General features: G+C 48.8%; 6 protein-coding genes, 1 non-coding gene and 1 pseudogene across 18 annotated transcripts; 4 read left to right on the top strand and 4 right to left on the bottom strand.

The window, feature by feature from the left end:
- Nucleotides 1-19,390: 19,390 nt before the first annotated feature.
- CMA1 (chymase 1) lies at nt 19,391-22,345 on the top strand. 2 transcript variants are annotated; one of them, XM_072837714.1, is made up of 5 exons: nt 19,391-19,487; nt 20,150-20,300; nt 21,001-21,136; nt 21,370-21,624; nt 22,021-22,345. In XM_072837714.1, the coding sequence occupies exons 1-5, from the start codon at nt 19,430-19,432 to the stop codon at nt 22,168-22,170; spliced, it is 750 nt and encodes a 249-aa protein (XP_072693815.1). In that variant the 5' UTR covers nt 19,391-19,429; the 3' UTR covers nt 22,171-22,345. The 2 variants fall into 2 exon arrangements, with proteins under 2 accessions (XP_072693815.1, XP_072693816.1); XM_072837715.1 differs by having other exon boundaries at nt 19,413-19,487; nt 20,128-20,300.
- Nucleotides 22,346-29,900: 7,555 nt separating this feature from the next.
- Nucleotides 29,901-31,745, bottom strand: LOC140639728 (alpha-ketoglutarate dehydrogenase component 4 pseudogene; annotated as a pseudogene).
- A 12,242-nt stretch (nt 31,746-43,987) lies between these two features.
- Nucleotides 43,988-44,091, top strand: LOC140640709 (U6 spliceosomal RNA). The gene has a single exon (XR_012037350.1). It is a non-coding gene; the product is annotated as a U6 spliceosomal RNA (small nuclear RNA).
- A 492-nt stretch (nt 44,092-44,583) lies between these two features.
- Nucleotides 44,584-47,646, top strand: SDR39U1 (short chain dehydrogenase/reductase family 39U member 1). 4 transcript variants are annotated; one of them, XM_072838063.1, is made up of 6 exons: nt 44,584-44,716; nt 45,008-45,114; nt 45,199-45,489; nt 45,645-45,766; nt 46,534-46,677; nt 46,888-47,646. In XM_072838063.1, the coding sequence occupies exons 3-6, from the start codon at nt 45,479-45,481 to the stop codon at nt 47,298-47,300; spliced, it is 690 nt and encodes a 229-aa protein (XP_072694164.1). In that variant the 5' UTR covers nt 44,584-44,716; nt 45,008-45,114; nt 45,199-45,478; the 3' UTR covers nt 47,301-47,646. The 4 variants fall into 4 exon arrangements, with proteins under 4 accessions (XP_072694164.1, XP_072694162.1, XP_072694161.1 ...); XM_072838061.1 differs by having other exon boundaries at nt 44,624-44,726; nt 45,199-45,281; nt 46,954-47,646; XM_072838060.1 differs by having other exon boundaries at nt 44,624-44,726; nt 45,199-45,281.
- Nucleotides 47,647-48,908: 1,262 nt separating this feature from the next.
- KHNYN (KH and NYN domain containing) lies at nt 48,909-68,600 on the bottom strand. 5 transcript variants are annotated; one of them, XR_012036342.1, is made up of 10 exons: nt 68,480-68,600; nt 65,246-65,448; nt 56,892-57,112; nt 54,936-56,050; nt 54,676-54,806; nt 54,494-54,590; nt 53,850-53,917; nt 52,817-52,910; nt 51,084-51,191; nt 50,862-50,878 (listed from the first exon to the last, which is right to left on the bottom strand). XR_012036342.1 is itself a non-coding variant. In XM_072838057.1 (9 exons), the coding sequence occupies exons 2-9, from the start codon at nt 65,352-65,354 to the stop codon at nt 49,999-50,001; spliced, it is 2,139 nt and encodes a 712-aa protein (XP_072694158.1). In that variant the 5' UTR covers nt 65,355-65,448; nt 68,480-68,592; the 3' UTR covers nt 48,909-49,998. The 5 variants fall into 5 exon arrangements, 3 of the variants coding, with proteins under 3 accessions (XP_072694158.1, XP_072694160.1, XP_072694159.1); XM_072838057.1 differs by lacking the exons at nt 52,817-52,910; nt 53,850-53,917 and adding an exon at nt 48,909-50,254 and having other exon boundaries at nt 50,777-50,878; nt 68,480-68,592; XR_012036343.1 differs by lacking the exon at nt 53,850-53,917 and having other exon boundaries at nt 68,480-68,599.
- On the top strand, nt 58,666-61,412 carry CBLN3 (cerebellin 3 precursor). Its single transcript, XM_072838064.1, has 3 exons — nt 58,666-59,180; nt 59,485-59,604; nt 59,941-61,412. Exons 1-3 carry the CDS (start codon nt 58,881-58,883, stop codon nt 60,136-60,138), a joined length of 618 nt encoding a protein of 205 aa, XP_072694165.1. The 5' UTR covers nt 58,666-58,880; the 3' UTR covers nt 60,139-61,412.
- A 2,468-nt stretch (nt 68,601-71,068) lies between the features above and the next one.
- Nucleotides 71,069-91,777, bottom strand: NYNRIN (NYN domain and retroviral integrase containing). Of its 3 annotated transcripts, XM_072838055.1 has the most exons (9): nt 91,495-91,636; nt 91,155-91,255; nt 81,838-82,505; nt 80,120-81,718; nt 79,111-79,241; nt 78,869-78,965; nt 77,102-77,203; nt 76,777-76,878; nt 71,069-75,645 (listed from the first exon to the last, which is right to left on the bottom strand). In XM_072838055.1, exons 3-9 carry the CDS (start codon nt 82,347-82,349, stop codon nt 72,792-72,794), a joined length of 5,397 nt encoding a protein of 1,798 aa, XP_072694156.1. In that variant the 5' UTR covers nt 82,350-82,505; nt 91,155-91,255; nt 91,495-91,636; the 3' UTR covers nt 71,069-72,791. The 3 variants fall into 3 exon arrangements, with proteins under 3 accessions (XP_072694156.1, XP_072694155.1, XP_072694157.1); XM_072838054.1 differs by lacking the exon at nt 91,155-91,255 and having other exon boundaries at nt 91,495-91,777; XM_072838056.1 differs by lacking the exons at nt 91,155-91,255; nt 91,495-91,636 and adding an exon at nt 90,974-91,110.
- Nucleotides 91,778-113,972: 22,195 nt separating this feature from the next.
- NFATC4 (nuclear factor of activated T cells 4) lies at nt 113,973-123,183 on the bottom strand. 2 transcript variants are annotated; one of them, XM_072838052.1, is made up of 10 exons: nt 122,942-123,183; nt 120,792-121,887; nt 119,211-119,373; nt 118,417-118,616; nt 117,918-118,090; nt 117,297-117,437; nt 116,280-116,335; nt 115,881-116,007; nt 115,096-115,677; nt 113,973-114,349 (listed from the first exon to the last, which is right to left on the bottom strand). In XM_072838052.1, the coding sequence occupies exons 1-10, from the start codon at nt 123,039-123,041 to the stop codon at nt 114,282-114,284; spliced, it is 2,706 nt and encodes a 901-aa protein (XP_072694153.1). In that variant the 5' UTR covers nt 123,042-123,183; the 3' UTR covers nt 113,973-114,281. The 2 variants fall into 2 exon arrangements, with proteins under 2 accessions (XP_072694153.1, XP_072694154.1); XM_072838053.1 differs by having other exon boundaries at nt 114,146-114,349; nt 115,417-115,677; nt 122,942-123,069.
- Between the last annotated feature and the right edge of the window lie 16,166 nt (nt 123,184-139,349).

The following is a 139,349-nucleotide window of genomic DNA, read 5'->3' as shown; positions in this document are numbered from 1 at the left end:
AATATTCGATAAAGGAGGAAAGACTATCCACTGGAAGAAAGACAGTCTCTTCAATAAATGGTGCTGGGAAAATTGGACATCCACATGCAGAAGAATGAAACTAGACCACTCTCTTGCACCATACACAAAGATAAACTCAAAATGGATGAAAGATCTAAATGTGAGACAAGAGTCCATCAAAATCCTAGAGGAGAACACAGGCAACACCCTTCTTGAACTCGGCCACAGTAACTTCTTGCAAGATACATCCACGAAGGCAAAAGAAACAAAAGCAAAAATGAACTATTGGGACTTCATCAAGAGAAGAAGCTTTTGCACAGCAAAGGATACAGTCAACAAAATAAAAGACAACCTACAGAATGGGAGAACATAGTTGAAAATGATGTATCAGATAAAGGGCTAGTTTCCAAGATCTATAAAGAACTTATTAAACTCAACACCAAAGAAACAAACAATCCAATCATGAAATGGGCAAAAGACATGAAGAGAAATCTCACAGAGGAAGACATAGACATGGCCAACATGCACACGAGAAAATGCTTCGCATCACTTGCCATCAGGGAAATACAAATCAAAACCACAATGAGATCCCACCTCACACCAGGGAGAATGGGGAAAATTAACAAGGCAGGAAACCACAAATGTTGGAGAGGATGAGGAGAAAGGGGAACCCTCTTGCACTGTTGGTGGGAATGTGATCTGGTGCAGCCACTCTGGAAAACTGTGTGGAGGTTCCTCAAAGAGTTAAGAATAGACCTGCCCGACGACCCAGCAATTGCACTGCTGGGGATTTACCCCAAAGATTCAGATGCATTGAAACGCCGGGACACCTGCACCCCGATGTTTCTAGCAGCAATGGCCACGATAGCCAAACTGTGGAAGGAGCCTCGGTGTCCATCGAAAGATGAATGGATCACGAAGATGTGGTCTATGTATACAATGGAATATTCCTCAGCTATTAGAAATGACAAATACCCACCATCTGCTTCAACGTGGATGGAACTGGAAGGTATTATGCTGAGTGAAGTAAGTCAGTCGGAGAAGGACAAACATTGTATGTTCTCATTCATGTGGGGAATATAAATAATAGTGAAAGGGAATAGAAGGGAAGCGAGAAGAAATGTGTGGGAAATATCAGAAAGGGAGACAGAACGTAAAGACTCCTAACTCTGGGAAACGAACTAGGGGTGGTGGAGGTGGAGGAGGGCGGGGGTGGGGGTGAATGGGTGATGGGCACTGGGGGTTATTCTGTATGTTGGTAAATTGAACACCAATAAAAAATAAATTTTAAAAAAAGGAAGTATAAACTTCCTTATTTGGGAATCCCTGTGTGGCTCAGTGGTTTAGCGCCTGCCTTCAGCCCAGGGGCATGATCCTGGAGACCCAGGATCAAGTCCCACATCAGGATCCTTGCATGGAACCTGCTTCTCCCTCTGCCTGTGTCTCTGCCTCTCTCTCTCCTCTGTATATTTCATGAATAAATAAAATAAAATCTTTAAAAAATAAAAAAATAAAAATAAACTTCCTTATTTATAAAATTTATATTTATATTTTATAGTTATATCTTGTTTTTATATCCTTATATTTTATAAATATTTTCTATTTATACATCCCTATATTTCATAAATATATTTTACATATATTTATATATTCTTATTCATATTTTATAAAATAAATAAGTCATGAAATAGAAAGTACAGCATAGGGAAACTAGTCAATAATATTATAAGGGGGGATCCCTGGGTGGCGCAGCGGTTTGGCGCCTGCCTTTGGCCCAGGGCGCGATCGTGGAGACCTGGGATCGAATCCCACGTCGGGCTCCCGGTGCATGGAGCCTGCTTCTCCCTCTGCCTGTGTCTCTGCCTCTCTCTCTCTCTCTCTCTCTCTCTCTGTGACTGTCATAAATAAATAAAAAAAAAGAAAAAAAAAGATTCTCTTTAAAAAAAAAATTAATAATAATAATAATAATATTATAAGGGATCCCTGGGTGACGCAGCAGTTTGGCGCCTGCCTTTGGCCCAGGGCGCAATCCTGGAGACCCGGGATCGAATCCCACGTCGGGCTCCCTGCGTGGAGCCTGCTTCTCCCTCTGCCTGTGTCTGCCTCTCTCTCTCTGTGTGTGACTATCATAAGTTAAAAAAAAAAAAAATGATGAGTTGAGAGGATCCCTGGGTGCCTTCAGCCCAGGGCGTGATCCTGGAGTCCCCGGATCAAGTCCCACATTGGGGTCCTTGCATGTGGAGCCTCCCTCTGCTTCTCTCTGTGTGTGTGTCTCTTGTGAATGAATAAATAAAATCTTTAAAAAATTTTTTAAAAATTAAAAATAAATAAATAAAAACATTGTATGGTGATGGATGGTGAGTAATCATGGGGAGCACTAAGCAATGTATAGAATTGCTGAATCACTGCATTGTACACTTGAAACTAATGTAAGATGGTATGTAAACTATAATTCAATAATAAAAAATAAAGGGCCACCTGGGTGGCTCAGTTGGTTGAATGTCTGATTCCTGATTTTGGCTCAGGTCATGATCTTAGATTCCTGGGATCAAGTCCCACCTCTGGCTCCACACTCAGTGGCGAGTCTGCTTAAGGATTTCTGTCTCTCCTTCTGCCCTTCCCCTGCTCACTCTCTCTCTTACTCCCTCTCTCTCTCTCTCAAAGAATCTTTTAAAAAATCAAAAATTAAATTTAAAAAAAATTAAAATATATGCCCCAACTGTGTTACTATTCTGTCTGCCTCAAGAGGGCTACATCAGATGAGAAAGGTGCATGCCTTGTCCTAGTAAACAGGATTCTTGAGATCTAACCACAGCCTCAACATTAGCAGAGAAGACAGGAGGGGTGCAAGAATTTCTGATGAGGAAGATAGCCAGGCCAAAGTGAAAGACAAAGATGTGACTAGGTTGTTTCTGTGGTTTCCAGCCCTCCCTCTCTTCTACTTTTGGGGTTATAAAAGCAGGGGCAAGGGAGGGCAGAGACAGAAGAAGTTCACCATGGACACCATCACTGGGAAAATGCAAGCCCTACTTCTTTTATTGGCCTGTCTCTTGCCTCCTGAACCTGGAGCTGGTGAGTCTAGGGTGTAACTCCCTGTCAAAGAAGACTTCAAGTGAGGGTACAAGATCCCATTGCAAGCATTCTAGGAGGGTATTTCTAACTGGAAGAGTCAGACTTTATCCCTTTAATTGATGATAGTTTTCCTGGGATGAGAAGTCTTGGGTGGAGAAAGAATCAGAAAACTGGCTTTAGAAGCTCCTCCTAACCTGCTTTCTTCAAAATAGCCACCCTCTGGTTCACAGTTCTTGGTGCTTACTCTCAGGCAGAGGAAATCAGGACAGATACATGAAGAGAAGTTTAGGGGTACGTGGGTGGCTCAGTCTGTTAAGTGTCTATCTGCCTTTGGCTCAGGTCATGATCTGAGGATTCTAGGATAAGCCCTGAGTCTGGCTCTGTGCTCAGCAGGGAGTCTGCTTCTCCCTCTCTCTCTGCCTTTCCCCATGCTCAGGCACACTCTCTCTTATTCTCTCTCAAATAAATAAATAAAATCTTTAAGAAAAATAAAGAAAAGGGACACCTGGGTGGCTCAGTGGTTGAGAGTCTGTCTGCCTTTGGCTCAGGGCATGATCCTGGAGTCCCGAGATCGAGTCCCACATCGGGCTCTCCATATAGAGCCTGCTTCTCCCTCTGCCTGTGTCTCTGCCTCTGTGTGTATGTGTGTGTGTGTGTGTGTGTCTTTCATGAATAAATAAATAAAATCTTTAAAACAAAATAAAGAAGAAAGAAAGAAAGAAAGAAAGAAAGAAAGAAAGAAAGAAAGACCTAAATGACAGCTCAGAATCAAGACTAACTATTGAGTTCTGAAGGGAGGCTGAGAGTTGGTTAACCAGGTGGATTGGGGTTCTGAAGACTCATGGAGAACTGAGCTCCATTAGAAGTAAGAGAGAAGCTCTGTGGGCCCTCCGCTTCCACCTCCTTTTCCTCATCCAGTACTCTGTCTGAAGGCAAGTGAGCCTGTGTTTAGGGACCTGAGATTCTATTTCAGTGGAAATTACCAGTGGCATTGAGTCCAAGCCACACTCCCGCCCCTACGTGGTCTATCTGGAAATCGTCACTAACGAGGGTTATATTGCCAGCTGTGGCGGGTTTCTCATAAGTCAAGAATTTGTGATGACAGCTGCTCATTGTAAAGGAAGGTAAGAAAACTTTGACTTACTCTCTTTTCATGTGAGGAGCTATAGGAACCAGAGTTGTACACAACTTCAAAGTAGCCTGAGGAGAGATTCTTGTGCCCTATTCATCTCAAGATGGTCAACAATGTATATTGGAAGGAACCAGTCCATTTTCATTTGCCATCTCCACCTCTAGAGCCCACAACTTTATCCAGGGCAGCCAGGTCACAGCAGGCCAACCCTTCCCCTCTCGTCCTGGTGCCAGCTGAGCTCTCTCGGCCCCCTGTAGCTGCCAGGGCCTGACCCTTGCTGAATTGGCTATGATCCCTGGGGAAACTTCTGTCCTGAGTAAGACCTGAGTTCTTCAGGTGGCCCTGCATTGGGGAAGAAGAGAGCTTAGTGTCTCCTTGCTCAGAATGGACCCTTTCCAGGAAACTAGCATCCTTTCCTGCTTTTCTCCTCCTTCTCAACAGGAAAATTACTGTCACCCTGGGAGCTCATGACATGAAACAGGAAGAATCCACATGGCAGAAGCTAGAAGTCTCAGAACAAATCATTCACCCAAATTATAACACTTAACACCAAACTCAACGACATCATGTTACTGAAGGTGCCATTAACTTCCCAGGACATCTCCATCCCCCCTTCATGAAGACCTGTGCATTTCTCATTCTCTCTCTTCCAAACCATTTTCTTGGGACCCCCCTCCCACTCTGTGTCATCACCACCCCACTGGGGAGCAACTCTTGGCGCTGCCCAGGGCGCATCTACCACAACACACCCCCACTTTCCCTGGGATGAGAGGTCCATCTACTGTCCCTCCCTCACAGCTACAAACGAAAGCCAAGCTGACCCACGCCGTGGGAACAATCCCCCTGCCACCTGGTCTACCTTTATCCCACCTGGGAGAATCTGCAGGGCTGCTGGCTGGGGAAAAACAGGAGTGATGGAGCTGGTGTCAGATACGCTGAGGGAGGTCAAGTTGAGACTCATGGACGCCGCGGCCTGCAACCACTATTCGTTTTACAACCATAACTTACAAAGCCGTGTGGGCAATCCCAGGAAGACAAGATCAGCATACAAGGTGACTGCACATCTACACTTCCTCCTCACAATTGAGTCCCTGGGAGACAGCATCCTCCTGGGAGGGGGAGGGGTCAGGAAATCCCTGAGGATAGTGACTGGTGTCTGAGTTTGTGGGTTTCTAGCAACATGGAAACTAAATCCTGCCTCTGGGTTCCATCCTCACATACTCAAGCCCTGCCTCTAACCCTCCCTTCTAGTCAGCTGAACAGGGCTCCAGGAGAGAAAGGAAGAAATGGAAGGGACAAGATCTAGAGTTGTGGTTCTACGCCAGAGAGGAATAAGACAATCCCCTAACTTTGGACCCCATGAGGAGCCAGGATTCCTGATTTGACTCTGGGGTATCTTAGAGCTGGCTGGGGTGCTGAGAGATGAGGATGAGGCAACAGCTGGGAGAGGACATTCTATGCTCATGATCTGCTTTCTCTAACCCACAGGGGGATTCTGGGGGCCCCCTGTTGTGTGCAGATGTGGCCCAGGGCATTGTTTCTTATGGACGTGGAGATGCAAAGCCTCTTGCTGTCTTCACTTGAATCTCCCCATATGTGCCCTGGATTAATAAAATCTTAAAGAATATATAGCCACAGAAGGCTGGCCAGCCTGTGTGAGAAGCCCAAAGCCAGAGGCTTCCCTGGGCCGACCCCCGTTCCACAGAGCCTGGCCCCAGCCGGAGCCCCAAGGAGGCTGTTGGAGGCACACAAAACCCCTGCTGACTGTATCCCCAGCAAACTTCAATAAAGACGCTGCCTTCAGCATGTGTGTGTCAGACTCCCTTCTCCCACGGAGCTGGTCTGCTCTAACAGAGGAACTCCCCGTGACTGTTTCTAGAAATGGCCCCAGGCCTGGGCTGTTGTTATCTTGTGTCCTTACACCAACTTCTATCTTATCTTATCATCCCCCTCAATACTGGCTTTGCAGCCAGGGGAGCATGTGCCAAAGGGGAAGGAAGAAACCTTCCCAAGCAGCTCAGGAAGGAGAGGGGAGGAATGCCTCCTCCAAGTCCTCAGGATGAGTCTGTGTGTTGCAGCAGTAGAATCGAGCCACATGTGGGGCAAGGCCATTCTAGCTGAGGGGAGAGCCCCAAGATTATCAGTGTCAGCCTAGCCTGTCAACTACATCAGAGCCATTCAAATTCAACTGTCATTTTCCTCCAGAAATGACACAGGGTCTCAGGCCTTCCAGAAGAAGAATATCTGAGTTAGGCCAAGTTCTCCAAAGTTTCCTTCTCCAAGTTATCTGCAACACTCTGCACCCTATACCTCCCAGCATCTGATCTGGGTGAGCACACCATAACCACACCTGCCTGAACACAAGGAAACAGGGCATGAACTCCACCTAACTCTCAGGAGCCTGCAGTTCAAGGGCCTCCTAACAGGTCCCATCACAGTTCCCTAAATACCTAAGAAGATAGTCCGGGCCCGAGGCAGGAAAGAGCTACCATTGCTGGACACAGGGAACCCAGCACATCCATCTTCCCCACTGCCTGACCCACAAAGCAAGGCTTCCAGCTTTGCCATGATGAGACAGATGTAAAATAAAGCAAACATAATATATAAAACTGATAATAAATTCTATGTGTAAAACAGGCATAAGTGGGTAAATTGATACAGCCACTGCAGAAAAGAGTACAGAGGTTCTTCAGAAAATTAAAAATAGGGATCCCTGGGTGGCGCAGAGTTTTGGCGCCTGCCTTTGGCCCAGGGCGCGATCCTGGAGACCCGGGATTGAATCCCACGTCAGGCTCCCGGTGCATGGAGCCTGCTTCTCCCTCTGCCTGTGTCTGCCTCTCTCTCTCTCTCTCTCTCTCTGTGTGTGTGTGTGTGTGTGTGTGACTATCATAAATAAATAAAAATTTTTTAAAAAAAGAAAATTAAAAATAGAAATACTGGGGGATCCCTGGGTGGCTCAGCGGTTTGGCACCTGCCCTCAGCCCAGGGTGTAATCCTGGAGACTCGGGATTGAGTCCCATGTCAGGCTTCCCGCATGGAACCTGCTTCTCCCTCTGCCTGTGTCTCTGCCTCTCTCTCTGTGTCTGTCATGAATGAATAAATAAAATCTTTTTTAATTAATTAATTATTTAATTAATTAAATTTAAAAATAAAAATAGAAATACCATATGATCCAGTAATTCCACCATTGGGTTTTTACCCAAAAAACCAAAAACACTAATTTGAAAAGACACATGCACCCTTATGTTTATTGCAGCATTATTTACAATAGCCAAGATATGGAAACAACCCAAATGTCCATCGATGGATGAATGGATAAAGAAGATATAGTATATATGCACACACACACACACATACACACACACACACTAGAATATTACTCAGCCATAAAATAGAATGAGATCTTTCCATTTACAGCAACGTGGATGGACCTAGAGTATATTATGCTAAGGGTAATAAGTCAGACAAAGACAAATACCATATGATTTCACTTATATGTGGAATCTAAAAAAACAATAATAAATGAACAAAAGAAAGCAGAAACAGACTCAAACACAGAAACCAAACTGACAGTTGCCAAAGGGGAGGCTGGTAGGGGGATGGGTGAAATAGGGGAAAGGCAGTGCAAGACACAGGCTTCCAGTTACAGAATGAATAAGTCATGAGGATGAAAGGCACAACCCAAGGAAGATAGTCAATGGTACTGTAATTGCCTTGCATGGCAACAGTTGGCAGCTACACTTGTGAGCCTAGCATAATGTATAGACTTGTCAGTTCACTCTATTATCCATCTGAAATGAATGTAGCATTATGTGTTAATTATACTTCAATTTTTTAAAAATCTGTAAATATAAAAAAAAACCTAGATGAAGCTCTTTTTTTTTTTTTTAGATGAAGCTCTTGAAGGCTAAAATGAAAAGACAATAGACAGAAACTTGAAGAAATAAAAAGCACTGGTGAAAAGCACTCTAAATACAAAATTTAAAAGCAATAGCAAATATTATAGTTTTTATGATTTTAAAAAAATTCATAAAAATAATAATAGATCTATGTTAATGGTCACACAACATATAAAATATAATTGTGATATATATTTGTGGTATGAATAAAACATGATTGTGAAAAAAATAATTTAATTACCTCTTAAAAAAAAAAAAAACCAGGGGCACCTGGGTAGCTAGGTTGGTTAAGTGGCCTACTCTTGGTTTCAGCTCAGGTCATGATCTCAGGGTCATGAGACCAAGCCCCAAGTCAGGCTCCACATGGAATCTGCTTAAGATTCTCTCTCTCCCTGTCTCTCTGCACTTCCCCAGGGCACTTGCTCATGCATGTGCTTTCTCTAGATATATAATAAATAAATAAATTTTTTTAAAAAGAAAATAAAGGAAAAAAACATGTAAATATCTCAAAAATAAAAGAACTTATGCTGAGAATGGTAATTAAAAGATGTGGTTTGGGGGGCACCCAGGTGGCTTAGTCGGTTAAGCATCTGACTCTTGATTTTGGCTCAGGTCATAATCTCAGGATTGGGAGACTGAGTACCTCCACTCCTCCTGTGAGCCCCTGTGGGACTCTGCACTCAGCACAGTCTCCTTGAGATTCGCTCTCTCTCTCTCTGCCCCTCCCCACCACTCGTGTGCTCTCTCTTTCTGCCTCTAAATAAACGAAATCTTTTTGAAAAGATGTGTTTTTTCTTTTAGCCCTAAATCTCCCTTTATATTTGTATAATTAGGGATCCCTGGGTGGCGCAGTGGTTTGGCGCCTGCCTTTGGCCCAGGGCGTGATCCTGGAGACCCGGGATCGAATCCCACGTCGGGCTCCCGGTGCATGGAGCCTGCTTCTCCCTCTGCCTATGTCTCTGCCTCTCTCTCTCTCTCTGTGACTATCATAAATAAATAAATAAAAATTTTAAAAAAATTTTATATTTGTATAATTAAATAATAGTTTTAAAATATGAAAGATAAGGAACAGGGACTTTATACATAATGTTTGCTTAGGAGACCAGAGCACAAACTGAATCAGTGCTAAGGCCCCACCCACTCCTGACCCCTTAGGACAGCACGTTTTCAGGGCAGCTTTTCTTCCCGGGAAGCTGGACCACTGGAGAGGTGGAGAGTGTAGACACTCTATCCTCAGCCTGGCCTCCAAGAAGCACTGGGGCCTGTTAAGACCACAGGCAGCTGGACTGAGTCTGCAGGCTGAATCGGACCCCCAGGGGTTGCCAGGCACTGACTCTGAGCACGGCCACCACACAGACCAAACAAGCTGCTACCAGAGCGCTTGGTGGCCCAGCCACACCCGAAGTTAAGCACATGGTCATCCCTGCAGCATCAGTTCCACAGTAGGGATGATAGTGTCCAAGGAAGGAGCCTCCCTGGCTGCCACTGAGAGCCATAAGAGAGTCCCAGCCTCACAGGGTTAACAGGAGAAACCATCCAGATAAAATGGCCTTGCCCAAACACATGGGAAGAGGGCCTCTGGAAAGCTGAGGATGGCACACAGGGAAATGCTGAGGAACCAGATCCTCCAGGGCCACAGTTGTTGGGGCCCAGGTCCAAATGACCAGCAGGAAAATATTTGCCCCTCCGCCCCCACACCAGTGTTACGCCCTCCCCTGAGAACCTGGGAATTGTCTCTCCTACACCCACAGTTCCTCTGGCACCTCTCACCCTCACGCAGTCATGCACAGGGTCATGGGCTGCCATGTGCACACACTGACACAGTTGTTACTGCACACGTAGTTCATGAAGAGGAGGCCATGCAGAACTCAGGTGAGCCCTTCATCCAATATGGCCCAAGTGCTCATGGCAGCAAAGACCCACATACAGGGAGAAGACCATGTGAAAACACAGACTGAACGAGGTATCTGCGGACAAAGCGACGCCAAGGACTGCCAGCTAGCGCCACAGCTAGGGAGAGGCACAGGGCAGATTGTCCCTCACAGCCCTCGCAAGAACTCCACACTGCCCACACCTTCGTCTCAGACTTCTAGCCTCCACAACTGAGTGGATACGTTTCTATTGTTTTTTTAAGCCACCTAGTTCATGGTACTTTGTTATAGTAACTCTAGAAAATTAATGCAAGAGTTAAGGCAGAGTTTTAGGAATTTGAAATTTTGCCAAAAGATCACCATTTACTTTATTTTTTTTCATGTTTTATCTAAATTCAGTTTAATTAATATATACTGTATTCTTAATTTCAGGGGTAGAATTTAGTGATTCATCAGTTGCATATAACACAGAGTGCTCATGACTTCAAGGGCCCTCCTTAATGCCCATCACCCAGTTACCCCGTCCCTACTATTTAATAGACATCTTATATTAGGAGTGGGCATTAAATTCATAAAAAGCTTTGCCATTCAAACATAGCAAGGAAAGACTCTACAGTGAGCAGTATAAAGAGCTTGTTAAAACCACATTTATAGAATGTAGCTCCAGCCTGCTTCAGAAAATTCTTTTTTTCAGTTTTATGTTTGTTGTGGGATTTTTTACAGTAATTAGAATACCAGGCCCAACACTTCACTCCCATCTTGTCCCCACAATCTACTGTTCCCTGCTCCTGAGCCCACCCCATGGGCTGCTCTATCTTTCAGGCCTTTCCCTGCAAGATGCTGCCACCCTGCAGGAGGCCTGCCTCAGAGTGAGGCAAGAAAATCACCTGGCTGAGAAGCTTAAGGAGATAGTTGCATAGGAAGGCACTTGCAGGACTCTGAGAGTGAGCATCGCCTCCATAGTGTACCTTATGTGCCTCTCTTGCTGCACCCTAGTCTGAGTCCTGGCCACCACATTTGAAAGTAGTCATGGCTCCTGGTTGGCCTCCTCTTGGCCTCTACATAGTTCAAATGAATTTTGACTCAAGGTCACTGTCATAAGGGACATTTTTTTTTTTTAAGATTTTATTTTATTTGAGAAAGAAAGCTAGTGAGAAAGAGCATGAGTGGGGGGAGGGACAGAAGGAGAAGCAGGCTCCCTGCTGAGTGGGGAGCCAGACACTAGGCTCCATTCCAGAAACCCAAGATCATGACCTGAGCTGAAATCAAATGCTCAACCAACTGAGCCACCCAGGCACCCCAAGGACATTTCTATTCCTCAATACCAAGGTGAGTGAGAGCCACAGTTACAGATGGAGGAAAATCTAGATCCTAAGGAAATACATTTATAAAAAGCTGGCAATGGGTGAAAGTTGATAACCATTCTGTGGACTTGTAATTCACCCAGAAGATCCAATAGAAATGTAAGGTGAGCTGTACCTCTGTCCTTGTAGGTCCACAGTCTCTAGGAGTCAGCACCATATCCATGAAGAGGTCATTTTTCCCAAGGCCAAACAAAATTCAAAGGCAAAAACTAACTTCTATTGCTATTGTTTTACCTGCTTTTCTTCATTTAATTCTCATGACGCCATATGCAAAAAGAAAATCACAAACAAAAACCCCACCTCAATCTAAGTATCATACCTTATACAAAAATTAACTCAAAAAAAAAAAAAAAAATTAACTCAAAATGGATCATTTTATGATAAATAAATGTAAATGTAAATGTACCATAATGTAAACATAAATGTAAAACTATGAAACTGTTAGGAAAAAAATAGAGAATCTTCATGATCTGGAGTTAAGCAAAAAATTCTAAGGCATGACACCAGAAGCACAATCCATAAAAGAAGGTATCGACTTCTTTTGGACTCATCGATATTTAGAAACTTTTGCACTACGGAAGGTATCTGTTAAGAGAATGAAACGACAAGCTACAGACTGAAAGAAAATATCTGGAAATCACAAGGCTGACAAATGACTGGTATCCAGAATGTAAAAAGTACTGACAAAACTCACCAGGAGGAAAACAAAAACCCAGTTAGAATGTGGGCAAAAGGCATGAGCACACTTCACCCAAGAGGATTTATGGGTGGCAAATAAACACTTGAAAATGCTCAACTTCATTAGCCATCAGAAAAATGCAAATTAGAAACACAATAACACACTGCTACACACCTATTAAAATGGCTAAAATTAAAAATACTGAGGGTGCCTGGGTGGCTCAGTAGGTTAAGTGTCTGCCTTCAGTTCAGGTCATGATCTCAGGTCCTGGGATGGAGCCCCAGTTTGGGCTCCTTGCTCAGCAGGGAGTCTGCTTCTCCCTCTCCCTCTGCCTCTTCCCCCTCCCCACTCATGTGCATGTGCTCTCTCTCTCTCTCTAATAAATAGCCTTTTTAAAAATACTGAATACCCAGGGCTTGCACAGATGTGGCCCAACATGAGCTCTCATCCATTGCTGGGGAGTGCAAAATGGTATGGCCACTTTAGAATATAGTTCAACAGTTTCATAGAAAATTAAATATACACTTATTATATGATCCAGAATCCTATGCCTGGCTATTTACCTTACAGAAATGAAAAGTTAAGTTCACATAAAAACCTGTCCACAAAAGTTTATAGCAACTCTATTCATAATTACAAAAACCTGGAAACAACCCAAACATCTTTCGGCAGAAACACCAGTGAAAACTCTCGGTGACACCTGGAGGGCTGGTCCTCCCCGGAGCCACCGGGGCTGTACACCACCTGTCTTTAGTCTCACAAAACTTCCCTTCACGCCTCCCCCAGTAGCCTCACCAGAATCTGCCTGTAGCTGGGCAGCATTTGCCACTCAAAGAAAAAAGGAGGGGCACCTGGGTGGCTCAGTCGGTTAAGCATCTGCCTTCGGCTCAAGTCATGATCCCCAGGTCTGGGATGGAGCCTCTCATCGGGCTCCCAGCTCAGTGAGAAGTCTGCTCTCCCTCTCCCTCTGTCAGCCCCTCCCCCTGCTTCTGTGCGCTCTCTCTCTCTCTCTCTCTCCCCCTGTCAAATAAATAAATAAAATCTTTTCAAAAAATTAAATTAATGAAAGGAACTAAAGGAATCTCCTTGCAACTAAGAACATAGGATGTAGAGAAAAAACAAGACAAATGAGACATCCTCAACATAGAATGGCAATCCCGGTAGAAGGAGGATAGCAGGCCACTCTAGGACTATCAGAAGACAGTCACTCCGAATCCAGGAATGATACCCCAACAGCATGGCCCACAGGAAGCAGCAGTAGAGACTGTGCAGAGCCTGGCGGAGTGTGGCTGAGCCTCTAGGTTCTGACTCCCCCATCGGCAACAACCACAGAGCAAATGAGCATCATGTGGACCCCTGGAATGGAAATAACTATTGTTGCCAGTCTCTCCCACAGCTCAACCAGAAAAGGTAAGGCCAGCAGAGCCACAGTGTTAATTTGGAGATGCAGAAGACGATGGCCTACATGACCGATGCTGAGAGCGATGGGGGAGTGGTAGCATCACAGGGACCAGGAAAAACTGGCAGGGAAAAGGGGTTGCCCAAACTCATGAGAAGGGGCACTTCTCAAACCCCAGTCTGTCGCTAAAATGGTAAATGGAAAAGAGGCACAGCAGAAGGAAATCCAGAAAAGAAGCAACCTTGAGTGGGGAGTGGTTCTTGCTGAAGAGCCTGTATGAGGCCATGAGACATATTCTGGCAAATCCAAACCTTAGGGTCACCTCCCAGGACCTCTCCATTCATCATTCTCTGTCCACTAAAAAAGGTCATGATCATTCAAAAAGGAAGTAGCATGTTAGAGGAGTCGAGGTCAGGGTATAGTAGACTAAATCAGCTTATATCCTTGCAAATTACTTTGCAGATATTGAATGTAGGCTAGCAGCAGTTAAATTCAGAAAACCTTGGTTATTTGGAAACATCACCTAGAGAAGGAGGTAGGGCTTATTGCCAGAGCAAGTGCAGTGAGCTCCAGCCTGCTTCAAGAAAATGTGGCCATGCTGTAAAGGATATACTACTTTTCCTGTCCCATGGCACTGCTAGTCAGTTGGATGCAAGATGGCACAAGCCCGTACAATCAGTTGTCCCTCTCCATAGTATTTCTTATAAAATACATCAACAGGTGTGAAAATTTACAGCCCTTGTATCCCTTCCTGGCAACTGGAGGGTTAAAACCACTCTTGGTCACATGCTCAATCAAGACAGACACAGCTAACACTCAAAGAACAAGGTTAAGAAACAACCTGGCAGGGGTCCCTGGGTGGCTCAGCGGTTTAGCGCCTGCCTTGGGCCTAGGGTGTGATCCTGGGGTCCCGGGATCGAGTCCCCACATCGGGCTCCCTGCATGGAGCCTGCTTCTCCCTCTGCCTGTGCCTCTGCCTCTTTCTCTCTGTGTCTCTCACGAATAAATAAATAAGTAAAAACTTTAAAAAAAAAGAAAGAAAGAAAGAAAGAAAGAAAGAAAGAAAGAAAGAAAGAAAGAAAGAAAAGAAAGAAAAAGAAACAACCTGGCAGGGGCACCCAGGTGGCTCAGTGGTTGAGCATTTGCCTTTGGCTATGTCGTGATCCTGAGGTCCTGGGATGGGGTCCAGCATCAGGCTCTCCAGAGGGAGCCTGCTTCTACCTCAGCCTGTGTCTCTGCCTCTCTGTGTCTCTCGTGAATAAATAAAATTAAAAAAAAAAAAAAAAAGAACGTGGCAGCTGAAAGTTCAAAGAATAAAACAAGACTATACAAAGCAGGATGTGACTGAAGTCTGGTAAATCTGATTAACCTGTACTATGTTTAGGGGGATTTAGAGGAAAAGATAAATAGCCTCCATGAGGACATTCGCACCACCTACCCATCAAATGGCTACACGGCAGCACAAGATAATATAACACAAAGGGACAAAAATCAATGTTTCTTAAGGACCAACCATGTGGCATTTTTCATTTAACACCATATTTAATTCTCCCAAAACCCTGTTTCACATCATTCTTCATATTTTACAGGAGCATTTGCTAAGTCTGAGAACTCCAGGAACTTTCCTAAGGTCAGACAGACACTTAAGTGGCAGAAGCTGGATTCAAGCTCTCCCATCGAACTGCAAAGCTGGTTGCATGCCTTGAATGTCAAAATGAATAATGGCACAGGTGATCAATGCTTCAGGAACTCAGAGAAGAGATGATCCCTCGGCCTCATAGTGGCTAAGGAACACTGCCATCATTAAATGCCAGTGCTTTTATATCATCCCCAACGCCTTCCCTCCCACTAACCGTGAATCTTAAGCAAGACTGTCCAACTTCTACTTTATTATCCTTAGCAATGGGGAAATCACTTAATTCCAGTGCCCACACATTCATGTTGTAACAACAGATTATTAGCAAATTCTTCCTTATATAAAGTCAACATTTTCCTCAGATGCTGTGGAATCAGATATGGAGTCCACATTGCCAGAAACAATGGCAAACCACACCACAGGATTGTTCAAGAGAGGCCTCCCAGTCCATTGGCTTGACCCAGACCCTGTAGGCAGCACCAGACACATGAACCATAACTAATTTTTCCCCAAAAATCAAACCCTCGGCCACTCACACTCATTAGAAAAATTAATTCCAATGGTGCCTGCTCCCCCAGTTTACACCTTTATAAATCAAATTGTATACCTACTCATCTGATTGACAGAGTCTCAGTCACAAGATTGGGGCCTACATGCAAGAGAAAGGAAGTTTACGGAATCCACCTTAGTTAGGAAAGCAAGAATCATAGTTGGGAGTTCCCTAACATAAGAAGGATGTTCAAGACACTAAGGATCCACTACATACATGGCAAATGTCTGCTACACTCCATCACTTGGCTGCCCAACATGAATGCACACTCCTTCTCCATGCTTCACCTTCCTAAAACAAAAGTGCTCCCATTGAACGTAATCCTATCTCTTGTACAAAGGAAAATGAGGTCAACTTCCCCCAGAACTGAAATAATCCAGTCTCAGCACCTACTGCTTTCAGCTCCAACTATAGGATCTCCAGATGATACCCATTCCCCCTCTATTTAGTCAGCTCCTCCCACCAAATTGATATTCTATAGACCATGGGCTAACCCGAAGGTTCACCACCAACAGCATACTATATGTAAAATAGCAGGAGGAAGGTAGAGGAAGGAGAAAAAGGAAATTGGTTCAAATATTCAAATACACACAGGACAGAGCAAGGAAGAAAATATGGACAGAGAGTGGCCTCATTATTTCTGAAATTGGCCCTTGACCGGAGCTATACCTATTCCAGTCTCTTGCCCTCAGCCAATACAGGTGAAACAGAAGTTGAATGTTAGTGAACCTGAGCCTTGGGAACACCGTGGAACTATCACACTAGCCTCTCAAATTCTAACTCCAAGAGTGAAAACTAGAAATGCTTCATTTATTTACTCCTCTGATTTTGGGTGCAACTGATACAGGACTTCTCCAGGTCCAGATTCTCCTCTGTTCCGCTGATGGTAGAATGCCCAGAGTAAGGTTGCCATCTTTAGCAAATAAAAATGCAGGACTCCCAGATAAATCTGAATTTCAGATAAACAATTTATCTTATTTTGTCTCATTTAATATTGAGATATACTTATACCAAAATAAATAGTTTCTTGTTCATCTGAAATACAAATTTAACTGGGTATTCTGTATTTTTTAAAAGATTTTTATTTATTTGTTTGTTTGTTTGTTTGATAGAGACAGAGAACACAAGCAAAAGGAGTGGCAGTCAGGACAGGGAGAAGCAGCTTGATGTGCGGGGAACCCAACACAGGGCTGAATCCTGGGATCATGACATGAGCCGAAGGCAGATGCTCAACCACTGAGCCACCAGGTGCCCTTTTGTATTTTTTTAAAGATTCATTTATTTATTTGAGAGAGAGAGAACGTGAGTGTGAGCAGGGGAAGGGGCAGAGGGAGAGAGAGAGAAAGTGAGAGAGAGAGAATCCTCAAGCAGACTTCCTGCTGAGCACAGAGCCTGATGCAGGGCTCTATTTCAGGACCTTTAGATCATGACCCAAGCAGAAACCAAGAGTCAGGGATCCCTGGGTGGCTCAATGGTTGAGCATCTGCCTTTGGCTCAGGGTGTGATCCCAGTCCGGGGATCAAGTCCCACATGGGGCTCCCTGTGAGGAGCCTGCTTCTCCCTATATCTGTGTCTCTGCCTCTCTCTGTGTCTTTCATGAATAAATAAATAAAATCTTTAAAAAAAAAAGAAAGAAAGAAAGAAAGAAAGAAAGAAACCAAGAGTCAGCCCCTCAACCAACTGAGCCACCCAGGCACCCCTGGGCATTCTGTATTTTATCTGGCAGATAAAGAGAATGAAAAATTAGTACAGGGATTCATCAGACATTACAGATAGGTGTAAATATAACTATCCTACAGAGAATCAGAGCTTGGGGCAACTGAGTACCTAACCAATACTTACTAAGGAACAGATTCCCCCAGTCACAAGCTCAAGCTAAGACCAAGGGCATGGTAGGATGATTTAGGGAAGGTATGTTTTCCCTGTGATTCCTTATCTCTGAATTAAATGGCTTCTGAATCTCCAAAAGAGTGGCGCCTGGGTGGCTCAGTCAGTTAAGCATCTGCCTTTGACTCAGGTCATGATCCTGGGGTCCTGGGAGAAAGCTCCATGTCAGGCTCCTTGTCAGCATGGAATCTGCTTCTCCCTCTTCCTCTGCAGCTCCTCGTGATTGTTTCTCTCTCTCTCTCTCTCTCTCTCTCTCTGTCAAATAAATAAATAAAATATAATAAATCTTCAAGAGAAACGACACTCTGCCTGTTATCCATCTCTTCCCTGGACTCACTGTTCCTCCAACCTGGGGAAAACAACAGATATGTACTTGAAACCTAGTTACAACAGTTATGAGTTATATGATCTTGTTCATGTTAATGTATCTGAGCCTCAATCCTACATTTGTAAAGTGACAGTAATGGTACTTCTTGGCGGGGGTGGGATCCCTGGGTGGCTCAGCGGTTTAGCCCCTGCCTTTGGCCCAGGGCGTGATCCTGGAGACCTGGGATCGAGTCCCACGTCAGGCTCCCTGCATGGAGCCTGCTTCTCCCTCTGCCTGTGTCTCTGCCTCTTTCTCTCTTTCTGTGTCTCTCATGAATAAATAAATAAAATCTTAAAAAAAAAAAGAAAGGTACTTCTTGGGGTTATTGTGGAATAAAAGAGTAAAACCTCAGATACTGACATCTGTATACATTCTATTTCAGAAAAATAAGTTTGAATTATAATATGGGAGTAGAAAAGCCCAGGATCCCAGAGCAAACCACTCTTCTACATGTACATCCCCACTAGCGGGACTCTGTTTCTCTTAGGTGGTAGAGCAGAGAGGGCTCTGGATTTGGAATCAGGAAAACCTATTTCTGAACATAATACTCCATAAAACCGAGCTAATAATATCCACTTCACAGAGTCATTATGTAAATATATCTAAGAGTTGGGACAATAAATGATGCATAGGCTCTCAAAAAATGCTAATTCCAAGCCATTTACTCTTGTGATGATGTGTGTAAAGTCCTACCATAGGTTACGTTCCCTTCCTTCATCTACTCTCCAAGGATCTTTCTTATGCCAGTGAACATTGGTTCAGAGGAAGCAAGAGATCCAGATCAATGTTTTTCAAATTGCAGGCAATCATCCTTTAAGTGGGGTGCTGTTCATATTTTAACGTGGAGTGGGATGGAATGAAATAGAAACTGAAAGCACCGCACCTGACAAGGATAAATATTGTTTCCTGAAACTTGATTCATTTGTATGTGTGTACGTTTGTGCTCATGTACTCACACAAACATATAAATGGACATTGGGTCCTTCTTCAAAATGCATTTCCTACTCTCGGCCATAAAAGTGCATGTTTCGGGGCACCTGGGTGGCTCAGTGGTTGAACATCTGCCTTTGGCTCAGGTCGTGATCCTGGAATCCTGGGATCGAGTCCCACATCTGGCTTCCTCTGAGAAGCCTACCTTTCCCTCTGTCTATGTCTCTGCCTCTCTCTGTGCGTCTCTCATGAATAAATAAAATCTTTTTTAAAAAGTGCATATATTTCTGGATGCTCCACATAAGGACTCTCCCTACCCATATTTCTAAAGAGTCTTTAACAAAGTGCCCTAACTGGGAAAGACATGATCCTTCCACCCCCTACGTCCCAGATAAGGCACCATGGTTGAAAGCTCATCCTGGAAGCCAGAACTTCGGGGTCAGGACTCCACTTCACCTCCAGCAAAACAGAGCATAACTTGGAAGAAACATCTGATCAGAAAGATAGCCTAATATGGGAGAAGAAAAACATGACCACATAGTTCCTGTGGTTACCAGCCCAGCCCTTGGCTCATTGCTGGAGTTATAAAACCCAAGACCAGAAAATAGAAGCAGCATCTGCCCAGGGCAGCCTCACTGAGAAGATGCATTGTCTTCCTCTCACCCTGCTGCTCCTTCTCCTATGTTCCAGAGCAGAAGCTGGTGAGTCTTGGGATCCTTCCCCCTGGAAACGGCAGGATCAGCACCCCAAAACCAAGTTTAGTCTGAATATAGCTGACTCATAAGCAAGGTGGCAGGATCTCTCTGTAGGAGTCCAGAGTGAAGTTCCAATTGGGATATACCCACCCAATCTCTGTAGCCTGTGGTAATTCCCAGGGACAAGGAACCCCACTGACTAGGGGAAAGCCCAGAACAGGTGAAAGGAAGAGGGATATCTTCTCACTGTGAGATACTGTGTAGAAGGCCCTAAGTTCTCTTTATCTTCTGAGCTTCGGGGCTACACTTTATCTGTGGCCATTCTGTGACGCTGCTCACACAACCTGTGGAGAAGGTCAAGACAAGAACCTGGGGAGCTTGCCCTACACGGTGACAAAGGAGCATTAAGGCCTGGGCAATTTTGGAGTAGGAGAAATCTGAGGTAGAAAATGCCTGAATGGTAACAGAGGCCAGATTGGCTGTTGTACCCAGAAGAAGGAATGAGAATTTATATGGGAGGTTGTGGGTGGGGAGACCAGATACTAGAGCCTCCTGAGGGGGATGATGGGCCGAGCACAGGGTGAGGATGAGATTCAAAAGAAGCCCTTCCCAACTCCAGCCCAGTCTACGCATTCTCTGTATTCAGGCCCAGGGGCTCTCTGTTCCAGAGGAGATCATCGGGGGCACAGAGTCCAAGCCACACTCCCGCCCTTACATGGCCCACCTGGAAATCCTCACTCTCCGGAATCACCTGGCGTCTTGTGGTGGTTTCCTGATAAGGCGGAACTTCGTACTGACAGCTGCTCACTGTGCAGGAAGGTGACACAACAGGGTCCTGTTTATCTCCAAAAGGGGGATAGGGTAGCAGGGTAGCAGTGAGGGATGCACACTTAGGCAGCCTGAGGAGGGGCTCCTGGGACTGGGAGAGGCAAGACTTGAATTTAAGGGAATTGGTCCCATAATTGATGGATGCCCTGATCTTCAATCACTGTGAGCTCGGCAACCCTTCAAAGGAAAAGGAGCCCCTAACCAAGTGTCCCTCCTCTAAAAGTAACTCCCTTCTCCTCGACCCCAACATATGAGACATGTGACTTTCAGGCCACTTCCTCTCTGCCCTTTCCAAGAACGCTGGCCTTTAGTTCTCAGGGACTTGACCCATCCTTTCCATGGGAAGCAGAGAACAGGGTCTACCAGGGAAACCCCACCACCTCCCCCTTTCCTCTGATATCTCTCAGAGGGCTGGCCCTCACATAAGGCCCCCTGAATTAGGAAGCACTAACCCTGCCCCTGGATTCCCCCATGGCCGACTCGGTTCCCAGCAATTCCTGAGGGTCCTGGATATTGTCACTATTTCCCTAGTGAAACCTAACCCCCCAAATGCCACATGTGGCCCAGGGAAAGGAGGGGTGGGTAGAGTCCAGTAACCCCTGTGATAGACTCCAGTCCTCAGTGGGCAGATCCCAGGAGGAACCCTAGACCATCACTGTTTCTCCTTGTCCTTCCTTCTCTCTCTCAACAGGTTCATAATGGTCACCCTGGGAGCCCATAACATACAAAAGAAAGAAGACACGTGGCAGAAGCTTGAGGTCATAAAACAATTCCCTCACCCAAAATATGATGACCTTACTCTTCGCCATGACATCATGCTACTGAAGGTGATGACTTCTTTCTCCCCCTCCTCCACTTCCCATTCTCTTAGTTTTCTCTTTCAGGTCCCCAGTGCCCTGAAATTTCCTCAACCTGCCTATGGACTCCAACCCCACCAAGTCCCACCCCACCCCCGGGGGGCTAGTTTTAATGTGAAACAGTTTGCCCTGTCCTCCCCTGATTTCCTCCACCTACCCCATCAGCCCTTTCTGGCACTGACAGCCCCTCCTGCCCTTCACAGTTGAAGGAGAAGGCCAACCTGACCCTGGCCGTGGGGACCCTCCCCCTCTCACCCCAGTTCAACTTCGTCCCACCTGGGAGAATGTGCCGGGTGGCTGGCTGGGGAAAAAGACAAGTCAATGGATCAGGCTCTGACACTCTGCAAGAGGTGAAGCTGAGGCTCATGGACCCCCAGGCCTGTAGACACTACATGGCTTTTGACCACAACCTCCAGCTGTGTGTTGGCAATCCCAGGAAGACAAAATCTGCATTTAAGGTAATCCTCCAACAAGGGTTCTTTTCCATAAATCACTGTTTGTTTGGGGTCCAGAATGTCTCCTGGAAGAAGAGGGGGTGGGTAGACTGTCAGGTGGCCACAGGGTTTCAGATCATAGGCCTAAGGAACTGGAATCACCCCTCTCCAGATCTATCCCCCCACCCATACAGTCTCTAACCATCCCTCCAGGCTGCGGCACAGGGCACACAGGGTGGCAAGAAGGAAAGGGAGAAGGGGCATCACACTGAGACATATAACCCCATGAGGAGCCAGGGCTGCTGGGTCTGACCTGAGGTCTCACTGTGACTCGGAATTGGAACCCACAGGCAGAAGTGGATGACTTCTCTGCTGACCTTCTGTGCGCTCTCTCTCCCTCTTTCTCTCTCTGCCCCACAGGGAGATTCAGGGGGCCCTCTTCTGTGTGCTGGGGTAGCCCAGGGAATTGTGTCCTATGGGCAGAATGATGCAAAGCCCCCTGCTGTCTTCACCCGAATCTCCCACTACCGGCCCTGGATCAATAAGGTTCTGAAGCAGAATAAAGCCTGAATGGAGCCTGGGCAAGCCTGAGGGGAAATCTGGAACCAGACCTGAGCAGGCTCTCTGCCACTTACTCTGGAGCTGCCTCTAGTCTCTACTGAGGCCCCACTACATCCCTCAGACCCAAGAGGGCTCCTCCAGGTCACAGAGTCCTCAGTAAACCTCAATAAAGATCCAGCTTCCAGACTTGAGTGTGTGTCCTCTCTCTGACATTCCTTTCTCCTGGCACAAAGCAACCGGCCCCCAGCCTAAAGCAGCCTACAAGTTTGGAAGGAGTGGGAGTGGGGGTGGGTGGGGAATGTGAGAGACACAGAAACAGAGAGAAAACAATGAAGAAAAATTAGGGAAAGAGAGAGGGAATCCCTGAGGAGGCAGGATCCATATTTTCAACTTAAACAAGACATTACACCAGATCCTTGCTATAATCATCAACTTTATACTAATTCGGATTTATCTCTAGTAAGAGTCAGAATCACTAAGGTCAATGTGAATCATAAGCAAAGATATTAGATGTTTAGAGCAGCCCTGACCTCTCCACACTAGGTACCAGGAGTAGCACCTCTCTGCACTAAGTTACGCCAACCAGAAGTGTCTCAAGGCATCACCAAGTATTCCCTAAGGGCGCAGGGGAGCAGGAATCATCCTCAGTGAGAACCACTGGTTTATTTTATTTTATTTTATTTTATTTTATTTTATTTTATTTTATTTTATTTTATTTTAGAGGGAGAGCATGAGTAGGGGTTGGGGAGGGACACAGGGAGAGGAAAGAAGCAGGCTCCCCACTGAGCAGGGAGCCCAGTGTGGGGCTGGATCCCTGACTGAGATCGTGACCCAAGCCAAAGGCAGATGCTTAACCAAATAAGCCACCCAGGAGCTCCAATACACGATAATGTTTAAATATGCGATATTGGGAAGGCAGTTGGTGCCGCATAGAGCCCTCCTCACAGTCCATCTCGATACGAGAAGATCTACCATCTGTGGAGCTTTGATCTGAGATGCAAAGATTGTCTCTCACTCCCTGCTGCAAAACAGAGAGCTAGAGCAGATAAGATGAGGGACAGCATCACTAGTTCTGCATAAGCAACACCCAGCCCCAAGGGCTGCACCCAAACCAGTAGGAAGTCAAAAGCCTAGAGTCTACTCAGCACAAAGGCTTCCCTTTTGAGGGACTGGCTGGAGGAAAGAAACCAGGGCAGGAGGACAGGGATGGGTACAACAGAAGCTTGAGGCTGACAGCACTCCTGGCCTCTGAGGGTCTAGTTAGTCCCTGCCCAAAGTGAGTTCTCTCTAGCAATCCGTCTTTAAGACATAATCAGAGATAATGTCTTATACAAAAATTAATGAATAAAGATTTTAATCTCAGCATTGTTAATTATTGAAAAATTAGAATCCTGGCTGTGGGACAAAGTTTAAATGGTAAATTCATATGATTGCATATTTTTAATTCATTAAAAATTTGTCTTCAAAAACAATCATGTGGGAAAATTCCAAACTTCAGTGTAATGTAATGCAGGATTTGTTTTTCCTGGGAAGACCCCAGACTTTTCCTCTTCTCACTGTAAAATATCCCTTGACTGAACATCCCTCTACCAGGCCAAGAGAGATTAAGAGGAAGCTAACAGATCTCTGCCTGAAATATGTGATTTGTGACTGGGGCCATTATTTACTGAGTCTACATTTTGTCTGCTTTTCTGTTTGTTTAAGATTGATTTATTTAGGGACACCTGGGTAGCTCAATGGTTAAGCCTCTAGCTTCAGCTCAAGCCGTGACCCTGGAGTCCCAGGATCGAGTCCCACATCGGGCTCCCTGCGTGGAGCCTGCTTCTCCCTCTGCCTATGTCTCTGCCTCTCTCTCTCTCTGTGTCTCTCATGAATAAATAAATAAAATCTTTTTAAAAAGAAAAAAAGATTTATTTATTTGAGAAAATGAGCAAGGGAGGGGCAGAGGGAGAGGAAGAACCTCATGCACACTCCCCACTGAGCATGGGCACCCCGTCCTGCTCCCCAACTCGGGGCTCAATCCCAAGACCCTGATATCATGACCTGAGCCCAAACCAAGAGTCAGACGTTTATCAACTAAGCCACACAGACGCCCCTACTGAGTCTATGTTTTTGATTAAATGATGAAAGGCTTCTGTCCTTACTCAACCTTTCAATACTTTCAATTTATTTGGATACTTTAAGCCTTTGGAGTTTTGTGTTTTTGTTTCTCCTACATGACTTTAGGGCTATGAAACACCATGGCTCCCCAGAAGAGTTGGCTACATTACCGTTAAGTTCATTTCATCACTTAGGAAATGTTGCAGGAGTAGCAACCAAAAAACTGAGATCTTTGCTAGTGTTCATGATGGTTTTCCTGATGCCAATCGTCTCCGATATTCATCTCACACATGAGCTTATCTAGGTTGGGCTTGCGGGCTCTGAAAAGTGCAACATGACCAACTGCAAGTTTTCCACTGCTGGCCCCACCTCTGGGCTGTGAAACAGCCACATCAACGTGTTCTTTTGGCCTTTATCCTCAAAGGGTCTGTCTGTCTGGTCCCAGCAGTAACAGATGGCACGGTCACCCAGGGTAATTTAGGAAAAGTTCAATGACACCTCTATGTGCGAAGTGAATAGGAAACCAATAGGGATGGTTACACACCCCAGGGTTGGCAACGGTACGAAGCCACCAGTATCCCTGTGGCATGAAGGGGGCTGGGGGAGGAGTGGTTACTGGAACACAGGAGAGCTGAAGCTCCATCTCCACTAGCTGGATCTGGAGCTTCGGGGCAGGAGCTATGGGCTGCAGAAGGGCCCACAACCAACCAATTCGAAGTGGATTCCCATGGAAGGACTGTGTGAAAAACTTCTACCATTTCACTCTACTTCTGCTCCCCAATTCCTGCCAGGGCTCCCATTGGCCAATCCCAACTGAAGGACAGAGGACAAGGGGGCTTTTGAAGTAGCCCACAAAGGTTTGCTCCAGAACAGGATGGAGAGTAAATCTAATAGATCAGAGAGGATCTGCACAATCCCGAAAGGAAGCTTCCATCAAGTCCTTTGACCTCTTCCCTGTCCCATGTCTTTGGTTGAAAGTTCTAAAGCCATCCCCCATTCTATTCACAGCAGCCTCCTTAACTCTTCCTCTCCAGAAACAGAAGGAAAAGCCAAAGGTCACATTACCAAACCAAAAGTAGCTTTCAATGCCAGAGAGCAGCAGGCCCAGGAGGGACACTGCTATGATTCAATTCTATGTGAGACGCAGGAACTGCGAGTTTTTTAAGGCAAACCCTCAAGAGACTTCTGGTCCCTAGGTGACAGAAGGCCACCAATGGGGTCAGAGCTGTTGTAGGAGACAAAAAGACATCTTTTGATTACTGGATGACAATGAATTGCCAACAATGGCTCCTAGAAACAGGGATACAACCTGGATCCCACCATTCCATCCCAGAGAGGGGATACACTGCTGTGCTAGGAAACATAAGCAGTCTTCCCACCACCCTTGATCTGACTTTAAGATGTTCCTCTAATCCTTGGCCAATGGAACCCACAAAATATCCAGCACTTCTTTTTTAAGATTTTATCTATTTATTCATGAGAGACACAGAGAAAGAGAGGCAGAGACACAAGCAGAGGAAGAAGCAGGCTCCATGCAGGGAGCCTGATGTGAGATTCAATCCCAGAACTCCAGGATCACGACCTGAGCCAAAGGCAGACATTCAACCGCTGAGCTACCCAGGCATCCCAATATCCAGCACTTTTGAGGTCTCTTGCATTATAGAATATGGCTGAGAGTAATACTTGGGAACCCAATATGCAATCATGGCCCATCTATTAGAGTTGAGAGCTACATGCCAAGTGACAAATGAGGTACTCATCCATGTCCATCTCACAGTAGGTCATTTGAGTTCTTGACCTCACCCTGTGGTCAACTCTTTGGTCTCTGAACTCTTTGGTCTCTTGGAATGTATATATGGCACTTAGAAGTGGACAGAACTTTCATAATGATACCCTGATTTATGAAATAAGGTTCATTTTGGTAAGAAAGGCTAAAAGGAAGCCTGTATAGCTGCCTCCCCACCTCTAGCCAGAATGATAAATCAGAAACATTACAACATCCCAGATGAAATGGCATAGTGTAATGGCACTCTTTTTGCTTGTTTGTTTTGAGAGAGAGAGAGACCATGTGAGCCAGTGGAAGTGGTACAGGAGAGAGAGGGAGAGAGAGAGAATCTTAAGCAGGCTCCATGCTCACTCTGATCTCACAACCCAAAGATCATGACTTAAGCTGAAATCAAGAGTGCTTAACCGACTGAGCCACCCAGGTGTCCCTGTGGTGACACTCTTAAAGACTTAAAGGATGGAGGAGATAGTATCCTGGAAAGCCAGATATACCATGGCACATGGCAATGGACTCCCATAAACTTCAAGTGGTAGCCCCACTGCTGCTGCTATTTTGCATATGTCATATCTTTGCTAGAATAGTTTAACACAGACTCTAGCATTTTACATGTGACCTTGGATCAGGCAAATGTGTTCTCTCAGTCCACATCAGGAAGAAGGATTGCAACAGTCCACACTCACCTGAGGAGGAAAGTGGTCTGCATTCACTATCTTGCCTCAGGATTATGTTAACTCTTCAGTTCTCTCAGGATACCCCAAAGGGGCCTTTATGTCTGGACATTGCACGGAACATCAAACAAGCCCACTATACTAAAGGCATAGAGCACTAAGAGGAGCAGAGCTTGGTAGGCCTCTTTGGATTTGGGAGATAGCATATAAACACTTGGGAATACTGCTCTGGCTCATTTACTGGGTGTCTCAGAGAGCTGATGACAGTGTTGAGAGAAAGTATCCCAAAGCCAGAGAGGAATCTGCTGCAGGTTCAGGCCCAAAGAATCCCAACTGACCCATGGGTGTTATAAGCTTTCCTGATAGATAAGAGTGAGCATTTATGAAGTGACTGACAAGGCCTGACTGGTGAATTACAGCCCAGCCCTCTAAGCCTCCCTGTCGTGAAGCTGCACCTTCTGAAGCAGAGAGTTATTTACCATATGACAAGTAACCCCTGGAAAGCTATTGGGCCCTAATAGTCACAGAGTATCTTATCTTGGGACGTGAGTGACTGCGATCAGACCAACTGAATTAAAAACCCTGGTTCCCAGGCATTAACTGGAGGATTAGTCCACCAGGACTGAGGACATAGTAAGGGCTTCACTAGTTACGGCTGCCAGCTGTCACGTCAAGCTTGTCTCGATAGTGCGAATCCCTAGGCAACAGTGAACTTACCTCACTGGCAGGGGTAACTCACCCTTTTTATTATACAAAAATGGAGTCGTTGCCACATAGTAAGAGCAGGAAGGAGGAGGAGGCACTCCTTGAGGCTTCTATGCCTGGTGATAACTTAAACACGTAGCTGTAACCACCCTACCCTGAAGAAAAGGACAGTAAGCTCAGAGATAAAGGTCTGGGTTACCCTACTGGTTAAACAATTTAAACCAACAGAAGACTTGCCAACAAGTGGAGCAGAAGGAGGGTGGCAGATAGGTGGCCAAGGAGGAAGACAACTACCAATGATGACCCTAGGACAAGCTGCAACCAGAGGGACTGTGGCCTGTCCTTACAAAGTGATTACCATTCACATCAGTAGACTTTGTGAGGCGTCTGTGTGGCTTAGTAGGTTAAGCGTGCCTGACTCGGTTTCTGCTTAGATTGTGATCTCACAGTCCTGGAATGGAGCCTGGCCTCGGACTTCCTGCTTGGTAGGGAGTCTGCTTCTCCCTCTCCCTCTGCTCGCAGGCTCTCTCTCCCTAAAATAAATATATTTTTTTAAAGAATTTATTTATTTATTCATGAGAGACACGGAGAGACAAAGGCAGAGACATAGGCAGAGGGAGAAACAGGCTCCATGCAAGGAGCCTGATGTGGCACTCAATCCTGGGAATCCAGGATCACAACCTGGGCCGAAGGCAGGCGCTCAACTGCTGAGCCACCCAGGTGTCCCAAAAAGCACTTTCACTGTTTTTGTTTGTTTGTTTGTTTGTTTTTTAAAGATTTTATTTATTTATTCATGAGAGACACACAGAGAGAGACTCCATGCAGGGAGCATGTGGGACTCGATGTCGATGTGGGACTGCATGTGGGACTCAATCCCGGGTCTTCAGGATCACACCCTGGGCCAAAGGCGGCGCTAAACCACTGAACCACCCGGGCTGCCCCTGTTTGTTTGTTTGTTTGTTTGTTTGTTTGTTTGTTTAAGATTTTATTTGTTTATTTGAAAGAGAATGAGCATGAAGTAGACTCGCCACTGAGCGGGGAGCCCCATGCAGGGCTTGATCCCAGGACCCTGGGATCATGACCTGAGTTGAAAGCAGACAACTTAACCAACTGTGCCACCCAGGCACCCCTCCCTAAAATAAATAAATAAAACCTTAAAAAAAAAAAGTCTTTCAAATGGGTAGACTTTAAGTAAACCTCTATAAGGCAAGGGGGCTTCAGACAATCAGGTGACGGCCTTACAAGCAAAGACAGGTTGCCTGACATAGAAGGATTCTTAAGACATAGAAAACCTGCCCATTTCCAGATGGCTGCCCTAAGGAATTCAGATTCAAGACTGCAACATCAACTCTTATCTGAACTTTGAGCCTCCTGATGTGACCTACAGATTTCAAACTTGCCAGTTCCTATGGTGGTGTAAGCCTGTTCCTTATATCTCTTATAGAGGGCACCGGGGTGATACAGTCAGTTAAGCAACTGACTCTTGGTCTCCCCTCAAGTCATGATTTCAGAGTCATGATCTGAGTAGTGGGGTTGAGCCCCGTGTCCAGGTCCCCACTAAGTCCAGAGTCTGCTTGGGATTCTCTGTTTCCCTCTCTCTCTCTCTCTCTGCCCCTCCTGTTCACTCTCCCCTCTCTCTCTCTCTCTCTCTCTCTAAAATAAATAAATAAAAATTTTAAAATAACAATAATAATATCTCTTATAGATAGATTGTTGTGCCCAAGATTGCAAATCCGAGAAACCACCAAGGAGCCGACACCGATGCAAGGACAAGAGGGTTTATTTGCAAGCTCAAGCTTGGGTCCAAGTACACCCAACACAGCGGAGCAGGGACTTGGACCCCGAAGTGGGTTACAGCTCGGTTTTCTATAGGCTGGTCTAGGGGATTTTCAGAAGGGATGGAGGAATTTCTCAAGTTCTGTTTACATTTTGATATGGGGCTTTCAAGGGCATTGAGCTCTGTTCTCATTCTAATATGGGACTTTCTACCACAGGTGTGGGCTCTGTTGTCTTTCTGATACGGGATTACCTGCCAAGGACATTGAGGACATTCTGCAGTTTTTCCCATAAAGTTCAGCTCTTATTCACAGGGGCCTAAGATGGCTGTACTTGTGCTAATGCTAAACTTTAGGTGGGATGGCCTTAATTTTTCTCGGCCTCCACATTTCCCCCTCTCAGAGGAACCTAAAGAAGGACCCAATCATGGGTCCAGGTTGGTCTCAGAGTGAGGCAGTGGGAATGATTAGATCATGATTCAAACCAACCTTGTTGCTGTTCTCGCTCCTGTTTGCGTCTAGCCAAACCTTTTCTGACTTTTGCCATAGATTCCCGGACTATTCCTGAGTGGTCAGTAAAGAAGCAACACTCCTCATTTGGGGCAACACATAACCCCCCCCCCCTTGCTTGCAAAAGCCTCTCTACAGTTAAGATGCTCCCATCTTTTTAACCCTTAAAAGACTTTAAAAGCAAGGCTGAATTGGGTGCACATTTTTATTTTTATTTTTTTTATTTTTTTTAACAGAGTATTTATTCAAGTTGTTTACTGTATAATTTCTCATGTGCCATTTTGGAAGTTCTTTATTGTAAAGACTATTCTTTTGTCTGATGACAAACAGCAGCCACACTGTCAGTGATTATTCCGGACCTCCACGTTGGATAAATTCAATTTCTTCTTGAGACACAGGTTTCCTTCTGTATTTCTGAGGTAATGTTTTTATTATTTCTGCAGTATCTGGTGGACCATGATGCATCAGCAAATCTGGTGATTTACTTCCCTTAGAATGCTGTGAAATTGAAGAAGAATGAGACGGTAGTCCTGCTGATCTCAAAACTTCTGATACATTAGGTTTAGGATTGTCTCTTCTGTCAGGGAACTTTATTAATGGTGTATGTGGCTTGACTACCTGAACGACCCTGCTGGCGGACACCATCTTGCTGCCCATCATGACCCGGGTGCACATTTTTAAATGGCTAACAGGGAAGCAACATTAGTGGGGTAAGTGAGAATGGCACAGTCTTAGCTTTGGGGATTGTCCTTGTCTGGTTGGCCTTTCCATTCTGGAACAAAGTCCTTGAGAACAGCGTGTGAGTCAGCTGGCTGGACGTGGGTGTAGTGGACCCAGGGAGTAATCCCGTCGACCTTGAGAGAGGTGGGAGTGGTCAGGCTCATGATGTAGGGTCCCTTCCAGTGAGATTGAAGTGTCTGGTGTTGGTATCTCCGCATGTACACCCAGTCACCCGGCCAATACAGATGGGGGCCCAGGGGTGGCCCAGTCTTGTAGAGGGCCCTCAACTTAGGCCACACCTGCTCATGGGTTCATTGTAACATTTGGAGGGAGAAAAGGAGTTGGTGATCAAATTCAGCAAGCACCTCGGGTTTTAAATTGGGGATAATAGGTGGAGGAAAACCAAACATGGCCTCGTAGGGAGTCAGTCCCATCTTATATGGGGAGTTCCTCACCCTATATAGGGCGAAGGGGAGGAGAGTCACCCAGTCCCCGCCAGTCTCCAGGGCTAATTTAGTTAAGGTCTCCTTTAATGTTCTGTTCATCCTCTCTACCTGTCCTGAGCTTTGGGGCCTATATGCACAATGTAATTTCCAATCTGCCCCAAGTACTAGTGCCACTCCCCGTGCTACCTTAGAGACGAGTCCTGGTCCATTGTCTGATCCAATTCTAACAGGAAAACCATACCTCGTTAAGATGTGGTCATGGTCTGTGCTGTTTCATGTTTGGTGGGAAATGCCTCTGTTCATCCTGGAGGACAGTTTGTGGCTGTGGGATCCTTAAGACGGTTTCCTTCCATGCATCCGTCAACCATCTTTATCCATCCTTTAATTTGTACCCAAGGTAGCTCACCTCTGCTCTGCAGATCTAGGCTTTTTTAGCTGAGGCCCTAGAGCCGCTGTGGTTTGGAGCAAGTCCCTGGTGCTTCGTAGGCATGTGTCCTGGTCCTCCACCGCCAACAGGATATCAAATGAGCGTGCTCGGAACAGAACTCCCCCAAGTCTTCGTGTAAGGCCTCATCGAAGATGGTCGGTGAATTTTTGAATCCTTGTGGTAGTCGAGTCCAGGTGAGCTGGCCAATGATGCCTTTCTCAGGGTCCATCCATTCAAAGGTGAAGAGGTCTTGGCTCTTGGGTGCTAAAGGCAGGCTGAAAAAGGCATCTTTTAAATAGAAGAGGTGTATGGGTTTGGGACCGTAGGGTGCATATCCTCTACTCACCAGTTGACTTCCCTTAAGTCCTGGGGTGGCCTGTAATCATTACAGTGCGGTTTCTGAACTGGCAGCAAGGGAGTGTTCCATGCCAATTGGCAAGGCCTCAATATGCCCGAGTCCAGTAGTCGCCGTATGTGGGGTGTGATTCCCCTACGTGCTACGAGAGGCATGGGGTATTGGCGGACCCTGACAGGGTCTGCCTCCGGCTTTAGTTCTAGGTATATGGCCGGTCGGTGCCAGGCCAGCCCAATTCCCCCAGTTTCTGCCCACACTTGGGGAAATTCCTGCAGCCAATGGTCAGTGTCATTCATTGGGGCTGAGGGCATTTGGTGGAGACGATATTCGTCTTCTAAACTCAGGAGAAGCACCTGAATAGGGTGCCCCTCCTTGTTTAGGATTTTTGCCCCTTCGGGGTGGAAGCAAATTTGTGCCCCCATCTTGGTGAGCAAATCCCGACCTAACAACAGGTAGGGACACTCAGGGATGGCCATGAAGGAATGGGATACCCGGCCCATGCCGAGATCCACGGTTCTTCGGGTAGTCCATGAGTACTGTTTGGTGCCCGTGGCCCCTTGCACCCATGAAGTCTTGTTTGCCAATTTCCCTTGGGGTTGTAATAAAACCGAATCATGTGCTCCAGTGTCTACTAGGAATTCAACAGGTTGCCCCTCCATTCTGAGAGTTACCCTGGGCTTGGGGAGGGGTGCCAAACCCCAGCTCCCCTAGTCGTCCAGGTCCTCCATCTCCAAGATCTTGTCAGGGGCCTGAGGTCTTTTGTTAAGACAGTCTTTCACGCAGTGGCCCTCTTCTTTGCAATAAGAACATTGGTTTTTGTTCAGCTTAGGGCGCTCCCAACAGGGACCAGGGCCATCCTCCTTACCTGTCCCTGAAGCCAGCTTCTTGAGGTGCCTCCGTCTTTCCTGTGGGTCGTCCATGGTTGTGGCCAGTAGGATCTTGGACAGGTTTCGGGTCTGCTGGTCACTTAGTTTGGTTTATTGCTCTTCCGGACTTTATTATTATAGACTCTTTCTGCTACTATAAGTCCTGCAAGCTCTTCTCTCCTAGTATTCTCTCTAGGAAGGCTGCTGGACTCTCGTCCTTACCCTGTCTTACATAACCATACCTCTGCCAGACTGGGAGACTTGTGCGCGGCAGCCTGGAGACCTGCCATTAGAGTCTGGCAGTGGACCTGGAGTCTCTCCTTACCTTCAGCCGAGTTGTGCACTTTGGAGAGTAAAAATGGTTTTAGCCAAGGAGGGGGATTCTCACTCATGTCCTGCCAGACCAGGATGTAGGGAACCTGGTCAGAGTGGCCGTCCGGTTTGTTCCTGAAGATCGCAGCCTTAACCTGTAAGATAATAGGTAGGTGAAAAGTACCTTCTCGGGGCCATCCCACGTCAAAGGTTGGCCATTCTGATATGCAATAAATTTGGAATCTCTCTCTCCATATGTCTATGCTCAGAATACAAGCTCTTTCCCTAATATCCGAGAAGTGGGAGAACATAAGAGACAGGGGAGTGGTTTCTGTCTCCCCCATTATGTCCCCAATCCACACCAAGACACAGACAGTAAAGACGATTAACAAGGACCCAACAACACAGACAAATGCACAAACAGTTAACAAGGACATAGTAACACAGACCAGCCCGCAAACAGTTAACAAGAACACGGTAACAGACAAACGTTCCTGTGCGGCTGCGGAGACAAAACAGAAAGCAACCCGAAGGGCTGGCAGCCGGCCCTCCTTACAGATGAGGACCCCCGTCCTCCTTTACAGATGAAGACCCCATCCTCCTAACAGATGAGGACCCCCGTCTTCCTTTACAGATGAGGACCCCATCCTCCTTACAAATGAGGACGCCCCGTCCGCCTTACAGATGAGGATTCCCGTCCTCCTTACAGATGAAGACCCCGTCCTCCTTACAGATGAGGACCCCGTCCTCCAGGCAGGGGCAAGGGACGTCTCCTCAAGACCCCCAGTGGATGGCCCACCAGCGCGCCGCCTAAGCCAATGCCAACCCAATACACATTGGAATTCCTACAGGTAAAAGTACAGTTTAGAGCTCTCAGAGAATATGCACGCAAAAAGTGGAAAAAGTTGAGTGCACTCACCACGCGTGAAAGTCTCCGGATAGGGTCCTGGAGGTCTCTCGGATCCCAGACAAGCCCCCATATGTTGTGCCCAAGACTGCGAATCCAAGAAACCACCAAGGAGCCGACGCCGACACTGATGCAAGCACACGAGGGTTTTTTTACAAGCTCGAGCTTGCGTCCAAGTACACCCAACACAGCGGAGCAGGGACTTGGACCCCGAAGTGGGTTACAGCTCGGTTTTCTATAGGCTGGTCTAGGGGATTTTCAGAAGGGATGGAGGAATTTCTCAAGTTCTGTTTACATTTTGATATGGGGCTTTCAAGGGCATTGAGCTCTGTTCTCTTTCTAATATGGGACTTTCTACCACCGGTGTGGGCTCTGTTGTCTTTCTGATACGGGATTACCTGCCGAGGACATTGAGGACATTCTGCAGTTTTTCCGGTAAAGTTCAGCTCTTATTCACAGGGGCCTAAGATGGCTGTACTTGTGCTAATGCTAAACTTTAGGTGGGATGGCCTTAATTTTTCTCGGCCTCCATAAGATACCCAAAATATATATATGTGTGTGTACATTTTATGTAAATTGAAATGACCGCTACCTTGAAGAATCAATGACAAGGCAAAATGAACTCAGTGTAAGGCAGGAGTGGACCTGACCATTTCAGAGGGAAGAGATGATCTGACTCTGTCCCTACTCCGTCCCTGCTCACTGAAGGGTGCTTCCATAGAAGGTTTCTTACTCTAGTCATCCACAACTCGTTCCCTAAAAGCTTTCCCTGGAATAGGTGCATGTTTAGCCAATGCACACAGCAGAAGAGAAGTGGCCCCTAAAGTAGCTTCAACCCATAAGGGATGGAAACTGGTGTTTAATTAACCCAGTGTCATCACTCGGCTGATGAGACAACTCTGAGGCATGTCTTACACCATCTCCCCAAAGTCCCAGGTGAGATGAAGCCCCAGGTGTCCACAGCAGTTATCTGCTCAGTAACATACCCTGTATTTTCTTTCCCTCTTTCCTTCCCTACTCTACTTCTCTCCACTCCTCTGTTGACACTTCCAGGCATCACATCACAGATGAACTACTTGCACTCAAATCTTTGTATCATGGTGTGTTCTGGGAAAATCCGATCTGAAATATTCCCAGAAACCAAGATTTATTAAATCTGTTGTAATTAGCACAATGAGATGTTGATGCAAAGACAATTAATTAGAGCAATTAAACAGAATTGACTCTAGAAAGAGACACATTCATCTATGGACACTTGGTCTAAACAAAGGAACAACTGCAGGATAGTGGGAAAGGACAGTCCTTTCAGAACGCACTGCTGGGCCAAGTGAATATCCATGGGGAAAATGAAATTTGACCTCATCTCACAAACACACAAAGATCAATTCCAGGTGGTCCACACATGACAGGTAAAACAATGAAACCCCCAGACAATGTGACAAGAGAGTATCTTTTAACCTTGTGCTTTGGAACGATCTCTTCCAGGCACACAAAAACCACTAAAGTAAAGCGAGTTTCTCAATCTTGCACTACTGACATTTTGAACTGGATAAATTTTTGTTACGGGGGCTGTCCTGTGCATTGTAAGATGTTCAACAGCATCCCTGGCTTCCCACTAGATGCCAGTACCACTGCCAATACTACCCCAATTATGACAACCAAAAGTGTCGCCAAGACATTGTCAAATGTCCCCTGGGGGTACAGCTGCCAGATTTAGGGAGAAAACAGAACACCCAGTTAAACTTGAATCTTAGATAAACAATAGCAAAATAGGGATCCCTGGACAGCTCAGTGGTTTAGCACCTGTCTTGGGCTCAGGGCGTGATCCTGAAGTCCCAGGATCGAGTCTGACGTTGGGCTCCCTGCATGGAGCCTGCTTCTCCCTCTGCCTGGGTCTCTGCCTCTGTGTGTGTGTGTGTGTGTGTGTGTGTGTGTGTGTGTGTGTGACTCATGAATAAATAAATAAAATCTTAAAAAAAAACAGCAAAATAGTATGTGTACCAAATATTATCTAGGAAATATTTCTATTAAATTTGTTTCATTGTTTATCTGACATTCAGATTTAACTAGATGTCCTGTATTTTATCTGAAAGTCACCTCTAGTAAAGAACTACTGTCTCAAAAGAAAAATGATTTGATATATTGGACAACAAGAATCACCTTTATTTATCAAAAGACATCTTTTAGAGAGTGAAAAAGCAAGCTACCAAGTGGAAGAAGATCCTTGTATCTATCACATATGCCCAGCTAAGGGCTCACACGCAGAATTTATAAATAATGCTTTATGAGCAATAAGAAAAAAACCAGACCATGCAATAGAAATGCAGACAAGAGACAAGAAATTCACAAAACAAGATATCCAAGTAGCCAATAAACATGTGAAAGGCACTCAACCTCATTTGCAATCAGGAAAATACAAATTGAAACGACAACGCAATACAACTACACACTCACCAGAATGGCTACAAGACTAATAATATCAGTACCTGCAAGGAGAGCAACAGGAACTCGTCTAAACAGTGCGGGAGGGGCAGCCCCGGTGGCACAGCGGCTTAGCGCCGCCTGCAGCCAGGGCCGTGATCCTGCATGGAGCCTGCTTCTCCCTCTGCCTGTCTCTGTCTCTGTCTCTGTCTCTCTCTCTCTCTCTGAATAAATAAATAAATAAAAATATTTAAACAGTGCGGGAGGGCCTGTAAACAGACTCGACCACTTTGACAGCATCAGTTGAGAAGCAGAAAACATGCACATCCTCTGACCTCTCAATTCCACTTCTTGGAATATACTCAAAAGGAAGACCTGCATCATAAAGCATGAACAAGAATCCTCATAAGAACATGATACTTGAAAAAAAAAAAAAAAAAAAGAACATGATACTTGGAAACAATCCAAAAGTCCATCCACAGTAGAATGAGTGAATACAACTGCACTCTGGTATACTACAGGGGAGGGATACTCAGGTAACCCGTGGCAATTAAAAGTTTGGGCTCCCTGCATGGAGCCTGCTTCTCCCTCTGCCTGTGTCTCTGCCTCTCTCTCTCTCTCTCTCTCTCTCTGTGTGTGTGTGTGTGTGTGTATGTGTGTGTGTGTCTCTCATGAATAAATAAATAAAATCTTTTTTAAAAAATAATTAATTAATTAATTAATTAATTAATTAACGTTTGGATTTTGCGGGCTCCTGGATGGCTAAGTTGGTTGAGGCCTGCCTTCCGATCAGGTCATGAGCCCAGGATCCGAGGATTGAGCCCTGACTCGGGCTCCCTGATCATCAGGGAAACTTCTTTTCCTTCTCCCTCTGCCCCTTGCCCTGCTCGTGCATGCATGTATGTTCTCTGTTTCATTAAATAAAATCTTAAAAAAAAAAAAAGTTTGGATTTTTTGTTGTTGTTAAGTTGTTCCCAGTCCCTCTCAGTGTTTTGGTTACCTTATTTCTAGTTGATATCTAACTCTTGCCATCCAGTGACCTCTGTTTTTCCTCACCCAGCCAATTTGACCATATTTTTTTTAAGCTTTTATTTATTCATTTGAGAGAGAGAGACAGAGAGTATAAGAGAGAACACACACATAGGAGCAGGGGAATGGCAGAGGGAGAGGGAGAAGACTCCCCTCTGAGCAGGGAGCCTGATGCGGGACTCCATCCCCAGGCTGGGGTCACAACCTCTGAGCCACCCAGATGTCCTTCGACCATAGTTTTCTTTTTTTCTTTTTCTTTTTCTTTTCTTTTTTTTTTTTTTTTATTTATTCATGAGAAACCCAGAGAGAGAAGCAGAGATACAGACAGAAGAAGAAGCAGACTCCCTATAGGGGCTCCATGTGGGACTTGATCCTGGGACTCCAGGATCACACCCTGAACCAAAGGCAGATGCTCAACTGGTGAGCTCCCCAGGTGTCCCGACCATAGTTTTCTTAAAGATTTATTTATTTGTTTGAGAGAGAGACAGCACGAGCGGGAGGGGCAGAAGGCGAGGGAGAGAATCTCAAGCAGACTCCATGCTGAACCAAGAGCCCCACGAGGGCTCAATCCCACAACCCTGAGATCAGGATCTGAGCCAAAACAAGGAGTCAGGTGCCCAAACAACTGCACCACCCAGGCACCCCTGACCATATTTTTTAAAGACTTATTTTTACCTGTACCAGCCTCTTTGACTATGCTGGTTAATCACCAATGAGGATTTTTTTTTTTTTTCGTAAATGCCTGAAAACATCAATGCAGACATTTTCTTTCTTAATTTACAGGGTGGTTACCTTTAATATTTTACCTTTCAATTTGTCATTAATTAATTTTCCTACTGTATCTGTGATCTCCCTTCTCCCACAAGGATGCTGCATATAATTGGGCATAAAGGCTACTACTAAAGGAAGTGCAGCTCACACCCTGCCTGCCTGCCTGCGGCCTCATCCCAAACCCAAGGTAAAAACAGCAGCTCTAATTCCACCCTAACAAAACCTATTCCACCCCTTCCTCAAGCAGCACAGTTTGCATGAAAGTAATGGCTGCTCTAACCTCTCTGTTTACTCCTTGGACTGGTCAGGTGATCCCTGGTGGAGAGAGCTCTGTGTTTTAGATTCATGTTTCATTCTTTCGTCCATTCCATCTGGAATAATAGAAGCATCCTTTGGCTTCTCAGCACCTCACCCCCGCCTTTGAGAGTTTCCCCAAATGGGTGCCAAATAGTACTAACAGGCCAATGAATAAATAACAGAACACTGGTAACAGTCTGCCGACCATGGCGTCCCTCTGAGAGGGCAGGAAATGGAATTTCTGGACTAGTGAGGCCTCTGGTGGTACAAGAAGAGCTGTCGTTCATACTGAACATTTCCCTTCAGCCTGACAAGAGTCTAATCTCTGTGGGTGTGTCTCTGTCTCTTTCTGTCTCTGTCTTGCTCTCGCTCTTTTTCACACACACACACACACACACACACACACACACGCGCACATAGACTCCAGCACTGGCAGAGTCCATAGGAGGGAGGGCAATCCTCGGCTCATTTCATTTCTCACTCACTGCTCTGGAAATTAGACTCAGAGAGATCTCAGGAAGCACTTGGTCTTCACAGCAGGTCCAGACCAAGGACAGAAGGAGATGGGGCTGATGCTGGAGGTGAGAAGGTATCAACTCCTGAGTAAGGCCCCAATGTGAACAGATGCCTGGATAGAGGTCTGACAGGAGAGGGTGGCATCTAGAACTCTCATGGAGAAGAGAGGAGAGAAGAGAAGATGACCCCCCATACACACCCCGGGGGGGAAAGCTGGCATTCCCACAGAGGGTGAGACTCCAGGAACTCTGCTTTTTTCACCACAAACCCTGGGGTCAAAGGAAACTATCTTTAAAGGGAGGGAGGGGGTTCTAAGATCCTTAATCTTCTATGTCTCCAGTATTAGGATTTTGATTGGATGGTCAGCGGCTTCTACCATATTTTAATAAGAAACTATGTGAAATGACAACGTGAATGCAGTTAGCAAGTAACATCCCAGAGCCTAAGAGAAGTTGCAAAAATCTGCCCAAACAAAATGAAGCAGGAGACATTCACACACCTAGAAGCAGCATAGGGGAAGGGCAGAGGTGCCCGTCACCAGCAGAGCCCCCATCCTGCCCTGCCCCTGCCCAAGCTGAGGCAGCAGCCAGGACGCCCCCTAAGTCTTGGCTCCCTGGTGTGCCCTGGGGTGATGGCCTTACCACCCAGAGGGACCATGCTTATTATTGACCACCTCTTCTTTCTCTCCTGGCTTTGTCTTTTACAGTGAGCTGGGGACTGGGCAGAGGGAGGGGAGGTCCTGTTAAACCAGATGCCTTTAGACCATGGATTCAGGACAGTGGAGTTTCATCAATAACTTCATGGCGGTAAGGCAGGAGTTCCTTCCGGAGCTTTGTGTCCTCCGTGGGAGGGGATATAGACAGGGACAGTGCTAGCTCCCAGCAACCACTTCTCTTCCGGGGGCTGCTGGGGAACAGGTCCTGGCTGACCATACTCAAACTCCTTAAAGTCTTTCTTTGTCTGGGTCCCGGGGATGAGTGAGTTGACTTCTTTCTTAGCCTCTCCTCTTACAGCTGAACTAGTTACGTTGAACTGTTTGCAGCTCTCACAGTCTACCTGACTGACCCTTCAGCAGCTAAAATATTCAAAGCTAAAAGCCAGACAACAAGACATGAGACATTTCTGCCTGTATCTGGGTGTTGGTGCAAATGCAGCTGGTTTGCCCTTCAGGAAGCAAGGGTCTCTGCTGAGTCTGTAGCAATCACAAGGATTTCACTCACCAAAACGAGACAGCTTCCCCCACAGCTGCTTCCTGCAACAGCAAAAGGAGCTGAGCACGGTACCCACCACTTTACCTAAAAAATAAGAAGTCAGGTCCCCCAGTGCTCCTCCTTGACTGCTTTCCTGCTAGCCCCCACAGGTAAATGCTGTCCTGGGATTTTTTTCACTTTCACTCCCATGTATTTCTTTTACTTTAACCACAAATCTGTCTCCTCAATAAAAAGTGCATTATTTTGCCTATATTTAATCTTAAAATAAATAGTATCATACTGTGAACACTTTCCTGCAACTTCCTTTTCACTTTAACATTATAGTTGTAAGATCCATCCATGGTGAAATCTGTAACTCCAGTGCATCTAGTTATTTCAATTTCTTAGTCTGTTAAATCTATAGATACTGATTATCCCTATTACCTTACTTTGAGCTTTCCAATTTTGTCTAAGCTTTCGTTTTTTATTATTTCTTGATAACTCTTTTGAATTGATTCGATTATTCTCTCGTTTCTACTGACTTGGAAGTGCACATTTTATTTCTAATATGTAATAGTTGCCTTCATTTTTCAAATGTATATGTCACAAAGTTTAATATTATTCAGTATTGTTATTCTTCCCCAGCAACTCAGCTCCAGTTCCATTATTGGTGACTCATATTTTAGTTCCGTTTCAATTTTTACCCACAAATCAAATATTATTGTATTGCTTTATATGGCCAATATTTGCTTATATTTACACATTTGTTTACAAATTTTTTGAACATTATTCTTTTGCATCTCACACCTTCCTTTGGAGATCATGCTCTTTTTTCCTGCAAAGTTTATAAGTCTGATGATAGTAAATGCTCTCTTTTTTGGCTTGTCTAATAGTACCTTTGGTGTACCTTCATTCTTAAATTCCAGTTTGTAAACAGTTCTAGGGTGGCAATTATTCTCTCTTCGCATTTGAAGCCTTTATTTTATTACTCCACTGGCTCCTATTTCTTCAGCAAAGGTGTCTGTTGCCCATCTAACTGTTATTTCTTTTTTTTTTTTTTTAAGATTTTATTTATGTATTCATGAGAGACACAGAGAGAGAGAAGCAGAGAAATAGGCAGAGGGAGAAGCAGGCTCCATGCAGGGTGCCCCATGCTGGACTCGATGCCAGGACCCCGGGATCACAGCCTGAGCCAAAGGCCAACACACTCAACCACTGAGCCACCCAGGCGCCCCTGTTTATTTCTTTATAGATAATCTGTCTTTTATTTCTGTCCTCTTTTAATACTTGTTTGTCTGTTTTTATAGTTTTATTATGGTAAATAAATCTATGGATTTATTTTTATTTATTCTACTTGAGATTCATTTTGCCTATTTAATCTGAATATTCATATATTTCATTAATTTGGAAAAATAATCAGATATTAGCTTTTTAAATATTTTCTGTGTCCCCTCCCCTGTCTCCTCTCTTCTGAGTCTGCCAATAGAAGAGTTTGAATCTCTCGTTTTATCTTGTCTCTTATGCCCTCTTTTATATTTTTTACCTCTTTGACTCTCTCTGCTGCATTCTGGGTAATGTCTTCAAATCCTGGGTGGCCTAGTCAATTGTCTGCTTTCAGCTCAGGTCATGATCCCAGAGCTCTGGGATCAAGCCCCACATCAGGCTCCCTGCTCAGCAGGAATTCTGCTTTTCCCTCTCCCTCTGCCCCTCCCTGATGCTCACCCACTTTCTCTCTCTATTTAAAAAATAAATAATTTTTTAAAAATCAAATTAATCATTTCTTAACCAATACCAAACTTATTCACTGCATTTTTAATTTTCAATCATTTTATTTTTAATTTTTTATTAACTTTTTATAAATTAACTTTTTATCAATTCCACTGGAATTTTTTAATAGTATGTTGTCTCTATCTCATGTTTTTAATGTCTTCTCTGGAAACATTTTAGACTTGGTGGGTTTTTTGTTTTGTCTTTTATTTTTTTATAGATTTTATTTATTTATTCATGAGTAACACAGAGGCAGAGACAGAGGGAGAAGCAGGCTCCTTGCAGGGAGCCCGATGTGGGACTTGATCCCCAGACCCAGGATCACCCCTGAGCCAAACCGTCCAACCCCGTCTGCCCAACCGCTGAGCCACCCAGGCTCCCTTCACAATGCATTTAAATGGGAATGTGTTAAATTGTATCCAGCATATCCAGGAAATTTGCAATGCGAGATTTTTTAGGAGTACAGCCAACATAGTGTTCTTCCAGAGGGTTTTAAATCATTCTGTTTGCAACGTGGAACAGTTTGGAGAGGAGAAACCCTTCGAAGCAGAGAGACCTACTAGGAGCCTACAGCAGAAATTTACACGAAAGAGGATAACGACTTGAAGAGTAGTGGTGGCAGAGATAAACAGAAATAGATGGATCTTGGAGATATTTAGTAAGTAAAATCAGCAAGGTTTCAGACATCCAAGAAGACATGTCTAGTAGGAAGGTTTTTTTGTTTGTTTTTTATTTATTTATGATAGTCACAGAGAGAGAGAGAGAGAGAGAGGCAGAGACACAGGCAGAGGGAGAAGCAGGCTCCATGCTGGGAGCCCGACGTGGGACTCGATCCCGGGTCTCCAGGATCTCGCCCTGGGCCAAAGGCAGGCGCCAAACTGCTGCGCCACCCAGGGATCCCTAGTAGGAAGTTTTAATAGGGGTCAAGAGGTCAGAGGAGAGGGCAGCCCCGGTGGCGCAGCGGTTTAGCGCCTGCCTGCAGCCGGGCGTGTGATCCTGGAGACTCTGGATTGAGTCCCACGTTGGGCTCCCTGCATGGAGCCTGCTTCTCCCTCTGCCTGTGTCTCTGCCTCTCTGTCTCTGAATAAATAATTTTAAAAAAAAATCTTAAAAAAAATAAAAATAAATTTAAAAAAAGAAGAGGTCAGAGGAGAGATTTCCCCTGCATAAGATTTTGGGAAGTCTCTGAAAAACTGGTAACTGAATTTGTTACAGAACTGACACCTGTTGGTGCACCCAAAGTCAATGTCTGAGACACCAGTTTTGTTTTTTTTTTTTTTGTTTTTTTGTTTTTTTAATTATTTATTTATTTATGATAGTCATACAGAGAGAGAGAGGCAGAGACACATGCAGAGGGAGAAGCAGGCTCCATGCACCGGGAGCCCGACGTGGGATTCGATTCCGGGTCTCCGGGATCGCGCCCTGGGCCAAAGGCAGGCGCCCAACCGCTGCGCCACCCAGGGATCCCGAGACACCAGTTTTGAAGCAAAGAAAGTTTTATTATCAGACGGGAAGGCAGGGGTCACTCCCAAAGCTGCCTTGTTCTTTTGGGCCTAGGGACAGCTTACTATGTTTGGGGAGAGAGGGAGTAGTTAAGAGGAAGGTGAGGGGTTTCTTGAAACTCTGAAAGGGGGCAAACTGGAGGTAGGCGTTTTTCCAGAGAATGAGGGGTTGATCAGGATCTGGTATACCAGGTACATCAGATAACTTCAAGACAAATGTTACTGTCCAGTCCTCATTAGTTTTCTACAATCAGCGGTAAACAGGGAGTAGGAGTGAAAAAAGCAAAGTTAATGGTGGATAAGAGGTGCTAAGACAATTAAGTAGGGAACAAAACAGAAAGTAGACCTAAGGCAATAATGCAGCTAACAGAACTATAGCTCTGCCTATGCTTTCAAAGCAGGTCCAGGAACCAGGTGTCTGGACTCAAACTGACCAACGTAGATCACCTGGGAGGAAGTGCAGAGGGAAGAAAGGAAGGTCCTAGGAGCCAGCTTCCAGAAATACCAACATTTTAAGACCTGAGGGGAGGCAGAGGAAGCAACGGCAACTGAAAACAGACTGGAGCAAGACCCAGAAGAGAGTTGCGGCTTTAGCTGACGCCAAGAGATGAGCATTTCCAAAGGAAGCAAGTGTCCAGCAAGTGTCCAGTGAAACAGAGGTCCAGAGAAGTGACTGAAAACCGGGCATTTTGGTGACACGCGGACGGTGACCTTGGCGAGAGAGTCAATGAATGATGAAGGCCAAAGACGGGCGCGGTGCTCCCTTTAGCGACACCAACACTAAAATTGGAGCTTTACTGAGACTAGCATGTCCCCTACAAAAGGATGACACGCAAATTCGCAAAGCGTTCTATGCTTAAAAACAAAAAAAAAAAAAAAAAAAAGGAGTGAATTGGGGAGTTGAAAATGGGCACCACTCCATTGAGAAGTTTGGCCATGCAGACAAAGACAAAGAGAGGGCATCAGCATTCGAAGAGAAGGGCTGGAGCTGCCTTATTTTACAGGAGGGGAACTTTAGAAGACGGGAAGGAGCCTTCCAAGAGGGAGAAGCGATAAACCAAGAGGCCGGGTCGAAAGAAATCCGTAGCACGGGCAGACGGATTCTCTGGCTTCGCTACTGACCGACCCAGATTCCGACGCTTTGAGCCGACAGGCTTCCGGTCCGCGGGTCGGTCGCGGCTGCTGTTTCGTTCCGTTTCTCCACTAAAACTTTCCCTCCCCGGCCCGCCTCCCTCCTTCCTCCGCCCACTCGCCCGCCCCCGCCGCCCCAGGGCGACGCCGCGGCCTCCTCCGGGAATCCTTCCGGGTCGCCGGGCGGGGCCACGCCCCTTCCCAATCCCGCCCGCCCCCTCCCTCCCTGGAGCGCGCTGCCCACCGACGCATGCGCACAGAGGTCGCCTTCGCCGCCACGCTTGGGGCCTCCCCCCTCCCCGCCCTCCACATCTGCCTAACACGCAGGCGCGTTAGGTCCCGGTCGCTATGCGGGTGCTTGTGGGTGAGGGAGGGCGGGAAGGGCCGGGGGCGGCTTCGCGGAAAGGTTGAGACCGAGGTTGGGAGGTGGGAGGCGCGTTCTGAGGGAGGGCGCTGACCCGCGCTCGGGCGATCGTGCACCGGCCTTGGCCTCCTGCCTCAAGACGCCGAATCTCCCCAGTCCCAGGGCCCCGAGTCTCCTCAGCACCGCGAGCGGGGGCGAGGAGGAGCGGAGCAGAGGAGGGGGCCGGATGCGGGGACGGAGGGCGACCCCGAGAGAACAAATACTTTGTATTTTCTGGTCAGGTGGCGGGACGGGCTTCATTGGGACGGCCCTGACCCAGCTGCTGAGAGCCAGGGGCCACGAAGTGACTTTGGTCTCCCGAAAGCCCGGGCCCGGTCGGATCACGTGGGTATGTCCGTCCTCCGGAAGCCGTGGGAAGGTCTGGCTTGGCGGCGCCCCCGCCCACAGAAGAGCGCTGCGTTTTCTCTAATAGGATGAGCTCGCCACGTCGGGGCTGCCCCGCTGCGAGGCGGCTGTCAACCTGGCCGGGGAGAACATCCTCAACCCCCTCCGAAGGTCAGCCGGGGCCCTGGAGCGGAGATCCTTCAGAGCAGGGGGAGGACGGCGTGACCCTGATGAGAACCGGGAGCCCTGGAGAATGTCAGATTGAGAACGAAACTACTGCGAACCACGCATCGCTCCCCGCTCCTCCCTCCACACCCTCCTGCCCTCCTGCCCTCAGCTGTTGACTTTCATCCTCACTTATACTCAGGATGCCCAAAACGTATACCTTTTCTTTCTTCAGGAGAGATGGACCATTTCTCTAAGCCACAAGGCAGGGGTTTGCTAGAAATGGGTCTGGATGAGCCCCAGGGAAAGAGGAAGGGATATGTTCAAGAATGTATTTAGTGGCTTATTTCCCTCTTGTTTCTCCTGCAGATGGAATGAAACCTTCCAAAAAGAGGTTCTCAGCAGCCGCTTGGAGACCACCCAGATACTGGCTAGAGCCATCAACAAGGCCCCTCAACCCCCTCAGGCCTGGGTCTTAGTCACTGGTGTAGGTATGTCCCAAATCACCACCCTTTATATTAGCCAGAGGAAGAGAGGTTGCTCAGTGAGGGGCTAGCTCAGGCTCTTCTAGCTGTGCATATCCCAGAGCACTGGTCTTATCCAAGCATAGGAATTTCCTAGGCCCTCAATCCATGCATATTTCTCCAGGCCTTTGCATACTTTCACTGAGAAACGGGGATCTCTAGAGGAAGAGGGGATAGTGGCACTGCTCCCGATGCCTGAAAAAGTCCCAACTGCTGCCAAGTCCCTGCACAGGAGGACTTGTCACACCACAGTTCTTCAGGAACAGAACTCCTGATTCTTGTATTTCACCATTGAGACTAGATAATTACAAACAATTTTAGAATATATATCAGCCTCTATTCTAAGTGTTTTACACATATGACAGTGTTTAATCCTCACAAGAACCCTATGAGATAGCTACTGTTATTATTCCCATTTTAAAGATGCAAATAGGTTATATAACTTGCCTGAAGTCACAGGCTTAATAAATGGTGGAGCTAAGAGTAAATCTCAGGCAGCCTGGCCCCCAAGTCTTTACTCTTAACCACTACACTCTAGCAGCCCCTCAGCTTAGCCCTGCAACTAAAGATAAGTTACCCCAGGGCAAGAACAGGTCAACCCATGGAGTAGCTCAAAGGGAAAAATAAGGCACTGTCTTCCCATGGGAAGATCCCAGGGGGGCGAGGAACATCGGGTGCAAAAAGCCAGCCAGGACCAAGGACACTGGGGCAAACCAGTGCTGTTCCACCGGCAGCTTACTACCAACCCAGCCTGACTGCGGAGTATGATGAGGACAGCCCAGGAGGGGATTTTGACTTTTTCTCCAACCTGGTAACCAAATGGGAAGCTGCAGCCAAGCTTCCTGGAGAGTCTACACGCCAGGTGGTGGTGCGCTCCGGTGAGAACCAGGGGCCGGGGTTGGAATGTCTTCCCTGGGCGGGGGGAGTGGGGGAGCTGAGCTTTCAGAGAATGATTAGAGGCTGCCATTTCTGGCCAGCCTGCAGGTGGGAGGACCGAAGGCCCCAGAGAGCCACACCCCTCAGCTGCTACAGAGCTAAGTTGGCATTGGCTGAGGAGCCTCCTGCATCCTCCCTCTTGCCTGCTCTAGGGGTTGTGCTGGGCCGTGGGGGTGGTGCCATCCATCACATGCTGCTGCCCTTCCGCCTGGGCCTAGGGGGCCCCATCGGCTCGGGCCACCAGTTCTTCCCCTGGATTCACATCCGGGACCTGGCAGGAATCCTGGTCCATGCACTTGAAGCAAGCCACGTGCAAGGGGTCCTGAATGGAGTGGCTCCAGCCCCCACCACTACAAATGCTGAGTTTGCCAAGGCCTTGGGTGCCGCCCTGGGCTGCCCAGCCTTCATTCCTCTCCCCGGCATGGTGGTACAAGCTGTCTTTGGGCGAGAGCGTGCCATCATGCTGCTGGAGGGCCAGAAGGTGGTCCCACGGAAGACACTCGCCTCTGGCTACCGGTATTCCTTCCCAGAGTTGGGGGCTGCTTTGAAGGAAGTCGTAGCCTAAGTGGGAGGCTCCTGGCAGGGCCTGCAGCCTGTCCTTCTACAGAGGCTTGCTGGTTACAGACTGAATAGGTTCAGGTACTCCTCTGAGACCTGAAACTATCTGGTTCTTAGGGGTTCCTCACCCTGCCCTCCTCCTCATTGCTCTGTTGCTCCACCTTATTTAACTGATTGTCCACTGTCTCAAGGTTGCAGTCTCCTCAAATTGGGTCCTTAACCTCTTGACTCCTTTTAAAAGAATTTCCAAGTTTGGTTTCCCTTCCCTACATGTCCCATTACTATCCCAGTTATCCTTTGTGTTGTGTAGAAAATGTTCTGCGACTGAGACAATAAAGATAAATTATCTCACAGGCTTCAGTTCACCTCTCTGGCCTAGATTCTCCTGGAATTTATGTCCAAGAAAATGCCAGATGACTCTACATGGGGTTTTGAATGTTCTAATGGACAACATCTCTCTCTCTCTCTCTTGGTTCCTCCATTGCCAAGAGCTGGTAATAAATCCAGGGCATGAGGTTATAAAGGTGGAGACTAGAAAATGAGAGAAATGATGATCCATTTCCAGTAGGTTCTCTGGTCACCCTGCATACTTAATCCACACAGTGTCATTAGGGTACCATCAGAGGAAGAGACAAGGCCCCAGTCTAGAACAGCCTTCAATCTCACTGAACAGCAGTGAATTGATAAAGCAATCACACGCTGGTCTCCTAGATCATCAAGCTGCGGTAGGACAAAGCCAACATCCCTGTCTATAAGATGCTTAGGACTTACCTCTCATCTGATTGAGGCCACTTAGGCATTCAGGGTCCCTAGGACAAAAGGGCAGAGGATACCCCTGGCCTACTGCCCTGGTTATCTGCCATAACTTAACCAGTAGTTTCCCTAGCCCAAATTTGGGCCATATTAACCAATCTCCTTTCTTCCCAGAGGACTATGGGCTCTTTGAGTCATTGTCACTTCCTAACTAGCTTCTTCCCAACACACTTGCCCCCAGCTCAGGTCAGTACAGGCTAGTGGTGTAAAACACCACTGGGGAGGAAGGGTGAAGACACTGGGACCCTGAGACTCTCTCCATTGTCATCCAGCTCCCCACATTAGTTGCTAGAGTGAAGAACTGAGGTGGCAGTACTCAACTTGCTGTGCCACCCAGGGAGAAGTCACAGCCTGAAAAGGACCATGTCCAGGGATCTACCGCAGAGCCCAGACAGTACAGAATCCAGGGGCACCTGTCCTACTTCTTTATCTGATCTTGGACTCTTCAGGAAATTGGTGGGCTCTGCATTGTTCCTGAGGGAAGGACTGGCCTCAAAGGTAGAGGTCACAGAAAAGTACAGTGGGGGGCTGTGCTAAAGGAAGGTCTACTGACCAATACTGTCCACAGATGAAACTGTACAACTTGGAGGTAGTCAGTTTCCTGGCACAGGAGTTTAAGCAGATAAAGGACAGGATGTAGGAATCAGGATGGAGAGGCAAAGTCCTTCTGTGACAGTGGTTGATCTGGTGGCCAGTCAGGTACCTTCCAACTTGGGATTCTTTGGTTTTCACTTTCCAGAAAATTGGTTCATCTCCATATACCTCTATAAACCCTCCCACCCCCAAACACACACACACAAAGCAGAAGTGGGGCTCAGTTTATGGAACATGTGTTCTGTAAAGAAAATGCTGGGGTCAGATCACATTAACATTGTCATTGCAGAGCATGGCTTCATCAGTTTGGTGAACACTCAACACTTCAACAAGTGCATCTAACCAGGGACTTTCTGACACATTCGTTCATCTGTAAACACTTGAATGCAACAGGAGAGCTGCCATTTATAGGAACCCTGAGAGTATTTTGGTAATGCAAACAGTCACCCCTAATTAACTGTTTTGTAAATGTGGATTTGGGGGATTGCCCAAAAGGGACGCAGCCATTATAGGGCACGTTATACTGAGGACGCAGTGTTAAAATCTAGGGCCTGGGCCCTGGGGACAGAGGATCCTCAGCTCTGGGAAAGAGGTTTTGGTTAGGCAGCCTGTACAGCCACAGACAGACACACCTGAGACTTGATGCAAGTAACTTTCCTCCAAGGAGCTTTCCTCTATGTTATTTCTCTTCCCAGCCGCCACTTCTACCCCTGATTTACAGGCAGAAGTAAAGGCCAAGCAGCTCCATCAAGGTCACAGACAGACATAGCTGAGACCAGAAGCCAAGTCTCCCTCCCTCTGCCTTCTCCACCAGCTCCCTGCTGCCCCACTGTGACCCAGACCCCATAACACTACCCTCCCCGGGGCCCAGCATCCCGTTCAATGCACGCAGGAGCCCAGCCAGGCCTGGGAAGAAACCTGTCCCCGTGGCCATCCAGAGCCACAGCCAGGGGAAGGAAAGGCTTAGCTTCCTTGCCACCTGCTCTTCGTTTGCTACCCACCTCAGCCTCCATTCCAAATTCAGTCTGAAGGAGGAGCTGGTGGTCCCCATCTTCAGGACCTGCTCTTCCCAGTGGGCCCCCACTCCCTACAGAAACCCTGTACGGCAAGGTCAACAAGTTAAGGCTGAGCAGAACCTCCTGAGAGCTATCTGAGGTCCCAACTCAAGATGAAATCAAGTCACACCAACTCAGAGTGAGTCTAGGTCAGGGTCTGAGCAGCACAAGGACCCTCACAGAAAGAGCTGAGCTGGGCCAGGCTAGAGCTGATGGGGTGGCAGCCACTCGGGCAGGTGAGGCTCAAAAGTTGAGGCTCAGCAGGGCCTCTGAGAGCTGGTTGATGTCCCGGCAGTATGGCTCCCGCTGCAGGATGAAGTCCACCTTGTGGTCCTGGCCCCAAAACACCTCCAGCAGCTGACGCCGGAGCCGCTCTGTCTCCCGGGTCTTGCGAATACCACCACTGCCTTTTTCCTCCTCCTCTCTCCCTTGCTGCTGCTGCTGACCGTGATCTGTGAAGCCCCTGGAAGGATGCTGAGCCTTAGAAGCCCCCTGTGCCCTGGGAAGAAGCAGAGGGAACAAGAAGAGCGGATGAGCATCCTGAAGGGCTCAGCTGGGCGATTCCTGGCTTGGGAGCAGGGGCTGGGGACACCAAAACACAGTCCTGAAGTTCCCCCAGCTGACCACTGAGTGGCAGTATCAACCCACTTCTCCACTGAAGGGAAGCCCTGTCACTATTAGGATCTAGCTCTAGTCTAAAACATTGATTGCTTACTTAATGGTCCAGCAGACGGTGTGCTAATAAATTCAACTGACTGTAAGTAAAAGCAACCCTCTTCCAAATAACCCACCAAAACTACAGATTAGGGGAAGCTTCCCTCCCAGCCAAGAGGGCCTACGTCAGGATTTCCTGTCAGGATTTCCTGAAAAGCGGTTAAAGGCCAAGCCCACGGCAACTGGAACCACTACAGAATTAGTGGCCCAGATGAAGTCACACTGCCTCCCAAGTCTCCAGGTCTGCAAGGAACCTGCAGACAGAGGGCCAGGGCTGGGGGCTGCCTAGGAGAACCTGGGGCATTACCTGACTGGCTTCTTCAGGAACTCATCCAGCGTGGGGCCATTTCGCCCTAATGGGTCATCAGGAACCATGAAGAGGTTTCCCACAAAAGTGAAGGGCAGCAGGCTGGGTGCAGAGAGACAGTGTATGATCACAGAGGGGCCCTTATGAGCCTCCCAGACAGCTGCCACCAGCACCACCAGCCGTCTACTGGCCACCATCCTTCCAGATAATATCGAGCCCCTTCCCAGTCTTCACCCAGTGGCAGAGCAGAACCGGTTTAGAGAAAGATCTGACTATGCGCCCTGTCCTCAGGGGAGGGCTCCCTCACCGCTCCCTGATGATCGCCATCCACTTCTCAGACTCCTCCGCAAGGTCCCGGAACTGATCATTGGAAACAATGACCCCATCGGTCTCTTCAGCCAGCTTCACCATGAACCTGTCTCAAAAATCACAGCAGCCGTTCTGGGATTCTCCAAGGGCCCAACCCCAAAGAATATTATCAGCTCCCATAACCTACTTCTGGGGATGGAGATCTGCCCCCTCCCACCTCACCTTGACCCAACCACCACGTGACTGCCAGACTCAGGTGCCACAGGTTAAAGAGGAAACAAAGACGAATCCAGTGTTGTGTCCCAATGGCATCCCCTCCACCCACCACAATCCTCCACCCAACACTTTGTGCCTCATTAGTGAGAGACAATGAGATCTGGCCCCAGCTCTGTCTTCCACTCTGCCCCACCAGTCAGTCACAAGTCCATCATGTTTTCCCTCTGAAAAGCCTTCCACTCTACCCTTTCCTCTCCATTCCTACCATTACTCAGAGCTATTTGAACACTGCAGCTGAGACACTGCAGAGTCTCCTGAGAAGGGGATCCCCTGACCCCAACCATTTACCACCCTCCAGTCTTTCCTGACTTCCCCTAAACAAACCTCTGCCCTGCTTGCCCTTTATCTGCCGAACAAAGTCCATATGCCCAGGCCTGGAAGCTGAGGCCTTCTAGAACCTAGCTGGAGCCACCCTTACAGCCTTTTCTCTCCTGATATTCCTAATGTACTCTCAACCCTGCCAAGATCAATGATCAGATAACACCCCGTTCTCCAAACATGTCCTGTGCTGACTGCCACCATGTTTCTCAAACTATTCCCTCTATCTGGAGGTGTTTCCCTAACCTCACTGATGAACAGATTCATCCAGGGAGCTCTTAAATCATCCAGGGAGAGATGCCTCGACCCCGCTTTAGTAATTCTAATTCCACGAAACTGGGATAGGACTCATGAGGCAGTGGATGGGGGTCTTTGTTTTTTTTTTTTTAACAGGTTCAGAAACCAAAAGATGGGGGCACTTGGGTGGCTCAGTACTTGAGTATCTGCCTTTGCCTCGGGGCGTGATCCCGGGGTCCTGGGATCCTGGGATCGAGTCCCACATCAGGCTCCCCGCAGGGAGCCTACTTCTCCCTCTGCCTCTGTCTCTCATGAATAAGTAAAAATCTTAAAAAAAAAAAAAAGATCCAGCCCATCAATCAACAATCATCAATGATGACTGTTGTCATCAATCAACAAAAACTGGCCAATCCCTCTCTTCCCACAAAACCAGAAGGGGGGCTCTCTGTCCTCCAAGTTGCCACTGTGTTTGGTTCAGGGTTTGTGTGGGGTCTGAAGTCGATGATCAGGCCCTCCCTAATTCCCAGCATCCCCACCTCCTGCTGCAGGCCATGTGCCTACTGCTAGCTGCTAAGTGAGCAGGTGGTATTTGAAAGATAGTGTGGCATACAGGAGACTAGTGATCAGGATTCAGGGTAACAGATGTCTGGTTCTGAGTTTCTGTCTGGGAAACAAATGAAGGACATGACATATAAATGTACATGGTATCGTACAATATACAAAAGGTATTTGCAGGTTAAGGGTATTTTGCTATCGTGTTATATCATCTGTTGCTCAGCTGTACTCTTTCAGTGAGCCTATGCCACGCACCACTGTGTCACCCATTGTAACCAGACAAAATTCCAAATTCACATTGTGCTGTCTGCCTACTGGGACCTACATAACTGTACAGACACGTGCCTTTAAAATTCATTACAACTGACTCGCTCTTCAGTTTCAATTCTGTGTCAGTGCTGGTGTGGAAAGGTTCCATATCTTGGATAATCTGTGAAATCTAGACATAAAACAGAAGAGCAGTGGGAGAAAGTGAACTGCCTTTTTATAGAATACCATTTGCTTGTTAGGGAGAAAAAGTTAAGTATTCAAAAATGATAAAATATATCATCACTACAGTTTGAAAACTAGTCTCTTCTTTAACACTAAAAATCCTAGAGAATAAAGAACTTGTAGTTGTAAAAGATTTTAACTTGTTAATTAGGTTTTAAAATCTGGATGTGAGGGCGATCTGGCTGTGACATCTGTCACCCCATTGATCGCCAGGGTTGATTCGGCTGATCTGGCTGGCTAGGCGGGTGTCCCCTTCCTCCCTCACCGCTCCATGTGCGTCCCTCCCGAAGCTGCGCGCTCGGTCGAAGAGGACGACCATCCCCGATAGAGGAGGACCGTTCTTCGGTCAAGGGTATACGAGTAGCTGCGCTCCCCTGCTAGAACCTCCAAACAAGCTCTCAAGGTTTTAAAATCTGCCCACGTCTGGGGTGCCTGGGTGGCTCAGTCGGTTAAGCGTCCAATCTTGATTTCGGCTCAGGTCATGATCTCAGGGTCATGGGACAGAGCCCCGCATCAGGCTCTGCACTCAGCGTGGAGTCTTCTCCCTCTCCCTCTGCTCCCCCACCCTACCCCCCCCACTCCCCACGCTCCCTATCTCTAAAATAAACAAATAAAATCTTTAAATTCTGCTCATTCCCCACACTGGGTGTGTACCCAGCGGAGGGAATGTGCCCTGTATTTTTCATTTAAACAATTTGACATCTTTAAGTTCTCACTTTTCCTTTGCCACGTAACAACCTTGGTCAAGAGAGTAAACTCTCTTACCCTGTATCTCTAATTCTGTATGAGAGATGCAACTCACTACCACACTTGATTGGTAAGTGAACAGTTAAGAAATATCACTGTACTCTTAAAAAAAAAAAAAAGAAAAGAAATATCACTGTACCTTTGCCTAGCACCTTGAGTGAGGCAAGCTCTTTGGCTTGCTCCTTTTGATATTCACAAGGAGGGTGACTGCATGAAGAGGACCCAGAGATAAAAAAAGTTAGCCCACTAAGAGACTGGTGTCCACAGGCCAAGTCAATGAATAGTACAATATGGGGCTCAAATTCAGATCTTCCTAAGATCTAAGTCTTAGGAAGTCTAAGTTCAGTGATCTTTCTATTAGACCATGTTTTGTACAGTCTTAGCATGCATGGCTTGTGTCTCTTCATTTGACTTGTGATTTTGAATGTTTACTCTGGTGCTGCCAGAATGTTGTGGAATTTCTCTTCGTGTTTGGAAATCTGTGTTGTAAGAAGGTACCTGTCAGTTACTTACGTCACCAGCTAACATAAATACAAGACATCACTCAGTTTGATGAATGAAAAATGAATGAATGGGCCAACACAGTTGTCTACCACCTGCCTCATCGCGCCTGCAGGGCAGGTTTACTGGCCCATTCGTACAGGCACACGGAGGAATAACTGGCCATTTTCCCGTTACCCAGGCTTAGACACAGCACAGACAGGAGCTTCTGTCTCTCCCCCAGGCGCCCACCGTGGGAGGGGCCTTGAAACTCAAGACTGGGGCCAGGAGAGAAGCAAGTACCTATCGTCATAGGAGGAGATCCTCTTGCCATCCATGACTCGGGAGGGAGTGAGGGAGAGCAGACTGAGCGAGTACAGCTTTTGCAGGAAGTGGCCCTCTAGAGAAACAGAGGAGCACAACGGGGTTATCCTCAAGCTGAAGCGGGGCCTCTCCCAGGTTACAAAAGACCAGGCCCAACTCACCTCTGACCTTGGCATCCTTACTGAAGCGCCACTGAGGCACAAAGACAGTTATGTCACGGTGACCCCGGTCCCAGAAGTACTGCACAGCAATGGCAATGCCCCGACTGGAGAAGTAGTGCTGGAGGCCATGCCTGCGGTGGGAAGGGGTCAGCACTCTAGGGCCCCAGAGCAGGGGCCTCGCGGCCCATGTCCCCAAGGTCAGCAACACTGCTTGTAGCATTCCCCCTCCCCAGGATCCTCAGGCCCACCGGGGTACTCACACCATGGCCACATTGCTGCCATCGATGACAATGTGACGGAGGTCCGGCTGGCCAGGCACATTGGCGAGGCACAGGGTGAAAGGGTCCTGCAGGGCCTCCTGGAAACGCTGAGTGCCAGTCACCAAGTTGCCCCCTCGAGTGCCTCGTTTCCATGGAGACCCACGACCTCGAGCCACCACCTGCTGCTTGTCTCCCCTGTCTCCTCGGTCCCCACAGTGCCATGGGGGTTCGGGTGCAGGCGGAGGGCTAGGCACCCTTGGGGGTGAGGCTCTCCCATTGTGTAGCCGCTGGAGGAGGGAGGCTCCCCGGGGCTGAGCTGCCCTCTGATAGGGGCCCTGGGCCCCAGAAGGCTCACCCTGGACACAGAACGAACTTCCTCTGTCCTGAGGCATCCCCTCTTGCCCGAGGGCCTTTGCTGTCAGAGGTCCTACCTGCCCTGGCACTCCTCCTTCTGACTGTGATCTGAAAGCCCCTTCTTTCTCCCAGGCCCCTTCCCCAGGCAGCTCCTTCCACCCCAAATCCATCGCCCTGGGAGGACCCTGCTTCCCTCCCTCCTTCTCCATAACATGTCTCTCACCCCTTGACTCTCGCCACCCCATAGGTCCAGGGTCCACGGACTCCCTGTCTTCACTCAAGGGAGCTCTGACTCCCTGGTACTGAGCACCCAGTGGGCCTGGGCTCCCCCTATCCCAGAGGGGTGGTGCATGGGGCCCCTGCCCCCTGGATGCCTCCCGCACCAGGCTCAACAATTCCTCCTGGACAGCCGGGGGCAGCTGTAGCAGGGCCTCTCTGTGGGCATCCCCACAGGGCTGCAGCAGGGCAGAGAAGTCTCTCAGCACGCCAGCACCCTGAGAGGCTCCAGGGGCTCGCCCTGGCCGAAAGTCCCAGCTCAGCCGCTCCACCAGCTCCTCCACTCTGCTCTGAGCCATGACAAAAGCCTCGGTCAGGCCACTGACCATCAGCGAGCCGGGCGGCCCTGGCACCAGGTGAGCTGTTGTGCTCCAGACCAGACAGTCAAGGAAGAAGCCCTGGGCTCCCAGGAAGATGCAGTGCAATTTGGGTGGGTAGTGGACTTCATCCTGCAGCTCCGGGCTGCAAAGACCCTTCAGGAATTCCTAGGGGAGCAATGGAGGAGTGGGGGGAGGGGGGAGAACGAAAGGAAAAAAGGAGATTGCTGGAATTCTACATGGCCCAGTAGCCTCTTTAAGCCCATTGCACCCCCGCCCCCAACCAAGTTCCAGGAAGCCTGGACAGAGCAATGGAGCCCCACAGATCCTGAAAAAGGTAAGGATTAAAAAAGGGATCAAGAATCTACTTTTCATTTTTAGCTGATAGTCTATGGTTCATACTTCCATTTAGAACTTGACTCAATTTGAGATACTATTATAGTTAACTGAATATAATTAACGAGGCTGTCTCTCTAAATATTTATGCGTATATGTATTGTTTATTTCCACCATAATGATTGTCATTGCTAACTTTTGCTGAACTCATGCTTTATCCCATTCACAGTAAGCCTAATGAGGTGGACACTGCAATTATTCACATTTCATAGATAAGGAAATGGGAGACTCCCCCACAGGGCTGGTAGGTGGTGGAGCTGTACTGGAACCTCTGGTGGAAGGAAGCAATGCGGCCTGGCCTCCCATCCCCCAGTGAATTCCTTGGTAGGGCCTGCTTGCCCAACTGGATTATCTCCAATCTCCCAAACAGCACAGCTGATTTGAGTGGAATCACCTGTCTAAGTCTTGGCAGAACCTGGCTCAACACGGCTGAAATGAAACCAAAACTCCAGATAAATACAGATTTGCAAAGTCCCTCAAAGCTCAGAGCCACTGAGGTTGCCAGTAAGACAACCAAGGAGTGGAGAGATCCTCCCCAGCAGCCCCTCCTCTCCTCTGGCTCTGTGTGGGGGAGGGAGTCATTGTTCCCGAAGGGTCAGAGAGGGGTGTTCACCTTGGCTCTGCTGGCGTTCTCCTTGGGGCCCTCCAGCTGCAGCCAGATGTGAGGGTTCTCGGGACAGTCCTTCGGTAGGACACTCATCCCCACGCGGAAGATACGCTCCACGTAGTGTTGCTGCTCCCGCACCTTGTCCTCAGCCTCCGCAGACACGGCAAAGCGATCAGGGGACGGGGAGCCGGCCCCCCAGGTAGGCATGGCTGCCTGGCCACCCAGCCCTGGAAGGAGGGAAGCCAGCTCAGCGCCTCCTCATCCCCTCAAACCAAATTTTGCTCTCCCGGCCTACAGCAGCTATCAACAGGTCGCACCTAGTCACCAATCTAGTAAACAACCTGGGTCCGTCTAGGAAGGGAATGTCAGATTATCCAGAACCGAGTCTTCTCTCCGGAGAGGAAGTCCTGAGCACACAAGGCTGCCTACTAGGGATGGGCATCTGGCCTTTGGAAAAGGCTGACCACAGCCCCAAGCGGGAAGAGTGGGGGGCTCCAGCTCGGTCCGGAGGCCAGAAGTGCACAGATGACAAAACTGTTCCTCTCCTCGGGGTCTCCGCAGTCTCCGGGTCCAGCGCGGCCTCCTACGCACGGATCTGGGGCTTGACTTGGCAAGTCCTCCGGAGCCCCCGGTCTGCCATTTCCCGGGTTCTAGCCCCTCCCACCGCCCCCTCCCTCCGCGGCCCGCGGCCCGTCTCGGTGGCGCTCCGGCCCCGCCCGGGCCCCGGGGCCGGGCCGGGAGCCGCCCACAGCCGCCGCCCCCGGCCGCCCCTCCCCCCGGCCGCTCGGCCCTGGGGCGTCGGGCTCGGCTCCCGGAGCCCCGGCGCGGGGGAGAGCGCGCCTACCCGGCTCGGCCGCCCGCTCGGGCCTCGGTCCCGCCGGCGCCGCCCGGTGCCTGCAGGCCCCGCGGAGAAGGGCGGGACGGGGCAGAATCTGGGCGGGCCCTCTCGGAGTCCTCCCCCAACGGGGACCGGTCTGCACGTCGCGAACAGCTTTTTGAGTCACTTCCTGGCCCGGGGTGGAGTCAGCCAGGCCCCCCCCCACCTCCACCCCCGCCCTGGGCCGGCTCCGGGCCCTAGCGCGCGCCAGCCTCCGGGCTCCGCCCCGGCCCCGCCCCCCGGCCTCGGCCCCGCCCCCGGCCCCGGCCCCGCCCCGCCCCGCCCACTCGCCCGCAGTGCCCGCGGGCTCCACCTCCCAGCCTGCCTGAGCGGCTCGCCTCTGCCTGTCAGTCCGGTTTCTCTGCGTTCTGAGCCGCTGTTTCTCGGGAGAGAAGAACCGCTCGTTGAGAGCTGGAGGCGAAGAGGGCCTTAAAGGGACTAATCCAGTACCCTCAGATGAAGATGTGGAAGACCAAAGAGAGGAAGAGACTGGCCCACGGTCACAAGATACGGATACCGTTGGCCCAAGCACTTTCCACCCAGACAGTTGTAGGGAAAAGACAAGGGCGCCCACTTTCTTCCAGCCCCAGAAAGGGGCCACGGAGAGGGCTGTTGACTAGTGAGGGATTTTGAAGATAGATAGGAGGAACAAGGAGAAAGAAGGGGCTGTAGGGCTGTCTTGTGCACACGTGCACACTCACACACACACATTCCAATAGGCACATGTACACTGTTAGATGCATAGCAAGTTCTCTCTTGTCCCAGATGCCGCCTTCAGAGCCCTCCAGAAGGGCTGCCCTGGGCTCTGGCTGTAGCCCTCCTGAATGGCTGCTTCATCCCTCCTCTCCCTCCTGGAGCCCAACTGCTGCTGTCACTTCATACCCTGCCAAGGAGGAGGGAACTGCAGTGACAGCAGGAGAGAGAAGCAGGACAGACAGAGTCGTGGGGCACAGAGAGGTATGGAGAGAGATGCTGAGCCCAGGGAACACGGAGCCCCAGAGAGAGAGGGCTGAGGGGCGGAGCTAAGGTAGTGAGAGTCTGAGGGAAGTGGGAACTGAAAGGAACAGCAAGAAGGGGCAGGAGACAAGAGGATTTGTGGGTCACAGAGCCCCTCGGCCATGCTGGGAGCAAAGCGACACTGGTTACCAGGTCTCCTACTCAGCCCCAGGGTGCCCTTGGCACTGATGCTCCTGACCTTAGGGTGTGGATGGGCCCAAGAGGGGGCAGAGCCTGTCCTGCTGGAGGGCGAGTGTCTGGTGGTCTGTGAGCCTGGCCGAGCAGCTGCAGGAGGGCCTGGGGGAGCAGCCCTGGGAGAGGCACCCCCCGGAAGAGTGGCATTTGCTGCAGTCCGCAGCCACCACCATGAGCCAGCAGGAGAGATCAGCAATGGCACCAGTGGAGCCATCTACTTTGACCAGGTAATCCCCTTGCCCTTGCCCTTGTCCAGACAACCTATAAGGACCTGGAATCCACCGCCCAAAACCACTTTGCTCTTAGGGAAAAGTCCCCTTCTGCAACCAGCTGCCCCTCAACCCTACTGCCTGGCTCCTTTCCCTACACTCCCACCCACATCCCACCTTGTCCTTTCTCACCATTTCGTTTGAATCTGTGCATTCCTCCCTGTTCTTATCTCCTTGCCACCCTTTCTTTTCCTTACTCACTGCCCCACTCCACAACCTAGTGGTTTCCTGAACCCTACTCAGCAAAGTCTACTTCCCACAGGTCCTGGTAAACGAGGGTGGTGGCTTTGACCGCGCCTCAGGCTCCTTCGTGGCCCCTGTCCGTGGTGTCTATAGCTTCCGGTTCCATGTGGTGAAGGTGTACAACCGCCAAACTGTCCAGGTGACCTGTGTGCTGGGGCCCTGTCGTGGGTCAGGAGGGGAGGAGAGGGAGGGGGAATAAGTGGAGTCCAGCTGACTCATAGGTAGACCCTCCATTGATGGGGTGGGGAGGAAGCGGGTAGGAACAAGGGAGGAAAGGGCCAGCCTAGCAGCGAGGGTGGAGGAAGTAGAGTCCAACAGTGACCACCTCTCAGCCCTCCTACCAGATTGTACTGAGCCCTTGGGAACTGTGAAAAGTTCCTGAGAAAAGAAGAACTGAGAAAAGAAGAAGACCTTGGGAAAGTGGGGTCTTGGGAAGAGGGCTGCGGAGAAGAGCTAACTGGACTCACCTCCCCAGGTGAGCCTGATGCTGAACACATGGCCTGTCATCTCAGCCTTTGCCAACGACCCTGATGTGACTCGAGAGGCAGCCACCAGCTCCGTGTTACTGCCCCTGGACCCCGGGGACCGGGTGTCCCTGCGCCTGCGTCGGGGGAACCTACTGGGTGGCTGGAAATATTCGAGTTTCTCTGGCTTCCTCATTTTCCCACTCTAAAGGTTCAAGCCTTTCAAGGACCAGAATCTAACCCCTGACCTCTGACTTCTGTCCTCTCCTGCCCCTAAAGCAGCATCTTTGGGGAAGAAGAGAGGTTCCCTCTGGCTGCCTATATTCAACCTTCTTGCATGGGACCCTGTGCCTAACACCCAAGGTGAAGACTAGAGCTGTGGTGTCTGGGGACCTGGCCCCTCTTACCTCCCCTCCCACCCCCAGGCTCCCACTGCATCTCTTTGTGCCTGCAGGGTTTGGCAGGTAGGGAGGCCTGTGCTACTTTGCAGACTCTGCTCTTCCTGTTCCTCCACCCCCAGCTTTCTGCTCAGTGCTATTTGGGGACAGGTGGCACAGGTGAGCCTGACAGGCCCCCACAGGGGCCCAGATGGACCAGCCTCAGTGTAGCCTGCAGGCTCCTTCCTATGAGGTGTGCCAAGCATCATAGATCTTGGCCAGCACAATCAGAAGCTGAGCCAGCACCATTGGGCTAAGGCAGCAGAAGAGTTGGGAGGGCCACAGAGTGGCCCAGAGCCTGTGGCCAGTGGGGCAGGAAGAGCTTGTGCCCAGCCTGAACACAGTATACGTGTTTCATTGACATTGGGGCAGCCAGCAGGCAGTGAAGCCAGGTATCTATCTGTTCTAGGTTCCAGATGGACTCTGGCCCTCCCCTCCCCATCCACGACATGGGGTGTGTATGTTTGCTCTAGCCAAGAGTGGGTGTACTGAGCTTCTTTAGACAGCTGGGGGTAGGGGTAGAAAGTCATACATGAGCAAGTATAGATCTCCAGGCATGGAACATGTCAGTGACAAGGCCACCACCCAGAACTGCTCCACCTTTGTGATCTGAATTTAAGCCACTCCATACTCTGACAGCCACCTCCGTCCTCCCAGCTCTCTCAGCTACCTTCACTGTACCTGCTCCAGACTATCCCTCAGACTCTCTTCTTTCTCCTGATTTGTGCTGCCTTGTCCTCCTTCTTAAACTTCCCACCATCTTGGATGTGACTCATCCCTTCAAATGCTCTCCTGCCAGTATTATAAAATTTCTCTGTCTTACCATGCTGTCCCGTTCTCCCAGTATGGATGAACCTATCAGTAAAGCAACTAGAGAATGATGGTCAATGGGAAACTGCAGGATCACTGAAGAGACAAGATGCCATTACAATTTGGATCAGGGGTTACAGGATACAAGCAGGTATGTTGTTGAGAAGATAAATGTAAACTTGCATATTCAAGTCAAATAAAAAAGGAAATTAGTAATGCTTGCATTAAATAGGAAATACCAATGTGAATTTGTGGTTTTCAAAAGAAATAATTCTCTCAAATGTCGCTAAAGCAGCCTGGAAACAACATACATCAGGAAAAATCTGATATGCATTCTTAGCACCTAGATTTTAGCACCTCAAATATTATTCACCCTTAAAATAACTCAGGGGGCAGAGCTCCTGGCTGGCTCCATCAGTGGAACATAGGATCCTTGATCTCAGGGTTGTAGGTACATACCCCACATTGGGTGTAGAGATTACTTAAAACTAAAAATCTTTAATAAGCAAGCAAACAAATGAATAAAAAGAACTCCGTGTTCCTTGGAGAATAGCTCCATGTCTTAAATAACTCTAGGTTTGGAACATGTTGTTAGGGTGTCTCGGTGGCTCAGTCCATTTAGCATCTGCCTTCAGCTCAGATTGTGATCCCAGGGTCCTGGGATGGAGCCCCGCATCAGGCTCTCAGCAACATGGGAAGCCTGCTTCTCCCTGCCTTGGTCTCCCTTCTCTCTCTCTCACTCTCTCTCTCTCATGAATAAATAAATAAAATCTTTAAAAGAAAAAAGGAACATGTCAATGACAGAAAGCAAGGATACTTTTTAAACTATATAAGGGAGAGCTGAAAAGACAGGAATCCGTCTTAAAATGCTCCCACCTGACATGTTGTGACAATTTGATCATCAAAAGAAAATAATAGGGGTGCCTGGGTGGCTCAGTTGGTTAAGCTCCTGCCTTCAGCTCAGGTCATGGTGTCGGGTTCCTGGGATCAAGCCCCGCCTCAGGCTCCCCACTCTATGGGGAGTCTGCTCCTGCCCTCTTCCCCTCCCTCTGCCCCAACCCTGCTTGATCTCGCATGCACTCTCTCTCTCAAATAAATAAATAAAATCTTAAAAAATAAAAAATGAAATAATATAATTAATTGGAACAAGTGAATTTTTAAAATCCGTACTCTGTAGCAATATTCAAAAAGAAAAAAGTCACTATAAAGTGTGCAAAAAGATAGTTAATATACCAAGTGGAAAAGAACAAATATAATAGTGTATTTTTAGTTAATTCTGATAAGTAGAAGAGTATAAATATAGTAGGCATTTTATCTCTTCATAAGGCACACTCATTTCTCTTATCTGTTTAAGTAGCAAGGGGTGAACATAGAGCTGTGAGTAATTCCAGAGAAAGTTGGAACTGTATCAAGAATGAAGAAGACTGATTGGCACCATCTGGTCATATATTACAACTAGGAAGAAAGGGAGTCCAACAGTGTGTTGCAAGATGATGAATTAGCCAAACATCCAAAAGATAACTGCTCATAGCTCAAACTTGACCCATCATCTCCTGGGAAAGGGAGCCTCTATAGTACAATACTAATTACAATGAGATTGCAGTAACAGTAAACGCAAAATAATAACGGCTTAACCAAGAAAGATTGTTTCTGTCTCACATAGAAGAATTTGCAAATAAAGAGTCTAGGGCTGGCTCGCAGTTTATGATGATCACAGCTGAGTTTCCCTTCTTGCCGTTTTACCAACTTTAGCATGCTGTCCTCATGGCCCAAAATGATTCCTTGCACTCCAGCCATTACATCAGCCTTCCAGCCCCCCAGGAAGGAGGAAGGAAGAAAGGGCACACCACTCTCCTTTATAGAAGCCTTCTGAAAGGTGTATCCCTCTCACTGCCTAGAATTTAGTCACACCTGGCCACACCAGGCTAGAAAGACAGGCTAGGAAGTAGAGTCTATTCCAGGCAGCCATGCTCAGCTGAACATCAGGAGGTTTTGGGGGTTTTTTTTTGTTTTGTTTTTGTTTTGTTTTGTTTTGTTTTTCATCAGGAGTTTTATAATGAGGAAGAAGAAGAAACTGCATATTGAGGGGAAAACAACTAGATGTTTTTGAAAGTGCAAATGGGCTACATAAATTTGTAAATAATGACAATGACGTTATTGTATTGTTTTTCCATTGCTGTGTAACAAATCACCCACACATTAGCTGCTTAACACAACACGTAGCAATTATCTCACAGTTTTCTGTAGGTCAGAAGTCCAGCAGAGTATGACTGGATTCTCTAGTTGCCGTTTCATAAGGTCAAAAGCAAGGGCTGCCTTCCTTGCTGAAGGGGAAGAACCCACTTTAAAGCTCATTTACAGTTTAGTTCCTTATGGCCGGAGGACTAAGGTCCCTGGCACCCACCATCTTTGAGCCAACGGTGTTGGGCCAAGTCCTTTGTACACTTTGAATTTCCCTGTCCTATCCATGTCTCTGACTTCAGTGGAGAAAGTTCTCTGATTTTATGTGATCATGTGATTAGATTGGGCTCACCTAGATAATCCGGGGCTCACCTAGATAATCCGGGATAGTCTCCCTATTTTAAGCTTAATTACATATGAAAATGTCCCTTTTACTGTGAAACATAATTCAAGTTTCCAGAGATCAGGGCATGGACATTTTTGGAATATCCTAGTCATTAAACTTATAGATGGAATCATCTAAAGGAAAAGCATCCAGCTACAACACACTAATCACATGGAGGGACACCCGGGTGGCTCAGTGGTTGAGCAACTGCCTTTGGCTCGATCCCAGGTCGAGTCCCGCATCAGGCTCCCCACAGAGAGCCTGCTTCTCCCTCTGCCTATGTCTTTTTTTTTTTTAATATTTTATTTATTCATGAGAGACAGAGAAAGAGAGAGAGAGAGAGAGGCAGAGACACAGGAAAAGGGAGGAGAAGCAGGCTCCCGGCAAGGAGCCCGATGCGGGACTCGATCCTGGACCCCAGGATCACATCCTGAGCCTAAGGCAGATGCTCAACCAGAGCCACAGAGGCGTCCCCCTTCTGCCTATGTCTCTGCCTCTCTCTGTGTCTCTCATGAATGAATAAATGAAATCTAAAAAAAAAAAAAAAAAAAAAAACACTAATCACATGGAAAAAGTGTGGGCTTGAGAAATCTCCACACTACACAAGGTAAGCACTAGCTCAGACTTTAGTCATTTTATGTGATCCGATTGTGATCCCAACCAGGTATTTGTTGATTAGTAATAAAAAACTTCATTTGCACTGAGATAATGTTCTTTTTTGAATATATAAACTGAAATAGTGTCCATCTCTTGAGTCTACAGACACATTTTTATGATAAGTGTAAGTATAGGTGTGATAAATGTCATGGTCCTTGTAAGATGTGTGTGCTTTACCAAAATAATGCTTTTAGAGCAGTTAATACATTATACTGGTGATCTTATCTAAATATATACAAAGAAGGGAGGCGGCCTGGAAAAAAATAAAAAATAAAAAAAATAAATAAATAAATAAATAAATATATACAAAGATTTAAGTTTACAATCAAAGTTTAAATAATTTAATTTGTAAAATATGTCTATTTTGATTTATTGGGCATATCAATCAGGTTTAAATGTTTAGACAATTTTGCTAAAGTAGGTTTGTGAGGTAAATAAACAACAAATAAAGCACGGATGGTGGTTAGTGTTTATCTCCAGGTACAAAAACTCCTCAGACTTTAAGGATCCTAATAGAATCCAGCTATCCTACTTCCCTGTGCCCACATCCCAGCAACTGATTGCAGCAGAAAAATCCCACCACTGAAAGATATGCTGTAGATCTAAATTCATGGTGTCCAGCCACCCCTGGTCCTCAAGCCTCCAAGCAAGTCTTCTGTGGTTTCCTCTACCAGGTATTTCTCTTTATCCTCCTCTGCATCCAGAGACTTCTGTTCTCTCCTTAAACCTTTTACACCTCCCAACTCTGCCCTCACTGTCAGCAGCAGACAGCCCCTCTTTCTACTTCACAGAAGAAACAGAAACCCCAAACAGGAACTCTTCCCACCACCATATCTAGAAACTCACCATTCTCCTCTCTGCTTCCTCCTATCTGGCTCAGTAGAAGACGTGTCCGTCTTCTTGTCAGGGCAGCCATCTGTATGCACCAGTCATGGAACTCGCTTCCTCCAAACATCCCCTCTTCTTTTCCTCACTTCTCTCTTGCAGGTGCAACTTCTCTCTTTCTCCCCCTACCTGGCAGTTGTTAAAGAGACTCAAGTATCTTAAATCTGAAAGAGAAAAAGACGGGTATGGAAATAAGTGGAGGTCTATAGTTATCCTTGGCTCTATATGCCCCTCAACTGGTTGGCGTCATCTCTCCTCCCCTTTAAAGTCGGAGTCAACTATGCTCACCAGTTTCTCACCTCTTAAGTCAACTGTGGCCTTCCTGCTCCACCTAAACTGCTCTCTGCTGGTCACTCACAACTTCCATGTCACTTAAGTAAATGGACACGTCCTCGTCTCTTCTGTTACTCAGGCTCTCCCTAACATTTGCCCTTGTTGACCACACCCTACTACTAGAACTCTGCACCAGTCTCCCTGACTATCCACGCCTTCTGGGCTTGCCCTCTATTCTCTACCTGGTCTCCAGTTTCTTTTTCAGGCTCCTCTACCTCTGCCCATGTCTTAAATGTTGGTTTTCCTCAAGATTCTGCCCTAAGATCCCTTCTGTCCTGACACACCCCCAAAAGTTTGAATTCCCATCCATGTGCTGATGGCTTCCACATTCATTCTCTCTACCCCTATCTCCCTCCTAAATGTCAGACTTATACATTGAACATCCCACCGTAAAGTCAACCTAAAATTATCGACTTTCCTCCCTAGATCTGTCCTCTCTGCGTGTCTATTCTCTGTAAATGGAATCTCCCTGTTGCCCTAACCCAGCCCTAACCACTGTCTTCCCTTCTTCCCTCTCCCTTTCCCCAGTAGCCGATCACTTACACCCATGGGTTCCATCCATTGTTTTCCATTCACCCTGGCTCAAACTACGAATCTCCCAGGTGGAGTTTCCCAAAAGCTTGCTTGCTTGTTTTTTGTTTTGTTTTGTTTTTTAGGTGAGAGAGGGGCAGAGGGAGAGGGAGAGAGATCTTAAGCAGGCTCCACACCCAGCATGGAGCCTGATGCAGGGCTCAATCTCCTGACCCTGAGATCATGACCTGAGCCAAAATCAAGAGTCGGATGCTTAACAGGCTGCACCACCCAGATGCCCTAGCTCCCCAAAGCCTTTCTCCAGTTTCACCTCCCTCCGCCCATTCTCCACACTGGGACTGCCATAGTGATCTATCTAAATGAACTTCACTGCTCACAGCCCTGTACGGGATGGGGCGTGGGGGAGTCTCAGAAGACTTTCTTAGCGTGGGTTTTGAGATGCTTGGCAACACAGCCACTGCAAACTCTCCTGCTTCATTTTCACCATCTCCAATAATGTGGAGGCTTACAAAGTAGCACCAGGTACTAGCTGAGGGAAAGTAGCACCATCCTCTGTTGGGGGACCTGGAGCTGGAGTATTAATTAAAAATATGCAGCTTATGACTTGCTGAATGAGGAGGCACAAGCCACCCACATAGGCATCCTAGGCAGGTAGCTAGCCCCTTCCCCGTCTGAGCTCTCACCCGAGGTAAGTGAAAACCCCAGGGCCATTTTCACTGAAGGTGTGATTTCAGCACAGGACACACAAAGGAAGTAAAGACACAAAATTTATGACTTTCAAATCCCAGAATTGGGGGGCCTGGGTAGCTCAGTCAATTGAGTGTCTACCTTCAGCTCAGGTCATAATCCTGGAGTTTCAGGATCGAGTCCTGCATCAGGTTCCCCGATCAGCAGGAATCTGCTTCTCCCTCTGCCCCTCACTCCACTCATTCTCTCCCTCTCCCTCTCTCTATATATATGTCTCAAATAAATAAAAATCTTTTTTAAAAAATCCCAGAATTGGGCGAGGGGGCACACAATGAAGCAAGGGAAGAGCAATCATCTGTCCCTGGTCCTGAGTGAATGAGCAGAAGGTAGAGAGCAGGGTAATAAACCCCTATTATTCACAAGGTGGTTGGCACGGAAGTCACTAAAATGTTTGTGGGCTCAACTCTAAGTGGTTATTTTCATAGGTGTCCCAGGAAAAGCAAAGCAGGAACTTGGGGAGGCGGCATCCTAAGCCCTGATCCTTGAAAATGGCCGAGCCTCTGGGCATGAGCAGGGTGGTCATACAGTGAAATGCCCAAGCAACAATTCAAAATTGCTGTTTTTCTCATCACACCTCAGATTTTTTCAAGTCAAAATTTGTCACGACCACATACCTGGGTGGCTCAGTGGTTAAGTGTCTGCCTTTGGCAGACACGTTATGATCGTGGGGTCTGGGATCGAGTCCCACGTCCGGCTCCCAGGAGGAACCTGCTTCTCCCTCTGCCTATGTTTCTGCCCCCATGTGTCTCTTGTGAATGAATGAATAAATGAATGAATGAATGAATAAATATCTTAAAAAGTCGTTCTTAGACCCACCCAAGGGAAATCGGGACCTATTTTAGTTTGTAAAGCGTCTTAATCTGCACCAACCTGAATTGGAGAAATCTTAACTGACACTATAACACATTAATGCAAGATGGTGAGGCCACAGATTGAAGGCAGATAGAGGCGATTAACTCTAGCAACCAAGTGAGTATGCTCGCGTGAGAAGCAGTGAGCATAGTTGTTAAGATGGTGGCACAAGAGCCTCTCACTTAGTAGCCACACCGTGACCTTCCATGACTTAACTTCTCTGTGCCTCATTTTCTTCCTCTGTACAATGGAAAAAATAATTGTATCTACTCCACAGGGTTTGGAAACACTGAGACCAGTGCCTGGCACAAAGCAAGTACTTGGTACATGTAAGTTACTGTTATCATTTGGATTTAGTAGCTAAGTTAAAACTGGTGCATGTCCCAAAGATTCTTGGGCAATCTTTAAAAAGCAGGTAGGAGGGTGCCTGGGTGGCTCAGCAGTTGAGCGTCTGCCTTTGACTCGGCGTTATCCTGGTCCAGGGATCGAGTTCCACATCCGGCTGCCTGTGAGGATCGTGCTTCTCCCTCTATGTCTCTGTGTCTCTTAGGAATAAATAAATAAATAAATAAATAAATAAATAAATAAATAAATAATTTTTTTAAAGAGGCACTGAGATCCCAGGCGCCTGAGCCACAAGCTCCTCTCACATTCTCTCTTACTGCCCTGTATTTGCTTGTTGAATCGTCACCCTCACTGAGTGTGGATACCAAAGAGGCAGAGATTCATTACCTGCTACCCACGCCACACCTGGACAGGGCCTGGCACATAGTAGGTGCTCCATGGATATGAATGACAGTGTACACACGAACTGCAGAGTTCTCCGGGAAGACATTTCCTTCTTGCCACTCCATACCCCTGCCAGTGCTGAACAGAAGTTTGGGCAGGTGAGGGGCACCTGGGTGGCACAGTCAGTTAAGCATCTGCTTCTTGCTTTTGGCTCAGGTCGTGATTTCAGGGTCCTAGGATGAAGCCCCACGTCAACCTCCACACTCAGTGTGGAGTCTGCTTGAGATACTCCCCTCCCCCCACCACACACGCGCTCTCTCTAAAATAAAGAAGTAGGGGATCCTTGGGTGGCTCAGCAGTTTGGCGCCTGCCTTCGGCCCCAGGCGTGATCCTGGAGACCCGGGTTCGAGTCCCACATCGGGTTCCCTGCATGGAGCCTGCTTCTCCCTCTGCCTGTGTCTCTGGCTCTCTCTCCCTCTGTCTCTCATGGATAAATAAATAAAATCTTTAAAAAAATAAAGAACTAAAAATAAATTGATAGATAAATAAAATCTTAAAAAAAAATAAGTTTGGGCAGGTGAAAAAGGTAGCAAGAAGCAAAGTCCCAACGTTGGGAAGTTTGGCCACCGTTAAGGAAAGTCTCTGAGCCTGAAAGGCAAAAGCAGCAATAGTCCAGGAGCAGGAAGAGAAATGTTAGCTGGCGTGTAATTGGTGTAGTCAGCTTAGGCTATTACAAAATGCCATAGACTAGGGGGCTTACACAACAGGCATTTATTTCCCATAGTCCTGGAGGCTGGACATTCAAGATCAAGGGGCTGACAGATCCAGAGTCGGCTGAGAGCCCACTTCCTGGCTTGCAAATGGCCGTCTTCTCACTGTACCCCACATGGTGGAGATAGAGCAAGCTCTAGCCTCTTTCTCTTCTTATAAGGACACTAATCCCACCATGGAGGCTCCACCCCAATGACCTCAACTAGCTCTGGTTATCTCCTGTGGGCCCTTCTAATAATACCTCTAATATCTAATAACCTCCTAATAGCATCCTACTATAGTTTAGGGTTTCAACATATGAATTTGGGGGGACTCAAACACGGAGTCTGTAACAGTGATGAATGCTTATACCATACTCGGCACCACAGTACCTCTTGGCAGATTATTTCATGTAACCCTCTCACCGTCCCATAACTTGGGAATCGTTACCCTGCAGCAGATAGATGGGAAAACTGAGGCTTCAGGAAACAAGGCACACAGTAGCAGACACCGAGTCAACATCCAAACCTAATTCTATCATGTTTCCAATACAACTAAGCTTGGCCGGCGCTGACGCCATTCTCTCAGGCCAGCCTTCATTCATCCAGTTCTTCCAAGACAAGAACTGGAAAGAGCACCGGCATGGAAGTACATGGCCTGGGCTCCCCTCCCACCCTGGTTCCACCTGGGTGCCAGTCTCCTCATCTGTAAAATAAGAGCATGGGTCAGATAAGCTCAGAATGGTGATGCCTGGAAACTGAGTGGCAAAAAAAATTAGAGAGGAAAACAAACCATGAGACTTCTAACTCTGGGAAACAAACGGTTGCAGAAGGGGAAGCAGGTGGGGGGTAACTGGAGGGCATTAAGGAGGGCATGTGCTGTGATGAGCACTGGGTGTTATACTATATGCTGGCAAATTGAATTTAAATAAATAAATTTTTAAAAAGAGAGAAAGAAAGAAGAAAGAAAGAAAGAAAGAAAGAAAGAAGAAAGAAAGAAAGAAAGAAAGAAAGAAAGAAAGAAAGAAAGAAGAAAGAAGAAAAGAAAGAAAGAAAGAAAGAAAAAGAAAGAAAAAGAAAGAAAGAAAGAAAGAAGGAAAGAAAGAAAGAAAGAAAGAAAGAAAGAAAGAAAGAAAGAAAGAAAGAAAGAAAGAAAGAAAGAAAGAAAGAAAGACTGTTTCCTGGCTGGCTCGGTGGTTGAACGTCTGCCTTTGGCTCAGGGCATGATCCTGAAGTCCCAGGATCGAGTCCCGCATCGGGCTCCCTGCATGGAGCCTGCTTCTCCTCTCTCTGCCTGTGTCTCTGCCTCTCTCTCTGTGTCTCATGAATAAATAAACAAAATCTTTTAAAGGGAAGGAAGGAAGGAAGGAAGGAAGGAAGGAAGGAAGGAAGGAAAGAAAGAAAGAAAGAAAGAAAGAAAGAAAGAAAGAAAGAAAGAAAGAAAGAGGGATCCCTGGGTGGCGCAGCGGTTTGGCGCCTGCCTTTGGCCCAGGGCGCGATCCTGGAGACCCGGGATCGAGTCCCACGTCGGGCTCCCGGTGCATGGAGCCTGCTTCTCCCTCTGCCTGTGTCTCTGCCTCATTCTCTCTCTCTCTCTGTGACTATCACAAATAATAAATTAAAAAAAATTAAGAAAGAAAGAAAGAAAGAAAGAAAGAAAGAAAGAAAGAAAGAAAGAAGAAAGAAAGAAAGAAAGAAAGAAAGAAAGAAAAAGAAAGAAAGAGCCCAGGCCTTCAATTCTGCAAGTCAGCCTGGGAAACCTGCAGCAGCCATACCCCACAACTGCCCCCACCCTCCCCTCTCCCAGAATTGAGTCTGCAGCTAAAAAGAACTGGACATTGGCTCCGTTTGGATCCATTTATTGACAAATCGAATGAAAAAAAAATCATATAAAAGGGTATAAGGTCATAAACGTACGTGGTTAACAGTTGGGGTAGGGGAAGGGGAGAGGGAGGAGGTGGCATACAATTGCAGGGAGGAAGTTAGAGAAGCTGGGGAGCTGAGGGAAAAGAAAAAAGGTACCTGCTAACAATCCCACAGCTCACTTTTCCATCTCTCAGCTGTCACCCAATCATTCTCTCCGGGACAGAATGAATACCTGGAAATGGTTTAAGGGCAACATCGAAGCAGTTTGTCTACAAGAGTTGGGAGGTGGGGAATTGGGAGGGGATTCTGAAGGATTATCTCCCTTGAACGTGTTGCCAGAACCCTGTTTAAAGTGAACCTAGAGTCAGGAAGCTTAAACCTGGTTCCAACTCAGCCACCAACTAGCTGTGACTTTGGGCACATCACTTCCTCCTCTGGGCCTCTTCCCTTGGCTGCAAAACACAGATTGAACGCAATGGAAGGCTACGCCTAGCTCTAGCAATGCCCAGTTCGTTGGCAGCCCGGGCTGGGCCAGCAGACTGGCTCCACTTTGTAGAAATAAACTACTTAGAGGCCCCGCCAGAGTGACACGGCGTGCCAGCCTCCACCTGGAACTACTCTGTCGGTGGCAGCATCAGCAACTCACAGGAGTAAGCGTAACCACACATGCCTATGAGAAATTCACTCTCCCTACAAGATAATCTCTGCAGAGACTGGCTCTGAGGGAGCTGGGTCTTGCTCTACGCAGAAGGCAGGTGCAGGGGATGGGGTGATCCAACAGAAGCAGTCACACACTGCGGGGTCTGGGGATGCAGGCTACAGTAGACACGGGGAGAAAAGAGGGCGTGGGCTTTGGGGTGGGGTTGGGAGGTAGAGCCATGCCAGACTGTTCATTTTAGATGCCCTGTTCCCTTGAAACAGAGGCCTGGGCCCCTCGGTCCAGCTGAAGTAGCTTGTTAAGATGCCATGCTCGGCATTGAGATCCTTGATTTCTGTATGGTTGATGCCACTGAAGCAGGGGATGGGGACTGGTCTCCATGGGCTGGAGCCAACTGAGGTAGGCTGTCTCCCCTTGCCCTTCCCCTGCTGACAAGCAGGATGCTCTATGTGGCAGGCCCTACTCTTACCCCAGCTACAAGCCTCAGGCCCAGAACTGCCAGCCCCTCTTTGGCATCAGGGCAGGCCAACCCTGGCCTGAGGACAGCAGCTACAGGATGCAGGATGGGCTGTGACAAACTCATGAATTTGTGTCAGCTGTGACACCTTGAAGGGCAAAAGGTCCCCCAATGAACAGTTCAGGTAAAGAGTCCACATTGAAGGAGGGAATGTAGTTCCGACTTTGAGGCCCAGAGCCACACCAGAAGTAAAGTTCTGGGAAGTATGTGTAGGATACCTCCACCCGTGTGACAGGACGAAGGGGATGCTTGGGGAAAGACACTGAGCCAGGACTACCCTTACCCCAAGGTGAAACTGCCAGAGGCCTCTATCTCACAGCCTTTGACAGATGCTCCCAATACCCCCAACTGGGGAGGTCTCTGTAGGGACACTGCCCCCCACCCCCGCCACTTCAAGGCAATTCAGCAAAGCTTTGTGAACTAACTTCTCCACAGAAGGCACAACCAAGGCTCTCAGGGGACCATGAGACCACTTCCCGGGGATGGGGTAGGCCTAGCAGCAAAAGCCCAGGACCTCGGACCAGGTCATTGCTCCAAGACCTTGAAGGACAGAGGCGTGCCACTCTTGGCGAAGGCCTTCATCAGACTGCTGGGGTAGATGCACCCAAGCTTCTCCGGAGTTGGGAAGCCCCAGACTCTGTAGAGGGACAGGCTCAGCCGGTCCCCAATGTAGAAGGGGCCCACCCATTTGGCACTGCTGCCATTCCTGGGAAGGGACAGCAGAAGGACCTGATCACCCACATTCCACTCCTTCTCCTGACTCTCCCGCTTGAAACGCCTGTTCTCTGCCTTGTCACTAGCCTTTTCGGCCACCCGCCAGTGCAGCTCCAGCAGCTCCCCGAGCAGCCGCAGCAGGAACACGTCCATCTTGAGCCCTTCAATATTGGCGCTGCTCATCTCCCACCACAGGGGCTCGCTCAGCCTCACGTCGCCCCCAGTCAGGATCTGGACCGGCGTGGCCTGGGTGGAGGAGGCCCTAAAGGCCAGGTGCAGCAAGGGCAAGGACGCAGCCCACCTCTTGCCATGCAGGAAGATGAACTCCTTGAGGGCCCTCTTGAATTCCCAGTAGGCGTCTGAGCTGGTCAAGCAGGGGAACTGAAGGTCCCGGCTCAGGGACGCCGCCTGGGCTCCCAGGGCCAGCCCGCAGCTCACCAAGACGTGCCGCGCGAACTGGGGGCCCTGGGCCGCCTCCAGCCTCACGGGAACGCCCCACCTGGCAAACACGTGCTGCAGCAGCACCTGTGCCACCGCTGTGTGTGTGTAGGGCTTCAGTGGGAACGCCTCCACCCACCTGGTGTGGGGGTCAGCCACGATCAGCACATGCTTGTGGCCCTCCTCGCTTACGGTGACCGGGCCCACCACCTCGATCTGCAGGGTGGACCAGGGGGCAGTGGACCGGAGGGGCCACGGGGACTCGATCACCTTCAACTCGCCGCCCGTGACGTTTCGGGGGATGCAGAACAGGCAGCTCCGGCAGTAGTCCCTCACGTGCTCCTGCATCCCAGGCCACCACCCCAGCAGACGCAGCTTCCGGTAGGTCTCCTCGGGCCTCTGGTGGGCGCCCAGGGGAAGGTCGTGCACAGAGAAAATCAGGTCCCTCCGGAGTTGCCTTGGGACCACCCAGACCCGGGGCCTCTTCTCCCCCTTGAACATGAGCAAGCCGCTCTCCTGGTCGAGGCTGAGTGAGTTAAAGACGGAGCTGAAGGGGGAGGAGCCAGGCAATTTCTGCCCGGCCCGCAGCTTGGCAATAATCTCAGCCAGTGTGCTGTCACTGCGCTGTAAGGCCAGCAAGTCGGGCCGCTGGCCCATGGTGTGGGGGGACACTGCGGGGACGGGCACATCCTTTGGAAGGTTCCACCACTGCCCACCACCCTGCGCACCCTGCTTGGCCAATGTGTCCACCGTCACAGCAAACAGGGAGCCCCGGTAGGAGGTTCGGTAGATAAACGGGAGGGACGAGAGGCCAGAGGTGAGCGATATGATGTAGGAGAGCAGGCCTGGGTGAGGTAGCGGGGCGCCGTCCGAGGAGAGGAAGCCTCGAGCCTGCCACAGGGGCAGGAGCTCCCACAGGAGGCTGAAGATCCAGTTGCAGTGTGTGAGGAAAACCACGGGGAGGGGGGACTGCCCAAAGCGCTCCAGGCCACAGGCCACGGCCGCCAGGTGGGCGTAGGTTGGGGTGTAAGGGGAGCAAGAGAAGGAGAGGGAGACGGGGGCACTGGTGGGGGACAGCACATAGAGGCCGAAGCCCGCGCACCACTCATCCTCCCGGTAAAAGCAATAGCCCGACATGTGGATGCAGACGAAAGTGGACAGGTCGGAAAAAGGAGGCAGAACCTGGAAAAAGCGAGGCATGGAGGAGGCGGGCGTCAGCAGTCGGTTTTCTCCGAGCAGGCCCTGGAGGAGGGTCAATTCCAGCGCCCTCTTGCCTTTGTCCTGCACCAGAAGGGACCATCGGATCAACCACGCTTTGGAAACCCTGCGGCCCTCCCGCATCTCGGGACCCACAGCGGTCCTAGAGGCGTAGGAAAGGTCCAGGACCACGGGGGTGTCTCCAATGCAGCGGGAAAAATGTTTGAGGGCCCAGGCCACAGCGTAGGGGCTGTCTCCCCCCGACTGGGGGCCCTCACTCTCCTCGTCAGGGAGGAGGGGTTTTGAGGTATAGGCTATGGGGTGCTTCCTCCCTGAGTGCTCCTGATAGACAACAGCCGTTAGGGCCACCTGGCTCACGGTCACCTCCAAGCGGAAGGGCAACTGGGCGTTGGGGGCCGTCAGACAGAGGGCAGACACGAGGGCTCGCTTCAGAGCCAGGAAGGCCTTCTCATGCTCCCAGTCCCACTGCCAGTCTGGCTTCTGCTTGAGGAGGCTGTGCAGGGGCCCCACGAGAGCTTCATAGTCAGGGATGACATCCCGGTGGGAGTCCATGAACCCCACAAAGAAGGAGAGCGCAGTGAAGTTGCTGGGGATGGTCAGCTGGGCCAGCTGGGCCAGCACCTGCTGACAGGGAGCCTTCCCGTCCCAGGGGATGCCCAGATAGGGGGAAGCCGGTGCCGGCAGGAGATCGATATCCAGGGCCCCGTCGGGGGGATCCTGGAGGCTGAGGCACCGGAGAATTTCCTCTGATAGGGAAGGGCACTCGGCCCTGAACACTGATGCCAGGGAGGAGTCCAGGGCATCTTCTTCAGGTGGCTCCCGCACCCCCTGCCCCTCCCTCTGCTCCCCGTCCTGCTGCCTCTCCTCCTTCTCCGCCCTGACTTCCTCTGTGTTCTGCAGACTCTCCACAGGTACAGGGTCAGCACCATCACTCGGCTCAGAGGCGCTGGCCAAACTGGGAGGAAGCGTCTTCCACACCTTCAGGAAGTTGCCAACATCGGTGTCTAGCCTACACCGGAAGGGCAGAGGAAGAGCAGAGGAGAGGCGCTAAGGGGCCGAGTGGAGGAGGAAGGGGGCCCCTGAGGGAGAAAGCGCATCTGCAGAGCCTTGCCCCATGGCCATGCATCCCTGAGCCTGGCCAGGTGCCAGCCTGCAGCACAGCAGAGCCTGCAGCACAGCAGAGCCTGCATCAGGACCCTGCCCGCAGGTACCTCCTCTAGCTCCAGCACCTGCCAGGCCTCCATATTAGAGATTCAGCTATGACTTGGACGCTCATCTGATCAAAACCTCATTATCCAAGTGACATTTTCAACCAGTTCTAAGCCAATGACTTGGTAAGAGGTAAATGACTGACACTTCCATCCGGCCCCTCCGATGAGCAAGCCAGGGGAAGGCCAAGACAGGGAACGAGGCCCGACAAGGGACATGGGAGAGCACAGCAGACAAACGTCCTCCACATCACTTTCTCCCAAACCAGGGAAATGAGACTGAGGGACCTGGCCCAGGACGCAGTGGCCCTGACCACAGTCCCGGGCTGGGCCCTGGGAGCTGTGGAGTGGGCAGTGAGGCTGCTCAGAGCAGGTGGATGCCAGGTCCAGGATAATGGTCATACATGTCTAACTCAAGTTGTGAGTGTGACAATCAAAGATAATAGATATGGAAAAAATTCACCCGTATATACTCTAGCACAGCTCCCCCTGTTCACCATGAAATAAGAATGACGCTGTCCACCGCAGCACTGATGCCAACAGCATAATATGGGAAATGTCAAATGGCCCACAACAAAAAGTTCAATAAGTCCGTTGGATACTTATGGAAAGGAATATCACAACACCATTAAAATGAGCCACGTGCATTAACATGGCATATATCTGGGGAAAAAAACAATAAAACGTAGAGTAGTCCAGATGCCAACTGTGGAAGGGTGCATGCAGTATTCAAGTATGCATGCAAAACTGTAAAACTAAAAAACCATACCACAAGTGGCTTATGGAGGCATCAATATGTGGTAGAAGTGCAAAGAGCTGAAAAATCAAATCACTCTGCTCTTTGCTAAGCACTACTAGACAGACTTTGGCTAGCACTAAGCTTCTGGTCAGCCCCAGGAGGGCCTCGGAGGCAGTGGAGGCCGGCCCATTACCTGTTTGGCTTCTTCAGAAACTCGTCTAAGGTGGGGCCGTCACGGCCCAGGGGGTCATCTGGCACCATGAAAAGATTCCCCGCAAACGTGAAGGGCAGCAGGCTGGAGCCAAGAGAGAAGAAATATGGTCATAGAGGAGGCCCTGACTCATCTACAGCCCATTGCCCCCTGGGTGTCTGTACAGGGCATTGAGACCCGTATCTCCTCCCAGGAGGTGCTGGTGGGCATGGCTCCAGGGCACCTCTCCCCGACCCAGCACCCCCTTGCCAGAGACTGCCTGACATCAGCAGAGAAGGAAAAGCTCAAGTCCCTGGGATCGCCTCACCGATCTTTCACCATCAGTTTCTTGGAATTATTCATCAGGATATGGAGCTGCTCATTGGTGACGATGATGCCATCCGTCTCCTCTGCCAGCTTTACCATGAACCTGCAGGAGGAGGGGTGCTGCTCACCACCCAAAAACCCTCACTCACGGGGCCCTCTGGGGGAAATGAACTTGCAGTGACACGCTGAGGTGTGCTGACCAAAAATGCTGCCCTTGGTGGTTGGGGAGCCAGATCAGGAGCCCATCCCCTCGTCTCTGCAGCCATCCAGGGTCACCACAAGCCCCCGGGAGTGTGAAGTTGGATGCACACCCCCAACTGTACACACAAACGCAGACCCCTGTTTAACAGGCAGACATACGCATGCACAGACACGCGTACGAGAAACTGCATACTCATCCATGTTCACGCATGCATTTTTGCAGCTTCAGTTTCCACGTCTGTAAAATGGACAGAAGATACCTACACTGTATTGCTGTGAGGATTAAACTGAATGAGACAGCACACTGACGTGTCTGCCTCAGGGCCTGCCACGCAGCGTGCACACAGATATTCCATTATCTTTCTTCACCAAGGCACAACATTCCCCATACGTGCCAAGAGACATACATACATCTACATGTACGTACACACGCGGCACATACACACGTGTACTATGTATGTATGTATATACACCTAAACATATATAAAAACACATACCTGAATAAACAAATCCACTTTTCCAAGGACCACCTCTCCTTGAAAGAGGACTGTGACCAGGAAAGAAAGCAAAGGCCACCTACTTCTCGGCATTCCCTGAAGGTTGCCATCCTGGCGGCCCCAAGCATGCCATTCCATAAGTGCCCAGCAGAGGGCCCTATGCGGATGAGCCATCTTCCCTCAAAGCCAGCCCAGAAATTAGAGGCACTTAAAGACCTTACCAACCGGTCTAGCTCTCAAAGGAAGGACGCCTGGGTGACCATGCCCAGCCCCTGTAAGATGCCAGGTCTTGGGAAAAGTGGGGAGGGACAGAACTTCTCAATGCCCAGCCCAAGAAGTGCCTCGGGGCAGCAAGACCCACGTGTGCCCACCAAGACCCACATGTGCCCAGCATCATCTCCGGCCTCGGACGGTGACTATGGCAGGGCCTTCTCTGCCCAAACAGGGGCAGCATCACAGGCTCCCCCTGTGCGTACTAGTCCTGCAGCCATGCTGAGCACTGGGTGCTTAGGATTGCCAAGTAGGTAGGCACTGGGGCTTTAGCAAGGAGACAGGGCCAGCCTAACTCCATTTTCAGAGCCCACCAGGGCTCTGACCACATACAGTCGCACGCACATACCTCCTCCCAGTGCCAGGGCTGAGGGGAGGAAAAGACTGTGAAGCAGTTCCTTGAGACATGAACTTTAGCCCAAACTGTACCAAGACAGACAGACAGACATCTTGGGCAACAGCTCACTGGAAGTACCAGAAGTCACCTGGGCTCGTCCTATCCAAAGCGCGTCTCAGGCCATAGGTAATGGGGGAGGAAAGCCTGTTTACCAAGGGAGTGGAGCTGCAGAGTCTCAAAGTCAGGACTCCCCCTTGGTGTTGGGAAGAGCCGATCTCGGAGCCCTGTCCACACTGTCTCCCTCCCTCTCCCTACAGAGGGCCTGTGCACCAGGCCGTCCTCTCCAACACGCCCCTCTGACATCTGGCCTCCATCTCCCCAGAGTTCGCAGAGGCAGGATTCCACATGACACACCAGCCCAGCCCCTGGAGCCCTGCAGAAAGAAGGCCTGGGACTGGCACACCTATAATCGTAGGTGGTGATCTTCTTGCCATTCTCAAGCTGGGAGGGGGTAATGGAAAGCATCTTGAGGGAGTGCAGCTTCGTCAGGAAGTGGCTCTCTGGAGGTGAAAAGCAGAAGACAGATGCTCAGAAGAAGGGCTACAAGACACCATGGTAGGGACAGAGAGGCAGGGAAGAAAAAGCATGGTGACACTAGAGGGGCCGGGGTGGGGGGAGGCCGGCAGTGGGCAGGGGACAGCTCACCTCTCACCCTCCGGTTCTTCTTCAGCTGCCAGGTAGGTACGAACACAGTGACCTCTCGGTGGCCCCGGTTCCAGAAATACTGAACCGCCATGGCAATGCCACGGCAGGAGAAGAAGTGCTGGAGGCCATGCCTGTGGGGGTGGTGGGAAGTGAGGGAACAACCTCCCCCTGAGGAACAGCCTGGCATCTCTCCCACTCCCTCAGAGCCAAGCCCGGCAGTTCAGCAGGCAGTGCCACACACCTGCACCAGCACCAACGATGCCCTTCTCCCTTTCCTCCATCATCAAACATTCTGTGAACACCTACCGGGCTCACTCACCCCTGTGTGTGTTCATGTGCACTTGCGGGGTGGGGCGCATATGTTTGTGTGTAGGGACCTCCAGGGCAAAAGGAAAAAGAAGGCAACTTAATTTCTACACAAAGAAGTCAATTCAGGGCTGGAAGCAAACAGTCTTTGCACTTACTGTGCGCCGGGAGTGTGCTCAGCACAGATCACTACCATCGTGTGTGGGAAAAGACCACAGGCCTTCCATACATTTATGCTAACACGTGTACAGCAGTAAGTGCCATGCCGGAAGGATCGTCTCTACAGGCTGATTGGCACGGTCAGGAAAAACCGCATAAAGGACACTGTGCCGGGCCATAAGGTGCGGGCTCAACACTGAGAGCCAGCCGGGGGTTGACAGACACCATGCCATGTCAGGTGCGCTGCAGCAGCAAGAGTGTAGGCCTTGGCGGTGGACAGATCAGAAGCCAATCTATAGGCTGGCCAGGCCCCTTAGTAGACTCTGGAATCTTGGACAAGATTCATCACCTCTTTGAGCCTGTTTCTGCTTCTATTAAAGAAAACAAAAATCTCCCTTCGCAGGGCTGTCTTAACAACTCCGCCCACACTCCTAGCATGCCGCTCACCATTGCCACCTCCCTCCCAGTTTCCTCACTGGATCCTCACATCACCCATACCCAGAGGTCAAGAGCAGACGTCCACCCCACGTCTGTGGGTACTCACACCATGGCCACACTGCTGCCATCAATGACCACTCGCCGCAACCCCTGGTTCCCGGGTTCCCCTGACAGGTTCAGCTCAAAAGGTGTGTTCAGGGCCTCGTGGTACCTCTGGAAGCTGGTCACTGTGCTGTTTGCCTGTGGGTGGCGAGGCTGCTGCCTTGCAGTCCCCTCGCGAGCCCCCAGGAGCCCCTCCATCTGAGGTGGGTGCTTACTACTGGGAGCAAAGGTGCTGCCAGAATGGGGACCCTGCCTCTCAGCCTCCCCCTGGCCCTTTGGGAAAGAGGCACCACCCCTTGACGAAGGCTGGCCTTCGCTCAGTTTGGCCGCATCCAAGACTGGCCCTGGATCTGTGGGAGTCTTCTGAGCTGCAGGTGTTTTGGGAGCTTTGGAGGCCTTGGGGGCAGCAGGTGCTTTGGGGGCAGCAGGTGCTTTGGGGGTGGCAGGTGCTTTGGGGGCGGCAGGTGCTTTGGGGGCGACAGACCCTGTTTTAGCTGCAGGCCCAGTTTGAGCTTTGGGTGTTTGGGGCCCTACAGGTAATGATTTTGCCGCAGACGTTTTCTGAGCTGCGGAAGCTTTTGGAGTTGCAGGTACCACGGGAGCTGCTGATACCGGCAGACCCTCGGCTGCCTTCTGAGTTGTGGGCACCCCTTGAGCTGCTGGCTTTGTTGTAGCCGAAGGCACTTCGAGAGCTGCAGGTTCTGTGTGGACTGCCAGCGTCGTCTGAGCTGTAGGCACTTTGGGGACTGCAGACAGCCCTTGATCTGCGGGTGGGGTTTGAGCTGTGGGCACTGCTGCAGCCATGGGCACTTCGAGAGTTTCAGGCACTGTTTGAGCATCGGGTACTGACTGAGGGGTCAGCCCCCCTTGAGCCACGGGCCTCCCCTGAGGTGTAGACACTCCTTGCTCAATTGGCAGTGCTGGAAAGGGCCCCTCTTCTGGCCCCTTACAATCCCACTGCAGGCTTCCTTGATCCCCTGGCTCACTTCCAGTTTGCAGCTGGGGTACAGAGGTCAAGGGTGGCCCTATCTGTGGAAGTCCTGGGCTGGTCTTGTCCTTTACTGAGGCCCCTGAGACCACCAATAAACTCATGACCTTCTGGGGGGTCTCTGGCCTTGGGCAACTCTGTAGGGCTGCATCTCCTCCTGGTCCCCCATCTGGTCTGCAGTCTGGGCTTCCCATGCTGGGCAAAGGAACCAGCTCCTTCTGCTTCCACTCGAGATTTAAGGGCAAAGGGTTCTGGCCTGGCAGCTTGAACTGAATGGGGCCCAGTGGCCTCTGCCAGAAGGGGAAACTGAAGCACGCCTGGGACAGCAGCCAAGCCAGGTGGAGGGAATGCAGCTCATTGATCCTCCAGAAGGTGGCGGCAATGGCACCCGGCCACAAGGGCCCAAAGGCTGGCCCTGGGGTCCAGGCCTTCCAGGGTGGGCACACACCCAGGGCTGACACAGGAGGCTGGAAGGGGAGTTTGTCTTCCACTCTCAGGCCCTGCCTTGGCTGGGACAGGGCCTGTGTGTGGTTTGCAGAGTCCTGGCTGCCGGTGGCACGCGCTGGGCCTTCCTCTCGAGGGCTGTCCGTACCACCATGGCTGTTGGAATCGACTCTGGAAGAAGCCCAAGTTTGTTGGAAAGGTGGTTAGACCGCTTAAGTCCCCAACTACTTCCTTGGGGTGGGGGAGCACGAACAGGATTGGAAAAGCCAGACACATTCTTCAGAACTTACCGTACCAGCTGGTTGGTTGTTTCCTGCTGTATGTTCTGGCCTGGGGTGCCCGAGACCAGGGCCCTGGTGGCTCCCAGGCTGGTCAATCTCTTTGAGTGTTCTAGACTCTTGTTCTGGAAGGCCCCCACCTCCAGGAAGGGCCCAGGACCGTCTCCCACAGACACCATAGCCGGGCCTTCCTTCTGCTGGTGGGGAGGGCAGATCAGGACCTCGGGGTCAGAGCGGGACTCAGAGGTGCCAATGCGGCCAAGCCACTCGATGATGTCTTCCTTGCCCGCAGCATCCCGCACCAGGCTCAGCAGCAGCTCTTGGACCGCTGGGGGCAGCTGCAGCAGATCCCCTGCGTACTGGTCACCACGGATCCAGACCAGGGCCCCGAACGCCCTGGTCACCTCAGCCTCCCAGATCCCCCGAGGGGTGAGCAGAGCGGCAGGGCCCCAGCGCAGCCTCCCCACCAGCTCTTCCAGCCAGTTCTGGGTCATGATGAAAGACTCCGTCAGCCCCCCGACCATCAGGGAGCCGGGGGGACCAGGCACCAGGTAGGCCAGGGTGCTCCAGCAGAGACAGTCGAGAAAGAGGCCCTGGGCCCCAAGGAAGGCGCAGTGCAGGGCCTGCGGGTAGCGAACCTCCTTCCACAGCTCCGGACTGCACAGGCCCTTCAGATACTCCTAAAGCCACAGTGAGGAGAGCAAACACAAAGAAGTCATCCCTTTATGGGCCTGCACTCACTGGCTGGCACTGCCCACTCCCAAGGCCGGCCCTTCAGCAAGAACACGCCCTCCCCTTGTCTACCATAATCCAAATGCTACCCCCAAGGCCAGCCCCTCTCTGCTGGTCCTACCTCCTCACACATTCGTTTCTTCCCAGGGAACTGTGACAGAATGAGACAGGCACCCAGGGAAAGGGGAAACCATCTAGGCTTACAGTCGAGGGCCCCGCTTCTAGTTCCAACTTGACTACAACAGGTTAGGTAGGTTAACTGTGGGAAATGTACCTTCTTCTCAGGACCTCTGTCCCTTCCTTTGTAAGATGGCAGGTTAAGTGAGATACCTCTAAGGTCCAGCCCTACCTTGGTGTTCTAGAAACATCAGCTAGCGGAGAAAGAGAACTGCACACTACTGAGTATCCTCCATGTGCCAGGGACTTATGTGACCTGAGGCAAGTTATGTGCCCTCCCAGTGCCTGCGACTCATCTGTAAAATGGGGGTAACAGGTTCCCCCCTCCTCAGGCTATTATGAAGCTTCAATGAGTTAATACAAAGGAAGTGCTTAGCCTAGGGTCTGGCATCGCACCGCCCATCCCCATTCTGCATGCTCAGAAGGGATACACCACTTGCCCAATGACACACAGCTAGAGGGTGATGAACCAGGACCACAATCCACATCCGACTCTGCAACCAGAGCTCTTTCCACCTCCTCCGATCGCACAGTGACTACAGGGTAATCTTGTGGGATTCTGGCTTAATCCCCCCTCTAGAAGGTCTCTAGCACAACCTGTACCTGTAACCATGGTAACTCTGTTGCCCAGAGGGAACAGAGGAGGTAAGTCACTGGGCCAACATCCAGGGGAACCCCGCAGATATGCACAATGGCTGAACCAGAACGAAGGCCTCTGGCTCTCCAGGCAGACCAAGTCCTCATGTTTACGGGGCTCACACACTCAGTCTTCAGCAGTCACTGGGATGAGAGAAGTTGGGTTTCTCCTCTATACAGCTGAGTTGTACCAGCATGGCCCCATGAACTCCATGCGAGCATGGGCTCTCGCTCGTCATCAGCCAACCCATGTTGATTGCATTCACCCTCATGTCCTCCTGTCTCTCCATATCCCCACATCCATGACAGTCATCCCTCTTCCTGTTTTTCCCTAACAGTTGCATAAGGGAACAAAGGCTCCATTTCAGATCTCCAGCAGCCATCCTAAAGCCCACTCCAGCCCCCTGCTCAGGCCTATGCTTACCTCTTCCACCTGGATCAGGCCACAGACCTCTAACCCCTTCCCCAAAGGGCCTAAAATACACCTCACCTAGGCACTTAGGCCCAAGTCTGAGCCCTTTTGGATCAGTCCAAAACCAGCTCAAAACCTGATAGACATCCTGAACCAACCCCTCCCACACAGAACCGTAGCAGGTCCCACTGTCCGGCAAGGGTGAATCTGACCAAGGGTAGGGTAACAGTCATAAGCCTTAACAAATGCCCATCCCAGTCCCCCTGCATTCCAATTACTTGAAAACAATATATAAAAATGAAGAGATGTGCTGGAGAAGATTGCGGGTGGCTTCTTTCTCTTTGTGCAAAGAGCTTAAAATAGTTATTGTTCCATTAACTGTTTAATATTTTTTAACTAAAAGATATTTAAAAACTAAGATTTTTTCCAAATAATAAATGTGAACTAATATTCACTGAACACTAACTTTGTTTTGGGCTCTTTATACACATGATCACATTTATTCCTCCCTCAGTCCTATAAGGAAATTACTACCATCCCCCTTTCAGATGAGCAAGCAAGGGCACAGGTTCAAGGTTACACAGATTGTAGGCCGGGATACTCAGGCACTCTGACTCCAAAGGCTGGGGTCTTAATTACAGTGCCATCTATATCTTACAGGAAAAAAAAGTAAAGAAACAACAGGCAAGGAGCACCTGGGTGGCTCAGTGGTTGAGCATCTGCCTTTGGCTCAGGTCATGATCCCAGGACATCGGGCTCCCTGCAGGAAGCCTGCTTCTCCCTCTGCCTATATCTCTGCCTCTCTCTGTGTCTGTCATGAATAAATCAATAAAATTTAAAAAAAAACAAGAAGAGGAACAAGAAGAAGAACAAGAAGAACAATAAATAGGCAATTACATCCAGAAAATACCTGGAGCAATTTTCCTGCTTAAAGCCCACCCAGACCTTTTTCCTCCAGAAGGTGACAAAGTAAAGAAGAGGTAGGAACGAGGTAGGAACAAAATAAGCACAGAAAAAGAGTGGTGTATTTGTAAAAACACATTGCCCAGTGTCCCACAGGTCTTCTGTCAACTTATAGGTTAAAGAAAAACAGCAACACCAAATAGTTTAATGTCAGTCTATACTCAACCAAGGTGTTTTATTATTTAACACCTGACTTAAGATTCGCTTTTTTCCTAAGTCAGCTACCATTCATTAGGTGCCTTCCAGAATCACCCTCAAATAACCCTGCAGAATACTCAAAAGGCTCAGAAAATGATAGCAATGCTCTCTCTGTGTGTGTGTGTGTGTCTCTCATGAATAAACAAATAAAATCTTTACAAAATAAACAAACAAACAAATAAATAAATAAAATTTAAAATATAAATAAATAAATATAAAGGCAGACCGAGTGGGGCACCTGAGTGGCTCAGTTAGTTGAGCATCTGACTTTTTTTTTTTTTAAGATTTTATTTATTTATCCACGAGAGACACAGAGAGAGAGAGAAGCAGAGACACAGGCAGAAGAAGAAGCAGGCTCTATGCAGGAGCCCGACGTGGGACTCGATCCCGGGTCTCCAGGATCACACCCTGGGCTGCAGGCGGTGCTTAACCGCTGCACCACCAGGGCTGCCCAAGCGTCTGACTCTTAATTTCAGCTCAGGTCATGCTCTCAGGGTTGTGGGGTAGACCTGGGTCAGGCTCTGTGCTCAGTGGAGGGTCTGCTTGAGATTCTCTCCCTCTGCCTGTGCCCCCCCCCATACATAAATAAAATCTTTTTTTTTTTCCAATCTTTTAAAAAATTCAAAAATAAAAAGGTTGGAAGAGAAACTTCAGGAAATCTCCAGAAAACAGAGCAAAGTCAGAATTAGAGAATGGGAGAAAAAATAAGAAAAAGTACAACCAGACCAGAAAGCTCAATGTCTGCTGAGGAGTTCTAGAAAAAGAGAGAACACAGGGGTGAAAATCATCAACAAAATAGTTCCAGAAAATGTTCTAGATCTGAAGAACATGAGTGTCCAGATGGATGAGCCCACAGAGTGCAGCAGGAGTAACCCAAGATGGATGAAGACAAACCCACACAAAGGGGTCTCACTGAACCCTTTCCCCACTCTCAAAACAGTGGGGAAAACCTCAAACTTCCAGAGAGAAAACTTCACACACAAAGGACCTGGTACCCGAAGAGCTTCAGCCATCTCAAAAGCAAAACTTTAATGGCATAATGGCTCCATACTTCTGAAGGAAAATCATTTTCCAGGGCGCCTGGGTGGCTCAGCGATTGAGCATCTGCCTTCGACTCAGGTCAGGAATCCCCGGGTCCCAGGATCGAGTCCCACATCAGGTTCCCCACAGGAAGCCTGCTTCTCCCTCTACCTATGTCTCTGCCTCTCTCTCTGTGTCTCTCATGAATAAATAAATAAAAATCTTTAAAAAAAAGGCAAAAGAAAATAATTTCCCATTGATAATTCAATACCAAACTATCAATCAAGTGACCTTCATATGTGCAATGTAGATATGCAAAGACACATCATTTTACCTCCTCCAACATTTTACCTCCTACAAAATCTTTCTGGGGTAAGGATGGGGGGGACCTTTCTCAGGAAGGTGCTGGGAGCATCTTCCAGCTAATCAACAAAGGAAACCCGACATATGAAAAAAAGCAAAGACCATCCAGGATGATGGTGAAGAGAAATCTTAGAATAGATTGAGCCATTCAACAAATTATCACTGAGCACCTACCATATGCCAGGCATTGTTTTAAGACCACCAGCACCAGGCAGCCCCGGTGGCGCAGCGGTTTACCGCAGCCTGCAGCCCAGGGCATGATCCTGGAGTCGCGGGATCGAGTCCCACGTCAGGCTCTCTGCATGGAGCCTGCTTGTGCCTCTGCCTGTGCCTCTCCCTCTCTCTCTCTGCATCTCTATGAATAAATAAATAAAGTCTTAAATATATATATATATATTTAAAAAATTATAATAAGACCACCAGCACCAAGAGGCATGGGGGTCTGCTACTTCATACTGGAGGGTAGAACAAGAGACAAGCACGTTGAGAGCAATCAGCAGCATACTCTATAGCACTGTACCATCTTTCTCACTTGATGCGACCAATGGATGTGCTCCACCAACCCAAGAAAGAGAAAGACATGTGGTCCAGGAAATAAGACATTGGACAAAGAAAAAAGACAAAGGGATGCCAAGCATGACAGCAAACTGAAGTCTCGGATGACAGCTGTGCAGTCATGGCTAGACAGAAAGAAAGATGTCTCCAAGAAAAAAGCTGGAACTGCAAAGACACCCGGAACCCATAGATTGACCTTCTAGAAAACTGGAGTGAGAGACTACTAAAGTTGTAAGAATCGGCTACAAATAAAAACAAGCAAATTTAAAAACGAGGTCCTAGTCTTAGTGAAATAAAAAAAGTAAGAAAACATAAGCAGAGTCCATGGCAATGCCCAGATGTGAATGATACATGCACAGGCATAATTTTTTTTTTTTTTTTAAATGATAGTCACACAGAGAGAGAGGGAGAGAGGCAGAGACATAGGCAGAGGGAGAAGCAGGCTCCATGCACCGGGAGCCCGACGTGGGACTCGATCCCGGGTCTCCAGGATCGCGCCCTGGGCCAAAGGCAGGCGCCAAACCGCTGCGCCACCCAGGGATCCCTGCACAGGCATAATGATGGCAAAAGGAAATGCAAGTTTGACAGAAAATGGAAATATAACTATACTGGGAAAAAAGAAGGGATGGTCATGTAAAGGGACTAAATCCCCACCTACAACACAGGAAATAAAAAGATATCTAGGGCAGCCCCCGTGGCGCAGCAGTTTGGCGCCACCTACTGCCTGGGGTGTGATCCTGGAGACCCGGGATCGAGTCCCACATCGGGCTCCCTGCATGGAGGCTGCTTCTCCCTCTGCCTCTCTCTCTGTGTCTCTGTGTCTCTCATGAATAAATGAATGAATGAATAAATAAATAAAGTGATTGGACTTTTTAATTGTGCATTACCTTGACAGAAGAAAAATTAAATTTTAAAAAAGAGAGAAAGATTAATTGCCCAAAACACAATTAGGTGTGCTGGTAAGTATTCATCAATCAGCCTGGGGTGGGGGGAGGGGAACAGAGCCCTGATTTGTGGCATTCGACAATTTCTATGGCACAAATACTCCCACAATGGCTGATTTCAAACTACCAATGGGACTCCACTGGTTTTGCAAGCTTCCTGACATTTTAACAGGGGGTCAGTAGCAGCCAGCTCCAGCATATCCTCAGCCACCAATTTCCATGTTAGTGCTCACAGTGTGGAGCAAGGGGACAGATCAGCTTCCATCTGACAAGCCAAGTCAAAAGTCGGCCAACTACACCCTGTGCCACAGCTCCCTGAACCCAGTCTCTGGCTCCCCCTTCACCTCCCTCCATCATCTCTAAAAAAGGAGAAGAGCGAAATGTCTCTCTGTGCTCAACCCTCCCCCACATGGTGGCCAAGCACAGAGGGTGAGCAGGGCTTGTCCATGGGTAACTCTGATCATTATGAAAACCCTCCTTTACACTTGCTGATTTCACCTCAGAGGCCAGGCCACCCCACTATTTGTTTTTGCTGCCCGGGGAAGGTGATTTCCAGTAAATATCTTCATTATTGTTTAAATCCCACCACAAGATAACAATTTAAAGGCACTCTTGAGTTCTACAGAAATCTTCCTGGAAAGCTGGTGCATGTAATTTAGAAACATACCCAGGCCTCTCTCAAGATGAGCCTGTTTCCCCACCGACCTCACAATCCAGCCACCCCCATGCTCACCCCTTTCCCATACTTCAGTTTCTGGTCTCACTAGGTCCTCTCTGCCATTGACCTGTATATCATGGGATGTTATCAAAATGCAAGATTCTGTGTCCCTACAGCTGGGAATAGTCAGCCACAGCACCTCCACATGGAAGCCACAGACATCCTTATACTTGAGAAATTGTCACATATCAGATTGTTGGACCCTAGAGAGCATTTAATCTTACTTTAATTTAAGCTTTTCACTTTATAAATAAGGAGACTGAAAATCAGAGACAAAAGCACTCCTTCAAAGTTACACAGAAATAGGGACACCTGGGTGGCTCAGCGGTTGAGGGTCTGCCTTCGGCTCAGGGTGTGATCCCGGAGTTCCAGGATCGAGTCCCACACTGGGCTCCCTGCATGGAGCCTGCTTCTCCCTCTGACTGTCTCTGCCTCTCTCTCTGTGTTTCTCATGAATAAATAAATAAAATCTTAAACAAACAAACAAAAAAAAGTTATACAGAAATAAGTGACATCTGGGCAGCCCCGGTGGCATAGCAGTTTAGCGCCGCTTGCAGCCCAGGACGTGATCCTGGAGACCCTGGATCGAGTCCCAGGTCGGGCTTTCTGCATGGAGCCTGCTTCACCCTCTGCCTGTGTCTCTGCCTCTCTCTCTCTCTCTCTCTCTCTCTCTCTCTGCATCTCTATCAATAAATAAATAAAATCTTTAAAAAATAAATAAATAAATAACTGACATGTATGGGGCGCCTGAGTGACTGGTTGAGTTGAGCATCTGGCTCTTGGTTTCAGCTCAGGTCACCATCTCAGGGTCCTGGGAACTGGAGATGGAGGCACTCCCCCACTCACATGGAGCCCTCAGTGGGGAGTCTGCTTGAGGAGTCCCTCCCTCTTTCTCGGGCCCTCTCCTCCTCTAAAGTAAATAAATCTTTTAAAAATAGTAATAACTGACATCTATACCCCCATAGCTCTCCAATTTGCGAGCGTACTTAAGAATGCATTATTTCAGCTGACTCACAACCCTTCCATGATGTGGGTGTCATATTTTATAGATGAGAAAATAGGCTCAAGGGAGAGTAAATTATTTGACCCAGGTCACCCAGTTAAAGGGTAGCAAACCCAGATCTCAAACTCTCGCTGCCACACCCCTCTGTCCCAGACACAGCTTGGTGACAACAGGTTGAGCCCAGATCTCCTAACTCCTGGGACAAAGCCTTATCCTCCCACCTTCCCTAATCTTCTGCTCCAAACCTCCAACCATCTCTTCTTTCTGCTCATTCTGTGCAATAAGAGAGGGACTTACCCAGAAGCCCCTCATGCTGTGTTTCTATTTTAAACAGGGCCCTTCCCCGAGGGAAGACAAAGGGAAATGAGGTGACAGGGTAAGGGAATTGAGGGAGCCACTGGTTACATTAGTAGGGTTACTGGTGAAGGAGGGATCAATGGCCCAAGGAACCCTGAGGCAGCAGTGGGAACAGGAGCAGACAGGCCTGGAGAAGCTGATCTGGGATTTAAAGCAGGGGGCAGGGCGCTGGGCACCTCTTAGAGTGCAAATCCCATAAAAAGGTGAGTTGTTCTATTTCAAATTAATGAAAAGATTAAGAACCCAAAACAACTCCAAAGGCTGCTCTTGTTAACTGCTTCCCCCCCTCCCAGCTACTGAAAAGTCGGAATCACAGAGGCTCCTGCCCATCCATTCTCTAAGCAGGCACCCCCTTCCCTCCCCCAGCACCTCTGTCAGAATTGGAAAAACTGCTGACCAAGCAGCTCAGTGGAGGGGCCAAGGGAGGAACTTTCCAGCCTGCCTGCCTGCCACTGGCCGGTGTATCCTGGGCTCCCCCACCCATGGCCTTGACCAATTAGGATACTGGTACAGACCCAGCTGGGGAAGCAGTATGTGTGTTGGGGAGTGGGGGGGGAGGGAGATGGTGCACAAGGAGTGGGTGGCCTGGGACCCAGGGAAGCTGTAGCATTTCTACCAGGAAAAGATAAGGGAATCTGGGGGAAGAGGGAGACCTTGGCCATGACTGGGGGGTCAGAGGGAATCTGAGAGGCCCAAGTGGAGGAGAAGCTTGTGAGAGAAGCCAGGGAGAATGCAAGAGAGGTGCACTGTGACCAGGCCCGTCTGGTGCCCAGCCCCACACAGCAGGCCCTTTCATCTGAAAGCCCACGGCCTTCCTCCAAGATTCCCACCCATCCCCAAGGGCTGCTGCCTTCCAGAGCAGCTGCATACACACACACACACACACACACACACACACACACACACACTCACATACATCAGGCCCTGCAAGAGGCTGCCTGGGGCATCAAGAGTGTGGGGCAGGTAGCCCAGATCCCTGGGTTCTGGTCCTAGCACTTGCCACCCACTCCCCACCTGACACTGTGCGCTCAGGCAAGCCCCTTAACCCTCTCCGGTCCCCAATACCTCACCTGCAAAATGCCAGCATTGCTCTAGAAGCATCTCTAAGGGCCCCTCCAGCCTAGCCCTCCCAGAGGCTCCAAGGGGCAGCTCAGGATTTAAGGAGGCTTAAAAGGAGACAGAAGGACCTGAGCCTTCCAGAGTCTTGCTGAAGAACAAAGAGGTGTTGCAGAGGCCATAGAAATGCAGGACCTTAAGTTGTTCCCCAGATGGAGGCGCAAGCTCTGGACGCTGGGGTCCCGGCCATGGAAGGCTCACGGGGGAACACACACCATGGAGGCTCTCTCAGCGCACTTTAAAGACAGGAGTGACACGCCAGAGGGGGGTGAGGCAGAAAAGAAAAAGGGAACCGGAGGGAAAGAAGTGGGATGTGAAAAGGCCGGGGATCGGCCCTCTACCTGCCCGCCATAGTGCCCAATCCAGGTCGAGGGACCTCTGGGGACCCCCGTCTCCCCGGGGCAGGGGAGCGCGACAGGGGTCTGGCTGGGGGAGGGGGAGGGGGAGGGGGAGGGGGTGGGGACGGGCTGTTTACCTTGGCTTTGCTCATGTTCTCCTTGGGCCCCTCGAGCTGCAGCCAGAAGTAGGGGGTGTCTGGGCGGCTCTGGAAGGCGTTCAGCTTGACCCTGAAGATGCGCTGCACTTGCAGCCGCTGCCGCTGCACCCGGGGCTTGGACTTGGTCTGCACCATGAACCATTCCTGCGCCGGAGGGTCGCCCCCGGACAGGAGCATGGCGGCCCCGCCCGCCCCTGCAAGCTGGGCCCGGAGGGTCACCCGGGTCCCGGCGGGAGGCGCCCCGGCCACGCCCCCCGTCGCAGCGGCGCGCCCCCCGCCCGGGACGCGTCCTCCCGGCTCGCGGACGCGGACCCACCCGCCACCGCCGCGCGCCGGCCCCGTGGGCCGCGGCTCCCGCGACGATCCCTTCCTGCCGGGGGCCGCGGGGGGGGGGGGGGGCGCCGAGGGCCCTCGAAGCCTCCGCCTTCCCCCGAGCTCCAGGCCCCGAGCCGGAATCAGGGTCAAAGTTAATTTCCTTCCACGTTCCCCTTTCCCGGGTGGAAGGAAGAGGACGCGAAGGGGGGCGCTCGGGCGCGGGAGTGGGAGTGGGGGCTTGGCTTCCAGGACTTTCTGCCGGCTCCTCCCACCGCGCCCCTCCCAGCCCTCCCCGGAGGCGCGGACCCGGCCACTCCCTCCCCCCGAGGAAAGGGTTAAGGGAGCGCGGGGGGAGCCGGGGAGGCCGCGGCCTGAGGAAACTCCGGGCTGGAAACCCGGCAGGGAGCCGAGGGCGACGGCGACGGCGAAGGCGACGGCGACGGCGCCGCCTCGCCACCCCCTCCCCAGTCCGGGGGCCGCCGCGGCTGGCGGGCGGCCCGGACCCTCCTGAAGCCCCCGGGGCTGGCGGCGGGGCGAGCCGCCCGAGTGGCCGGACCCGCGTCGTTTACGCCAGCCCCGTCAGCCCCGTCAGCCCCGCCAGCCCCGCCAGCCCCGTCAGCCCCGTCAGCCCCGTCGGCCCCGCCGGCCCCGCCGGCCCCGCCAGCCCCTCAGCCCCGCCAGCCCCGTCAGCCCCGTCAGCCCCGTCAGCCCCGCCAGCCCCGCCAGCCCCGCCGGCTCCGCCAGCCCCTCAGCCCCGTCAGCCCCGCCAGCCGGCTGGAGTAATGGCCGGAGGGGAGGCTCGGGATGCAGGGGGTCCGGTGTGTCACGCGGCCTTTGAGGGTTCGTCCCTCAACCCGGGACCCGCAGCCCGCGCTCGGCAGCGGCGCTCAGGGACTAGCTCCGCGAGGGCACCCCCCTCCGACACCCTGTCCCCGACTCATCCTCAGCCCAGACAACGCCGAATGCAGCCGTGCGGAAGGGCCCAGCCTGGGTCCGGGGCCGCACTGACCCTTATTTTACACACGCACCCCAAAGGAGCCCCGCGTCCTACCAGGCACAAGTGTGCCTATGGGGGCAAAGTGCGGTGGACTTTAATTGGGGGCCGGCCCTGGAACATCTGGCCTGCCCCGCGGTGGAGCGTTTGGGTCCACGCAGGCAAGGAGCCAGGAACACCCCACTGCAAGGAAAGGGCCCAGCTGGGGAGACGAGGGTGTTGGCTGCTCCTGGTCTCCCCTGGGCTCAGCCCACCCCCACTCCCGCTGCCCCTCCTAGACTGGAATCCAGAAAAGGAAAAGGTGATCTGTGTGGCCTCTGGCGCCGTGGCCTTCTGCTGTGCTCCATCTGATGTCCCTGTCCTGCCTCTTTATAGCACCTTGAAGCAGACCCTCAGGGTGAACTTTGGGTCCTCTCCACTCTTCCTACTTCAATCTGCAACCCCTTTATCAGAAGCTTGCTGCTCAAGATTCAGGTTCTCCTCTGAAGCACGGCGAGAGGCACCTACCCCTGCCCCTCACTCTTCCCCGAATAAGTGCATAACTGTCTGTCTGTCGTTGACCTTTTCTAACTGACGGTGGACCCCATGCACAGTGGCATCTTCAAGGAAAACTCTCTTAAGACCAAGTTTGTTCTCAAGTTCAAAGGGGCCTTGTGGAGGATGGAAAGAGGTCAAGTTTGGGAGTCGGGTACTTGATAAATGGATAAAAGAGGGTAATTTATTTAAACTCCTGTGACTCCGTTTCTTCAGCTCATAAAAATACCTACAGCACAGGTCGTAAATCAGACCGCACAGGTTAGCACATTTTCTGCCACAGAACAGATACCCAATACATTTTAATTTTCCCCTTCCTAGATCTCATCTTTTGTTCCCACCTCACCTCTGGCCAATATATCACCACACTTTCCCAGAGATCCCCTCTTTCCCACTGTCACCAGCCAGGATCCGGCTCTCCTCACCCTCCCTGCTAACCCATTCCCCTCCTCTTGCCTCTCCTCGGATATAGTGGATTTAGTTAAATAGTCTGGCTCTGGTGCCGACTGCCCGTGACGAGTTGCACACGATTAAGCAGGTAGCTGAATCCTTGATCTCTTCCGGCCTCCTCATCTAAATTCATTCACGGGGCCAAATTCATTCACTCATTCAACAAATTCAACACATATTTATCGTTTACTATAAGCCAGGCCCTGGGAGTATAATATTGACGAAGATAACTCCTGGCCTTCGTGGGCTGGGAGAAGAAAGAAGAAAACAGCTGTGATTTAAGACGACGATAAATGTTCTACTGGATATAAAGCAAAGTGTGATAATGAAGGGGGCCCCGATGGGGCCTCTCTGGTGAAGTGATAGTTCAGCGAAAGGGAAAGCAGGAATGGGTACTCAAGATGATGTGCAAATCTCTTTTTTTTTTTTTTTTTTGATGTGCAAAGCTCTTAATTTTTGAAGCAAGCCTCTCCCAGCATGAATATGTTTAGTGATCCCTTGCCTATAACATTAGGTTAAACTTGTTTGATTGTGTCAGAGGCTTTCCTTGCCCTAGCCCAAGTCTACCTTCCCAACCTTGTATAGAAGGATCTCAGCTCAAGTCTAAGGAGAGTTCGATCTGTCTCGGCAAGTCTGGCAACAGGGTAGCACACCCTGCCGGGAGCCTGTTTGCATAAGGAATGAGAAGCCTCCAAGAGAAAGCTCTTGGTGATTAAAGGAGGGGCCAGCCCTGGAAGCCTGACAGACAAGCCAATTCCAGTTCCTGGAGATGGGGGTGGGGAGCCCTGGGATCTAGGCAGCCTACTTGGGACCTTTGTGTGGGAGTAACTCAGAGGGGAGACAGGCTTCTCCCTGACTTTGCCAGAATCCAGAGCAGCTTGCCCTGGAGGGCTCCCATTGGAATGAAAGCAGCTTCCCAGAGGCACATAGAATGGTCAGGACATAAGGTGATTCCAAATAAGCAAGTGTAGGCAAGAGCCAAGGAAACTGGAGTTACTCTGGGGGAGAGTGATGGCTCTCCATATTGGCCAGGATCTCAGTAGGAAGCACATGGTTCCCTCTAAAGAAATGGCTGAAGGAAGTTTAAAGAATGGATCTTTTTGAGGATGTGGGCAGAGTGAAGGAAAACCAGTGAGAGATTCTGGGGTAAGTGTGGGGGAAACTGTTACCACCGTACGCCTGAAAGGGAAAGGGGAAGAACTAAGGGACCGGAGCCAGAGCAGTAGAGGGTCACAAGACAAGAGCTATGGCCTTAGGTAAAGATGCACAGCCACTGACAAGTTGCCACCCAGTGTGGAGGGACCAGACTTCCAACTAGCTGCCAGTGACTGGCATTGGCCAAACCTGGACAGAAGCCAAAGGGCAAGGAAGAAGGGTTGAGGCAGGCCATTGAGATCAGCCTCCTGAACACTGGGCAGGGTGCTGGAGAGCAAAGAGGAGAACTGGAAGGAACACAGAATGGCCAGCATACCTCTTTGTCTATAACACAGATAGGCTGATGAGGCCCAAGGAAATTGAGGATACACTCATTTCCTCACATGGTCTCTCAGCAACAGGGATGAATGCATATCCTGGCTCCCACTCAGAATATAGGGCTCAGGCTCGCACTCAGATCACCTTCACTTTTTTTTTTTTTTTTTATTTATTCACTTGAGAGAGAGACAGAGCATGAGCATGAGCATGAGCACAAGCAGGAGAGGAGGCAGAGAGAGAGGGAGAAGCAGGCTCCCAGATGAGCAGGGAGCCGATGTAAGGCTCTATCCCAGGACCCTGAGATCATGACCAGAACTGAAGACAGATGCTCAACTGACTGAGCCACCCAGGCACCCTTCAGACTCGCCTTCAAATCCCAGCTCTGTCCCTGTATTAGCATTACAAGTTACCACAAAGGTGGGGGGAGGTGCTTGAAACAACAGAAATGTATTCTCTCACAGTTCAGGAAGCTAAAGGTTTGAAATCAAAACATATAAAGCTACATTAGCAACTTGGTGCGTGAATAGACAAACTGTTGCGTGGAACAGACCAATGATGTAGGAAAGAAGAGCAACTGAACCCTGAAATTCAGAATATGACAAAGATAGCCTTTCAGTCAGTGAAGATATATTTTTCAATAAAAATCTTGGGACAATGGAGTGATCTTCTGAGCTAAAATAAAATATCCACATCTCACCTCATATACCAAAACAAATTCCTGAAAAATCAAATATTTAAATATTAAAAATGAAATCATAAAAATACTATAACCATGGGAGGATTTTTTTAAATTTTTATTTATTTATGGTAGTCACACACAGAAAGAGAGAGAGAGAGAGAGAGAGAGAGAGGCAGAAACATAGGCAGAGGGAGAAGCAGGCTCCATGTACCCGGAGCCCTATGTGGGATTCGATCCCGGGTCTCCAGGATCGTGCCCTGGGCCAAAGGCAGGCGCCAAACCGCTGCGCCACCCAGGGATCCCTTTTTTTTTTTTTTCCATGGGAGGATCTTTTTATTATTATACTTGGAAGAATCAGGCCTTTCTAAGAACAACACCCGACCAGAAGTCATTAAAATCTTGTTTAATACATTCAATTAACATTGAGCCTAGCTGGCTCAGTCAGTGGGGCATGTGACTCTTGAACTCCAGATTGTGAGTTTGAGTCCCAAGTTGGGTGTAGAGATTACTTAAAAATAAAGTCTTGGGCAGCCCAGGTGGCTCAGAGGTTTAGCACCACCTTCAGCCTAGGGCCTGATCCTGGAGACCGGGGATCGGGTCCCATGTTGGGCTCCCTGCATGGAGCCTGCTTCTCGCTCTGCCTCTCTCTCCTCTCTCTCTGTGTCTCTCATGAATAAATAAATGAAATCTTTTAAAAAATAAAATAGGAATCCCTGGTTGGCACAGCGGTTTGGCGCCTGCCTTTGGCCCAGGGCGCGATCCTGGAGACCCGGGATCAAATCCCACGTCGGGTTCCCGGTGCATGGAGCCTACTTCTCCCTCTGCCTGTGTCTCTGTCTCTCTCTCTCTCTCTCTGTGACTATCATAAATAAATAAAAATTTTAAAAAAATAAAATAAAAAATAAAATAATAAAAATAAAGTCTTTAAGAAAAATAATACATTCAGTTACATAAATGCAGGGTTTTTTTTTTTCCCATGGGGAAAAAATTAAAAAAAACAAAAACAAAGAAAAGCCAACAGACATGAAAAGCTGAGAAAACCGATTTGCCAATTATATCACAGACCAAGAGCTGATTTCCTGGATATTTAAACAGCTCTTACAAATCAATAAGAAACAGAATAACTCAATAGAAAAATGGACAAAGGATATAAACAATCCACAAAGGAGGAGATATAAGTTGTTCCCAAACATATGAAAAGATACTCTTTCATTCTTTTTTTTTTAAGATTTTTAATTTATTTATTCATGAGAGACAGAGAGAGAGAGAGAGACAGGCAGAGGGAGAAGCAGGCTCCATGCAGGGAGCCTGACATGGGACTCAATCCCGGGTCTCCAGGATCAGGCCTTGGGCTGAAGGCGGCGCTAAACCACTGAGCCAACCGGGCTGCTCCTTTTTTTTTTTAAGATTTTATTTATTTATTCGTAGAGACGCAGAGAGAAAGAGAGGCAGAGACACAGGCAGAGGGAGAAGCAAGCTCCATGCAGGGAGCCCGACAGGGGACTGCGTCCCTGGTCTCCGGGATCACACCCTGGACTGAAGGCGGTGCTAAACCGCTGAGCCACCCCCAAACCCCCCACCCCCACCCCCAGGCTGCCCTTCCTTTCGTTCTTAATAAGAGAAATGCAAATCAAAACTATAGCAAGATTTTTCACCTACAGAGTGGCAAAAATCAGCAATGTTTGCCGATACACAGCGTTGGCCATGCTCAGGCCCTGCTGGCATGTCCTCACAACCTCCAAGGACAGCAATTAGCAGTATCCATTAAATCTTAATTGGATATACTCTGGAGTCCAGCAATAGTGCTCTAAGAATGTATTTTACGAATATATTCTCACGCGCACTTAAAAAAATATGAGCGACTGGGATGCCTGGGTGGCTCAGCGATTGAACATCTGCCTTCGGCTCAGGGCCTGATTCCGGAATCCCAGGATTGAGTCCCACATCGGGCTCCCTTCATGGAGCCTGCTTATGCCTCTACCTGTGTCTCTGCCTCTCTCTCTGTCTCTCATAAATAAATAAATAAATAAATAAATAAATAAATAAATAAATAAATAAATAAATAATTTTTTTAAAATGAGCAAGGGTATTCTTTGCAGCATTGTTTGCCGCAGCAAAATGTGGATGTTCATTCATGCAATGGGATACTATCATTCAAAAAAAGTTGGGGGTAGAATTGTCCTAATATGGAACTAGGTCAAGACATATAAAAGTGAACTTTGGGTTGTTTGTTTGTTTGTTTTTAATATTTTATTTATTTACTCATGAGAGACACACAGAGAGAGAGACATAGGCAGAGGGAGAAGCAGGCTCCTCACAGGGATGTCCTGATGAGGGACTCAATCGCAGGCCCTTGGAATCATGACCTGAGCCAAAGGCAGACACTCAACCACTGAGCCACCCAGGTGCCCCATAGCTTTATGAAGCCTAGTGCAAGAGAAGGTTGCTCCAGCCCACCAGCTGGCACCAATCAGAGGCACCTGTACTGAGGAAGCAGAGGCTGAAGGGGGCACTCTGGAGCACAGGCCCCTGTCATGTGTTCACAGTCATGTTTTTGTGAAATGCACAAAAGCTATATTTTTTTAAAGATTTTATTTATTTATTCTTGAGAGACACACACACACACACAGAGGCAGAGACAGAAGCAGGCTCCATGCAGGGAGCCCAACGTGGGACTCAATCCCGGGTCTCCAGGATCACACCCTGGACAGAAAGGCGGCGCTAAACCACTGAGCCCCCAGGGCTGCCCCATGCACAAAAGATATTTTAACCCTAGTGTGTAAGACTACTGTGTCTTTCCCTTCAGACTTCTTCTGTCATACTTCCCATTGTGTCAGGTGATGTCTGAGGAACAAAGGACAGTTTTGGGATCTAGCAAAAGGGAAGGTAGGTTGGAGATACATTAATTATAAGTTTAGTGGGATTGATTTATGTGGCTTGTAATAACTTCCACACAAAGTTCAGTTATAGCTTGCCACTCCTGTGCTGAAATGGCTTTCAGAAATATTCCTTTTGCCTTACCTGGGATTGCTACACAAAGATATAAGTCATACTAACCCACATCAAACACTTAATAATTTTTTAATACCATGCTATTTTTCTGAATTTGGGGGGGGGGGTTGGTGGTATTTATCAGCTTTTTTAAATGTGTGATTTAGTTTGAGTTTCTATGTTTTGTACCAAAAAAAAATTTTTTTTTAAGATTTTATTTGTTTATTCATGAGAGACACAGAAAGAGATGCAGAGACACAGGCAGAGGGAGAAGCAGGCTCCATGCAGAAACCTGACATGGGACTTGATCCCGGGACTCCAGGATCACGCCCTGGGCCAAAGGCGAGCGCTAAACCACTGAGCCACCCAGGGATCCCCATAATTTTCTTTTCTTTTTTTTTAATCTTTATTTATTTATGATAGTTACAGAGAGAGAGAGAGAGGCAGAGACATAGGCAGAGCTCCATGCACTGGGAGCCCTGCGCCACCCAGGGATCTGTTTTGTACCAAAAATTAAAAATAAATGCAAAATATCTTGCTAACCTTTGTCTTTAATTAAAAAAAAAAAAAAAGTCATCATCAAGAGTACCCCTCCTATTGGCCTGGACCTAAGGAGTCCCAGTAGTCTGCTTGCCTCTCCTGTTTATCTCCCCAAAAGGGAAACTTTCATTGGCAGGAGACCTATTGAGTGAGTAGAGGCCGGGATAAGCATTTGAGAGTGGTGGGGACTGCAAAGATTAGAGATGCAATGTCCAGTGTAAAATGGGCCAGTAGTTACTCAGCTTTAGCAGTTTGTTACCAAATCTCATTTTTCAAGAAAAAATAGCAAATCTGATCTTTATGTAAAATCTCATTTTTTTTTTCTTTATTTTTTTTTAATTTTTTTTATTTATTTATGATAGTCACAGAGAGAGAGAGGGGCAGAGACACAGGCAGAGGGAGAAGCAGGCTCCATGCACCGGGAGCCTGATGTGGGATTCGATTCCGGGTCTCCAGGATCGCGCCCTGGGCCAAAGGCAGGCGCCAAACCGCTGCGCCACCCAGGGATCCCTAAAATCTCATTTTTGTTTTTATGTCAGCACTGTGTAGACTGTAAAGCATGGACACAAATTTCTCCCATCCCTACATAGGCACCCTTTACAATGTGACCTTGCTGTTCCGCCCATCAAAGGTGAAGTCATCTTCACCTACTCACCTCTAATTCTGGCCTCGCCTTGTGTCTAGTGTTGATCAATACACTGGAAGTGTTGATCAATACAGTGGGAGTAAGGCATCTGGGTGCCTCAGTGGTTGAGCATCTGTCTTTGGCTCAGGTTGTGATCCTGGGGTCCTGGGATCGAGTCCTGCATCAGGATCCCCTCAGGGAGCCTACTTCTCCCTCTGCCTATGTCTCTGCCTCTCTCTATGTGTCTCTCATGTCCGGCATTATTTATTTATTCATGAGACACACACACACACACACACACACACACACAGAGGCAGAGACACAGGCAGAGGGAGAAGCAGGGTCCATGCACGGAGCCGGATGTGGGACTCGATCCCAGGACTCCAGGATCACGCCCTGGGCCAAAGGCAAGCGCTAAACCACTGAGCCAGCCAGGGATCCCAATAAATAAAATCTTTTTTTTTTTTTTTTTAAAAAGGATGCAGTGAGAGTGACATTTGCAACACTGAGCCAAAACCTCAAGAGGCCTTGTGACTTTAGCTTTCACCCTCTAAAAATGCTAAGTAGCCCAGAATCACCCAAAGGAGGATGAGACCCCAATGGAAGAGGCCATTGGGTCAGAGAGAAGCAAATTAATCAGCCATTCTAGTTGTCCCATCTGAGGAGCCGTGGGAGTGAGGCCATCCAGGACCAACTAGCTAAACTGCCCACTGAGTGTGCCCAGATGGACCAGCAGAAGAACCACCAGAGTAAGCCACAGGATGGTGAGGGAAAGTAAATCATTATTGTTTTAAGCCACTAAGTTGGGATGGTTTATTATATAGCAAAAGAGAAGAGGCAGAAATTTTTTTTTTAAGATTTTATTTATTTATTCATGAGAGACACACAGAAAGAGAGGCAGAGACATAGGCAGAGGGAGAACCCGAACTCCCTACAGGGATTCCAATGCGGGACTGATCCCAGGAACCCGGGATCACACCCTGAGCCAAAGGGAGATGCTCAACCACTGAGCCACCAAGGCGTCCCGAAGAGGCAGAGATTATTAAAACACCACACTCACCAAACAAACTCTTCAAGTTACCATTAGTGATCTCTTACGTGTGAACCCCTGGAAGACAGGAATCAAATCTTACTGATCTTAGTATCCCCCAGTGTGTACCATTGCCTGGTACTTTCTACTAAATAAGTCCTTTGCAAAGAAATAAATGTGGCTGTATGATAGACTCCTACTGCAGCATGCTTGAGGACAGGCCTTTGTTATATATGCCTTTTAAATCCCAACAGAAAAAAAATAAATAAATCCCAACAGAGACCAACACTTTTCCCTACAGTTCCATATTCCTTGTCAAAACGGTGTTTGCTAAATAATGGATTAGTGGGGTACCTGGGTGGCTCAGCTGGTTAAGTATCTGCCTTAAGTGTCTGCCTTTAGCTCACCTGCTCAGCAGGGAGTCTGCTTCTCCCTCTCTTTGCCCTCCCCCCAGCTCCTCATGTTCTCTCTCTCTTTAATAAATAAATAAATAAATAAATAAATAAATAAATAAACAAACAAACAAACAAACAAACAAATAAATAAATAAGATGGATTAGTAGTGTAAACTGCATACTAGAATGGAATTCTGGATGGTTAGTTAAAGATTAAGCCAACAAGAATTTTGGTTAAATCTCGGGAGAGCAAGAGAAGATCACTCTGACCAACTGCAACCTCAAAGAAAGGATGGGGAATCTTGATGGAGGCAGGAAACAGAAAGGAGCCAGGGCCACCCAAAACTGGGAAACTCCAAAACCAGACACGGTTATAGTTGGTAGCCAATGGGGTGACAAGTTAAGAAGTGTTGGGATTTTCAGGATGGAGAAAATAATCCAAAAACGAACTGAAACTTAATCTTCTCTGCCTTGGAAAACCTTTCATGCTCTACAGCGTCATTTCTGTTAGAGCTCATAAAGCATTCCAACATTTGGTTGAATCTAAGGACTATGGCTTTGCACAGCCAGGGTGTCACAGCTGGCCAGGTAACAAGGCAGGCCAAGGCAATGGCCCACTTTCTTCCTTGGCCCTTTGCCACCAGGAGGACAAAGAATGAAGAAGACCTCTCTCTGAGGCTGAGCAACATCCTTAAAGGACTTAAAGAATGGAGGGAAAAGGCTCAGTGGGGGCTCAAAACAAGTTCTGCCCCTCATCTCCACAATCCCCCACCTATGTACCTCTTTCCCACCCCACACCTTCAAAGGGGATGAGGACATCCTATTGTTTATTTAGCAATCCTGAGTGGGCAGTCTCCTTCTACAGGCTCCTCTGCACACTGCCATTTGCAACATAAATTCCTGGAGTGTTAGAATCAGAAGGGATTTCAGGTACCATTTGGACCAGTCCAACTCTGGCATTTTACTACTTAATAAGCAAATGATATTCAAACATAAGCATGAATCCGAAGACCTTTGATTAAAATTCTGAAGTTCAATCTCTGGGGCTGCCTGGCTGCCTCATTTGAAGGGAGTCCTGGATGTTTACCCCCCGCCTTTTTTTTAAGATTTTATTTATTTGAGAGAGAGAAGGAGAGAGAAAGAGAAAGAATAAGAACAGGGGGAAGGGCAGAGAGACAAGCAGATTCCTTACTTAGTGGAGAGCCTGGCACGGGGCTCAATCCCAAGGCCCCATCATCATGACCAGAGGCCAAAGTCAGACACTTAACCAACTGAGCCACTCAGACACCTCTTTGGATGTTTACTTTTTTTCTTTCTTTTCTCTTTTTTTTAGATTTTATTTATTCATGAGAAACACAGAGAGAGAGTAGAGACATAGGCAGAGATAGGACTTGATCCTAAGATCCAGGGATCACAACTTTAGTCAAAGGCAGCCGCTCAATCACTGAGCCACCCAGGTGCCCAGATGTTTACTTTTAATCTGATTTCACCTATGTGGGGGGATCCCTGGGTGGCTCAGCAACTGTCCCCAGGGAACTGTGACTCTAGACATTACTTAAGCCCTCTATGCCTCAGTTTCCTCATCCATGAAACAGGGATAAAATAGAAACAACTTGCCAAGATTGTTGGGAGAGGATTACATGAGATGATTCATGTAAAGGGCTTGAGGAGGTGCTCAGAGCAGAGTGAGTTCCCCTGTGACCTATTTGTGTCACTACTATTCTCAGAGCATCTCTCCTAGCCTTAGTTCGAGATTGCAGCAAACTTGGAGTTAAAATACATAAAGCACTCCCCTAATATGCATCACAAAATGGCAGTTTTTATTATTCACTGCACAAGAAGGCACAAAGAGTTATAAACACTGTTTCTGCTCTTTAGGACCTTACAATCTGGCAGGGGAAACAGGGAAAGCTCCCTAAAAATACAGTTAACAAGGCAAATCTCTGCTTACTGAGCGCCAAAGGACAGAGGATTCTGAGAAGTGGGAGGGGAGACAGTCTGCAAAGGGTGGTCTGAGAAAAGGCTCAAGAAGATCAGGCCTGGGGCATTGTTTTTCTGACCTTTCTCCTCCTCCCCTGCCCCCAGCCCACCCGCCTTCCACTTGGTTAGTGCTGCCCCCTGGTGTCAGTCACCTTCCCAGCACTCCTGGGTGATAATCTGGACACTGTTCACACTTGGGGCAGTCTGGAGGGAGAGGCAGCCATCTACCCAGGGCAGGACTTGAAGCTGTGCCAGGTTGCACTGGCAAGAAAGGAGGTCTCTCTTCTCTTCAGATTCTCCAGCCTGGGCACGGATGCAGACAGCAATTGCCTGGGTGGAAGAAAGGGGAGACCTGAGAATTATTGTCCAGTGGAAAGTGAAAGGCCTGGGCATCTGGGTGGCTCAGTGGTTGAGGGTCTGCCTTGGGCTCAGGGTATGTTCCCGGGGTCCTGGGATGGAGTCCCACATCAGGCTCCCTGCAAGGAGCCTGCTTCTCCCTCTGCCTGTGTCTCTGCCTCTTTCTCTCTCTCTCTCTGTCTTTCATGAATAAATAAATAAAATCTAAAAAAAAAAGATTACAGAATCACAAAACTTCAACAGCACTGCCCCTCCCTCTACTAGAGCTTCAATTTCTCTCCCTACCTGGCATCAATATATACATATAGCATGTGTTTGTCCTCAAAATGAAAATTCAAATCTCAACTCCTTTCAAGATTTGTGGTTAGATCTTTTGTAGAATGTTACCCAACTTAGGTTAGACTGAGGGTATGGGATTTGGGAAAGAATATCACAGAAATGATAGATGCTTCTCAATGCATCATATCAGAGGCATCCGATAGCAACGTGAATTATCCCTGATGGTGTTAACCTTGTTCATGCAGTTAAGGTGGTGTTTGCTTAGTTTCTCTGTTGTAAAGTTGCTCTTTTTCCCTTTCCATAACTCTATTTGTTAGAGCAGGTTGCTAAGTCCATGGCACATTCAAGGTAAGAGAAATTAAGTAAGGTCTCCCTCTTAAAGCAAGGGGTATCAAAGAATTGGGGATTGTATTTTTTTAAGATTGATTTTATTTATTTGTTTGTTTGTTCATTTGTTTGTTTGTTTATTTATGAGAGACATAGAGAGGCAGAGACACAGGCAGAGCGAGAAGCAGGCTCCACGCAGGCAGCCCGACGTCGGACTCCATCCCAGGTCTCCAGGACCAGGCCCTGGGCTGAAGGTGGCCCAACAGTTGAGCCACCCGGGCTGCCTGGGATTGTATTTTAAAACCCTCACAGTAATTAGTATATCTTGGTTTTTGTTTGTTTGTTTTTTTTCGGGGGGGGGTTGTCTTTATTTTTTTTAAGATTTTATTTTATTTACTCATGAGAGATACAGAGCGAGCAAGAGAGAGGCGGAGGGAAAAGCAGGCTCCACGCAGGGAGCGCGACGTGGGGCTCGATTCCCGGTCTCCAGGATCAGGCCCTGGGCTGCAGGAGGCGCTAAACCGCTGCGCCACCGGGGCTGCCCCACATCTTGGTTTTTTTAAAAATTGTTTTACAGAATGGAAAGAATAACTACCTACCTAAATTGTTTTTTCTTTTTAAGATTTTATTTATTTATTCATGAGAGACACAGAGAAAGAGTGGCAGAAATATAGCAGAGGGAGAAGCAGGCTCCATGCAGGGAGCCTGATGTGGGACTTGATTGATGCTTAACTGCTGAGGCACCCAGGCATCCCTATTTTGGAATAGATAGTTTGAAGCCTGCAGATATTATCTTATTCTTCCTTAAAGTTTTACCTATTGATTTTAGCATTCATCAGTGGATCTTGCCTTTAGGGATTATTAATGTAGCAATTATTAATGTGATGGTCTAATGGTGATTTTCTATTTCACTTATACCTTTTACATTTATTCACTGGAATTCTTCTTTATTTTTTTAAGATTTTATTTATTTAGGGCAGCCCTGGTGGTACAGTGGTTTAGCACCGCCTACAGCCCAGGGCATGATCCTGGAGACCCTGGATCGAGTCCGTCAGGCTCTCTGCATGGAGCCTGCTTCTCCCTCTGCCTGTGTCTCTGCCTCTCTCTCTCTCTGTGTCTCTATGAATAAATAAATAAAATCTTAAAAAAAAAAAAAAAGATTTTATTTATTTATTCATGAGAGACCCGGAGAGAGAGACAGAGACACAGACGGAGGGAGAAGCAGGCTCTTTGCAGGGAGCCTGATGTGGGACTCAATCCCAGGACTCAGGATCATGCCCTGAGCCAAAGGCAGATGCTCAACCACTGAGCCACCCAGGTGTACCCCCCCACACTTACTTTTCTCATATACATGTATAGTACAGTTAAATTCATATGTTACATCCTGAGACTCAATGATTTTCTTTATTTGAATACAATTAAGTTTGGTCTTTGTAGAGTTCTATGGATTTTGATAATAGGGTAGTCTTGTATTTACCACCATACCATACAGAACAATTCCATTGTACTAAAAATTCCTGTGGGCTGTGCCTTTATAGTCAACCATTCCATGTTCTCTAATCATTCTCCCTGGCAACCACTGATCTGTTTATTTCCCTATCATTTTTGCCTCTTCCAGAATGTCAAGCCTCAGTCAGAAGCCCCAGTTTCATGGTATTATGAGTTTCCCTTATTTTGGCATTAAACATTCTGCACTCACGCTTCTCATTTACTCTTCTATGTCCCTGTGAAGCAGTATGTCCCAAATTGTTTCAAGCAGATATTGGGTGAGTAAAGTGTCACTAAAATGTGAGCTCCATGAGGGTAAGGATATGTCTGCTAGGTTTGAAGTTGTATCCTTGGTGTCTTGAACAGTGCCTGGCATATAGCAGGCACCAGTAAATATTTGCTGAATGAATGAATAAATGGAGATTCATATTTGTGGTACCAGCCTCCTGGATAGCCCATATGACCCTCACCTCCTGTTGTTCCCACAGTAAGTCAGGGTTGGTCTGTATAACTACAGAGTATAATGAGATGACCGAAGCTAGCTTATGAAGTTTCCACCTTGACTTCTTAGATTGCTAATGCTGGGGAAAGCCAGCTGCCATGTCATGAGAACACCCAAGCAGCCCTGTCGAGAGGCCCATGAAATGAACTGAGACCTTCCACCAGTAGCCAACATCAACTTTCCAGCCTAACTGAATCACCTCAAAAATGGGTCCTCCCGGGCAGCCCGGGTGGCTCAGCGGGTTAGCGCCGCCTTCAGTCCAGGGTGTGATCCTGGAGACCCGGGATTGAGTCCCACCTTGGGCTCCTTGCATGGAGCCTGCTTCTCCCTCTGCCTGTGTCTCTGCCTCTGTCTCTCTCTCTCTGTGTGTCTCTCATGAGTAAATAAATAAAATCTTAAAAAAAAAAACCACTTATTTTTCTTTCCTTCTTTTTTTCTTTCTCTTTTTTTATTTTTATTTTTTTAAAAAGAAATTTATTTATTCATGAGAGAGAGAGAGACACAGAGAGAGAGAGAGAGGCACAGACACAGGCAGAGGGAGAAGCAGGCTTCATTTCATGCAGGGAGCCCGACGCAGGACTTGATCATGGGTCTCCAGGACCACACCCTGGGCTGAAGGCAGCGCTAAACCGCTGAGCCACCCAGGCTGCCCTCTCTTTTTTTTAGAGAGAGAGAGCAGGCTGGCATACAGGGTGCATGGGTGTGAGCAGGTGGGGTGGCAAGGGAGGTGGGTCAGGAGGGAGAGGGGCAGAGAGCGAGGTAGAATCCCAAGTAGGCTCCATGCCCAGCATCAGTTGCTCAACCCTGAGATCATAACCTGAGCCAAAAGTCAGAGCCAGACACCTAACCAACTGAGCTACACAGGCACCCCTCTTTCTCTCTCTCTCTTTCTTTCTTTTTAATATTTATTTATTTATCTATTTATTTTAAAGATTTTATTTATTTATTTATTCATGAGAGACACAGAGAGAGAGACAGAGACACAGGCAGAGGGAGAAGCAGGCTCCATGCAGGGAGCCTGATATGGGACTCGATCCCGGGATCACGGGATCAAACCCAGAGTCGAAGACATGTGCTCAACTGCTGAGCCACCCAGGAGTCCCAATATTTATGTATGTATGTATGTAAATCTCTACACCCAACATGGGGCTTGAAATCACAACCCTGAGATCAAAAGTCACATACTTTTCCTACTGAGCCAGCCAGGTGCCCATCCTTTTAGCCCCTTTTTAATGTTTTAGTTTCCTAGGGCTGCCATAACAAAGCACCCCAACTTAGGGGGCATAAACAATAGAAATTTATTCTCTCATAATTCAGGAGTCCAGAAGTCTGGCAGAGTTGGTTCCTTCTGGAGGCTCTGAGGGAGAATCTGTTCTAGTCCTTTATCGTAACTTCTCATGGTTGTTGGCAATCTTTGGTGTTCCTTGGCTTGTAGAAACATCATTTCAATCTCTGCCTCTGTCATTACATGTAATTCTTCTTGCCTCTCCTCTGTGTCTCTGTGTCCAAACTTCTCTTATAAAGAGAACAGTCATTGAATTTAGGGCCTATCCTATCCTTGTATGACTGTATCTTAACTTGAATACATCTGCAAAGACCCTATTCCCAAATAAGATCACATTCAAAAATACTAGAAGTTAGGACTGGAACATATCTTTTTGGGTGACCCAATCCCACCTACCACACTGAATTAATTTCTTTCTTTCTTTCTTTTTTTCTTTCTTCTTTCTTTCTTTCTTTCTTTCTTTCTTTCTTTCTTTCTTTCTTCCTTTCTTTCTTTCTTTCTTTCTTTTAAAATATTTTATTTATTTATTCATGAGAGACACACACACACAGAGAGAGAGAGAGAGGCAGAGACACAGGCAGAGAGAGAGAAGCAGGCTCCATGCAGGGAGCCTGATGTGGGACTCGATCCCAGGACCCCAGGATGGCCCTGGGCTGAAGGCAGCGCTAAACTGCTGAGCCACCTGGGCTGCCCAAAAAATAAGCTTCAAAGAGAGAACAGAAAGAGCTGAAAAGAATTACTCAGAGGAGCATAAAATGTCATGCCACCTACTCACACAACTGCCACCTTGCCCAACCTTGGCCCTCTGACTTACTGCCCTGCCAGGATCCTGCCTCACTGTAGTGTTTTTGTTGTTGTTGTTGTTTGTTTGTTTTTTTGTTTTGTTTTTGTTTTTGTTTTTTTTATGATAGGCACACAGTGAGAGAGAGAGAGAGAGAGAGAGAGGCAGAGACACAGGCAGAGGGAGAAGCAGGCTCCATGCCCCAGGAGCCCGACGTGGGATTCAATCTGGGGTCTCCAGCATCACACCCTGGGCCAAAGGCAGGCGCCAAACCGCTGCGCCACCCAGGGATCCCCTGCCTCACTGTAGTAGAGATCACTTGGAAACACACAGGTCTAACTACATCCCTCAGGGTTCAGGCCCAAGAGAGAAAAACATAGAGATGCTCCTTCTAATGCTACCCAAGTTCTGAGTGACAAATCCTCATTTCCTGACCCTGGATGCTCTTCATCCAGGATAACGGACATTGTAAATATCCATCCCTTCCAGGGGATGTCTTGTCCCCCACACCCCTGAAAAGGGACAGATTCAATAGATTCTCTCAAAACATAGTCCGCTACCATTACTCTAAGAGATACACAAACGGTGGGAAAGGACAGGTTCAGTGAGCTTTCTAAAAGATCCCAAACAAAAATAAATAAATAAATAAAAATTAAAAAAAAATAAATAAAAAAAATAAAAGATCCCAAACCCCCCAGTATGTCCCCACCATTACACAGTGTTCCTTAACCAGCTATTATAAACTTTGAGAGAAGGATCTGTGTTTGTCTCACTTATTGTTCTATCCCCGGTAGCTACCATAGAGGCTGCTGCATAGTAGGACCGTGATAAACATGTACGGATGAGGCAGCTAGAGCCCAATTAGGACTGGGACATGCTAGAGATCACACACAGAGTTGATGGCTGAGTTAGCGCTCCAGCCCAGGACCTCTTCTATCGCCTGACCCCCCAACTTAGCTGAACCTGTTTAGGTAAGCTAATCAGTAGGTAAAGCCCAAACTTGTCTTGCCTAAACTACTGCAATTCTGATCTCCCTACCATTATTTCTCCATACAGTTTTTTTTTTAAGATTTTATTTATTCAAGAGAGACACACACAGAGAGGCAGAGACACAGGCAGAGGGACAAGCAGGCCTCCTGCTAGGAGCCCGATGTGGGACTCGATCCTAGATCCCAGGATCATGCCCTGAGCTGAAGACAGACACTCAACCGCTGAGCCACCCAGGCGTCCCCTCTCTACAGTTTCTAAATCTTAAATCATTCAGGCATGAGCGCATGTACACGCACACACACACACACACACACATACACACCTGTAGACTCTCTGACCCATCAGTCCTTTGCATGACCTATTAGAGAGCATCCCTTGTCTGATTCCTTCCCACCAGTGTGGTTTTGACCTCACATTTTAACCTTCAGGCATGACCCCTTCTCATGCCTATCTTGTTTATTCAGAAAACTCCCATTCCCTCTTGAAGACCGAGCTCGGATCCCTGGGTGGCGCAGCGGTTTGGCGCCTGCCTTTGGCCCAGGGCGCGATCCTGGAGACCCGGGATCGAATCCCACATCGGGCTCCCGGTGCATGGAGCCTGCTTCTCCCTCTGCCTGTGTCTCTGCCTCTCTCTCTCTCTGTGACTATCATAAATAAATAAAAAAAAATTTAAAAAAAAAAAAAAAAGAAGACCGAGCTCAAAATCACCTGCCTTTGTAAAATGTTCTTTGACACTCTCTCTCAAGCTCAGTTCCCAGTGTTGCCATAGCAACATGCCATTTCTGCCTCTTGGACAGTTCAAATAAAATCACCTCATTCTCATCTCTGGGGAGGAAGGCTGCCCCTACTAGTGACTGGTTTATCTGCTCCTCCACAGTAAAGCCCCAGGGTGATGCCCACAGGGTTTGGCATAGAGTAGGGGCCCTGGGGGACATTGTGAGGATTTGGCTAAGTGAGCGATGAGACACTGAGGCCACTACAACAGCTCCCAAAAAAGCAGCCAAACCCCTTTTTCCCTTCCCACATCTGGAATTTCCAGGATTTTTTTTCTGTAACTTTCCTCAAGAGAACTGAGATTATCTTAGCAGCAAAACAGCCAGGTGAGGAGAGATGGGTTGCAGTGTCAAAAATGTGTGTCCCGGGGCTCAGTGGGTTAAGTGTCTGCCTTCAACTCAGGTCATGATCCTAGAATCCTGAGATCAAGCCCTACATCAGGCTCCCTGCTCAGTGGGGAGTCTGCTTCTCCCTCTTCTGCTCCCTTTGGCTATGCTCTCTCTCTTTCTGTCAAATACATAAATAAAATATTGAAAAAAAAAAAGAGTCTTAAAAAAAAATGTGTGTGCCCTTCCCCTCCCCTAAGAACACTTTTCCAGGTGACCTCACCCAGGACAGCCCAGGCAAGATCTGTAAGAAGGGGGTGGGGAGCTGTTTTAGAGTTTGAAATGGGAAGGAGCACACAAATGACTCTAGTCCTCAAGCATTCTTCTGTGAGTAATTACCTAGGGCACTCTTTAAAATGCAGATACCAGGGTACCTGGGTGAGGCAGGCGGTCCAGTCCATTAAGCATCCAACTCTTGATTTCAGCTCCTGTCATGATCTCTGGGTCCTGGAATCAGCCCAGCGTCAGGCCCCACATTTACACAGTCTGCTTGTCCCTCTCCCTCTGCTACTCCCCTGCTCTCTCACTCTCAAATAAATATATAAATAAAATGCTTTTTTTTTTTTCCAAAATGTAGATACCTGGACCCTGCCCCCAGAGAATATCATTGAGTATGTCAAAGTTTGCCTAAGAATCTGCATTAAAAACCAAAACAAGGGCATCTGGCTGGCTCAGTCAGAGTTTGCAACTCTTGATCTCAGGGTTGTGGGTTTGAGCCCCCCACATTGGGTGTAGAGATTACTCAAAAAATAGAATCTGAAAACAACAACAACAACAAAACAAAACAAAACAATTTTCCCAGTGATTCAAATGCAAGAAATCTTCAGATCACACTTTGGGAAACCCTGGCCAAGAAAATCTTTTTTGGCACCAGCTAAAGATCTGGCCTCTTCCTCTCTCTCTCTCTTTCTCTCTCTCTCTCCCTCTCTCTCAACTCCAGCCTCAGCGACCTGGATGTCTATAGGGATCCTGCGAAGAGACAATGAGGCAGACCCACATCAGGATTCCAATAGGAAGAGGGGTTAAGCCTGTAGAGTGTGGGCCCAGAGGGCAGAACAAGCCCCACAGGGAAGCAGACATCCGCTCAACCCAGGAAGACTTTCAAGGCAGGATCCACTGTATCACGCCCAGCTTCAGGCCTACCATCTAGTGGGAAAGCTCCCACCATCCTTGGATAACTCTAAATTCCCTGGCATGGATACAAGTTCCCTCAGAATCCAGCCCTGCTTACTTCTCCAATCCTTTAGTCTCCAGCTGTCAGAACTTAGTCTATATCCCATCCCCACCAAACAGAACCTCTCTTGCTCCTCCAAAATGTCAAGCCTTCAATTCCTTAGCCTTCCTTGTTTGCCTCTCTCCTCCAGGATTTGGCCCATTCTGGTAGCTCTGTCTAACCTGCCCGTCCCGATCCTGTCACCCTGGAATTAATTTCCTCTAACCCCACAGCTAGATGACATGTCCCTGATCTCTGCTCCTTCTATACCCCATATAGGGGATCCCTGGGTGGCTCAGCGGTTTAGCGCCTGCCTTTGGCCCAGGGCGCGATCCTGGAGTCCGGGGATCGAGTCCCGTGTCGGGCTCCTGGCATGGAGCCTGCTTCTCCTTCCTCCTGTGTCTCTGCCTCTCTCTCTCTCTCTATGTCTATCATAAATAAATAAATAAATCTTTTAAAAAAGAGAGAGAGAGAGAGAACTATTGTCTAAAAAAAAAAAATTATTTACTGCACCCCCCCTCCACAACAACAAGACCTGACATACTATCTGTACAAGAAATATTTACTGGGGCGCCTGGGTGGCTCAGTCAGTTGAGCAACCACCTTTTGATTTTGGCTCAGGTCATGATCTCAGGGTCATGAGACTGAGCCTTGTGTCATGTTCCACGTTTAGTGGGAGTCTGCTTGAGATTCTCTCTCTTCCCTCTCCCTCTGCCTTTCCTGCTGCTCATACTCTCTAAATTAATTAATTAATTAATTAATTTTAAAAAGTTTTTTTTTTAAAGAAATACTTATCCATGGGATCCCTGGGTGGCGCAGCGGTTTGGCGCCTGCCTTTGGCCCAGGGCGCGATCCTGGAGACCCGGGATCGAATCCCACATCGGGCTCCCAGTGCATGGAGCCTGCTTCTCCCTCTGCCTATGTCTCTGCCTCTCTCTCTCTCTCTCTCTCTCTCTCTGTGACTATCATAAATAAATAAAAAATTAAAAAAAAAAAAGAGACTGAATGCACCAGCCAGGCATCTTGAGCAGCAACCAGATGGAAGGGGGTGGGGAGAAGGTATCACCCTGGTTTTCTGGTCCTTCAATCCAGTGTCTGTCACACCTGCCTCTGAAAATATAGGTACTTGCCAGGCCGGACTGGACCCACTGGGCATAGAGAGGTCCCCTCAGCCTTAGGTGAGGCAAGTCTCTCAAGTACTAATTCTCTGAATATCTTTTGAGTATGGCCCCCTGCAACCAGGTCTCACCAACTTAGCCTGGTGGTACTCCATCCTTACTTCATGCCAGGCTCCAGGGGAGCAGGGCAGACAAGGTCTGAGTCTCCCCAACCCACTAGCTGATCCCATAGCCTGTCAGTTGGGGTAAACCAGGTTTCCAACCCTGGCCTGTCAGTGGTAACATGTGGGTGTACCTGCAAGAGAGGCCAGGAGATCATACAATGCCCTGAGCCAGGGCAAGTGGTAGCCAAAGCTGCTGGAGAGCTGCTCAGTTTCCAGTCTACCCCTGAAGCACAGTTCTTTTCAGGTCTTCACAGCCCCCAGAGGTGGGAGAATCCAGTGTAGATGGATCCATGCCAGCCCTCCCTCACCCCCAACCCTACTCCAAGGAGATAGGCCTGGGTGGGGCCTGAGCCCCAGGGGTCAGGGTATCTGAAGGTGCCCAGGAGTATGGTGTTCACCCTGCTAGTTGATTAACTATGTAACCCCTTTCCCTCTCTGAGCCTGGGATTTCTCCTCTACAAATGAGGGAGAGAGACTAGACTGGTGTTTCGTGATCTTGAATCAGGATTATCTGAGCAGCAGCAAGAGAAAGGAACTTGAAAACACACAAGTCCCTGGGCACCATCCCAAAGCTCCTAAAGGAATCTGAACCCACGTGGAGAAGAGGCCTCCTCCAGCCCTGGACCCCAACCTCACCCCAGCTGGGGAGTCTCTGGAGTCCCTCCAAATCTTCCCCAGCACCCCTCCACTGAGAAACTCTCTGGGATACAATCTTTAAGCCTTCTTGAGCCAGGGCTAGAGTAAGCTGCCCCATCTCTCTCTCTCCAAAAACTTCTGGAGCCTGAAGCACTAGTCAGTGAGCAGTTTATTATCCATCAAGTTGTCCCCAGCCTCCCAGCACCGTGGCCTGTACACAACTAGACACAGCCTTCACTCCAGTTTCAGTCTGTCCTTGCACCTGGCCTCGGGCCCCACTCCCATCCTAGTCCTCCATGGCAGCACCAGGCCCAAGGGCCACACCTCTGCTAGGGGAAGGGGAGAGGAAGCAAAAGCTGGAGAAAGGGGAGCCACGTTGGCCCCAAGCTTCTGGAACCACCACCCCGGGATGAAGGAAAGTGGGCAAGGCTGGGGGAAGCTGGGGTTGCCAGGCGATGCTTCAGGCAGGAGGCTCTTCTCCAGGAGGTGCAGGGAAGCCACTCAGGTCTCGGCCAATGATCTCACTCACTGTAAAGGAGGGGCAGTTGAACAATTGGGCTAGGGACTGGTTCCCTCCTTTTCCAGAGACCCCCAATCCATTCCAGGCAGGCCTCAGTCTAGGATGCCTCTAGGGTCCTCCTCCACTGGCTTCTCTTCCACTGGGCCTCAGTTCCCCCAATGTGTCTTGATATCTGGTCCCAATCAAATCTCGCTCAGTTCCATCCATGTGGGTTCCCAGGCCCCCATCCCAGCCCTTTCCTGCTGGCTTGGCCTGCAAGGTTAGGGCAGTTGCTGTCAGCAGGGCTGCAGGTGTGTGTAGTCAGGAGTAAGAAGGAGACACAAAATAACAAGGCTCCTCAACACCAATCCTGACCACAGTCACTATGTGCAAGGGAGAGCTGAGGAAGGGAAAGCATGCTTGACTGGGACCTCTGCAAGCCCCTGCCCCTCTCTGAAATTCAGTGCCTAAATCCACAAATTGAGGGAGCTATGCTAAATGAGCTGGAAAGTGCTTCTAGCCCTGAGATTTTGTGATCTGGGGCAGAGGGCAGAGGCAGAAGGGCTGGGGCAGGTTTTCCATGCACCCTTTGGAACTGAGTTTAACTGGATTCAGGTGGCCACATGCACCGAGCACTTGCCTCCTGAGACCCTCCGACTGGCCCTGAGGGACCGAGGATGCCCCATCTCTGGGAAGCCAAACTCCAGCCCTCAGCAAACATGCAGAGCAATCTCTTGCACACATTCACACTCGAAGCCCCCAGTCGCACACCCACCTTCCTCCAGCGTGATACCCTGGATAGGGACATTGTCTCGGAAGCCGCTGCCGTAGCCACCCCTGGATTTCTCCTGCTCCGGAGCCCCCTCCCCAGGGCCATAGCTTGGCCCTACCTCATTGTATCCCTCGGCAGGTGGGGGGTGAACACCACTCTGGGGAGGGAATGGGCCTTCAAGCGGTGGGGATGAAGGCAGTGGAGGCCGAAAGGGGGCTGGAGGAGGGAATGGCAGCCCCAAGGGAAATGGGGAGCCCCGTCCTCCATAGGGGTCACTAGGGAAGGGCCGGGGAAGGAAGGAAACGGGAGGTGGGCGGGCACAACCTGTGGCACCCCCGGTCTCAGGGAACATCCGCAAGCCAGGTCTGTAGGACGGTGGGGGCCCCGTCTGGGGGTACAGAGGGGGTGTGCCATAGCTGAAGCCTTCTGACAGGTAAGGAGTTTCATAAGCAGGGTCTTCATGGGGATAGGAGGGGTAAGGGGGCCTGGGTGGTGAGAAGTCCATGTCAGTGCCAAAGGGGGGGCCAGGTGCTGAAGGGAAGCTGCGGAGAGATGAGTCCGGTAAAGGCTCCTCCTTGAAGATCACTAGGCAAAAGGTAAATCAGGAGAACACGCTGGTGAGAGGGCCAACTGTCTCCCCACTACAAAACCTCCAACCATGTCTCTGTCCCCAGGCTTCAGTCCTCCTGTGGCCCCTCATGATGGGGCACTGCATGTCTCTCGCCCCTGCCTCAGCTTCCCACACCCCCACCTCCCAAACCCCTACCATGGGCCATCCTAGAGCGTACCAGGCAGGAACTTGAAACTCTGGGTAGGACTGCGCTTCCTCCGCCCATTGGAGACATAAAAGTAGACCTGGACCGGCCGGGATACCCGCTTGTTGCTGTACTCGGGGACAGTCAGGGTCAGCGTCACCTGGGAAAGAGCACAGGATGAGTCAGGGAGCCCTCAGGGATCCAGGCTCAACCCAGCCCTTCCAAGGACCCAAACTCCATCTCCTCACTTTTTTTCATTTGCGTAACATCAAATTCATTCCCTAGAGATGAGCCTGCTTCTACAGTAGCCAGGCCACCTCCTCCAGCAAAGGTAGCTTCTGGACTCCATTCCCATGGGTAAGAGACATAGTTGGGAGTTTCCTGACTTCTCCCACTACCCACCCAGGATGGGTGCCCTAGTGACATTGGTACCTCATTGCTCTGCAACCGGTTCACCGTGGCCTCCTCCTCCCATTGCAGCTTTCCATCTGTGCAGGAGGAACACAGAGCTCCAGCCCAGCTCCCAGCCCCTTCCCTCTGCCCCCCTGCCATTTCTCCTCCTGCTAGAGCAGAGGCCAGACTCAAAAGTCCCCTACGGGGCCTGGCTCACAGAGGAGCCCACTGCTTGTTTATTCAATTGGATGGAAGAGGTAGCAAACAGAAACCAAGAGACATGGCAAGGCCAGCCCAGGAACCAGAGAGAGTTCATGATGGAGACAACTCTTGAACCCTCCCATCCAGCTCCAAACATCCCCTCCCATGATAGTGCTGGGAGGAAGTTCAAGGGTAGGAAAGGGTCCTAGCTTGAAGGAAGGCAATGAGATAAGACCCCATTCTCAAGATCCAGGACCTCTGAACCTGCTTCAGTGTAGTCTCAGGGTGCTATATTGAGTGTAGGGGCTGGGGCTCCTGATGGGCAAGGTTAGGGGAGATTGGTGGTTTTACCTGGACCCCTCGGTCTTCCCTTCTCCAGCCCTGCAGCTGACCTGAGGCGCCTCACAGGCTTTGTAATCATGGCTGTGCCACCAGGGCCATAACTCAGGAGGGTTTCAGGAGTGGTGAGGGTATAAGTCCCCTCTTCCCTTCTCTTTACAGCCCATCCACATGGGAGTAAATTATGTCAAAGCTGACTCCCCTTTAATAAAACGAATGTGGATTTCTTACATTTGTTCATCATCTTGAGTATTTTTATTTATTTATTTTTTTTTAAGTAATCTCTACACCCAATGTGGGGCTGGAACTCACAACTCCGAGACTAAGAGTCACATGCTCTACTGACTGAACCAGCCAGGCGCCCCTCTCTTGAGCATTTGAGATTGCTGCTATACCCATCTCCCTATGGGAATCGGGACAATGGGAAGGGCAATCTATCTGTTCTCTGTTACAGGTAAGGCTCAGCTTGCTAGTTTAGTGACAGTGCCAGAGATCTTTCACCCCGTGGGTACTCACCAGGGCCCCTCTCAATGAACACCACCTTGGAGTCTGGCAAGAAGTTGGAGCCAGTGAGCACTAGTTCCTCTCCTCCTCTCACAGAACAGGCACTGGGGCTGTATGCCTCTACCTGGGGCAGCTCCTGGGCTGAGCGCTGGGCTGCAGAGCAGTGCAGGAAAGAAGCTGGCTGGGCTGTGTACCAGAGGACAGCCTCCTCTGCAAACCCCTCCGCCCTTGGAGTAACTGCCACAGGACCCTGGAGGAATCCTCCCCAGTAGCAGACACACAAGGAAATCAACAGTGTCCCTGGGGTCACACAGACCAGGTAAGGAACCTGGACAGAGAGAGGTGAACAAGGTCACCTAAGGCCAGAGTTACCCAAACAAGTACACAGAGCCACCCAGGGACAGATGGAGGACAAGGCCACTCTAGTCCAGCCCAGAGACAGAGTGTGCAGAGGAGATAAATTAGAACACTGCCTCCACCTCCTCCATAACAGAAATAAGTGCTGAGTCCTTTTCAGGGCTCCATGGGACAGACAGGACACAGAACACGATGCAGAAGATATAGGAAGCCAGACAGACCGGCAGAGAAGGAGTGGCAAGAGACATAGAGCTGGCACAGGGCCTCTTTGCTCACAGCATTCAATGGGCACTGATGCTGTCTGCACCGAGACGACCTTCCCGCTGCCTTGGGGCACGTGCACCCGGAAGACGAGCCGCACACGTGTGTTCTTGCGCCCAATGTCTGTCTCCCCCTTCCGCAGCTCAATGTCTGAATTCCGGAGCTTTAGGATTCCAGCACAGTCAATGCTGAAGGCAGAGAGTGGAAGGCAAGCCCTCTAGCTGAAGCCAGAAGAGTGATGCCTCCACAAGAGGGAAGCCCCCACCCTTCATCCAAAGCCCTGAATGACTTCCTCTGGGAGCCTGAGGGGAGTGATTTTTCTAATCACAGGTGGTCTGTCCAAGGTGCTCCCTAGCCCCCAAAGTCCTCTTCTAGATGGTGAGAAGCCTGCAACCTCCTCCTAGAGGTGAGGTCTAGCTCTTCTGGGAAGAGGAAGAGTGGTCCTAGCTTAGACTTCATGGAGAGGGTTGGCCCGAAAGCCTGAACACTGAGGGGAAATGAAGTGGGGACCTACTTGGCTGCCATGTTGTTCTCAGGAAGCAAGGTCATCTCCAACACTTTGGTACCACTGACAACAGCTTCATAGCTAGCCGTGGCCACCATCTTGCCGGTGATACGGTGCACCTGATAGAAGGCATGAGGCCGCAGGTTCCTTTCATCTGCAGTGCCAATGAACATCTGGAGGGTCAGTGGCTTCTCACTGTAGCCTAGGAGCTGGCAGAGGGAAGAGAGAGGCCACCCAGTTGAAATCCCCACTGTCTCATCCTCCATCCATCCCTGGGTTTTCAGTCTACCAGGGGATGAGGATGGTGAAAGATAAAGGATATCCTGAAAAGGATTGGGGGTAGGGGGTGGAGATTGGGCACCAGCTGTGGAGAAAACGTGGCCTGGAGTTCACAGTGTTATTCTTGGAATAAGGCCCAAACTGGGCTGGGCAAAGGGGAAAAATCTTCCAAGAGAGACTGGCCCAACTCAACAGACAACCTAACTCCCAGTGAACTTTGGCCTCAGCCTAACCCAGCCCCCACATCTGGCACGCCACCATTTTCCAGAGTAGACAGAAGGCTGGTGTCCCATGGGAAGAGTGATGGGGGTGGGGTGGAGGGACAGAGGAGTAGAAAGTATATCCGGGTCCTTGAAATGCACCCTTCCTGCCATAACTCCAGCCCCTCCCCCAGGCCGCCTGCAGGGTCATTGCTGAGGAGTGTGGGAAAGGGCACTGCCATGGGTCAGCCCAGCTGGAGCCCATCTGCAGGGATCTGGGACTGGAGAAGAGAAAGGCTATGGGGCCTGCCCCCTGCCCCTTACCTTGACTACAGGGTGACCACCAGGGGCAGCTTTGACAGCTCCTCGGCTGCCCTCAGTCTCATAGTGGGCCCGGTGGTGGGCTCTAGGCTGCACCTCAATCCTCAGCTCCAGCTGCTCATACTGGCTGGGCAGAGGCCAGTCCAGCGGGGGTAAGGCAGAGGTCCTGGATAGGAGAAGAGCACTGAGCATCTGCAGCCCCAGACTCCAGTCAGAGAAGCACTGCGCCCAGCTCCCTGCGATGTGAGGGAGGAGGGGGTGTGGGTGTGGGAGAGAGGAAATCACAGCAGAAATAAAACAGTCCAAAAACCCAGAAGCAACGGGAGAGAGGACACAGCCCTCTCAGGGTCCCTTGAGATGAGGGCGTGGAAGATGGCACCAGGCCTGAGAATCCCTTTTTTCCAGCTCTGAGCACAAGGTTTGGGGTGACAAGGGTTCATTCATCTGGATACAGAAGTGAACCTAGACCTAATCCTAATCCTAATCCTAATCCCCAGACCTGGATAGGAAGAGTCAAGTAAAGAAATACCACTTCAAACTAGAAAAGTCCTCAGAGGTTCATCCCTTTGTTTTTTTTTTAAATAAAGAAACTGAGGCTCAAGGAGTAGAATCCAGCAGGCCAAGCAAGCCAGTGACTGACTGAAGCCAAGATTGTTTCCAGCACCTTTTCTACTAGTTGGGCCTGGATAGGTTAGTTCCAGAAATTTGGGGGTTACAGATGGGCAATTTTCCTGCATTGAGCTTGAAGACATCCTCCAGGTGGTGGCTGGCAATGTCTGGAGACACTTTGGGTAGTCACAGCTAGAGGAAGGGTGTCACTAGTGTCTAGTAGTCAGAGGCCAGGGATGATGCTAAGTCATCTGTGACCACCACAGCCCCATACAATCATTATCTTGCTCAAAATATCAATAGTGCTGGGGGTGTGAAACCCTGCCCTACAAGAACCCAGGGGAACAGGCATTCAGGTTTTCCTCCCCAGGAAATTTTCCTGGATGGAGCCAGCTCCATCTGACATCCCAAGATTTAGGATTATTGAAGCTGGCAGGGTTCTTTGAGAGTGAAAGGAGTGCAAGAACTGCAAGAACTGCTTGTTTTCATCTGAATCCTTTGACTTGCCAGCTATTTTATTCAAATTAGCATCTATCCTTTTAATCAATAAGTCCGGGCCCTAGAAATTAAGTGAGAGAAGGGAGACTTCCTGCCACCCGGCATAAGGCTGAAATCCAGCCAAGTTCAAGCCCAGCCAGTGCCAACACAGAGCTGGGGGTGGGGGAAACACTGGAGGCACTCCTTCTTCACCTAAGTGATCCTTCTGGGTCGTGGGAGGTTTTACCTCACTGGTCCACAGGGAGTGATTGTCCTTTTGCAAATTCTGTCTGGAGGGGGTGGGGCTTTGATTTTGTCTTGTATTGTCTTTTAATTCTCCCCAAAACCGGAAAAATGGCAGCAGTCAAGCTGTCTCAGATTCTCTTTTGAAATACCAAGGGCACAGAACCAGGACCTTTCTTGAAACCCATCCCTTGACTTTCCTGCTCCCTCAATGGGATGGCTGGAGACACAGGTGGTGCCAGGCACAATCCTCACCTGAAGATGGGGCTGTGTCCCCCAATCCGGGCCTTGGACCAAGCCAGTGGGGAAGGCACTGCCAGGTAGTCCATGCCGGCCACCTCCTTCCGAGGACCCCCGGAAGGAGCCGCAGCCTCCTCAGCTCCTGACTGCAGCTTCCCATTGCACGGGGCAGGCTCCTCAGACCGAGGCAGGGCCACCGCCTGCTCGCTGGAAGTCCGCCGGGTCTTCTGCGGGATGCTCTCCGCAGGCGGGGCTCCCACGTAGTCAAAAGGACCGGGGGAGCCGGGGTCCCGAGCCAGAGGCAATGGGGGTGGTGGAGGTGGCTCGGGCCCCTCCTCCCCCAGGCTGCCGCGGCGGGACAGAGCTGGGGAGGCTGAAGACGGGGTTCCGGAGCTGGAATAGCGGCGCTTGCCACATGGAGAGGCGGGCCGTGGGGAAGCCGGGGTGGGCCCAGGAGCGCTGAGGAGCAGCCAGCTATCCTCCGGCCCCCGGCCTCCGGGGCTCGGACCGTACAGGTTCCAGGGGTCGTCGGGGGTCCATGGCCTGGGGGAGGCCCGAGGCGAGGGCAAGGGCGAGCCCAGGCCAAAGCGGGAGGCTGCCTCGTTCAGCTCGGACTCCACCTCGTCGCAGGCTGCGTACAGGGCTGCCTCGTCGGAAGCGTCGGAGAAGAAGCTCCACGAGGACAGGCTGCTGCTGCCAGGGCTGGGGCTGAAGAAGGGGCCCCCGCCCTGGCTCCCTGTCTCTCGGTAGCCCCCAAAGCCTTCCGGCGGGGGGTAATCCCTGGGGGAGCCGTCTCCCCAGGCATCCGGGTTGTCCTCCAGCGTGGCCGGCGGGTCAGGCGTGGGAGAGATGGAGGTGATGCGGATGCTGGGGCATTCGAGAACACGGCCTCCCCCCGCCCCCCCGGAAGCCCCTCCCGGCCCCCCCAGCCTCACTGACCGGGCAGGCTGGCTCTCCCAAGTGCCAGGTGAGGGGGCCGGGCGGGGTGGTGGCGAATGCATGCCAGGCCGAGGGGGTGGAGGCCGGGGAATGCCAATAGGGGCAGCGCCATAGGGAGGGGGCTCCCCCAGGGCCAGACGGCAGCATGGCGGGGCGTCCTCTGAGTCCAGTTCTGTCAAAATGGGAAGGGAGGGGGACAGAGAGAGGGATGCCACGGGAGATGGGGACAAAGAGAAGCAGGTGAGACGTCTGGGCCCCTCGAGTGACCAGCCCTCCAAGTCCTCTATGCCGCCCCCTCCTCAGCATGGGTTCCTGGGTGCCTTTCAGAGCCACGAAGACAAAAACAAAGTTGGACCTCGAGGAGTACAGGGATCCAGACGTCCCAGGCCTTGAGCCCCTGGCCCTGGGACCCGGGGTACCAGACGGGGCGGGTCTTAAGGTGAGGGAGCCGGCTGGAGAGGGGCTGGAGCTGGGCCTGGAGGCGTGTTTAGGGAGGCGCTGGGCTGGGCTGGGGGCGACTCACACATGAACCCAATTAGCAGCGGTTCCCAAACCCCCAAACGGTGCTGGCAGGAGCCCCAGTTGCCATCGCAACGGTGGCCAAGGGGGGGGGCGCCGGGGCTGCGGCGACGAGGGGAGGTGGCTCCTCCCTCGCTCCCCCCATCTGGCGGCAGGGGTGCGGCGGAGGGGATGCGGCGTGCCGGGCCCGGCCCCCGGGAGGGGGGCGCTGGCAGCGCGGATTCCGTGAGAGCCGCGGCCGCCGCCCCCGGCTCAGTCCCCGCCAGCTGCCTCTCCCTGCGGCCGGCGGGGGAGGGGGAGGGGCGCCGTGGCGGGGCCCGAGAGCTCCCCCAGCCCGCGGCGTCGGGTCCGCCGGCCCCGGGCCCGATCCGCCAGCCGCAGGCTCTGCCCCCCCCGCCCCTGACGGCGCCCGGGGCTCTCGCGGCCGCTCTGGCCGCCCGCGCCCCATCCCAGTGACAGACGGCCCAGCCGAGAGGCGGCGCGCAGCCAACGGCACCCCCGCCCCCACCCCAGTCACGACCTAAAAAGGAGAAAGTGGTGCCCGGCCCCCAGCCCCACCGCCTCAGACCCCTGAGCCCCGCGACTCCCCTCCGCCTCTCAGTCCCTCATCCTCCACCCCAGGCTCGCCGCCCTAAAATCCCCAGGCTCGGGGTCCCCGGGCCCTTCCGTCGCTGACCCCGAGACCCCCTTCCCAGCCCCGCACTAACCTTCCCCCGACCCCCCCGCGCCCAGCGGGGGGGTCTCCTTTTCCTCCCCGAACACCAGCTTAAATTCCAGCTCCTCATCCTCGCAGCTCGCTGCCCCCATGGAGCCGGCCAGAGCCCCCAGGTCCCGGTCTGGGTGGGAGGGGGGAGCTCAGGAGGCTGCCGTATCTTCACCCGTGGCTCCCTCCCTCCCCTTCTCTGAGACGCCCCCTCCTCCGCCGCTGCCTCCTCCCTCCGGACGCCCCCTCGTTATTATAGAAACTTTTCCAAACTTTTTTCCCCAAACTTCTTCAAAGCGCCCCCCCCAGCCTGTCCCTGATTGGCTGCCCGGGATGCTCCAGCCCCTCCTCCAGGGATGAGATGAGAAAACCACGCGCCCCTCGTCCTCCCCCACCCTCCCTCCCCCTGTCCTCGCTCCGGTCCCTCCCCTTAGAAAAAAGAGAGAGAGAACAAAACTGAATTGGAAAACGGTCCCTCAAGCGTGGTGCGACCTTACTGAAGCTTATTGGCCCGCACTCGCGACAATCACACCCCGCAGGGTGCACTACCACCGCGCACACCCCCAACTTGGTCTAAGTTCGGGGGCTCCGGGTCCGAGCGCCTTAAAGCGGCCACATCCGGGGCTCATCGTGTAGAGAAGCCCAGGGATACCCTTTCTTAAGTTCTAAAGAGTTGTGCAACCAGCCGCTCTCCAGGAAGGACACCTCGCCTCCCCTTTCGCTCCAGGCCTGGAGGCCCAGCGGGCTCTGGGGCTCAGAGTGGCTACGGGCTGCTCGGAAAAGGAAAAGGTCATCCCTCGCCTGAGGCCGCCCTGCGTCGGCTTTCTGGAAGCCCTGCCGAGTCAGCCCTTCCAGCCACCGTCTCTCCCCGACCCTCAAAGGTGAAGACCTTTTAGGCGTCTTGGGGCACTGTGCAAAGTCCATAGCCCCTTACTGGGCGGTGATCCAGGCCGGGCTTTACCGCTGCCCCGGTCCCAGCCACCCAGAGGGGCCATTAATTAGCCGCCACGGGAAGTCGGCTCCCTCCTCCCTAGAACTGTAGTCTGGAATGAATCTTCGATCCGATGGCATCCCGCTCCGACTAGCCTGGAAAGTCCTTGCCAGGTTTTCTAAGAGCCCGGAGCCCGGCGACCGTGCGGGCCTCGGGGTTGGACACCTGTCACCTGGGCGAGGGGAGGAAGGAAGACTTGGACTGGAGTTTCCTGGAAGGGCAGGCCTGGTGGGGCCCTGCTGAGTGAGAGAGTTGGAGCGGAGGTTCTGACTCGGAAGCCGCACCAGGGGGTGGGAGGTACCAGGTCGCCCCCCACCCCCGGCACCAACACCGGAGGGCTACTTCACACCTCCCTAACCGGCTGCAGAGGCCTTTAACCTAAATCCCTCTAGCTCAGGGCTGCGCCCCCAGCGGCGCTCCAGACCCGCAACTCAAGGGTTAAGTCCAGGCCCTCGGGTCAGACGTTTACAAACACTCGGGAGCCGGGCGGGGACCGCGCCCGTTACTCTAATGAGAAACAGGCTCTGCCGGGCCGAGAGGAAGAGGGGAAGAGGGGAAGAGGGGAAGAGGGGAAGAGGGGAGGGCTGGCCCAGCGAGCCGGAGCTTCGCAGCGGCCGAGGCGGCTCCCCTCCCTTCCCTCCCGTCCTCCCGCTGGCCCGCCCTGGGGACCCCCCCCCGCCCCCGGGGACCCCTGTGACGTGCGGAGCTGCTCCGGCTGGGAGCCCAGGACCGCGACGCTGGAGGGGGCGGGGATTAGAGGCCAGGCCGGCGGGGAGAGAAGAATGTTCCGAGGCCGAGCGGGGAGGCGGCCTGGTTTGATTTTTCTTTCTCCACCCCCACTTTGGTTGGTCTCCTCAGGTTACATTTCCCTTCCAGTTTCATCTCGGAAATAAAGGAAGGAGACCCACGAGGAGGGAGAGCAAGGAGCACCCTGAGACCCGCGACCAGCCTCCACCTAGGAGGAGGGTGCGGAGGCTGGAAGGGCACGCGTAGAGACCCTAATCCAGCGCCTGCTTCCCCACACGCCGCCCAGCGCCCCCCCCCCCCCCCCCCGCTGCACAAGCAGACGTGCACATTCTTTTCAAATGTCATATTTCCTTTGATCCTGGGCAGCGTTTCTCCATGTGTCTGGCTCAGCTCCTGCCCAGCCAGCCACCTCCCCCTCTCACCCGCCTTTGTATATTTTCCTGGAGAACCCTCCCCTCCTAGCATCTGGAAGGCCCCGAGGGCTGGCGTCGGCACACAGAGCCCTGGCGACTCGGGCCTCGCCTCCCAGTGACTCAATTTCCCCTCTGCGGGTTTTGGGCGGGGGGTAAGGAGGGGAACAGAGGGGAGAGTTGTTGAGCGCAAAAGTGGTACGAACGAGCCTGAAGACCGCGCAGAGTGCCAAGCTTCTCTCCGGGGCGGTGGAGGGGGGCATCCCCTGGAGTCTGAAAACCCTCCGATCTGTCTGGGCTGCGGCAAAGGGATGGAATTTATGACTTCTGCAACGTCCTGCCTGTGGAAAAGCGGGTATTTGTAGGTTTAGGTTGCCCTACGCTTCTGCTTCCAGGCGACCGCAAAGACCCAACCACCCTCCCTCCGGCTGTCCCAGGTTTCTCGCCCGCGGAGCCTTTGTCCTCGCTCCGCCGCCCCCTAGCGGGCAAACCTGAGCCCTGCCCTGCTATCTCACCTTGTGTTGGTGCAGCGCTCTCGGCATTCGGAGGGCTGATTCCGCGGCCTTGCTGACGGACGATATTATCTTTTTTAATACACAGATACATTCTCCTTGTAAACTATTCAAGCCATACAAAACTATATAGCAAACCGTGATAGACCACTATTTTGTATACGTTTATTAGCATATACGCACACACACCTACTCTTTTCAGGAACATGAGACCGCAGCTACAAGCATTTTCCTCCACTTGGTTTTGTTTTTTGTTTTTTGTTTTGTTTTGTTTTGTTTTTCTCCTTTACAAATGGCTTGGCGATCTTTTCCTGTCAGTACGTGTGCATCTGAAAATGGTGATAAAAGTGCCCACCTCTTTAAGGAAGGTTAGTGACAGCTAGGTCTGCGGGTCCTTTACCAGTGCAAATTCCTCCATGCCACATCTTACATAGAATCAGTCTTAGACTGGGATCCCCCCAAAAAGCTGAGCCTGAGGCCAGAATGACATGTAGGCAGTTTTTTTGTGGAAAGCAATCACAAGAGACAAGGCAGGTAGGGAATGGGAAGAGGGAAACTGGGAAGGCAGGCCCAAGGATGTGGTACTCAGCTGATCACTATCTGAGCAACTGGAGCATTGTCCCACTGGGAGCCACATAGAATGTGATTCAAGAGCCATAGAAGGGTTCCTGGGTGTCTGGGATGGAGCCCCAGAATGAGGCTCCATCCCATTCTGCCTGCCTCTCCCTCTGCTGCCCTCCCCCTGCTTTGTGCACTCTCTTTGTGTCAAATGAATACAATTTTTAATATATATTTTTTAAGATTTTATTTATGCGAGACAGAGAGCGATGGAGAGCATGAGCTGGGGGAGGGGGGAGAGGGAGACTCCCCACTGAGCAGGGAGCCCAACATGGGCCCTATACTAGGACCCTGAGATCATGACCTGAGAAGAACACAGAGCCCAACTTACTGAGCCACCCAGGTGCCCCAATAAAAATCTTAAAAAAAAAAAAAAGGCATAGAGAGGAGGGGTGCCTGGGTGGCTCAGTCAGTTAAGCCTCTGCCTTCAGCTCAGGTCAGGATCCTAGGGTGCTGGGATAGAGCTCCACACTCCCTGCTCAGCAGGGAGTCTGCTTCTCTCTCTCCCTCTGCCTTCCCCCTGCTCCTCTCTCTCTCAAATAAATATAGTTTTTAAGATTTTATTTATTTGGCAGAGAGAGAGAAAGCATGACCAGGGGAAGGAGCAGAGGGAGAGAGAGAAACAGACTCCCCACTTAACAGGGAGCCTGTCACAAGGGCTTGATCCCAGGACCTTGAGATCATGACCTGAGCCCATGACAGATGCTTAACCAATTTAGCCACCCAGATGCCCCAATAATTAAATTAATTAATTTAATTTAAAAATATTTATGAAAGAGACATAGGAATATTTATACACTCACTCTTACTCACCCCCCCCCCCATGGTCAAAAGTTGCCCCTTGAGTGTTAATTCCCTCACTGTTCCAGGTTTACACACATGTCAGAAATGGTAGATGCCCCACAAGACTACAGCAAAAGAGTCCACAGGCAAAGGCAAAAGATAGGAGCTGTAGTTGGAAGCAGATACTGTCAGGTGACACCTGCAAAGAGTTGGTTGCCACAGTAACAGCAAGAGGAAAAAGATGATTGGAGAGTATATGAGTCAGCTAAGATATATCCTGTACAAGATCATTCAGTCAAACAAAAAATATGTATCAAAGCTCCTCTATGTTCGGAGGCAGTTCTAGGCATTAGGTACCTAACTTATAAACAAAGCCCCTAAGAATTGCCAATTGTCAAGCTGGAATTATATTTCTTTGCCCCCATAACTGTAAAGAAGTATCAGTTTTATTCATCCAGTATCTATCTACTTCCTTTCTATTCCCTTCATTGCCATCCCAGCCTACACGTTGGTTTTTTTCTGACTTAGACTCTCAATAACAGCATCTAAAATCAATGGTATACCTTACGTATTTGACAACTGAAGTATATCATTTTTAAAGCCCATCTCTGGGACGCCTGGGTGGCAGTGTTTGAGCATCTTCCTTTGGTTCAGGGTGTGATCCTGCAGTCCTGGGATTGAGTCCCGCATCAGGCTACCTGCCTGGAGCCTGCTCCTCCCTCTGCCTACGTCTCTGCCTTTCTCTGTGTCTCTCATGAATAAATAAATTAATTAAAAATAATAATAATAAATAAAAAAATAAAGCCCATCTTTTCTGTAACAAATATTATTTTTAGTATTAATTACTATATGAAGAGTAATCATGGCCAGAAAAGAAATATAGAGGGACGCCTGGGTGGCTCAGTGGTTGAGCGTCTGCCTTTGGCTCAGTGCATGATCCCGGGGTTCTGGGATGGAGTCCCATATAGGGCTCCCTGCATGGACCCTGCATCTCCCTCTGCCTATGTCTCTGCCTCTCTCTGCCTCTCTCTGTCTCTGATAAATAAATAAATAAATAAATAAATAAATAAATAAATATCAATCTTTTAAAAAAGAAATATAGAGTATAAATTTTCTTTTATTGACCTAATATGCTCATAGTAATGCCAGTGCTATATGCCGGTAATGTGTGCATATTTCATACCGTATATATATTACAGTACAAAAAAGGAAAAAAGCAATGGGTTAATAATCGTAATTATATACACATAGTTTTATTTTATTTTAAATAAAAAGGAAAAATATATATTTATATATTTACCTGTCATAGGAATAAATTATAACATTACAATTTCTGTTCCAGGTTTTAATTTTGCAAATTTGTCAACGACTTTGTAAAAACTGATCTTCCCATATAGACAATAGAGCCAGATTTGTTCATCCGTCTCACTCAGTGGTTGATCAAAGAAAACTTTTTAACAACTTTAAATGTTTTGAGATTTACCATAAAATTCACCCTTTGAAAGTGTACAACTCAATGGATTTCAGTATATTCACAAGGTTATGCAACCCTCACCATATACATCTAATTCCAGGACATTTTCATCACCCAAAAAAGGGTGATTAGTAGTCCTTCTCCATTCTCCCATTCCCCTAACTGCCAGAAACCTCTAACCAATATTTCCATAGATTTGCCTATTCTTGACATTTTGTATAAAGGGAATCACATAATATATCAACTTTCATGCCTGTCTTCTTTCACTTAGCGTAACGTTTTCAAGGTTCATCCATGCCATAGGTATCAGTACACCAATCCATGCCATAGGTATCAGTACATTCTTTCTTATGCCTAAATATCAATTTTAAAATTTTTTGAGATTTTTCCTTACACAAAGCAACAGATAAATAGTTAGAAAAAAATGTTATGTTGGTTATTGTTAAACCCTTTTTATTTGTATATAACTTTTCACATGTTTACAACTTCTCTCTCAATTAGATGATACATACCTGGAAGGAGCTACTAACTTTTGGGGTGATTTATTATAGAGCATGTGTTCAAGCTTGAGGTCAAGGAGCTAGGTGATGATGAGATTGGGCCCTTGTACCTGAGCTTGATGCCATGATGGGATGAGACTTGAAGATTTTAAGGGCAGGGGGCAAATATGGGAGGAATGTGAATTGCTATGACTAACAGGCCAACTATGACAGACTCTATTTTGTATTTATCCCATTCAACATACCCTCCTTACAGTGTAACTGCTAGTCTTTCCACCCAGAGATGAGAGGTCTATGTTCTCCTCCTTGATTCTGACCAGGGGCTAGTAAATGCCTTAACCAATGACATACAATAACTTTCAAGATTAGGTCATAGAAAGGATATAGGTTCTGTCTGGAGCTTGATGGCTCGCTCATTCTCTCTCTTTCTCTCTCTCTCTCTCTCTCTCTCTCTCTCTCTCTCTCTCAATGTTTGCCATGTTGCAAGGACACCAGAGTCACATGCAGGAGTCACATGTATGTGGTACAGCCAATTGCCCTAGCTAAAATCTCAGTCTCAACATCGACTGCTACACGTGTGATGATTCCAGCCTTCAAGTCCCCCACCAGACACTGTGGAGCAGATAGATAGGAACCTTTATCAAACATCTATTATGTGCCACACACCATGCTAAGCTCTGGGATACAGAGATTAATAGAATATAGTTGTTGACCAATTGAAGAGTTGGTAAGAGATGGTATTTAAATAACTAGGTGCATCAATTAGAATTAGGCTTGGCTACGTATACATACAGACCTGACCTATTAGTGGCTTAAATGAGATAGAAGTTTATTTTTCTCTCATATAAAAGCTCAACAGGTAGGCACTCAAAGGCTTTTTTTTTTTTTTTCTTCACTCAAGGGCTTATTATGGCAGTTCCACAACTATCTGGCTTCCAAGCTCCTTCTATCTTGCTCTTCCACCATCCCTAGCATTCCACTTCATGGAAGACCCATAAAGGATTCAGCTCAAGGTCCAGCCATCATGACCATATCTAAACCAAGAAGAAAAAAGAAGAGCAGAAGAATACACACCCTCTCTGTCCCCACACCATTTATACTTTCAATTGGTCAGAATTTAGTCATATAGCCACATATAGCTGTAAGGGAGGCTGGGAAGCATATTTGTTCCAAGTGTATTTATTCCTATGTCTAGCTAAAAATGTCATGTTCTATTACTAAGGAGAATGGGGGGCAGCCCAGGTGGCTCAGCGGTATAGCGCCGCCTTCAGCGCAGGGCATGATCCTGGAGACCTGGGATCAAGTCCCACTTGGGACTCCCCGCGTGGAGCCTGCTTCTCCCTCTGCCTGTGTCTCTGCCTCTGTGTTTGTGTGTGTCTCTCATGAATAAATAAATAAAATCTTTAAAAAAAAAAAAAAAAGAAAGAAAGAAAGAAAATGGGGAGACAGATTCCTGGGGCCAATTAGCAGGCTCTGCAACTAGAGAAATGGAATTTGGGGATTATCCATAAATTCCAATTATACATATAATCTCTTTCCTTTAATACAGGATATTTTCTTGATTTACTGCACAATTATCCACATTATGTATTATACGGAACAAGTTCATCTTATAATTAAGAAGAAACAGCTTTATGAGATTTATGGTTATCCTATTTTTAGAGTACTGTCCATGATGTTGTCTAAAGCAAGAGTCTGGGACTCCTGGCTGGCTCAGCGGTTGAACATCTGCCTTTGGCTCAGGGTATGATTCCCAGTGTGGGGATCAAGTCCCGCATCTGGCTCTCTGCAAGGAGTCTGCTTCTCTCTCTGCCTGTGTCTCTGCCTCTCTCTCTCATGAATAAATAAATAAATCTTAAAAAAAAAAAAATAAAGCCAGAGTCCTTACTCTCTAACCAGGGACACTATTCTCTTAAATCTCAGCAAGGACTTTGCTTCTCCTGAATAACCATGCAGAAAGCAAAACCGTAGACATTTAAAATGGGAGATGCTGAGCTTTTTGTGGGCTAAGCATTCACAATATAAGTTATAGACCATTATTGCAATTAATTTGATTCAATCTAAAATTATATTCTGTCAAGATTCTTAACTATAGAGAACAAACTGAGGGTTGCTGGAGGGGAGGTGGCAGGGGGATGGACTAAAATGGGTAATAGGCAGTAAGGAGGGCACTTGTTTTGATGAGTTTTTTTTTTTTTTTTTTTTAAGATTTTTATTTTAGGGATCCCTGAGTGGCGCAGCGGTTTGGCGCCTGCCTTTGGCCCAGGGCACGATCCTGGAGACCCGGGATCGAATCCCACGTCGGGCTCCCGGTGCATGGAGCCTGCTTCTCCCTCTGCCTATGTCTCTGCCTCTCTCTCTCTCTCTCTCTCTCTCTCTCTATCATAAATAAATAAATAAATAAATAAATAAATAAATAAATAAATAAATAAAATCTTGGAAGAATAAATAAATAAATAAGTGCAAAAATCTTGCCAGCAGGGATCCCTGGGTGGCTCAGCAGTTTAGCGCCTGCCTTCATCCTGGGGCGTGATCCTGGGGTCCTGAGATTGAGTCCCACATTGGGCTCCCTGCATGGAGCCTGCTTCTCTCTCTGCCCAGGTCTCTGCCTCTCTTTCTTTCTCTGTGTCTCTCATGAATAAATAAATAAAATTTTTTTAAAAAAAATCTTGCAAGCATAAAAAAATTTCTTAAATAAAAGTATGTTCTTCCTTTTTAAATAAATTCATGATCACAAACCTTTCATGGTCACATAGAATTCCCAGATTTTGGGATGCCTGGGTGGCTCAGCGGTTGAGCATCTGCCTTTGGCCCAGGGCGTGATCTCGGGATCTGGGATGGAGTCCTGGCATCGGGCTCCTTGTGGGGAGCCCTCTTCTCTCTTGGCCTGTGTCACTCTGACTCCCTCTCTGTGTCTCTTATGAATAAATAAATAAAATATTTTTTAAAAAAAAGAATTCCCAGATTTTTGCCTTAGAAATTTCTTGCAGTTCCTTCTGAGTATCATTCTTATTTACTTTGACATGTTACTGTTTCTCATCCTCTGGTTCATCCACGTCACAGGAAAGAAAGTAAGATATGGGGTGCAAAATGGTAAAGCACTCTCCCTTCTGCAAGAGGGACACGATGAAAAAAATATTTCAAAGACCATAGGATTGAGTTTTCCCAAGACTCCTAGTTCTTTTCTTATGTCCATATTTGGGGGGTGGGGGTTAAAGATTTTTTTTATTTTTAAGTAATCTCTACACCCAATATGGGGCTCGAACTCACCCCCAAAATCAAGGATCACATGCTCCACCAACTGAGTCAGCCAGGAGTCCCTCTTATGTCCATATTTGGATTGTCAAGACCTTGATCTTTTCCCAAAATCATCATTCTTACTTTCACTGCAGAATCTCTCTCTCTCTCTCTCTTTTTTTAAGTAGGCTCCATGCCCAGCATGGAACCCAACACTGGGCTCAAACCCACATCCTGAAATCAAGACCTGAGCAGAGATCAAGATCTGGGCAGAGATCAAGACTCTGACATTCAACTGACTGAACCACCCGGATCCCCCAATCACTGCAGAATCCTGATAAGGTAGAAAATTTATCTGCAATTCACCAACATGCAAGATCAGTTTCAGCATTCAGTTTATATTTGACATCTATAGAGAAAGATGCATACAACTGTGCTGTATTTTCTCCTGTGATTTCAGATGGGTGTTCTGTGTTCTAAGATTTTTATTCAGCTATCCAATACCATCAGAAACAAAATCAAATCCTAAAATTCCACATCCCTCATCATGTTTAACTTGTTCTATAGGAATTGCTACCTGGTCCCTTAGAATCTCATCTAGCTTGCTTTGCTAGGATATGGAAGGAGTCTCATTTCATTTTGCTCAATATTTACTTCAAATCTAGTTCCAAATGTCCCACATATTCCCTATATACAATCTTATCTACAAATCAGTGAAAAGGCTTATTGAGCAATCATTTAATTTACCATCACGGAGATACCATATTGAGGTTAAGTGCTCTTTGCACTTTGACCTGATGACTAATATCTGGTATTGTTTATCCGATACTGGAATAGATGGTTCATGAGAAACAAGATGTGGTAGACAGAATAATGGTCCCCAATTATTAGGTAAGAGTCTGAGAAAAAAATTTAACAGTCTTACAGTACTGAGAAAACAAAAATTGGAGTTCAAGACCTATCAAGAAGGAGGACCCTCACTGACACCCCAGGGTTTCAATTAGAGATACTGAAGAACTTACACCCTCACACTAAAGCTGTATAAGTAAGGGCTTCTATCAGGAGACAGAAATCACACAAGATTTTGAACCAGGAAAGTTTAATATAAAATGTCAACTAGGGATCCCTGGGTGGCGCAGTGGTTTAGCGCCTGCCTTTGGCCCAGGGCGCGATCCTGGAGACCCGGGATCGAATCCCACGTCAGGCTCCCGGTGCATGGAGCCTGCTTCTCCCTCTGCCTGTGTCTCTGCCTCTCTCTCTCTCTCTCTCTCTGTGACTATCATAAAATAAATAAAAATTAAAAAAAAATTAAAAAAAATAAATAAAATGTCAACTATAATAGGATATTAGAGTACTGAGAGATTGGCTTGGTAAGAAGAAAAGAGAACTCTAAAGAAGACAGGAATAACAGATAGAAGAAAGAGCCATTACCTCTAAGGCTGGAATAAGTCAAGGAAGATCACCCACCCTGCCGGAAACTCCCAGGGCTGAGATTCAGACCTAACTTAAGAGAACTGTGACTCACTAGCTGGTGGAGGAGTCATTGGTGTGCTGAGATTCTATACCTTAGAACTCACTGCAAAGTTGTCCAGTCATGGTGGTGGCATGGAGCTGCTTCATCAGCTGCAATTCATTGAGAAGCCACCCAAGGAGGTGCCAGGTGAAGCTCTTGGTCACTGGGCACAGGTGCTGATTGCCTTACTCTGCAGGAGCCTGCACTAAACAAGTTGTACCTGCCACTGGAGCCTGGCCAAAGGAACACCAGAACTAGGAAAAGACCTCTTACTCCTCCAGTGTTCCTACAGCACCCTCTACTGACAATGCCTAACATTGTGCCAGCTGGCAAAAGAAATATTTACAGACTCTAACTCCAATATTGCAAAGCAGGAAGTGAAGACTGGATTTGGAACTGGGCATTCATTGATAATTGGCACAAAGGATAATTTAGAAATGGAAGAACCCAGACTAAGACTGAAGTGCAGCTTCAAATGAGCTTGACTCCATATTGGATGAAAGTGATTTTCCTCTATTCTAACTGCCTACCAGAAGTAAAAGAATCATCACTGAAGAAACCTAAAAGTATCCAGACACACAACTCTCTCTACAATTTTTCATAAAAAAATACTATCATTCAATCAAAAATTACCAGGCATGCCAGAAGATATCATTAAATGGCTGGAAACCAAGAGAAAAAAAATACTGAATAGAAACAGACCCACAGCTGAACCAGATATTAGAATTACAAGACACGGGTTTTGAAATAACTATAATAAGTTTGAGAAAACAAATGATAATATGGAAAAATTCAGTAGAAAAATGAAATCTATTAATAAAATGTAAAATCCAGAATGGAAACAACCCAAATGATCCTCTCTATATCTCACTTCCCATAGTAGCTGATCCATGCCCAAGTCCTACTTATTTTTTCCCATTCAGAAAAGTGCTTTACCTAATAATAATTATCTTTGAATATCAGTTATGTGTCAGATACAGTAATATATGCATCATTTATCATATCATCGTATATACTTCCATCTACCTGTTGACCGTAAGTAAATACTAGCTTCCCCATTTTATACATATGGAAATTTATACAGATTAAGGAGTTTTCCCAAAGACAAACAACTCTGAAATGGTGAAACTTAAATCCCCATCCAGGTCTATCAATATGTGTTTTTCCCACTACTCTACATTCCATCTCTCCTCCCTACTTCTCTGAGCAGATGGAAACTGCTTTCCTTCCTATATCTTCAACATAATGTAGTACCTATTTCCTATTTGGTTTGTTTGTTTATTTATTTATATATTTATTTAACTTTTTTATAAAACTATATCCTATCTCTGTGCGAGCCTAATCCTTCCACCTGAGCCCCTGAAATCCACCCTTAGCTACTACTCAGGATCCGTACTCCCTCTCTTAGGGCCTGTGACTCTTCCCTCTCTACTGCAACTCCCTCTTCTCCACAGCCCCAAGTCATCCCCCTTTAAAAAAAAAAAAGAGGGATCCCTGGGTGGCGCAGCGGTTTGGCGCCTGCCTTTGGCCCAGGGCGCGATCCTGGAGACCTGGGATCGAATCCCACATCAGGCATCCCGGTGCATGGAGCCTGCTTCTCCCTCTGCCTATGTCTCTGCGCCTCTCTCTCTATCATAAATAAATGAAAATTGAAAAAAAAAAATTAAAAAAAAAAACGTTTTTTAAAAAAAAAAAAGAAGAATAAAAGAGAGGAATCCCTTGATCCATCTTTTTGCTTAATCTAACATCTAATAGGCCTCTTTTCCTTCCTTTATTACCAAATTTCTCGATAGTAATCTCTGCTCTATTTCCTCAGATCCTATGCACTCATTAACTCACTCAAAATGAAACAAATCTTCTCTCACAAAAGTTACCCAAGTCCTCTGCTACCAAATCCCATGGGCTGTCTTTACCTTGTTTATCATTTCTAGCAGGTGTCTCTGGTATGCTTGTTACATCTCTGGGTTCAGCCACAGCTGTGGTGGACAGTTCATATGAGGTCAGACTCACCTTGCACTGCTAGCATCCTACCTCAAGTCTGTACCTTGATTTACATTCTGCTTCGGGGCTATATTAGTCAGGGCTTTCTAGAGAAACAGAGCCAATAGGAGTGTGTGTGTGGGGATCCCTGGGTGGCGCAGCGGTTTGGCGCCTGCCTTTGGCCCAGGGCGCGATCCTGGAGACCTGGGATCGAATCCCACGTCGGGCTCCCGGTGCATGGAGCCTGCTTCTCCCTCTGCCTGTGTCTCTGCGCCTCTCTCTCTCTGTGACTATCATAAATAAATAAAAATTAAAAAAAAAAAAAGGAGTGTGTGTGTGTGTGTGTGTGTATGTGCGCACATGTACCTGTGTGTATTTAAATATATATTTTAGAGATTTATTACAAAGTAGTGGCTCACACAATTATGGAGACTGCCAAGTCCAGAATCTGCAGTGTGAGCCTGCAGGCTGAAGACCCAGGAAAGCTGAGATCCCAGTTTCGGCCCAAAGGCCAGCAGGCAAGAGACCTAGGAATGCTGATGGTACAAATGAAGTCTGAGGGCAGTCTGCTAGATAATCCCCTCAACTGATTAGATAACACCTACCCATATTATAAAGACTGCTTTCAGGATCCCTGGGTGGCGCAGCGGTTTAGTGCCTGCCTTTGGCCCAGGGCGCGATCCTGGAAACCCTGGATCGAATCCCACGTCGGGCTCCCGGTGCATGGAGCCTGCTTCTCCTTCTGCCTGTGTCTCTGCCTCTCTCTCTCTCTCTGTGACTATCATAAATAAATAAAAATTAAAAAAAAAAAAAAGAAAAGACTGCTTTCCTCAAAATTTGCTGATTTAAAAGTTAATCTCATCCAAAAATACCCTCCAAGTTGACACATAAAAGTAACCATCACAGGTCATTATTCCATACAATGGGAGCTTGCTCACCAACCCTCTCTGCCAAATTCTGATGCAAACACAGCCAGTAAATGTAAGGGAGTCAGTGCCCCAGATGCAATCTTTGAGCAATGTCTACAGACCTTGACGGATGAATATTCCAACCCCCTCTCTTTTAGGTGGACAATCTTGGGAGGCAGTCTCTAAATTTGGAGGTTCTACTGGAATAGTGCTTCTATTGCCCACAACTACAATCTCAATAAAAAACACCCTTCTGTTGGCTTTTCCTCCTTCCCTGTCTTACTCTCTAGGTTCCCTCATTCCTGCTTCCTGTGAACCATTCCCAAAAGTCTACCTGAACCTAAAACCATGCTCAGGCTCTTTTTTGGGGATCCCCAAACTTAGATGCCTTTTCAGTAGTGGTTGACTCTGATGATTGTCTCCTGATTCTGTCCCTGCCTGGGATCCCCCACTATGCACGGTTCTTTGTCCTTTGCCCTCTTCTTTCTTCATGGGCTCTCCCTGGTTGATGCCATCCTTTTTAGGATCCCCAATCTCTGAACTTTTATTATTTTTTTAAATATTTATTTATTTATTTATTCATGATAGTCAGAAAGAGAGAGAGAGGCAGAGGGAGAAGCAGGCTCCATGCAGGGAGCCTGATGTGGGACTTGATCTCAGGACTCTAGGATCATGCCCCGGGCTAAAGGCAGGCACCAAACCGCTGAGCCACCCAGGGATCCCCTATGTGATCCATTTATATAAAATAGAAAATGTGCTGGCGTGCCTGGGTGGTGCAATTGGTTAAGCTTCTGACTCCTGGTTTTCGCTCAGGTTATGATCTCAGTCCTGAGGTCAAGCCCCACATCAGGTTCTGAATTTAGTGCAGAGTCTGCTTAAGTTTCTCTCTCTCTCTCTCAGCCTCTGCCCCTCCCTACCAGGCTCTCTCTCATATAAATAAATAAAATCTTTAAAAAAGAAAATGCTGGTTGCCTGACTGGCTCAGTTGATAGGGCATGCAGTTCTTGATCTTTGGATTGTGAGTTCAAACCCCACATTGGGCCTAGAGCTTACTTTAATACATAAATACATAAATGTAATTAAATAAATAAATGACATGAATGAATAAATAAATGAGTAGAAAACGTACACTAGTTTTAAGTGACAAAAAGGAGATGAGTGGTTGCTGGGAAATGGAGAATGTCATAGATAAATAAATGGTGTGAAAAAATAAATAAATAAATAAATAAATAAATAAATAAATAAATAGTGTGATAAATACATTCCTCATGCTAATCATGGTGATTGTTTTATGGGAATAAACATGTCAAAACTCATCACATCATACACCTTAAATATGTGCAGTTTATTGAATATCGATTCTACATAGATAAAGCTGCTAAAATATTTCTTTTTTTTGTAGAGAAAAAATTTTTATTCAAACACACAACTTAAATAATACGAAAGGAACATACCCAATTACAATAAGCAAATTGGTTTTTGTAGACATGTAATATCTTTGTCAAGCTTTCTCCAGTGTGAAAATTCCATCCAAAGATAACAAATGTAGATCTGCACACATAGTACCATTCTCAAATCAATTCCATAGCATTTGGAGAGAGATGATTTCAAACATCTCTGCTACATGAAAGCAGGAACTAAATTCTTACCTATCTCTAATAAGTTTGTTTTTTTAATAATAAATTTATTTTTTATTGGTGTTCAATTTGCCAACATACAGAATAACACCCAGTGCTCATCCTGTCAAGTGCCCACCTCAGTGCCCGCCACCCAGTCACCCCCACCCCCTGCCCTGTTAAAATATTTCTTGAAACTCAATAGTCTCCCTTGATTCAAAGTCTTGCTTCCAGCTTCTATCAAAGGACCTAATTCGTTTTTTCTTTTTCTTTTTTTTTTTTTAAGATTTTACTTATTCATGAAAGACACACAGAGAGAGAAGCAGATAGAGAAGCAGGCTCCATGCAGGGAGTCCAGTGTGGGACTGGATCCCAGAACTCCAGGACCACACGCTGGGCCAAAGGCAGGGGCGCCAAACCGCTGAGCCACCCAGGGATCCCCCGAAGGACCTAGTTCTTAAAGGCAAGTAGCTAAAAGAGCAGAGATCTGGGTTTAAAACTTGCTCTGCCATAAAGCTGTTTCTGTTGTTGTGGTTGTTGTTGTGGTTGTAGATTTTATTTATTTATTTGGAGAGAGAGGGAGAGCACAGAGGCAGAATGACAGGGAGAAGCAGATTCCCTGCCGAGCAGGGAGCCAGATGTGGGGTTTGATCCCAAGACCCCCAGGATCATGATCTGGGCAGAAGGCAGATGCTTAACTGATTAAGCGCCCCAGGCACCCTGTCCTAAAGCTGTTGTATGACCTTGGGCTGGTTACTTAAATTCTCACAGCCTCTGGACAGCTTCTTTATCTGTAAAATGGGGCTAATAGTGATATGTCTCACAGATTTGTTGCCAAAATTTGAGGGAGTTAACAGAGTTCCTAGTACATCCTAATACCAGAATACAATTGGGCCCCATCTCTGAGGTAGTTAAAGTGTTTCTGCTCCCTTCCTTTCCCCTTTCCTTCCAAACAGGGAGGGATCCTAGTCATAAAGACAATCAGAGGAGAAACAATGAGGAGGAAACAGGGCAGAGGGCTTGGATTGTGTTCCCCTGAAAACAGTGCCAGAGACCAGAACTTGGGACTTCCTGCAGGGTGATCCCAGGGATCATCAGGAGGGAGCAGAAAATGTGCGTTAGA

The sequence above is a fragment of the Canis lupus genome, chromosome 9, assembly GCF_048164855.1.
Source record: "Canis lupus baileyi chromosome 9, mCanLup2.hap1, whole genome shotgun sequence".
In the NCBI taxonomy this organism is placed as follows: domain Eukaryota; kingdom Metazoa; phylum Chordata; class Mammalia; order Carnivora; family Canidae; genus Canis; species Canis lupus.
Note: the sequence above shows the minus strand (reverse complement) of the source record. Positions and strands in the feature narration are given on the sequence as shown.

What these genes read in the sequence shown, in the direction of transcription:
- CMA1 (XM_072837714.1), top strand. Translation starts at nt 19,430, where the DNA reads ATGCATTGTCTTCCTCTCACCCTGCTGCTCCTTCTCCTATGTTCCAGA. An exon ending in ATGTTCCAGAGCAGAAGCTG is followed by an intron (nt 19,488 to 20,149) that starts GTGAGTCTTGGG and finishes TCTCTGTTCCAG; the next exon opens with AGGAGATCATCGGGGGCACA. An exon ending in AGACAAAATCTGCATTTAAG is followed by an intron (nt 21,625 to 22,020) that starts GTAATCCTCCAA and finishes TCTGCCCCACAG; the next exon opens with GGAGATTCAGGGGGCCCTCT.
- SDR39U1 (XM_072838060.1), top strand. An exon ending in GGCCCGGTCGGATCACGTGG is followed by an intron (nt 45,115 to 45,198) that starts GTATGTCCGTCC and finishes TTTCTCTAATAG; the next exon opens with GATGAGCTCGCCACGTCGGG. An exon ending in GGTCTTAGTCACTGGTGTAG is followed by an intron (nt 45,767 to 46,533) that starts GTATGTCCCAAA and finishes TTCCACCGGCAG; the next exon opens with CTTACTACCAACCCAGCCTG.
- CBLN3 (XM_072838064.1), top strand. Translation starts at nt 58,881, where the DNA reads ATGCTGGGAGCAAAGCGACACTGGTTACCAGGTCTCCTACTCAGCCCC. An exon ending in GAGCCATCTACTTTGACCAG is followed by an intron (nt 59,181 to 59,484) that starts GTAATCCCCTTG and finishes TACTTCCCACAG; the next exon opens with GTCCTGGTAAACGAGGGTGG. An exon ending in ACAACCGCCAAACTGTCCAG is followed by an intron (nt 59,605 to 59,940) that starts GTGACCTGTGTG and finishes TCACCTCCCCAG; the next exon opens with GTGAGCCTGATGCTGAACAC.
- KHNYN (XM_072838057.1), bottom strand. Translation starts at nt 65,354, where the DNA reads ATGTTTGGAGGAAGCGAGTTCCATGACTGGTGCATACAGATGGCTGCC. An exon ending in ATGGCGATCATCAGGGAGCG is followed by an intron (nt 50,879 to 51,083) that starts GTGAGGGAGCCC and finishes CTCTGCACCCAG; the next exon opens with CCTGCTGCCCTTCACTTTTG. An exon ending in TTCCTGAAGAAGCCAGTCAG is followed by an intron (nt 50,255 to 50,776) that starts GTAATGCCCCAG and finishes GCTTCTTCCCAG; the next exon opens with GGCACAGGGGGCTTCTAAGG.
- NYNRIN (XM_072838054.1), bottom strand. Translation starts at nt 91,692, where the DNA reads ATGCTCCTGTCCGGGGGCGACCCTCCGGCGCAGGAATGGTTCATGGTG. An exon ending in AGAACATGAGCAAAGCCAAG is followed by an intron (nt 82,506 to 91,494) that starts GTAAACAGCCCG and finishes CTGTGGCTTTAG; the next exon opens with GAGTATCTGAAGGGCCTGTG. An exon ending in GAAGAACCGGAGGGTGAGAG is followed by an intron (nt 78,966 to 79,110) that starts GTGAGCTGTCCC and finishes TTTCACCTCCAG; the next exon opens with AGAGCCACTTCCTGACGAAG.
- NFATC4 (XM_072838052.1), bottom strand. Translation starts at nt 123,041, where the DNA reads ATGGGGGCAGCGAGCTGCGAGGATGAGGAGCTGGAATTTAAGCTGGTG. An exon ending in GTGGTCACCCTGTAGTCAAG is followed by an intron (nt 118,617 to 119,210) that starts GTAAGGGGCAGG and finishes TCCCTCTGCCAG; the next exon opens with CTCCTAGGCTACAGTGAGAA. An exon ending in GAGTTTCAAGTTCCTGCCTG is followed by an intron (nt 115,678 to 115,880) that starts GTACGCTCTAGG and finishes CCTTTTGCCTAG; the next exon opens with TGATCTTCAAGGAGGAGCCT.